At 37.3% G+C, this 144179-nt stretch overlaps 1 pseudogene; it reads left to right on the top strand.

Moving 5' to 3' along the window:
* The first annotated feature begins 73760 nt into the window (after nt 1-73760).
* On the top strand, nt 73761-132813 carry LOC121036475 (uncharacterized; annotated as a pseudogene).
* The last annotated feature ends 11366 nt before the right edge of the window (nt 132814-144179 follow it).

The following is a 144179-nucleotide window of genomic DNA, read 5'->3' as shown; positions in this document are numbered from 1 at the left end:
TTACAAATCTTAAGCAAATAGGCAAGAAAAATATCTAAGAAGATAAAGGGGCACAAAAGCACAAGATTAAAGTATAACAATCCATAGGTCCATTTATCTTGTTCTGCAGAACTTGGTCAGAAGGAGTCCACTTTGAGCTGTCAATGAGCTGCTTGATTAGACAGTACTGTGTAAAATCCGTCTCTTTGCTGCAGTCAGATACTTCTGGAAGCTTCTCCCCAGATCCTCAGTTTGAGGTCTCTTACTGACACAGTCTCAGTAATTTAAGGATAACTGATGTATATTTAATTGAGGGATATGAATCCAAGGATCGACACCCTAAGGTCTCCTCAAGGCTCAGGGGCAGACGGTCTTGAATATGTTGTCCAGGTTGTAATATGTGAAAAAGTAATTTCACAGGATATTCGCAGAAAAGGTTTCTGGCATCTTTTAGTAATATGATCTCATGAGCCCTTTAAAATATTTCACTATATTAGTCTGTATTAAGGCAGCCTCTGAGATTAGGGATGATATTCATAGAGTTCAAGAGTTTCTGAAAGATGGCTCAAGTTTGAAAATTCCATTTGCCCTTTCTTCACTTATGTGAAGATTGACAGTGACATGGGGCATTGGCGTTTTTGAATTAAATATAATGACTTACAAAGCTCCTTAATAACAGTTTTGGTGAAATGAATGCTGCCATCCTCAGAAAAAGAGCATTGAGATTCCTTAAGAGAGGAAACAAAAAGTCAAGCAATTACAAAAAAAAAAAAAGTCAAGCAACTATTTTTTCTTGTCCCCGTAAGATCTAAGGCTTTTACACTCCTTGACTACAAATATATAATAAACAAAATTTATTCATAACCCCGTGGAGCGATTATTTAAAATTCATTTATGGGGCGCCTGAGTGGCGCAGTCGGTTGAGCGTCCAACTTCAGCCAGGTCACGATCTCGCGGTCTGTGAGTTCCAGCCCCGCGTCAGGCTCTGGGCTGATGGCTCAGAGCCTGGAGCCTGTTTCCGATTCTGTGTCTCCCTCTCTCTCTGCCCCTCCCCCGTTCATGCTCTGTCTCTCTCTGTCCCAAAAAATATAAATAAACGTTGAAAATAAAATAAAATAAAATAAAATTCATTTGGAGGTACTCAAAGAAGTTGCAAGCGTTTGACTGAGTCCCTTCCACACCTTCACAATTCAGTCAACATGATATTGCAGGCCCCTAAGGTATTGACAGTAGCCATTCTTCACTATGCATTTAAAGTTTCTGCACAATATTGCTCGAAGATTTTCTTTTTAAGTAAACTACACCCAACATGGGGCTCAAACTCATGACCCCAAGATCAAGAGTTTTGTGCCCTACCGAGTCAGCCAGTCACCCCTCGGAATATTGTTTTAAGATAACAGCAAGTTTATACCTGCTATGAAGGTAAGATTGAGGAGCTTTGTTCGATATGATATGTTCGCGAACGTTATGAGAATGAAAGAGAATAGGACCTTTTTGAGACGTAACATAAAATCAATTCATGGGAATATACTCAATAATAATCCTGGGAGTAAGAATATGTTGCAAAGAGAACATTGAAAAAATCTTCAAGGTCTTTATACCCAAAAGTATACTATGTGTATTCCTGCTTAATAAGATCATTGAAACCTAGAAAAAAATAATTTATAGACAACCAATGTACCAATCTGTGTGTCTAAATATGAGTGTATTTTTAAAAGTGGAATTTAAGAAACAAAACAGATGAACACATGGGAAGGGTGGGGCGGGGGTAGAGGAGAGACGGAAATAAACCACAAGAGACTCTTTTTTTTTTTTTAAGTTTATTTATTGTGAGAGAGAGAGAGAGAGAGAGAGAGAGAGAACACTCTTCACTATCAGCACAGAGTCCATCACAGAGCTCCAACTCACAAACCATGAGATCGTGACCTGAGCCGAAAAGTCAGATGCTTAACTGACTGCACCACCTAGGCGCCCCAGGAGACTCTTAATGATAGACAACAAACAGACCACTGAGGGGGGGGGGGGGGGGGGGGACGGGCTAGATGGATGATGTATTAAGGAGGGCACCTGTTGTGATGACTAGTGGGTGTTGTATATAAGTGATGAATCACTAAATTCTACTCCTGAAACCACTATTGTACTGTTTATTGGCTAACTAAAATTTAAATATAGCATATATATAAAAAATATCCTCCAAAAAATAAATAAATATGAGTATATTTTTACCTTGAAAAATATGTAATCACTGAAATATGTATTTGTATTAACACATTTTAGTTATATAAAATTAACCCAGAGAAAGTAAACTTCCTTCTAAATTTGTTAAATTTTTTAATCTTTTAATCTTTTAATCTAAATTCTTTAAAAGAAAATATGGAGAATGCCAAATTAATCTAATTATTTCCATTATCCATTATTTTAAAAGGTAAAGGGGAAAAGTTTTGTATTTCTTGGTAGCTTTCTCAAAAAATCCAAAAACAGTTTAAGACATCAAATTGTAAGATCAAAGATATCTTAATAATTCTATTAGTTGGAATTTGGGACATGCGTCAGGAATTGTCAGAAGAAAAAAGTTATTAATCTAAGTAATAAGTATCTAAAGGTAAATAATTAAAGGCAAAATTTGAAAACACATAGCAATAGCAATGATTATTAGGAACCTTTAACTTTTTTCAAGAGTCAGTATATAAAACTACCTGAATAAGTTTAGTTAACTAATAATTGATGTTTATGGCCAACCCAGTCTAGTTATATTCATTATTACAACAGCAAAAAATTAAAGTGAGCACTTGATTATCTTGGTGCTCTTCATAATAGACAGGTTTAATCAATAAGTGAGATGATAAAATTCAGTAGTAGTTGATTTTTTTCTTTTGCTATATTAGCTAGTCCACTAGATCTAGTTATATTCTAAATGAAAGGCAATTTAAGAAAAAAGAAATATTACAGTTCTTAAAGTTAAGGGGTTGGATTACCAAAGAGAAGGAAAGGGGTTGGATTACCTTCCTTGATTTTTTTGATCCAGAAAACTTTAAGAACTTCTTTCATATTTTGTCTATTTCTTTAAACCTTGCTCTCAACAGCATTGCCTGTGTTATATCCTGTGTTAGATATCCTGTGATATATGCCTGTGTTACATAGATCCCTGCAATAAAGGGAAAACAAAGAAGTAAAATATTCTCTGGGTGCTAAAATTCAGTTTGTGAGAATATATCCAGGAAATGTTGATCAACTAAAAGAGCACTAAAGCAAAATCAACAAAGCGAGGTGGCCTTTAACCAGCTTCCTCCGGGTCTTGCCCACACTGTTACCAATGCTGCAACATGATCCAACTGGCTGGCTCTTCCCAAGGCCCAGGTGACACTTGAGGCTACTTGGTCTCTACCCTCATATACTGAATCTGCAAGGAATTTTGTCAATTACTCATTCGGCCATTTGGCAAATATCCTTAAAGTCCTTGCATGTGCCTGTACCTTCTTAGATGGTGAAGGGAGATATGAAGAAGGATGCCACACTCCTTGTCTTCAAAGTCTCCAACCACCTGCTTTTCAGACACGTAAACTGCCATAATGTGATGTCATCATCCTGTAAGGGAGGTAGACAGAATGAAGGGACTGATAGGCAACCAGTGTGTGTGTGGATGGAGGAATGGCTCCTGGAGGGGGAGCTGGAACTGAGTCTTAAGTACAGGAAGTGTCCAGGAGACACTGGGGGAAGGGAGGTCACATCAGTTGGAATCTATGAAATCACATGGGCAGATGAGGTGATTGAGTCACTACCGAATTTTAGAGATTGTCTTCAGTCCAGTTAAGTTTCTCTTAATTATATAGCGTTGGTTCATTTTAGGGATGGAAATATATGTGAAGCTACAAGTGGAAGGTGAGTAGCAGAGCTGTGAGGAAAACAGGGATGCAAATGTTAGAGACCAGACAGGGTCTGATTTTATTCCTAGAATAACTGGTCATTTGTGATTTTTTTTTAACATAATTTTTGATACTCCAGACCGTTCTTCTAAAAAGACACAAATTATCAAGTAGCTATAACATACTCTCCCAAAGTATGTTCTTTATTTTAATTTTTTTAATATTTACTTATTTTTCAGAGAGAGAGCACACATGCATGCGTAGGGAAGGGGCAGAAAAAGAAGGAGCCACAGAATCGGAAACAGGCTCTGAGCTGCCAGCACAGAGCCCGATGTGGAGGTCTAACTCAGGATGGTGAGATCTTGACCCTGGCAGAAGTCAGATGGTTAACCAACTGAGCCACCCAAGTGTCCCTTTTTATTTTTTTTAAATGCTTATTGGGGCGCCTGGGTGGTGCAGTCGGTTAAGCGTCCGACTTCAGCCAGGTCACGATCTCGCGGTCCGTGAGTTCGAGCCCCGCGTCGGGCTCTGGGCTGATGGCTCAGAGCCTGGAGCCTGTTTCCGATTCTGTGTCTCCCTCTCTCTCTGCCCCTCCCCCGTTCATGCTCTCTCTCTCTCTGTCCCAAAAATAAAAATTAAAAAACGTTGAAAAAAAAATACCATTTCTTCTAAAAATAAATAAATAAATAAATAAAAATAAATGCTTATTTATTTTTGAGAAACAGAGAGTGCAGGCAGGGGAGGGGCAGAGAGAGAGGAGGACAGGATCTGAAGCTGGGTAGTGAGGACAGCACAGAGGCCTATAAGGTGCTCTAACTCATGAACTCTGAGATCACGACTTGAACCAACTCTCAGATCATGACCTGAGCCAGTTCTCACACAACTGCTTTTGTTATGTTCAAAGCAGTTATTCTTGCTGTCAGCAGGAATAAAATATACTACCATTGAAGACTGCAAAAAAAAAAAAAAAAAAAAAAAAAAAAAAAAATCAAATGTATTCCTGGGAATTACAACATAAGCTGCATGCAAATAACTTCACAATTTTAAGGCCTGTCTCCTGTGTGGTAAATGCTGGTGTTTCAGTTTTAACTGAGGTTTTCTGGTTTTGTTTTTAATTTCCTAGAAGCTGAGGCAGAATCCGTCTATCAGCTTAAGGCTAAAATAATTGTATGAGAACTATGGTCCTGAACAGGGAAATATTGCTAGTGCACTTAATAAAAATATTTCCATCTGGGGCACCTGGGTGGCACAATTGGTTAAGCATCCGACTCTTGATCTCAGCTCAGGTCATGATTTCACAGTTCGTGGCTTCAAGCCCCGCGTCTGGCTCTGCACTGATGTCACGGAGCCGGCTCAGGATTCTGTCCCTCCTTCTCTCTGCCCCTCCTCTGCTTCTGCTTTCTCTCTCTCTCTCTCAAAATAAATAAATAAACTTAAAAAAATAAAAAAGTAAAGATAAAAATATTCCCTTCTTAAAGTGAAAATCGTTATAAGACAAAACAAATTTTGCAACCAATAGTCTTTTGAAGACTAACCTTTGGAGGTAGGCTTCATAGGCAGACTTTGGTGGTTGTATCTCCCACAAGGGGCAGGTGGGTCCTTCAACAAAATATGTGACTCCCAAAGACTTCTCATTTCTGTAGGCAAATATTATAAAATAATCATATAACAATCTGTTTGAAATTCTGCTTGTGCTTTGGTTGTAACTACCTCACCAGTGAAGTCTTATCCAGGTCCAAGATCATCCGTTCTTTTAATAAGTAGTAAATAGGGGCACCTGGGTGGCTCAGTTACTTAAGTGTCCGACTTCAGCTCAGATCATGATCTCACCTTTGGTGAGTTGGAGCCCCGCATCGGAGTTGGTATTGTCAGTGCTCTCTCTCTGTCTCTCTATCTCAAAAATAAAGAAACATTTAAAAAAAGATAATAAAATGTTTTAAAAAATTAAAAAGTAGGAAATAATGATTGTAACATATGCACAAATTTAAATATCCATATGATGCATAAGTTTTTGAAAACACAATAATCTCCCGCGGGATTGTAGAGAAAAAAAAATTTTTATTTTACTCCATAGTTAAAGTTGTCTGGGTAAATCTTATAGAAATTCGCAACATGAGTAAATTTGGAAAGATACTTTGTGACTAATTTACATAGTAAGATAATTCCATAGAAATATTTCTGTGCGGTTGGAGATTTGAGACCTAGGATCATAAAGATATAGTAAAAAGATGTTATAAAGCTAGAGGCAATGATCTTATCTTCCCCCTGGAGAAATTTATACTTACAGAAGGGTTAGAGCAAAATTACCCTTCTCAAGGAGTAGAGCACCCAGGTTCTTTTTTTGGGGTGGCTCCTCACATATTATACAAAAAAATATATGTACAATAACATGTGAATCTCATTGCTTTACCCCAGTGTTAAGAAACTGAGGCACTGGGAAACCACATGCTTTTTTTTTTTTTTTTTAACATTTATTTATTTATTTATTTATTTATTTATTTATTTATTTTATTTTTTAATGTTTATTTACATTTTAGAGACAGACAGAGAGACAGAAAGTGTGTGTGAGTGGCGGAGTGGCAAAGAGAGAGGAAGACACAGAATCCGAAGCAGGCTCCAAGCTGTCAGCACAAAGCCCTACGCAGGGCTCGAATCCACAAACTGTGAGATCATGACCTGAGCTGAAGTCGGACACTTAACCGACTGAGCCACCCAGGCACCCCAATTTTTTAAATATAATTTAGTGTCAAATTGACTAACATACAGTGTATACGTGTGCTCTTGGTTTTGGGGGGAGATTCCCATGGTTCATCTCTTACATACAACACCCAGTGCTCATCCCAACAAGTGCTCTCCTCAATACCCATCACCCATTTTCCTGTCTCCCTCATCCCCCCATCAATACTCAGTTTGTTCTCTGTATTTTAAGAGTCTCTTACGGAAACCACATGATTTATTTGTTGTGCGTAAACAATAATATTCTCTGCCCTGAAAAATTTTTGTGTGCATTTAGGAAAATATTAATAAATATGGATTTTTCAAAATCTTTCTCACCCATTTTATAAGATTTAACTTTTTAGCTATTCATTCTCATATTGATCTCCTTATTTCAAATACAAATTTTGTATTGTTCGTGTAAGTGCAAATTCATTTAGAGAAGCTAGATGCCAGCTGATATCTTTCAATGCTTTTAATACAAGAAATTAAAGGTTTATGTAATCGTTGGAAAAGCTGGAGAGAAAACCTCTGGGAAATAGCCAATGAAGATCTTAACTTAAGCATGTAAACAAGTGGGTCATATATGCTCATCCCAAAGCCACGCAAATCTCAAGACTCTCTGGACCATTCCCATTCAAGTATCTCAGTTATCAGCATCAATGAAGATGATTCTCAAAGAGTTCAACTAGAGGCTTCTTGAAATCTCACATCAGCCAAGTTCTATCTTTAATTGTCACCCGGTTATAAAGGCTTGTCCTTCTTCTCTACCTTTCAAACCTCATGAAAATATTACTCTTTGCATGAAGAAAGTGGAGAAGGGAAATCTGGAAAATATAGTTTCCGATTTCTACTTCTTAGAGAAAACTTCGCAATAATGCCTGTTATCAATCTCAATCCTTTCCTGGGCAAGGTACTAACCCTGTGTGTGGACATGCCTCATCTGTCAAATGGGGACAGTAGTAGGATTTACTCATCGAGTTGAAAAAGGTATTGAATGAATATAATATGTAAGACAGCTCAAGCAGCGTGTGAAAATTAGTGTCATGTAAGCATTTGACATCATTTAATCCTTGCAAACTTATAATAAATTGTAGAGAATATAAAATAGAGAAGTGTGGGATCCCGGAATTCTGACAATACTGATATTTAAGTAACCATTAGCTCATGGACATAACCAGGAGCAAGTTATTGAGAATACACTTTTTTCAGAATCAGAGATTCAATGTTGACATATATTTCATCGTGTACGGAAATCTATATAAATATATGTTCGCATATGTTATACACACCCACACTTCCCACATCTGTAAGTTGAAACCTGTCCGCAATAAGCCCTGAGAAATCAAACATTCCAGAGCAATCAGAAGACTTACTGATAAAAAGCTATTGAAAAATATCAGAATGAAAAATTTTAAAACAGGTGTCTAAGTGAATTCAATTATTACCATATAAAATGTACCTTTACTCTTTGAGTCACTGCTGTATAAATATTTCCTAATCAAAATTCATGTCAGCCATAGCATAGCATTTTTTTTCATCTTTCCAACTATTGAGAAAGGTACTAAGGAATATAAATAATCTTGAGCCCAGGTAAAGGAGACAGTTTTTGTTTTGAAGCGATATTCAGAAAGCCACTATTAGGTTTAATTGCCAATATCCAGGCACATAAAATCCTTAGATAGGTATAAAGAAGAGTGGAAGCAATAACTTTAGAAATAAAGTAACTATTACCCCTAAAAAGGTTTAATAAACAAAGAACATCTATACCTGCCCATTAGTTATTGATGACCATTTGATGTGATTTTTATGAGCAATAAACCAGAAACACAGGTTTATTTGGTTCTTTATTATACTTATATTAGCTCATATGTCAAATGAAAAAAAAAGAATATAAACTAACTTTTTCATCTTTATGGAAGTGTTGATAAAAAATATTATGATCAGGGGCGCCTGGGTGGCGCAGTCGGTTAAGCGTCCGATTTCAGCCAGGTCACGATCTCACGGTCCGTGAGTTCGAGCCCCGCGTCAGGCTCTGGGCGGATGGCTCAGAGCCTGGAGCCTGTTTCCGATTCTGTGTCTCCCTCTCTCTCTGCCCCTCCCCCGTTCATGCTCTGTCTCTCTCTGTCCCAAAAATAAATAAACGTTGAAAAAAAAAATTTAAAAAAAATATTATGATCAATTGAAAGCAAGTAGATTACTTTTTTCTATTTGCTCTTTGGTGTATGAAAAATGTGTTGTTATTCAGATGACTTCAGGATTCCACCAGCTTTGTTTCCTCTTAAGTATTTACATAATCCTTTTACACAATGTTCTCAGAAGAATATATCACTAATTTTCTTTATCCAGAATAGCTGCAACCTTACCTGCTATATTTGTAATGAACACTCTGAATATTTCACACCCAATGTATGCTTCCCTTCTGTCTTCCTTCTCTTTTATGGACACATGGACTTGGCCAATCTGGGAGCAGCATTAGGCTAATCCCAAATTTTCTGGAGGGTTAGAACTCTACATAATGACTTGTTTATATCATAAGTTCTCAGACATATTAGAAAATTGCTTGTTGTATATTTGAGATTTTGACTGAATCTTTGTGTAATACAAACATTTTACACCAAACTAAAAAGCAAAAGTCACTTAAAGCAAATTAGAATATTTCCCAAACAAATTTAGACAGCAAATAACAAATAATCTAGCCAAGAGAGTTCCCTCCACCACACCAACACTTAGAAGTGAATGCAGAGTTTTGCGTAAGTTAATGTTATTGCTTTAGGCTTTTATATATTTGAATCGTCTATTCTGAAAGACATTATTTGGCATAAGTTGCAGCTGGCCCTTTGAGACTTTATTTCCTCTGGTGTAAAATGAGAATTGTTAAGTAATCCTTGATCCTCAAAGGATTAACAAGATTAGCACCAGTATGAAGATTCCTAAAAATAATCTCATGCCCTACTCAACACCTAACAAATCAGAATTTTTATAATATCTACAGATGATTAATATGAACCTTAAAGTTTGAAAATCACCAAACGAGATGCTTCCTGACATTGTATACTTATAGGATTTTTTTGAGTTCCTGGAATGGAGATTAATACAGGAAAAAAGAATCTCCTTCTAAATTGACGCTGGGAAAAAAGGTAGAGAACCCAAGTTTTGCACCAAATGAAAATAAACCAAGTTGTACCTGAAGTCTTGGGTTCCAGCACTTTAGTTAACATGTGGTTTGAAGCACATATCTGTGCAATAGTACCCACATTATTTCAAGAGTAAGAGAATCTTTTGTGGAGGTGGGATTCATTTTTAAAGAAAAAACACTGAGAGACTTTGGATAAATGGATTTTCTCTGTTTTATTCCTGCTTTTAACATCATCGATTTTTTTTGCTCTAATTTTTATTTTTAATTTTCTTCCACTTGTTTTAGTCTTAAATTGTTCATCTTTGTCTTGCTTGCTAAGGGAAAAAGGTAAGATTGATTTTACATATTTATTTATTTTCTATTATATGCATTAAATGCTATAAAGTTTCCTCTAAGTAGAGTTTTTAATATATCTCACATATTTGGTAGGTTGTGTATTCATTTCAGTTCAGTTCAAACTATTTTAATTTTTCTCGAAACTTCTTCTTTGACGAATGTGTTATTTAGAGGTGTGTTTTTAATCTCTAAGTATTTTGGTATATTCCAGCTATCTTTCTGTCATTGATTTCTAGTTTAATTTTATCTGTATCTGAGAATATCTTTTGTACGATTTCCTTTTTTTTTTTTTAATTTGTTATGGAGTTTTTAATGCCCCGAATTTATCTTGATGGATATTCCATGAGTCTGAGAAACTGTGTCTGCTGCCATTGTTGGACAGTGTACCATATAAATGCCGATTAAAGTCATATTAACTACATGTCATTACTAACTTTCTGATTGATTTATTAATTCCTTAAAGAGGAGTGCTGATATTTTCGACTATGGTAGTGGATTTGCCTATTTCCCCTTACAGGTCTATCATCTTTTACCTTATGTATTTTGAAGATCTATAGTAAGATGTATACACACTAATAATTGTTTTGTCTCCTTGGAAAACTGTACTCTTTATCACTCTGTAATTCCTCTCTTTACTCGTGATCATTTTCTTTTTTATTTTTTTAACGTTTATTCATTTTTGAGAGACAGAGCGCAAACGGGGGAGGGGCAGAGAGGAGAGGAGACACAGAATCCGAAGCAGGTCCCAGGCTCTGAGCTGTCAGCACAGAGCCCGACGTGGGTTTGTACCCACAAATCATAAGACCACGACCTGAACTGAAGTCAGATGCTTAACTGACTGAGCCACTCAGGCACCCCACATTTTCTTGTTCTAGAGTCTGCTTTGCCTGAAATTAATATAGCTACTCCATCTTTCTTTGACTCAGGATACCCCACCCTCAAGAGAGGGATCATAGTTCCCCACTCTTTAAGTGTGGAATATGTATGGTTACTTCCTCTCAAAGAGGTAAATATATAGAAAGGGGATGTGGTAATGACTTGACAGTAAAGAAATCTGGCAACCCTACCTCACTGGCTGATCAAGGTACCTCACTGAGCCAGGTACCTCACTGGCAGATCAACAGTAACAAATCGTGTTGACAGTATGAACCCTCGATATGAGGTGATGGAAATAGCACCTTACCTGGTCTTTCTCCCCAAAATTCATAAACCCTGTCTATCCATGAAAATAATTCCAGGCATATTCCAGTAGAGGGCATTTTACAAAATACTTGACTGGAACTCCTCAATGCCATCAAGGTAATCAAAAACAAGCAAAGTCTGAGAATCTGTCACAATGACTAGAAGACTAAGGAGATCTGACAAGTAAATGTAATGCGGTATCCTAGACTATATTATGGGACAGTAAAAACAATTGTCAGATAAAAATGAATAATGAGTCATTAATTGTAACCTCTATACTATACTAACAAAAGCTGCTAATAATAAAGAAAACTGGATGTGGTTATTTGGGAACTCTGTATTATTATCTTATTATTTTGTCAGTCTAAAACTATTTTTAAAAATAAAGTGCATTAAAATAATTAAATTGGAAACTAATACTTCTTGGGATAAATGCAGTATTTTTAGTTATCTCTCTCTCTCTATATATATGTGTGTGTGTGTGTGTGTGTGTGTGTGTGTGTGTGTGTGTGTGTATATACATAGTACTAAAGGGCCTTGAAGAACAAGTTGGAAAATTTTCACCAGGAGACTAAGACACTGTGTAGATATAAAAATATATTCCAAGTAAGTAAATAAAAAGGGTAAAAGAATTCTACCACGTATGTCACAGTAGCTTCTATCAAATCAACCCTCACACAGATAACAATTATAACTAGAGAAAATGTAAAATACAACTATTGGAGCTAACATAGAGAGACCAAAAACAAGCAGATATTAGAGGTAGAATCTCAAAAGAATGGAACAGTACTAGTAAAAATCATGTTTATATGTTTTTTTGCCTGAAGCCATACCCCTCATTATATAGAGCAGCACAAGTGAAACCAAGCAGAAACCTATCATATTATTTTTCTGAGGAATCAAAGGACAGAATTCAAAACTTCCAGAGCACCTAAAAATAACTTTATGATTGTTATATTAAGGGTAATAATAAAACAAGTAAAAGTACCAAATGTAGACCCTATGGTTCAATAAATAGGCTTTAATCGTCTCCAACTTCCCTCTCTATTCCACAAATGACTACTTCCCTCCAATACAAATAGCAGTGGTTCCTAAAAGGTATCTTTTGCAAGCATCTAAATGTACTGGAAAAATAATTACTAGAGGAACTATATGGAATTATGCCTAGGTTAGTGACTGACATATCAAAAGAAAGCACCTATAGAATTGTAGAAACAAGTCATTTAAATATGCTGGAAAAAATACAAAGCTCATCCAAAGCGGGGAGAAGAGTGAGAGATTTAACTGAGAATAAACACCATGTAAAAAGGGGCCAATGAAAGACAGAAATCAAAAGCAGTACAGAGATGCAAAACCTGTTAATAGCCTGGGAGAAAGAGAATCACATCAAGTCCTCTCCACGTAGAAACAGGTGCAAATAGGAACACTGCAATATCTTTTCATCTTTCAGTCATTCCAACTAAACAACTGATTTTGTGAAAAATCAGTCATAAACGAGATCGTAGCCTCATCACCCAGTTATTGGCTTTATGAAATATTGAATTCTACCTTGTGACAGAAATGAATTGCATGGGTATGTGAAATAAAGCTAGCTATTTTTAAGAATGTAGCTAAGTTACAATTATTTATTTTATCTACAAATTCATGATTAAAATTATGGGATACAGAAATAACACCTAGGTTTGAAGTCCTAAAAAGAATCCTAATATTTGAAAAAGAAACTACAGTGCTTTGTGAGCAGGTTGATTCTTGAATTTTGATCATTAGATTATTGTACAATTTTGCTTAATACACAGTCATATGTCAGCTTTAGAATTTGGTGAAGCCTGAAAGATCGTGAAAAAAAAGTTTTTTATTTTAGTTCATCATAAGATGTTCAACTTGTTACTGCTATGATAGTTTGTTGTAGGTCTCAATAAGTCAGAGACACATGACAAAGTAATGTGCTCAAGTCAATGAATCAACTCTAGTTGTTTCTTTCTACATGTGGCCCATTCTTTGAACCTCTACTGAGGATGCTCACCTATTAAGTCCAGTTTCTGGGAAACATAAAGGCGTGACATATAAGAGTTGCTCCCTTGGATGAATTATTTTGTTTCAGGTACTGTCAAAAAAGCTGTTCATAGAGTTTTTAAAAAGATACATAAAAATTAAAATTGGAATAAAAAAAAAGGATGCCAGACAAAATAAAAAGAGTACAGGGCATGTACAAGGAGAAAAGGAAAGGGAAAAAGGAAGGAAGAAAGGAAGGGCAGAAGGGAGAGGGGGAGGAAGGCAGGGAGAGAGGAGGAAGGAAGGAAAGAAGGAAGGAAGGAAGGAAGGAAGGAAGGAAGGAAGGAAGGAAGGAAGGAAGGGAGGAAGGGAGGGAGGGAGGGAGGGAGGGAGGAAGGAAAACAGGGAGGAAGGGAGAAAAGGGAAAAGAGGGAAGGAAAAAGCGGTGGGATCCCATTTTTTTGTGTATTTGGCTGCTCTTTCTCTTATGCCCCACATATGAGCATATTGAGAAGAAAGCCTGGCTACTTCCTCCTTAGTTCCAGCAGGAGGTTCAAACTGTACAAACTCCTGTCCTGAGAGCTGTCACCCCTGTTCCCCCTACCACTGTAAAAATCCAAAGTCAATCTCCTTTCTCTACTCTCTCAAGATTGTTGTTGGGATGCCTGGGTGGCTCAGTTGGTTAAGCATCTGACTTCGGCTCAGGTCATAATCTCACACCACGTGAGTTCAAGCCCCACCTCAGGCTCTGTGCTGACAGCTCAGAGCCTGGATCCTGTTTCAGATTCTGTGTCTCCCTCTTTCTCTCTCCTTCCCCACTCATGCTCTGTCTCTCTCTTCTCAAAAATAAATAAACGTTAAAAAAATAAAAAGATTGTTCTCTTAGTTTTGTTTTTGGTTTTTGTTTGTTTGTTTTTTTTTGGACCAGCTTGGGAAACCCACTCTGATCTCCAACATAAGTTTCATTATGAGAACATAAAAAGTCATTTTCACACCCATTTGGTGTATGTGACATCATCAGTTTTGACATTTGAACCAAATTTTAGGTGGAAGATCCTCCAGTAACTGAGAGGTAACTACAACAGAAAGGGAGGAAAGAAGATGAAAGAAATAAAGGAAGAAAGAAATCTTGAGGCATATAGAGAAGGAAGTCAAAAGCCAATGTCTTTTAAATGAACTTTTCCTCCCAAGCAAGAGAAGAATGGTCCCAACTATCTTCCTTCCTCAATCTTCCTTCCTCAAATGGTCTCAGCTTACCCATAAGAATTAACTGTGAAACATTAATAACAATATGGAAAGAGAAATTTAAGTAATAACATTATGGGATGCATTTGAGTTAGAGAAATCAAGCCAAGTGAAACATAAAAAAGTCTTTTTTATAATTTGTTGCCAAGTGCTTAAGTGAGGTGACCTTGGTGGCCTAAAGGAAATTCAATTTGTGCTTTTATAAAATTATCACAAGCATTTTAATTAATTGGTTAAGTTTAATATCACTACTTTAAAAAAAAAGTGGTTACTCTTTTATCCATACTATTTGTTGGGTTATTTCCAGGTAAGCTTTTCCATAAACAATTTACCATTTAGGAATCCCATCAGTGTGCTGAATATGTCTGACATTATTGATATTTGGGTGACACAGAACTATACCTAAGTGGGGGTATGCAAAGTTACTTATAACATTACCTCAATGTTTCTTTGCAAACAAACAAATCAATATATCTCACGATACCTAGCATAGCATTTTTATGTCTCTGGTATTCAGTACATTTGTTGAAATAATCACTCCTTTCTGTAATCGAAGTTCTGTTTGTCATGTTTGACCACTGAAAGGTCATGTACCTTGACTTCATTTTCTTTGGCAGCCATACAATTTCGTGAAACAAATCCCTTCTTCATTTTTATTTTTATTTCTATTTTTATTTTAATGTGCTTTTCACTTTCATCATACTTCATATGAAATATATTCATAAGAAAAACTGGTATCTCCTCAAATCAGCTGTTACAAATAACTTTACTATTTTATCCGATCTTCAATTTATAAGGACATTTGTGATATGTTTTTATAAGGACATATTTATATGTCCATTTATGAAACATTATATTTATTTATATAAATAGTTACATGTTCATTAAATAATATTACTTGAAGCATCTATTATGTGCCTATGTGTTATAACATGATAAGTGGCAAGGATACAACATGAACTAAAAACTAGAAAGTCTTTCTCTTCTTGGAGCTTACCACCCAGTAGGGTAACAAACATAAAATAAGTGTATTTTTTACAAACTGGGGAAAATGCTAAGAAATATAAGAAAGATATTTAACAAAGAAATGTGGCTGATAATTGAGTTGAGCTCTGAAGGCTGAAAGGGTGTCATAAGTAGTGTATTGAGGGACAGGCAAAGGGCATTCCAGGTAGGTGTATCAAGCTCTGTATCAAGGGAAGCATGGTTTATTGGAAAAACTGAAAGGAAGCCATGAGATAGTGAGGATCCTATAAGTTCTTACATTATCTTTTTGGTGTGCACGTGCATGCATAAACCTGTATCTGCCAGGAAGACTCAAATTGAATTAATGTTAGATCATGATAATGATGTAATTCCAGGTTTTTGATATATTTACTATTCCCTTCCTTCCCATGTAAGTTTTTTTGACTAAATTTCTCTGTATTAGCTACTGAGTTCTACAGTAAGTATTAGTAAGTATTAGTATTAGAATTGGTGGGGGAAATGAAGAGGGAAAATGGACGTGAAGGAAAGAGAAAGGAAGACATGGAAGAAAAATCGTAAACTTGACATCATCCTAGTTAGAAGGAGAAGCAGAAATGTTTTAATACATGATCTTAGCACATGGATAATATGGTCTTCTACCATTTATACTGTAAGGTAAAATAAAACTAATTACATTATACCATATTTTTCAAGTAAAAAGAACAAATGTCATGGGCTTAAGGATTTAATAAAAAAAGCAAAAGAGATTTTTCTAATATGTTATATCTACCCTAAGATCTGGCTTAAGCACTGGGGGATAAATTTCAGGGTATAAATAATGGGTGCCTCAAAGGACCAAGATTGGATCCTTAGATTCCTTCCAAGAGAAAAGATTAAAAATATGTAGAACCTTACAATTTCTTATAATTGAGTAACCTTCAGTCTGATTGGCAATTTAACATTGCAAATAAAAGGTAAGCTTTAATTTACTGGCTCAGTTTGAGTTGTAGGGAAATTAAATCATTTGCACATTTGCATAACAAAATTTATTGTCTGTAATTAACTAACCTTTACAAAATTTATTTTTAATTTCCTCCTGTCAACATATCTGGGAAATGCCAAGTTAACAAGCATTAGCATATAAGCAACTACATTAGTGTAGAAGTTACAGCAAGTATTAGATGGATGAAGTGGTCAAGTCCTAAGGTAATTAAAGAGTTGTCATCTGATTGCATTGTTCACTTGAAAACATATGGAGAAATATTTTATATCATTACTAAGTGACAACAAAATCATAAGGCATCATTTTGTAAACACTAATCAGCTAAAGTGACCTATTTAGTCAGCTTTGTTTACTTGGAATTTCTTTATAGTTATAACACTATGCTTCATAACAAAACAAAACCAAAATATGAAAATCCTATTTTCCTAATTCCAACTGTTTTAATTTAATTGGAATGTACATGTATTTTGTCATTCAATTTTACAAGCAACAGTTCTACAGTAGAACTGTATTTTTTAAATCTTCAATATTTTAAGAATTAATTTCTTATCCCTATTCACTCTTGATATAAGGAGTAGTAAGAGAGAAATAAAATGCATATTCCCTCATCATAAATTTTGGTTTATTAAGTCCTCTTGTAAAGATAGATAGATAGATACATACATACATACATACATACATACACACATACATAAAATATACATATGAATATATGTATATGTATGCCATTTGTCAGATTGTATAGCTATAGAATTTTAAAAGACTGTTTTCTTTTCAAGAACAAAAAAAAAATTAACAACAAACCTCTCTGTTTTTCCCTAGAGTTTATCAAGCTCTGCTAAATGCTTTATCTAGCCATTAAGTTCATAGAAAAAAGTAGTGGTAGCAGGTGGCATTATGAATTTAAATTAGATCCAATGTGCAGAAGGACAGCAGGGGGTCCTCCATATCAGTTTTCTGAATGCATGACTCCAACAATATTATATGTTTTCCAAACTAGTCAGCCCATTACTGTTCCACAAACAATGTTTTTTTTCTATTTTACTAGAGTGCTTTATTTCCCTCAAGATACTAGTTTATAAACTCATCAGATTCTTTACTCTGACACGAGAAATCTAGAGTACCAGTGATGAAAAATAAAATATGAAACAAAGCAAAACATATGCCTTTTAAGACAGTTCTAGAGGGTAAGTCATCTTAAGCTATCTCCTTTTTAATATATACAGATGCACACACATAAACACACACACACACAAAGCCAATATCTAAACAACTACACATCTTACTCTTGCCAACACAATTAAATTAGATATATAATATACTTAAAATTGCATCAGGAAATAACTTTATACTATTTTGTAAATTCAGACTTTTGCTAAATTAGAATTTAGGTTTTTTTTTAATATCATACTTCAGAAAATTTAAAGAGATGACAGCCTTTAAAGGAATTCAGTATCTTCTCATTCCTTATTTTCAGATGACACCATCTATTTAGATTTTAAAGTCAGAAACTTGGGATTTATCCATCAACATGTATATCCATGTCCTTCAGATTTTACTTCCTAAGATTTTTTCCGATCCTCTCACTTATGTCCATTTCCATAAAGTCCATCTTGGTCCAGGCTAATATCCTGTGTGGCTGATTACTGGATTACTGCAGTACAAATCACAGCTAGAGTAGGAGACTTAAACTGATCGACAATTAGTTTCTCGCTTTTACAGAAATATTTTTAAAATGGTATTCTTGTTCTAATCTTATAGACTATAAATGAGTGGGAGAAATAATGAAACCACATGTTATTTACATCAGAAGACAATTTAACAAATATACCAAATTTTTCAAATATTATTATTCAAATGAACCAAAGCACACTCTTCTCAATTCAACATTGTAGACTACTGTTTCATAAAATGTTGACTTCTACAAAGGAAAAGAAAAAGAAAAAATACACCATATAATATAATTTTTACTGTCTCATTACTTAATAGTCACCAGGCAACTTTTATTTATACAAGCTTATAGCAAAACTATAGGAAAATAGTCAAAATTAAGCTATACTTTCTAATAGAATAAACAGGATTTATGTCTGCTTTCCCTCCTGGTTTCTTCTCTGCAATGCCTCATTCATTTGGCAAAGTAAAACTAACAGAATTAATAAAAAGACTTTACGGTTAACTGATGTTATTGAAGACCTAACAAAAAAATAACACAGAAATCAAAAATTCATCACAACAAAAATATATCACTGAATATCCACCCGTATTTCTCACAGAAAGTTCTGTACTCAGCCTCTCCTCTTGCAGACATCCACTTCCCGTCATTACACAAATCACCATCTCTTTTCCAATCTCTTGTCTTTTCAAGGGCCAGAGATTCCTCAAACTCCTGTCTTGTCAGTGGCAATGGGAAACTAAACATTTCTTCATATTAAGCAGTTTACATCCAAGAATGAGCCTTTTAAATTTATTATGCAGAGTAATTTACCATTCCATTGCCTTGACCATCCTATTTTCTTTGAACGTAGTCCAAACATTTCACCACCACATAATGAAAGGGTCTATTAAAGGGCTTTCCTACATCAAATTATTGTGATCTTTCAGCCATCTTTTTTTTCCTTTTAGCTTATTTATGTTGAGAGAGAGCATACATGCTCATGCACAGGGAGAGAGAGCACTCCAAGCAGGCTCCACACTATCAGCACAGAGCCCAATGTGGGGCTTAAACTCATCAACTGTGAGATCATGACCTGAGCAGAAATCAAGACTCAGACACTTAACTGACTGAGCCACCCAGGGACCCCTCAACCATATTTTTGAATGCAGAAATCATCACAGTGATTTTTAAATATTTTGGTTTTTGTTTTTCCAAATTTCACCATTAAAATTTTTTAAGCTCTGATATTTTGTTTCCTTTTTTACACTTATTCTATAATTTCTGCAGAGCAATATGAAAATGAAATAACAAAGTCAGTTGGAAAAAAGACAAAAATAAATAATATTATATAGTGTTTTGATTTTATACCTGAAAATCGAAAGAATCATCCAAACAACATAATAAACTAGAACATTTTAACACAGCAATAATCAAGATGTTAGGTGTTTATGAAGAAAACTATAAAAGTTTGTAAGCATATATAAAGAAAAGCCAAAATAAACAAAAAAAAAACAGATATAAAAATCATGTTCTTGGACTGAATGATGAAAAGACCAGTTTTTTTCAAATTAATGAATAGTTTCTTCCTTCCTTCTTTCCTTCATTTCTTCTTTACTCCTTTATCTGTTACATAAAATAAATATTTCATGTGAGAGACCATGTCACTTATTATAGTAGATGGTAAGTATTACTAGAGGCAATAATATAGGTCGATATCTTGCCCTAATTAAAAGTGTCAAATACATGCAATTTAACAGTAATTAGAGTAAACCCTAATATGCATCTCTATCGTATAGATATACATACATACATACACATACATATGTGCAATGTGTACAGTTAGGTATGTATTTCTCCTCTTTCTTTGAAACAGAAAATGAACAAATAATGCAAAAACAGATTGAAACAACAAAATTTTTATTTTGAAAATATGTGAAAGAGGAAAGCTATAAAACCTTAGAGACTTCTGAAAGAAGACTTAATTAACTGGTTATTTTACTGAATAAGTACATGGAATATTTTTCAGATGCTAATTCTACCCAAAATTATACACAATTTTAGTGCCATTACAATCAACTTTTCACTAGGAATCCTCTTTCAACTTGACAAAGTGATTCTAAAAATCCCTCTAAGTATTTTTCACAGAAATAGGAAAAGCAATCCTAAAATTCATGTGGAACCACAAAAAGACCCTGAATAGCCAAAGCAATCAGAAGAAAGACGAGCTAAGCTGGAGGCATCATGCTCCCTGATTTCAAACTATATTACAAAGCTATGATAATTAAAATAAGATGGAATTGTCATAACAGCATACAATAGATCAGTAGAATGGAACAGAGAGCTCAGAAATAAACCCATGCATACAGTCAATTAATATTTGAGAAGGGAGCCATGAACACTTAAAAGCAAAACGATAGTCTCTTCGGTAAATGGTGTTGGGGAATCTGGCCATTTGCAAGTAAAAGGATGAAAAGATTTACATTTTCAAGGGACAGAAAAATAATGCAAGTTTTCTTCTAGTTTTGGGGTATATTTCTCTGTTCTCAGTAGTCTAGGGTAATTGCTATTTAAATCTTCCTTTATAATTGAGGTAGGATCATGTTGTGTGCTTAATCCATCTCATTGTCAATCATCACAGCATCTTCTCCTCTCTTTCCTCACTTTTTCAAGGATCACACTCCACTCTTAGCAACTCAATCAGGCTTTGTCATAAGCACCCAGGTCTAATCCATGGCAGCCCACTCCTTCTACCTTTGTAAAATTGCATGTTCAGGTCTCTATCTTATTACCCTGCTGTCACCTCTTGTCTGCCAGCCCCAAAGCTGGCAGAGAAGAGGACAACCCCATGGCCTTCTCTACTCTCAGAGCTTCTAATTTTCTAACCCAATCTTTGGCCTCTAGCCAACCAACCATCCACAGTAGAGGCCAGTCCACCTTGACAGCCATTCATTTCCTTTCTTTGCTACAGTTCGCTGTGTGTAGTTCCTCAAACACGTGCATTAGAGCAGCCTGCATCTTGAAGGCATTCTTAATACTCACATAGCCATCCACAAGCCTGCCCGCCTCACACACAGGTGGATGGTCAACTCGGGGTTTCACCTAAAGATGTCTCACTCCCCAAGACTCATCTCTTTAGTCTCCTGAGTGGGTTGCCAGTTGTTGGGTCACAAACTTTGGAATCCTCTGGATGAAATCAGCAGAGAGAGATGGAAGAAAGAGGCAGACCACTCCAAGTTGGTAGGCGGCAGGTTTAACAAGCAAAGGAACTTATGTACAAAATAAATTAGTCCCACAAGTGTGCTCCTACTTCAGATGGCAACTATAAATAGTGCCTACAATGTCCAAGGGGCCAAGACCATGAGAGAGAGGACCTCAGGCCCCTTGCCAACTGGGTTTTGGGCTTTGCCTGAAAAAGAATTCAAGAGCAAGCCATTTAGAGAAAGGGACAAAAATTTATTAAACATAGAAGTAAGAAATGAGCTACTTCACAAAGTAACAGTCTCACCTCCCAGATGGGCAAGAGGACCCCCTTCTTGGCCTCTAACAAAGGGTTTTATAAGTTCTTAGAAACTTATAAACTAACCATATGGGAAGGGGCTTACCCTTTAATTTTGAGTTCATTATTTACATTGGGAGATTAGTTTTTTCCATTACTTAGCGTTGTGGAATTACCTCCAGGGAGCAATTTTAAGACTATCCAGCCTTTGTGGCTTCTATTGCCAGAGAGAGTGGAGTCTTGTGGTTTTCCATGAGTAGGATCTTATGCCTCTTTTTTCAGATTTTTTAAAAAATGTTTTAATGTTTACTTTATTTTTGAGAGAGCACAAGCAGGGGAGGGGCAGAGAGAAAGGGAGACACAGAATCCAAAGTGGGCTCCAGGCTCTGAGTTGTCAGCACAGAGCCCGACATGGGGCCTGAACCCATGGACCGTGAGATCATGACCTGAGCCTCTTTTTATAACCTGCTGACTTTTAGGGTAAGGGTCAACCTAAGACAAAATGTCTTTACTTTGGTCAGGTAGTCTCCTGAGCCTCCCTTCCCTCCTGTCTCACTTAGATAAAACTCATTTCTGCCTGGCCAACTACAAATTCAAAATTCTTATAACTCCTCTTCAGGTTAAATAATTCATTACAATGACTCCCAGAACCCAGAAAAGCACTTTACTTACTATTGTTGGTTTATTATAAAGGATTCAACTCAGGGACAGTCAAATGGAAGGCATTCATAGGACGAGTTATGGGGGAACAGCATAGACCTTTTATGCTGTTTCTGTGTGCATCATATTCCCAACTCTTTAATGTGTTCACCAAATCATCAGCTCTCCAAATCCCCTTAAGGGTTTATAAAGGTTTCATTACATAAACATGATTGATGAAATTATCAGCTATTGAGGACTGAACTCAATGTATAACACCTCTGCCCTCCGTGGAGGCCAGGGAGTGGAACTGAAAGATCCAACTAATAACAGGCTTGGTCTTTCTGGTGATTAACACCCATCTTAAAGCTATCTAGGTCTCTCACCTTCACCTTACCTCCAGCCACCAAGTCCCTTATTAGCATAAATTCAGGCAGGATTGAAAGGGCTGATTTCAAATAACAAAAGACTATTTCACCACTTAGGAAATTCTGAGGATTTGGGGAGCCCTGTGACAATAACTGGAGACAAAGGTGTGTGTGAGTGTGCATTTTATTATATTATAGATATAAAAACATCTTTTATGCAAGTAACTCACTTCATCTAAGTTCTTTTATTATAAGTTTCTCTACTTTTATTTTCTGTTTCCTCCTTTTTCTGTATTTATTTTGTTGTTATAAGCACAAACAATTACATCAAAATTAAAATTACTAGCAACAGTTTACATGGAAGAAGCAGGCAAAACTATACAAAAAAAAATAAAGCTACAAGGTAATTATATTAATATAATTATATTAATTCAGCCAAACTAATGTTTATTTATTGGCTACCTTGAATGATCTTAGCTTATAAGTAAAGAAATGCAATAGCATTCAAAAGACCAGTTGAGCATAGAGTGAAATCAATTTACGTGGCTATTATGTAAGTATAAGAACTGAGTTTTATCCATATTCTATATACAGCACATCCCATAAGACTTGGCATAGAATATACTTAATAAATATTGACTAAATAAATGGATGCATTTAAACTTTTAAGCATAATTTTGAATATATCTATGTATGATTTAGATGTAAATTCTCTCCATTTCCATTTTCTGGGCTCACAAGAAAGTTCCATGTCTCTGCTTTCTTTGGTACTATCCTGGGGTCATGTGATAAAATAGGTTATCCATAGAATGTGGGCAAAAGTTATGAACATCATTTCCAGGCCTGGCCTTGAAAAGGTCTGGTATCCTTCACTACCTCATATTCCCCAATCTCTGTAGCCAGAAGCAAAGACTCAAAGATAGTAGAGCCATATGATAGAAATGCACTGGATCCTTGAATCATTCCTTGGAGGAAAGAAACCTAAGCAAGTTGCTTGACCTCCATTAGAATGTAACAGGAGCAAGAAATGCTTTTGTTGCACTAATCATGGTGGTATATCCTGTGTTGATGACATGGGGGTGGGAGGACAGCTGATATCTCTGACTTTCAAGCTGAGAACATGATCAAAGGGGTGATAAGCCAAATATAGTCAATATTTCTGGGACACATTTAACTCAAAATGTATTTATGTATTCATTTTTATTCATCTAGGAAGGTTTTATTGTAGTTCCACTCTAGTTCTTAGTATATAGAATCTTAGCATTTTAAAAGTCTTAGAGGCTATTTTGTTGAAATATTATCTATGCAAGAACCATGTCTGTATAATGTTGACATGTGGTCTTCCAAATACAATTATGCAGCCTAAAATTCATTGTGAAGGGCAATTTTATAACCCTAGTTGCTATTTATTTGATTGATAGAGGATAGAGATAAATTATAAATAGATTATAGATAGAGAGATAGATATGATAAATTGATGTCTATCTTAGAAAAAGGCAGATTAAAAATAGAAAACTCATAAACATAAACTATTTTTTAATATCTGGATGTTAAGATTATACAATAAAGTGGGGAATAGTTTACAAATTGCCTGGGATTACACCAATGGGTTAATAAGGCATAAAGAATTACAAAGCCATAAAATGTTCACACTCAAGTATGGGTAAACAAGATTAGGCGTGAGTAAGTATAGAGAAGGCAGGGCAGAAGCCCCAATATAGACAGGGTGGGGCAAAGGTCCCAATATAGAACGTAGGTATATGAAATAAGCAATATTAAAACTGAGAATAAACTGAGGGTTGATGGCAGGGGTGGGAGGGAGGGGATAGTGGGTGATGGGCATTGAGGAGGGCACCTGTTGGGATGAGCACTGGGTGTTGTATGGAAACCAATTTGACAATAAATTTCATACTAAAAAAAAAAAAAACAAGATTAGGTATTCAGGGCCAAAGCGCCCCCAATTTAGTAGTATAGCAGAAAGCTGCTTTCACAGGAGGGAAGGACCAAGTTAGGTAAACAGGAAAATAGGGCTATAGACAGCTGTGCTGTGCTGCGAGTGAGCAGCCCAGAGCAGAGATTAACAAAAGAAAGGGGCATTGTTAACCCTGAGGTCACATGTCCTATCTGTCACATCCCCTAGGCTAGCTAAGATAAAGAGAGGTGCTGCCTCATGTCTGCTTTATAAACAACCTTCCACCAGGCTGCCAGGCACCAGGATTTTGTTTTGTGTTAACCCAAACCCCTAACCCCGAATATCTTCAAGATCCCCTTTCCCTCAAGTCCGTAAGTTAATGTTCACAGATTTATTGTCTCTTTGTGCATGTCCATCACCATGTTTGTGAGCCTTCTGATCCTGGTAAAAACGGGTCAAGGACCCTTATTCGGGGCTCTTGTCTTTTCCTGGGCATTAGCCATCTCTTGATTTTTATCCTGCATCTGCTTCCTTGCTAGACAAGAGAGAACTTTAGACCCAGAGTCTATGACACAATAAATGAATCAAAACTTTTTTTTCTGAATTAGTTCCACTGTTCCTTAGGAAGAAAACAGAGAATTTAAACCTGTTTCCTGTAGAAGGATATTACAAATACTGAACTATAACAATTATTGTGTATCCCAAGTTAATCTTCTCCAGGTTTCTCTTCTCCAAGTTAACCATAACTTTTCTCATCTCCATCTACACATGGATTTACATAAGGAACTTTCCCTAACGTAATGTTGAAATGACCATGATTATCTAATGGGCTGTCCACGTTTAGTAACATCGGGTTTTTTAGGAAACATTTCAGCAATATGTGCTTTGAAAAGATACAAGAATTAAAGTGCAAAAATTTAACAGGGTATTATGTAAGTGATGAATTCCACTCCAGAAACCAATATTGCACAGTATGTTAACTAAAATTTAAATTTAAAAAATGCACATAATTAATGTATACAATTTGGTGAGTTTGGACATATGCACACATTCATGTTAAGATCACTATAATCCAGGTAATAAACATATCCATCAACCTCTCAAAAAAAAAGTACAAGAGCTTAGATAAATTGTTTATACATTAATATAAGTGACCTATTATTTCCTGCAGTATTTAATATTGTCCATAATTATCAGCAGGAAAATACTTATATGAAAGGGCAATTTATAGAAGTGACTGTCTGCATAAACTGTGTTCTTAAAATAAGGTTTCAAAGACTAAAATAAAAATAAATAATTAACCGGGTTAATAAAAGATCCCTAACTTGAGAATTTGAGGGAAGAAAAATATTTATTATTTCCAGTAAAAATTTATGTTTTGGTTTAAAAATGTTTTGTGAAAATACCAAGAAAATCTACATCCTTATTAAGAGAATAAATGATAAAGATGACATGCCCCTGTAAAACTTAATCACATTTTTCCCTACAACAGCACACCTAAGATAAGAATGATCAAGAAAGCTGGGTTTCAATCAAAAATATTATTTTGACTATAATGAACAAATATGACACCACAAAATTAATTTGCTAACAATTCTTCATAACATCTAACATACTCATATACACAGATAGCACTTGTCAAAATATGCTATTGGTTGTTAATGTTATTACTTACAGATATTTACAACTATCTAATGTCATACATGAAAATCAGATGTGAGAAATTTTATTCTTCAAACACAGTCTTCATGTGTATATAAATTATTTCCTACATGTTTATTCTTGTATTTATTTAGTTTGTATTACAGATGATTCGTAGTATTTTTCTTTTCACTAAATTAAATCTGCTCAGCTACGAATGAATCAGCTGGAACAGCTACAGCTAATGAAAAGCTAATGCTGTTTACCATGCAATTATCTTGCCTGAAATAACAGGATTATGTACAACAGTCGATAGGATAATTTATCAGATATTATCCCTCTTTTTAAAGGTTTCATATTAAATCATGCAAAATACATTTGACAACATCTTTAAGTTTCTAATTAACTTACAAAGAACTTTTGAAATATCTTTTCTCACATGTCATTTTCCCACATTTTCCACCAGTTGCTATTAGCTTTTTTCCAGTAAAAGCACAATGGTACTACATTTTAATTTGGGAGAAAATTACTTGTGCAAGGAGACTTTGGTTACATCTGTGAATGAGGCATGGTGAAACAGATTTCACATGGTTTATTCAATCCTTGGATATTCAGACTTTATATGCAAAAGCTCAATTAAGAAATTACCCATTAAGAATAATAATGAATCTCCTATGGCCATATGAAAGCCAGCAGGCACATGCAGTCCACACAGGGGATGTTTCTTGATCACCAGGCTTTGGTGGCCAGGATAGCCTACATTTCTGTGTCCCATGAGGCTGTAACAATTAAAGAGATAGTTCTTGGAGGCTACTACCCCAGAGCACTGCACAAACAGCAGACTAAAACATACCGCAGTCTTCTGGTGAAAAGGCCTCTTTATTTGTCCTGGAGCTTCAGCCTAAGGGGAAGGGTTCAGGCTTGCCACACATCTTGAGGCTACAGAGGTGTTCTCAGCAAATTTAGGCTGGGGGAGGCCAGCTTTGCACTCTTCTTTGACCTCACTATAGCTCCTCACTATTTCAGAAAGGGTACACCAGTCTGAGAAATAGAAACAGAAATTTTCAAATAAATCTGAATAGACTGATTGCTAGAATGAGATTGAATCAGTAATCAATAACTCCTAACAAAAGTCTAGATCAAGACAGCTTCACTGGTATAAGGACACACACACACACACACACACACACACACACACACACACACAAGAAAAGGAAGGAGAGGACAGGAGAGGAGAAGAGAGGAGAGGAGAGGAAAGGAAAGGAAAGGAAAGGAAAGGAAAGGAAAGGAAAGGAAAGGAAAGGAGAAAAGAAAAAAGAAAAGAAAAAAGAAAAGGAAAAGAAAAGAAAATAAAAGAAAAGGAAAAGAAAAAAGAAAAGAAAAGAAAAAAGAAGAACAGGCCAATGTTTCCTGATGAACATAGATGCAATAATCCTCAACAAAATATTAGCAAACCAAATTCAACAATACATTAAAAGGATTATATGCTATGATCAAGTGGAATAAATTCCAGGGATTCAAGGATGATTCAAGTTTTGCAAATCAATCAATATGATATATCACATTAACAAAGTGAAAGATAAAAATCATCTCAATAGATATGGAAAAACCCACTTCGCAACATTCAACATCAATTTATGATAAAAACTCTTAACAAAGTGGGTATAGAGGGTATACCTCAAAATAACAAAGGCCATATATGACAAGCCCACAGTTAACATATAGTCAATAGTGAAAAATGGAAAGCTTTTCCTCTAAGGTTAGGAACTAAACAAGGATACACATTGTAGTTGTTTTTATTCAACATAATATTGGGAGTCCAGCCAAAGCAATTAGGCAAGAAAAATAAATAAAAGGCATCCAAATTAGAAAGGAAGAATTATAACTATTGCTATTTGTGGATGACATGATATTATGTATAGAAAACTCTAAAGACTCCACCAAATAACTGTCAGAACTAATAAAACTTAGTAGGGTACAAAATCAACATGCAAAATCTGTTGCATTTCTATACACTAACAACAAACTATCAGAAAGAAAAATGAAGAAAACAATCCCATTTACACTTGCATCAAAAAAAAACCCCTAGGAATAAATTTAACCAAGATGAAAGACCTATATACTGAAAACTATAAGGCAGTAATGAAAGAAATTAAAGAAGATATAAATAAATGAAAATATATTCCATCTCATAGACTGGAAGAATATTTCTAAAATATTCATACTACCCAAAGCAATCAGATACAGATTCAGTGCAATCCCTATCAAAATCTCAATGTCATTTTTCATAGAAATAGAACAGCTAATCCCAAATTTGTATGGTACTACAAAATACCTCAAATAGTCAAAGCAATTGTGGGAAAGAAAAGCAAAGTCCTCCTGCTTCCTGATTTCAAACTATATTACAAATTTATAGTCATCAAAACAGTATTGTATGAAAATAGATGTGTAGACCAATATAACAGAAGAGAGAGACCAGAATGAATATATATAGATATATCTATATCTATATATATATATAGATATATCTATATCTATATCTATATCTATATAGATATATATCTATATAGATATAGATATAGATATAGATATAGCCAAATAATGTAGGATGAGGAGGCAAGGGGAAATGACAGCTTCTTTAATAAATGAGGTTGGGAAAACTAGACAGCCACATGCAAAGAAATGAAATTAAACTAGTATCTTATACCATACACAGAAATTAAGTCAAATGGATTAGAGACTTAAATATAAGACCCAAAACCATTAAACTCATAGGAGAAAACATCAATGACAAATTCCTTGACGTTGGTCTTGGCAATGATTTTTTTACTATGACTCAAAAACAAAGGAAACAAAAGTAAAAATAAACAAGTGGGACTACATCAAATAAGAAAGCTTCTCCACAGTAAAAGAACCCATCAACAAAACAAAAAGACAACCTACTGAATGGGAGAAAAAAAAAGCAAATCTTGTATCTGATAAGGATTAAATATCCAAAATATATAAAGAACTCATATAATTCAATAGAAAAAATCTGATTTAAAAATGGACACAGGATATGATCTTTTTTTTTTGAAAAAAAACATACATATGGTCCAAAGACACATGAAAAGATGCCTAACATCACTCACCCTCAGTAAAATGAAAATCAAACCATGAGATACTACCTCATACCTGTTAAAATGTCTATTATCAAACAGGCAAGAAACAACAGGTGTCGGCGATGCTGTGGAGAAACGGGAACTATCTGTTGGGAGGAATGTAAACGGGTGCAGCCACTATGGAAAACAATATGAAAGCTACTCAAAGAATTAAAGATAGACTACTGTATGGTCTAGCAATTCCATTTATTGAGATTTATCTGAAGAAAATGAAAATACTAATTCAAAAAGATATGTGCACTTTTATGTTCATCGCAGCATTATTTACAATACCCAGGATGTGGAAACAACTTCATGGGTCTATCAGTGAATGATGGATAAAGAAGATGTGGTGTATACATACAACAGAATACTATTCAGCCATTAAAAAGAATGAAATACTGCCATTTGCAAAAACATGAATGGACCATTAGCATATTATGCTAAATACAATAAGTCAGACACAGAAAGACAAATACCACAGGATCTCACTTATATGTGGAATCTAAAAAACAAATTAACCAAACAAAGCTCACAGATACAGAGAACTTCTGGTGGTTTCCAGAAGGCAAGGGGCTTGGGGGGTAGTAGAAATGGGTGAAAAGGTTAAAAGCTAAAAAGCTTTCAAGTATAAAATAAATTAATCATGGTGATGTAATGTATAGTTTGTTGACTATAGTCAATATTGTAGTTCATATTTGAAAGTTACCAAGAGAGTAAATCTGAAAAGTTCTCATCACAAGAAAAAAAAATTTACTTTCTATAATGACAGATGCTAGCTAGACTTACTGTTCACTTTGCAGTGTATACAAATATCAAATCATTATTTTGTACACTTGAAACTAATATAATGTAATATGTCAATCACACCTTGTTTCAAAAATAAGAAGAAGAAGAATATATTGATTTTTTATATTTATTGAATGCTTACTATGCATTCAATGCCTCTTATGTCAGGCTCTGTTCTAAGCACTTTGCATTTATTAATTATTTACCAATCTATTATATGGCAGTGTATAGGATTTAGGAAGGATTGATCTAATCTGGTTAAACACCTGCATTAAGACAACCAGATAAGATTGATAATCTGTCAGTAACTTTTGATACTTGAAAAAAAATTAGTACTTTAAAGAAAGATTGGGCTATTTATGTCACCAATCTAGGTAGTCACTGGAAGTAAAGGACACCATACTGTCTTCCACTTCCAAGAATTTGTTTTCCATATTAATGTATTATTTTAGGTCAGACAATTAAAGTAACATTGTAGGATCATCAATTATTTTAATTAAATTGTGCAAAATGTGATTTCTCCTTTTTCTGTGGATTTTACTCATTTTCCATATGCACAAAATAGTCCACATTCACAGCAGGCTTAGGGTGCAGGGGTTTATCCTGAATGATATGGTGCAGGTTTGCTTACCCAGCAAACTCTTTCTCATCTACTTTGCTTCCAGCAGTTAAGATTTTGTTAATGCCTTAAGCCAATTCAATTTTTCAACCTTCTTCTTATGCAGGCAGAGGACAATAGAAGGAGAAGAGATAGCACATCAGCAAATCATGGACATTCAAAAGAAATATTTCTCTGTGTATCATACAAATAATAGTCACAGCTTTGATGAGAACTACTCAGAGGCAAGCTGAACTCTCAGATTTGTTTGAACCTCCAAGAAATCAGAATAATTTTTAAATGCTTAACATAAGTAATGACTCACCAAACATAGTTTTTAAAATTCAGCAAGAGGTTTTCTTTATTTTTTTTCTACCACTCTGACAATGCCTTCTTTTTTTTACTAGAAAAGACATAAAAATGCATCATTCTTAAAGTCTAACATATTGATCCAAAAATACTGAGCCTGGAATTCTAAGTAACTAAGAAGTCCACTCTAAATGGTGCATACATGTTTCATAACCCTTGCAAGATACTTGCAAATTTAAATTTTAAAATTTCTTTGGTCCATTTATTTCCACAAGCTTTCATGTCATAATCTCCTCCTCTTTTCAAAAGTCTACTATGACTTCAATTTTCCTTCACAGTTGTTAGTCATTCTTCTCAAGAAGAGAAATGATTTGGGAAATGATGTGGAATAGGATTCCCCTGCTGCTTTCAATCCAGAAGATGCTATGGGGTAGAACACGCCTGGGGGTCCCTGCTGATCCTTAATGTTCTGTCAGCATTGCCAAAGAGTTGCCCTAACCAGCAGTTTTATCCATTACTTTCTCCATGTAGGAAATGCAATTATTGTCTCTGGGTGAGATTTTCATAGAATAATAAGACTGCACCCTAAGACCTTCTGAAGATCATGATTAAAGAATTCATTCACTTAGTCATTCATTAATTCTTCTATTTGCACAGATGTACAAGTCTAAATAAATTTATCATTCACTCTCGCTAATAGAACTTATGTTAAAATAGTGACACTTTTCTATGAGACTGGTCATCTTTATCACACACTGGAAATGTGATTTTAAATATTGTGATTGGAATAGATCATGTTAACATTGAAATGGAGATGGCTATTACATTTATATCAAAGACCCATCATGAAACTCATCATTCAACTTACATTTCATAAATTGTATTTTCACTATTTTTAATATCTGAGAATAAGGCAACCTTTAGAACATCTCTGGCTATTTTAATTGGTAGCACATAATTTAAAAGCTATAGGGGCGCCTGGGTGGCACAGTTGGTTAAGCGTCCGACTTCAGCCAGGTCACGATCTCGCAGTCCGTGAGTTCGAGCCCCGCGTCAGGCTCTGGGCTGATGGCTCAGAGCCTGGAGCCTGTTTCCGATTCTGTGTCTCCCTCTCTCTCTGCCCCTCCCCCGTTCATGCTCTGTCTCTCTCTGTCCCAAAAATAAATAAATGTTGAAAAAAATTTTTTTTTAAAAATAAAAAATAAAAAAATAATAATAAAAGCTATAGTATAAGAAATGCAAGTTAGCACATGTATTTAATGGTGCTCAGATATTTACTTTAATTTTAATTATTTCAGCAAGTATGTAGTAAGATGAAGACAATTTTTCCATTCCCTCTTCCCTTGATTTCTTTTTTTTTTTTTTTACTGTTTTAATGTTTATTTATTTTTGAGAGAGAGACAGACAGACAGACAGACAGCATGTGAGCAGGAGAGAAGCAGAGAGAGAGAGAGGCAGAATCCAAAGCATACTCCAGAATCTGAAGCAGGCTCCAGGCTCTGAGCTGTCAGCACAGAGCCTAATTCAGGGCTTGAACTCACGACTGTGAGATCATGACCTGAGCTGAAGTTGAACGCTTAACCAACTGAGCCACCCAGGCACCCCTCTCTTCCCTTGATTTCTAATTTTTTCAGACCACTTATCCCCTAGGTGCCCAATATTGTTTGAAAAATATGTGATCATCTCAAAATATATACATATGTCAAATCATTATTTGTACACCTTAAATTAAACTAATATGTTATATGTCAATTATATCTCAATAAAAAACTAATAGATATAATATCTGATACACAAAACTAAATTTAGTTGCCAATGCCTATTTTGCCTTGCACATGTGTCTGCATTTTATTTTATTTTTTACATGAAATTTATTGCCAAATTGTTTTCCATACAACACCCAGTGCTTATCCCAACAGGTGCCCTCCTCGATACCCATCACCCACCCACCCCCCATCAACCTCAGATTGTTCTCAGTTTTTAAGAGTCTCTTATGGTTTGGCTCCTTCCCTCTCTAACTTTTTTTTTTCCTTCCCCTACATCCAGATGGCCAACAGGCACATGAAAGGATGCTCAACATCACTCCTCATCAGGGAAATACAAAGCCAAACCACACTCAAATACCACCTCATGCCAGTCAGAGTGGCTAAAATGAACAAATCAGGAGACTATAGATGCTGGAGAGGATGTGGAGAAACAGGAACCCTCTTGCACTGTTGGTGGGAATGCAAACTGGTGCAACCACTCTGGAAAACAGTGTGGAGGTTCCTCAAAAAATTAAAAATAGATCTACCCTATGACCCAGCAATAGCACTGCTAGGAATTTATCCAAGGGATACAGGAGTGCTGATACATAAGGGCACTTGTACCCCAATGTTTATGGCAGCATTTTCAACAATAACCAAATTATGGAAAGAGCCTAAATGCATTTTAAAAAGAGATTCCTAATGGAAGACTGTTGAGTCTCATGACACTTTTGAGGGACAGTATTTGGAGGATGAACAACCTACAAGATAAGTCATAAGAAATTGTTGCTGCCATCCATAACAAGGCTAATTATGAAATGAAAGTAAACAAGGCATTGCATAAGAGCAAATGACCATAACAAGAAGATGATTGAATGCATGTGGGCTATGTTACCCAATAAGAGGATTGAACCCAAATCAATTTATCAAAGTTGTAAATTTGACTTTTGCAGCATTACTACTTTAGAGAAAACATGCTATAGTAAAGAGAACATGAGACTTAAAGTATGTGTAATTTTGTCTCTGTCATTTATTGGCTATCTGGCATCAAACAACTAACAAGCTCTCTTGCTTCAATTTTCCCATGTAATTAGTAACTGTGGCCTCCTTTCCAAATTCGAGCCACTTGTTATTTCACAAAAAGTTTTCTTGCAGCACAGCCACACTCATTCATCTATGTATTCTCTAGGACTGCTCATGCCCTAATGACAGAGTTGATTTGTTGCAGCAGAGACCACATGATCTTCAAATCCTAAAATATCAACTCTCTGGTACCTTACAGAAAAAGTTGGCTAAACTCTGCTCTAGCAGTTGCCAAGCCAAAGGAAATATGTCCTCACAGAACTTGTCCTCCCTCAAGAGGTTGTATTATTGATCATTACCTCCTTCTATAACCTTCTTTGTCTTTGGTTCTTGAATTCCACTTCTCCTGTAAACCTCCTATCTCTCTTAATAGTCTTCCTTCTCTTTCTTTGGTCTTTTCAGTTTTGGTGATCCCCAAATTTTCATCCCTACATCTCCTAATTTTCAATCTCACACTTTCTTACATAATCTCCTTCACGTCTCGAGACGAGAACAGTCCTTCATAGGTCTACATGCCCCATTCTTCTCTCACCATACTTAATACACTGCAAAAAAATGATTGAGAGGGGGTATTTTCTTTTGCTTTTTCCCATTTAACCATATATCTGGTTACCTGATCAGCAACCAAAACACATGGGATGCTCAGTAAATATTTGTGGAAAAATCAGACTGGATATCTATTTCCTCTTTTATTCTCATTCCTGAAATTGACTTGTAGGTTAGACTCCTTCTTCCTATTGTGAGTCCTTATCAGTGTCATATGCCATTAGACAAATAAAACTATCCTAACATAGCTAATCCTACAACACACTGGAAGTTAGAGTATCACTAAGTTTCTCTCTCAAGAGTTGATCAGATAAATACAACAATTACACAAATACATCATAACAAAGTGAATTTAAAATGTTCCAAGAACAAAAGAGGAAAAAATGGAGAAATCACAATGGCTGTAGTATGAAAGAACTAAATGTTTTTGCATTCTGGATAATAAAAAGGAAACAATACTAACCAAAACAACACAGATCTCAGTGTCTATACTTAATCAAGGAAAATAACACAGCTGCATAATGTTAATTGTCACCCCCTTGGATAGAAACAAACTATCAAATGTGTAGGAATGGAGTAGCTCAATTTTCACCTTCTCTATCCCATTATATACATGATAGTAAGCCTTTTACCTCCTTTCTAGAGACAATTCCGTACTGCTTTAAAGCATAACTAAAAGCACAAAATAAGCTTCTCGTGATTCACAAAGCAATTTCCAGCTGAAGAACTTTCAAGAATGATTGCCAAATGTATAAATGCTCCCCCAGCAATTGTGAAGGGGTACTCAATGCTAAAACCAGACTGAGATGTGGTTCAACATCGCGGTTGCCATTTGAAATAAAGTTGCCTTTCTTTCTCCCCCTTTTTTCTGAACAAATTCACAGAGCCTGGATTATGAGTGGTATGGCTGACTCAGAACACCAGCCAGGTCAGAATTACAGTTTGTGCTGCTGAGTTTGTATGCAAATAAAATAAAAGCAAGGAGAAAAATGGAGACATCATTATGAAAGACACTAGAATATGGAAAAGAGATTAAACCTTATTGAAATATCATCCCTAGGCATTAGCAGCAGTTCTATAATTAATAATATAACAGTTGACTGCACTAAGCACTGTAACAGAAATTAAATTTTCATTTATGAACAGGAATAATGAGGTAACATAAAAAGATTGGGCTTGGGCTTTTCTGCCACCAAAGATTAATAATTGCCTAAGGTCTATATTCAGAATTAAGACACGCATTGGTTGCAGAGAAGGATCATTCACAGGGTGTGCAAACACCATCACCCTGGACCGTAATCATGGTATGAGCAAAATGCAATATTCATTTTACCATCACCGGTGTCAGATTATAGCCACTGTTGCCCAATTCATTAGATGTAGTAGAGAAAAGTAAATGTGTTCTCTTCCATGGAGAAAAATCAATATAAATAGACAAAAAACTTACAGGTTTCTTTTTAAAAAGTATCCCTTGGCAACGTAAATATTCAGTACAGTGTTCTTAACGTTGTTGATGACCGCCTTTAACGTCTCTAAGGAGATTTAGTTTTCTTGGAAAAAAGAAAAACAGCAGAGAATAAACAAGATGGGTGGAATTTCTTTCAGAAACTATTTAATGATTGCTGTAGTGTCTCACCCTGGCTTTATTTTCCAAGGGTTTTAAAATTTGTTTTATAAAAGTGTTCAATTGCTGTCCATGTAAGATGCATATATTTATACTACTGTTTGCACAGTTCGGCACATCCATGAACAAAAAGTTAAGAAAACATCATAAAAATTGTTCTTATTTATAATTACAGTGTTTATTTTTTAAAAAGGAAAATCAATTGGTTACTTATATCAAAATTTGAGAATAGAAATTATAACTGTCCCAAATTTTCATTTTGATTTCAACTGACATATAACATTGTATTCATTTTAGATTTACAACATCAAAATTTGATATATGCATGTATTTTGAAATTACTACAATAAGGTTAGTTAACATCTATTGGCACATATACTTAGAATTTTTTTTCTTGTGACGAAAACTTTTTAGTTGTGCTCTCTTAGCAACTTTCAAATATGCAACACAGTATTGTTAACTATAATCACCATACCTCATATTATATCCCCATGACTTACTTATAAGTGGAAGCTTGTACCCTTTGATCACTCTGACAAAATTTTCATTTTTGATTCACTAAATGCCATTTGGTATGATTTTCTCATACACCCACTTCTTGCTAGTTAGATACCTCAGGAAGATCAAAGAATAGAGAGGAAGCTAATATTCATTTAGTGTCAAATATACAGCAGACACTTTTGATATGGTACATCATCACATTATCAAATATCTCTTTGTGTTGGATGGTTCTATACTCTTCTTACAGATGAAGAAAGTCAAACTAAAGGAGATTTAGTACCGTAGGATTTGACCCCAGATCTGCTTGAATCTAAAGCACTACTTTCTTTCCATTTTAGCAAATGATTCTGTTGGCCCTTAATGTTCCTAAAACACTAATAATCACAAGATAATTTCAAAAACATAATTTGATATTTTTTAAGTTTATTTTTATTTATTTTGAGAGAAAGATAGGGAGTAGGGTAGGAGCAGAGAGAGGGAGACAGAATCCCAAGATAGAATCTACACTGTCAGTGCAGAGCCCAGTGTGGGACTTGAACTCATGAACTGTGAGATCATGACCTGAGCCAAAATCCAGAGTCAAACACTTAATTGACTGAGCCACCCAGGTGCCCCTTTTAGTGTTGTTATTTTTACCTAGAAAGATGCACTCACACATGCACATACACACCCACGCCACACACACACTCACCAGATCTTAGGCTGCTGGAAAATATATGGCAAAATATTTTGTTATGGTTGCTGTGATTTAGCATTTTGGGACTTTGACTGAAGCAAAGTAGTGATATTGAACCAGCCAGCACTTCTCACTTCTAGACTCTGATCTAAAGCTTTGTGCAGGTATGTGTAATCATTTAGAACTAAGCCTAAAGACTCTTAGGAATGGGTCTTGTTTGGGAGAAGCGGGTACTGGAACCTAGATGCCTTGTATTCTGATGTTTAACTAATTCACCTTTTTTTCTGTCTTCCCTTTCATCTTATCTTTTTGAGGTCCATTATGGACCCCATTTCTGGGCTTTGCCAGTTCTTTCTAGTAAATACTAACGGCTCTTGTTATCACCCTGTCTGAAGAAACAGAGGTTTTCATTTCTTCTGCTCTGCCAAGTCCAGGCTCACCATTCATTCAGCCAACATTGGTCTTCAAAAATCTGTTGACTGCTCTTTCATCCTCTTTGTTCTTACAGGATTGTGCTTTTTTTTTTTAATTTTTTTTAATGTTTTTTATTTATTTTTGAGACAGAGAGAGACAGAGCATGAACGGGGGAGGGGCAGAGATAGAGGGAGACACAGAATCGGAAACAGGCTCCAGGCTCTGAGCCATCAGCCCAGAGCCTCACGCGGGGCTCGAACTCACGGACCGCGAGATCGTGACCTGAGCCGAAGTCGACCGCTTAACCGACTGAGCCACCCAGGCGCCCCAAGGATTGTGCCTTTTAAAAATTCCTCTAATCTCATTTTAATAAGGTCTGCAAAGGAAACAGAGCAAAATGCATGTATTTAAACTGTGAAGTTTGACTCACCCCACCCACTCTCCCACCTAACTTACTCTCCCTCTTATTACACTGAATCTTTTCCTGTCAAGGTCACCAACAAACGTCATGCTGCTAAATCTATTACATGCACTTCTATCCTCACCTTGTTTGTCTTCTCATTTGGTACATTGATTATTGTCTTTTTCTTGAAAAATGCTTCTGTTTGAGCTTTAGTAGCACCATTTAATCCAAGTTTTTCTTGTACCTCTCTAGCTGCCCTTCACATTCCCCCTGCGGGCTCTACAATGAGCAGAAAGTCAATGCCTACAACAATCACAAAGTTCTTCAGATAACTAGACAATGCAAGAGAGATTCATCACACTTCAGATAATGGAAGATATAGGAGAGATAACTAATAATACAAGAACAGATAAAGATAATGTGTAAACAAAACTTACATATTTATAAATAAAAAGCAGGGCATGATGGCTTTGAGCTATGTACTTGTTAACTGATTTTTTATTTTATGTGTTTTACTCCCTCATTCCGAAGTACATTCCTTATTAGTTATTTCACTAAGTCTCTTAATGACAATTTTTATGCTTTGTTTATTTCTATTCTGAAATATCTTTCCTTCACATTTACTCAAAAATGATAGTTTATTTAGAAATAGAATTATAAATTGAGAGCTATTTTTTCCCTAGCATTTTAAATATTTAATCCATGGCTTCTATTGTTACTTTTAAGAAATCTGATACCAGGTTTTTTTTCTTTCCTGAGTAATATTCCTTTATTTTCTAATGGCTTTAAGAGAATCCCTTTGTCTTTGGTAACCAAAAAAAAAAAAAAAAAAAAAAAAAAAAAGGTAAGCAAATATTAAAATCCATAAAAAGTTTAAAAATATGGAAGACCATGCTTTATATTGTTTGTAGATGACTCATCACTGTATTCCTTCCATTCATTCATCAAGTGGTGATGCACCATCTTCTTTTTTTTTTTTTTTTTAATTTTTTTTCAAAGTTTATTTATTTTTGGGACAGAGAGAGACAGAGCATGAACGGGCGAGGGGCAGAGAGAGAGGGAGACACAGAATCGGAAACAGGCTCCAGGCTCTGAGCCATCAGCCCAGAGCCCGACGCGGGGCTCGAATTCACGGACCGCGAGATCGTGACCTGGTTGAAGTCGGACGCTTAACCTACTGCGCCACCCAGGCGCCCCAATGCACCATCTTCTAATAAGCAGAGGACAAAGTAAAGTCAGAAGAAGCATTGTGGTTCTTGCTTGTCAATATATTCAAATCAAATGACTTCAGCATGCTTAAAAGCTTAACAGGGCTTTCCCTCTTAAGGAAAAAATTTGCAAAAGTTGGAAATGATGTCAGAATCCCAGTCAAGGAAGCTGTAATTTAAAACAAAGACATACCACTGAGATGTTGGCCAGGAGAGTATTACAGGAATAAATTTAATAACAGGTCAACAAAAAAGCCATCTCATTCTGAAGTATTTGTTGAGTATCTACTATTTACTTAGTATCAGAACTAGGGCTACATAAGTGAAAACAATAATGCTCACTCTTCTATTAATCTTCTATTCTCTGATATGGGCAGAAATGGGGCAATGTGAACATGTGATGAGTTTCATGGTCATTAGTGCTGTCGAAGAAAATAAAGCAGGAGAAGAAAGACGGGATTGGACTGTGTGGTGATGGTGATATAGGGAGGCTTTTTTCTATGGAGCACTCAGGGAAGACCTCATAAAGCTAGACGTGGAGGAGACAAGAGAATGCAATGTGGGTGAGCCAAGAGGGGCTGTGTGTGTGGCATGGTTGAAGAACAACCTGAAGGCCAGTGTGGTTGGAACAGAAAAGAGGAGAGAGTGGTAAGAGAGGAGATGAAATCAGAAATTTGATGGGATGATCATGTTCAGGAAATGGGGGAGGCAATAGTGGCATACGTCATGTAAGGCTTATAAGTCAAAGTAGAACTTTAGCTTCTATTCGGAAGGAAATTATGAGTAAATTCTAAACAGAGAGAAGTGACATGAGCAAATAGGTACTTAAACTCAGGCTCCTGTGTGTAAATTGATGAGTAAACATGACAGTCAGAGAAACAAGAATAATATTGTGAGGTGAGTCTATGGTGACCCAGCATGACTTCCACTAGAAACCACAGTTCCATATAACCCTACTGCTGCAGAAGAGCTTCCTCAACCTTCACTGACAATGTTGGAATTGACACAATGTCTGGGTAAAGCAGACTTCCAACTACATCTGATCAGAACTGGGAAGCTATTGGGTAGAAGCAACCATATAACATATGGCAAGCAGAGTCAACCTTGCACTAGTGAGAATAGGTGTTTACCCACCGTGATTTCAGAAGTCCATCAAAGAATATCTTCTCTATATGTTTTGTTCCTTGGTGCCTCAAGTTCTGAAATTAATGGTTTATACCTTTCATATTAAATTTTTACCTATCTTTGTAGTCCTTTTCTAGAAATCAAATATCCATTAGAAGAGTTAGACATTAATCTGCCTTTATTGTGAATGCATTGATTAAACTATAGAAAGGACATATTTGGAACTTTAAAAAATAACAATAAGATAACGAACAGCCCAATGTTCAAAACCAGCAAAATATTTGAACAAACACTTCACCATAGAAGATATATGGATGGCCAATAAGCAATGAAAGATGTTCAACATCATTTGTCATTAGGGAAATATAAATTAAAACCACAATTAGATATCACTATTTATTAAAATGGCTAAAAATAAAAAGAATATCTATATGAAGTGTTTATGAGGAGTAAAAGGAATTTTCATACACTGGTGGTGGGACTGTAAAATCACAACTAATTTGGAAAACAATTTAGAATTTTCTCAAAATGTTAGACATATATTTAACATATGATCCAGCCATTGGACTGTAAGGTATTTGCCCAAGATGAAGGAAAACATGTTCATAGCAACTTTATTTGCTGTAACCAAAAACTAGAAGCAATCTAAATGTTTATCAACAGATGAATGGATAAACAAATTGTGGTTTATCCATACAATGATATATTCAGCAATAAAAATTAATCAGCTCACAAAAGACCACATAATGTAGGATTCCATTTCTATCATACATCCTAAATAGACAAATTCATGGAAATAAAAAGTAGATTCTTATGTTTCAGGGTCTGGAGGGAGGGGAGAATGGGAAATGCCTATTAATGGGTAGAAGGCTTACTTTGGGGTGACAAAATGTTCTAAAGGTAGACAGTGGTAATGATTTCACAATTCTTGAAATTTACTATAAAAGACAATGCACTCTTTAAAAGATTAAGTTTTATGGTATGTGAATTATCTCAATAAAATCATTATTAAAAAATAAGGAGGGGTGCTTGGTGGCTCAGTCAGTTGAGTGTGAGACTCTTGATTTTAGCTTATGTCATGATCTTAGATTCGTGGGATTGAGCCCTGTGTCGGGCCCTGGCTCTGCCCTGAGTATGGAGGCTGCTTAAGACTCTCTCTCTCTCGCTCTCGCTCTTGCTCTCACTCTCACTCTCGCTCTTCCTCTGCCCCTCCCTTTGCTCACACTTGCTCTTGCTCTGTATCTCAAAAAAAAAAAAAGGAAATAAATTTTTCACATATGTTATAACACAGATGGGTCACGATATAGTTTTGCTGAAAAAGAAACAGATTTTTTAAAATACAGTACCTAGTCTATGTAACATAGCAAATGCGAAGTAATTTACTGTGACAGAAAGCAAATCAGCCCTTGCTTCTGGAAGCAGAGAGGGGCCAGAGGAAAGGATTATAAAAGGCACAAGGGAACTTAGTGGTATGATGGATATGTCCATTATCCTGATTGTGGTGATGGTTTCTTAAGTGTATACACAAGTCAGACTAATCAAATCATAATTAATATATGTGTGTCATAGAGTGTATCAATTATACCTCAACAACCTGTTTCAAAAGTTGAAGGGAAAACTGTTCAAACTTCACCTACTTCGCAATCTTGCCAAACACTGATCAAAAAGGAAGTGAAAAATGTTGGCCCAGCAGCAGTCCAGTGAGAGAATTTCGTCTATAAATCTTATATGAAGCAATACACTTCTGGCAGTTGTCTGGGAAATCTCTACAGTAAAAGGAGACACTATTTCGACAAAAATTTGCCAAAAAACAAGGATAATTGGTGTTTATTGAGAACTTACAAGTATGTCTCAGACTCTGTTGTAAGCGCCTTTCATATATTTGATTTTCAGTTTTCACAACAACCCCATGAGGTAACAGGTGCTATTATTCTGGTTCTATATACATGGAAATTGAGTGACAGAAAGGTTAAGTAGTTGGATGCCGTTACTCTGCTAGAAAGTGAGATAACCAGGAGTTAAGCCTGCACAGCTTTATTCCAGAGTCCACTGCCTAACGTAGCATTTTGTCTGCAAGTAAAGTACCCACTAGCCACGGGTAGCAACCGAGCATCTAAAAAGTGGCTAATGAAACTACAGAAGTGAATTTTTAATTTTGTATTTAATTTTAAGTGCATTAAGTTTTAAAACCTACACTCAAACAAGATAAACAAATACGCACACACACAATGACGGAGGTATGTCAAAGGGACAGAGGAGCCAAGGGAAAGCCACGGTGCTGATCTGAGGAATGGCAATTGGAAGTAAATAATCACTGGTAAAACTGAGCCCCTTGGCATGTTTTAAACTTTATTTTTTATGATGTGCTTTTTCCAAAAGCCTTTAAGAAGCTTTAAATATTTGGCCTTGGCTCCACTATAATGGCAAGAATGGAGATTCATAAAGCTTTCACATAATTTTTTGTACTATAGAAATTAAACTTTAGGGACGCCTGGGTGGCTCAGACAGTTAAGTGTCTGACTTGCGCTGAGGTCATGATCTCACGGTTCGTGAGTTCGAGCCCCGCGTCGGGCTCTGTGCTGACAGCTCAGAGCCTGGAGCTGCTTCGAATTCTGTGTCTTCCTCTCTCTCTGCCCCACCCCCCTCAAAAATAAATAAAAATTAAAAAAATTTTTAATTAAACTTTAATTATTAACTTGTGAGGTTTAGTTTGGCCTTTCTGTCAAACATATGTAACTTGCCTCCTGATGGAATCAAACCTAATCTTTGATGTTTAAATTACAGGATATACTTTGGTTTTATTATCAGCTTTTGCTTTCACTATTATTCACGCCGAGTGTCTGCTAGGTCTTTTCTCCATGTGATAAACTTCTCATTTTTTAAAGGAAGACCATACACATTGACAAATTTCATGATCCAAGCAGTCTTTCATACAATCTCAGTTACAACTATAAAGCAGATTACAATTAACCATCTCCCTGTTTGCTCAACCATGTAAATGCTTGTTATTCTTGCTGATTACATAAAGTAGACTTTTTATTGTTTTGGCAAACAAGATACGGAGACTATAAACTAAACGCCAGAATGGACCATAAAATTTTTCTGTTAAATCAATCTCTATTGCTGGCCTGAGAATACATGTATAATGTGGAATAGATACATTTTTGAAACTATTATACCAATTGCAACAGATTTTATTTCCCTTAATAAAAAATATGTGACAGATGTACTGAGTTCAACATGCAGGTGACAGAGATTAAAGATCAGGTTTCAATCAAAGTGCCCGTGGGGTCAATTTGCTTCATGGGGCAGATAAATCCAGCAGTGTGGCCAGCCTTAATGAAACGAAACTTTTTAATCTTTGATCAAGAAATCTTCCCTGGTTCCATCAGGCAGTTGCCATGTAAGGAGAGTAATATTAAAAAGAATAGCAACGATCTCGGAAATATGTGGATAGCAAAATTAGGTAACTCAGGATGAAAAAAATTTTCTAATTTTGGCCTTAAAGATTTGCTTTAGTTTAAAGAACTAATTAACTTGACCAGAACTGAAGTTTGCCAATTGTTTCTTTCTTAATCACTGGCAAATTCAATCATTACTGTTGAATCATCAAGTCCATTGTTTCTGTAGACAAAACAACAGAGAGCTGTTTGGAAGTTAAATTTTCTAGTTTAGCAAATTAATTCATATAATTCAGGTAATTTCCAATCTTCCCGCTCTCTTAGATTTGTGTTGACCAAGTCTAAATTACTTTCAGTTGCGTTACATTTTTTTGGCAGGAAAATTAATTAAAAACCAGTGGCCATAGCCAAGTCAATGCCCCAAATGTCATTGAGCATGTTTCAGACCACTTTTCTGTCAAAACAAAAAAATCTGTTGAGTCAGCATTATGTGAATAGACCATGTAAACATTTAACTCATCTTTTGATGACTGACGTAATTTGACTAGCAAAGCCACTGGGAAAGGATATGAATTTAAAGAGTATGAGCTACATTTGCTTTATAATTGGGCATTAGTTGTCCACAACTTTTGAAAGTGTGGTTTTTGTACCCAAGCAGATGCACTTTACCTACCTCAACCACTGAACAAGTATCTCAATTTACTTTTGCTTCAGGAACGACAGATTTATATTAATGCTGAACCAATATCCTCACTAACAAGCAAGGTATGGAAATGCAATTACTCACTGGAGATTATGAAACCCAAGGACTTACGGCAATCACCTTTTGTTCTAACCACCCAGACTGCCTGGGTGAAAATGTGGAAAGGTGAGAAGTACGATTCCTGGACACATCACTGGGCCCTGGCTATTTGACTAACTCACCAGTACTTTCACTGGACGTGAGTACTTCTTTTTTTTTTTTTTTAGATTTTATTTTTGAGAGAAAGACAGAGAAAGTGCAATCAAGGGAGGGACAGAGAGAGAGAGAATCTCAGACAGGCTTCATGCTGTCAGTGCAGAGCCTGAGATGAGGCTTGAACGCACGAACCATGAGCTCATGACCTGAGCTGAAGTCAAGAGTTGGAAGCTTACTTAACCAACTGAGGTATCCGGAGATACCTGGAAGTGAGTACTTTTAATGGTTCCAATCCCCAGAGATGATAAATCCTTCAAAGTATTCTCTGTAAACCACATATAACTGGAATCACAATTGCCCCATCCTGAGGATTAGTTCTGAAAGAGGTTAAATACACTACACCATGTTTCTTTTATACTTCTAAAGATTGCCAACGGAAGTGAAGACGAATCTCCTGCTAAGTCCTGTATCACTGAAGATAACTACCAATAAAAGACACTTCTTTGGTGGGGCGCCTGGGAGGCTCAGTTCGTTAACGTCTGACTCTTGATTTCAGCTCAGGTCATGGGCTCATGGTTGCGGTATCTACCTCTGCATGGAGCTCTGTGCTGAGTGCTGAGTGTGGAGCTGCTTGGGATTCTCTCTCTCCATCTCTCTGCCCCTACTTCATGCGCATGTGCACTCTCTCTCTCTCTCTCTCTCTCTGTCAAAATAAATAAACATTTTTTTAAAGACACTTCTTTAGTTTGGTGAAACATGGTAACTAGTAATCAATTTTTAAGAATGGACATCCTTTACAGTTTCTCTCAAAACAAGGGAGGAAGGGAGAGGAGAAAATGCTATTACCTTCAGACTAGAAATAGCTTTGGAATTTGAAGTTATGGTTAACAAAAAACTAATTATCTTCCCTAGTCTGCAATTAAACCATGCTGTTTCATATTAATGCTCCTATTCATTAAAAAATGTGTGTGTGTGTGTGTGTGTGAGTGTGTGTGTGTGTGTTTTCTAAGATTTACTTACTAGAAAATTTCCAGCAGATAAATAAGGCATATCTTCCCTGGCAAAGTAACCCAAATTTGATCAAACTTTAGTTTAAATGGGCTGAATGTAGAATATCCCATGGTTTTATTGTCAACTGACTAGTTTTCCTCCCTGAAATGTCACTTTTGTGAACTATTTTGTTTTGGGATTATTATAAGGTCTAGAAGCAATCAATCATAAGTTAAAATCACTTCCTTTTGGTAATGGACACGTTTTTTCAAAGGGAGTCTGAAGATTTGTCTTGTAAGGAATGGAGAATGAACCTCTCAGAGAGGAAGGATTCATGCTGAATCAAGAAAACAAGATTTGGTTTAGAGTGTGTGTGTGTGTGCATATGTGTGTGTGTGTGTGCGTGCGTGCGTGTGTGCACGCACGCACGTGCAGGGGTGTGTATGTGTGTATGCCTGCACGCATGCACGAACATGTCCCTTTTCTCCTTGGACTATCAAAACAGTCATGTGTTCATGATTTTCGCCCAGTTTCAAGTTTTCTTTTCCCATGTTGAAATTCCTTCTGTAATCCCTAAGTCTTCAGTCAGTACCACACGCAGTCATCATCCTATGTTAACGGAATTCTGAACAATAAAGTGATTAGGATGTGAAAGGGAGTTTTGAAGCTGGTGTCCTCGTAGCAACATCTTGTCAACTGAACGTAGCCTCAGAGCTATGGGCAGTCATCAGCTAAAAGATAGAGAGCTGCTGGCAGGGCTGACAGCAGTAAGGAGACAATTTACGATTGTACTTGAGACAGCCTCGTGGGATGAGGCCTTGGAGTCTTGTACAGGGATGGGCAGCTACCTATCAGGAAGGTAGAGTGGGACAGATTGGGTATCTTCCTATTACGGTGCCCAGAGGAGAAAGCAGGTAAGTTTGCTTTGGCTGCTGTCTGGTCCTGTTCTTGCTCATTGATTACATCTTTGGTGCTGATACCACTGTGTTTAATTATGTCCTTACATGCAGTCTGGTTCCTGGATCTATCCACTTTGGAAACTTTCAGGTAGAGAGGAACCAGGCAACATGACTACAGACATCTCTGCTGTCTCACTACTTGACAATTTTCACCATGAGGTACTTCCCCGAGATTAGCTGCTTCAGAGAGCACCCAGACTGTAAGGCTTTCTTTGTGGAATTAAATTGCCCTTTCTGTTTATGCTTTCATGCTTTTTTTTTTAGCTTATCGGGTAATCTGTTAGCAAAATGCTACAATAATGAAATATCAATATTCACTTATGAATATCACTGAGATGCTTAAATGAACCCAAGCAGCACAAAATGATTTGTATATAGAATGCTCGTTGCCTAATCAGACTCATAAATATGAGTGAATCTTTAATCAATTAGGTTTATTTGATTCATGATCCATTTAAAAGTTTGTCTTGTGATATAAAGTCCAGAATAAATAATAGTTAATAGATTAGGAATTTTTCAGATAAAAGTCACTAGCTGAGTTTGTTGCACAAAAAAGAACATGAAATTACTAACAGCAATAGAATAGTGAGCCATATTCTATTTCTAAAAGTTAGTTGTTTTCTATATAAGTTATAATGCAGAAGAATAATTAACTGTGCCGCCTATAGTAAAGATATTTGCTATATTTTTGTTCAGTGGAAAGGTGGCAATTGCCATTGCCTTTTCCAATTCATGCACTGAGCATACATTATAAAATGTAATAAATGTTAAGTGTTCTATGAAACACTCACATGATTAATCTAATTTGCTATTCGGTACCAGTTAAATGCAGCTTGATACTCCTGAAATAATTACAGCAAATAGAGCCTTCAACACATTTCCATCCTTAATGAAAAAAAGAAAAAAAAAACCCAGAACACTTCAAAGGGATACAACAACAAACAACTTAGCTGAAAACACAACAGGAAGCTTGAAAAGGAAGGGAAAGAACAAGAGTGGGGACCAGAGGAGGTGAGCAGATAAGTCTGAGGGACTAAACCATATCCAATAAATGTTTGGAGGCCAAACCTGAGATATTTGCATTAAACCCGGACTACTAAAAGCTGTTAAACAGATCACAGGAGGGTAACGGACTCCAGCTTTCGCATACACAAAACGCCAATGACCCTTAAAGAAAAGGCTGTGATTTTGGCCTTCAAAATTGTCCAAAATTAATTTAAATTTGAAAATACACATTTTATATATGTTCTATATATGAGGTTTTTATATATGTATGATGTGTTATTTATATGTTGTTATGTATATATATTTGAACACATATGTGTGTGTATATACATGTATAGTTCCCACTTATCATAAAAGACACATTTTAAGAACCCCAATAGATGCCCGAAACCATAGATCATACTGAACCCTATATAATGTTTTTTTTCTATACATACATGTGTATGCTAAAGTTAGATATAAATTAGACACAGTAAGAGATTAGCAACAATGACTAATAATAAAGTAGAATGATTATGGCAATAGACTATAATAAAACTTATATGAATGTGGTCTCTCTCTTTCAAAATATCTTATTGCACTGTACTCACCCGTCTTGTGATGATGGGAGATGATAAAATGCCTCCATGATGAGACGAAATGAGGTAAGTGACGTAGGCACTGTGATGTGTAATGTTAGACTACTGTTGAGCTTCTGACAAGGCATCAGGAGGATCATCTGATACGGAACTGAGGTTGACTACTGGTAACTGAAACTGCAGAAAATAAAACGACATTTAAGGGGGGACTATGTGTATATACAAAACACACAAAGAAATAAGTGAGACTCAGAAGAAAAAAACCAAAAACCTTGTCCTCCCAGGCATTAGCTGTTGGACATATCAGCAACAGAATATTAACAGTAACAGACTATAAAATAGCTATGTATAAAGTACTCAATGGGATAAAAGATGGAATTTAGAAAAATAACCAAGAAAGAAGGGATTGCCAGTATTGGCTAAGAAGGTTAAAACAAAATCACGAATATAATAAGCACAAGTTTTAGAACCATAAATAACAGTTATTGAATTGTAAACCACAGTGAGTGGGCTAAACAGCAGACACACCTGAACTTCAAAATGGTGAGCTGGAAATGGATTTGAAGAAGTCAGACACAATTCACAAAGAGGACAGTAAAAGACCTTTAACTTAATATAAATAATCTACCCAAATCCTGCAGAAATCTTCATGATGAACAGTGAAGATTAGAAGCATCTCCTTTTTATGGTTGGGAGCATGATAAGGATTCTACTAATTATCACAGCTTCCATTCAACATTGAGTAGGAGATTCTCCAGTGTGGTGTGAAAAAATAAAATAAAAATGTGTGGAACTGAAAAGAAATAATTGTATATAATTGACTACAAGAAATTCCAAAACAAAAATTTTGCAGATCCAAAGACAATATTAAAATTAATATAAGGTTTAGCAAGACAATTCAATAAAAGAGAAATTTATAAAAAAGCAATTTCAGGGGCACCTGGGTGGCTTAATCAGTTAAGCATTTGACTTCAGCTCAGGTCATGAACTCAGGGCTCATGAGTTCGAGCCCCACATCAGGCTCTGTGCTGACAGCTCAGAGCCTGGAGCCTGCTTCAGATTCTGTGTCTCCCTCTCTCTCTGCCCCTCCCCTGCTCGCACTCTGTCTCTCTTTCGCTCAAAAATAAATTTTAAAAAGTTAAAAGTAAATAAAATAAAATAATCAATTTTATTCTGATATATCAGAAATGAATATTTATAAAATAGCATTCAAAATTATATAATTTACAACAGTATAGAAACAACAGAATGCATTCTTTAATGATGAGAGGTCAGTGATAGATGTTGTAGAAGAAAATACATAGAGAAATACAATGTTCATTGAGAGCAAGGACTCATTTTATAAAAATGTGAATAAATGTGATATTGTATTATGATTCATAAGAAATACATATTTCTTCTTCCCTGTTTCTGGCACACAGCTCCTTAAATCAGTGGAATTTCCAAGTGATAAGAGCTATGAAGGTGTATTTCATTAAGACCCCCAATAGATGCCTAAAACCATCACTTTTGTGATGGTTTTATTATTTATGAAATATGAAATGTCAAATTTTGTGACTTTTTATTTTATTTCAGTGTTTTATTTTAACTCCAGTTAGTTAACATAATGTAATATTAGTTTCAGGAATAGAATTTAGTGTATCATCACTTACATGTAACACCCAGTGCTCACCACAACAAGTGCCCTCCTTAATATCCATCACCCTTTTAGCCCATCTCCCCATCCCCCTCCCTTCCGTCAACCCTCTATTTGTTCTCTATAGTTAATAGTCTCTTATGGTTTGCCTCTCTCTTTTTTAATTCCTTCTTCTATGTTCATCTGTTTTGTTTCTTAAATTCCACATATACATGAAATCATATGGTATTTGTCTTTCTCTGACTGACTTACTTCACTTAGCATAACACACTCTAGCTTCATATACATCATTGCAAATGGCAAGGTTTCATTCTTTTTGATGGCTGAGTAGTGTTCCACTGTATGTATATATGTGTGTGTGTGTGTGTCTGTGTGTGTGTGTATATGTGTGTCTATACACACACAAAGACACACACACAGACACAGACACACACACACACACACACACACACACACACACACATATATACCACCTCTTCTGTATCCATTAACAACCGATGGACATTTGGGCTCTTTCCATAGTTTGGCTATTGTTGATAATGTTGCTACAAACATTGGCGTGCATGTATGTCCTTGAATCAGTATTTTTGTATCCTTTGGGTAAATACTTAGTAGTGCAATGAATCTTAGGGTAGTTTTAACTTTAACTTTTTGAGAAACCTCCATATTATTTTGCAGAGTAGCTGCACCAGTTTGTAGTCCCACCAACAGTGTAAGAAGCTTCCTCTTTCTCCACATCCTCACCAACATCTGTTGTTTCCTGAGTTGTTAATTTTAGCCATTCTGACAGGTGTGAGGTGACATCTCATTGTGGTTTTGACTTGTATTTCCCTGATGATGAATGATGTTAAGCATTTTTTCATCGTCTTAACCATTGTATGTCCTCTTTGGAAAAGAAGCTATTCATGTCTTCTGCCCATTTCTTAACTGGATTACTTGTTACTTGGGTGTTGAGTTTGGTAAGTACTTTAAAGTTTATTTATTGGGGCGCCTGGGTGGTGCAGTCGGTTAAGCGTCCGACTTCAGCCAGGTCACGATCTCGCGGTCCGGGAGTTCGAGCCCCGCGTCAGGCTCTGGGCTGATGGCTCGGAGCCTGGAGCCTGTTTCCGATGCTGTGTCTCCCTCTCTCTCTGCCCCTCCCCCGTTCATGCTCTGTTTCTCTCTGTCCCAAAAATAAATAAAAAACGTTGAAAAAAAATTTTTAAAAAAAATTTTATTTATTTATTTTGAGAGAGAGAGAGAGAGAGAGCATGATCAGGGGAGAGGCAGAGAGAGATGGAGAGAAAGAATCCCAAACAGGCCCCACAGTATCAGCATGGAGCCAGAGGCAGGGCTCAATCCCATAAACCATGAGATTATGACCTAAGCTAAAATCAAGAGTTGGATGCTTAACCAACTGAGCCATCCAGATACTAACCCTTTATCAGATATGTCATTTGCAAGTATTTTCTCCCACTCTGAAGGTTGCTTTTTAGTTTTGTTTATTATTTCCTTCACTACGCAGAAGTTTTTTTATCTTGACAAAGTCCCAATAGTTCATTGTTGCTTTTGTTTTTCTTGCCTCTGGAGACATGTCTAGGAAGAAGTTGCTATGGCCAATATCAAAGAGGTTGCTGCCTGCATATTCCTCTAGGATGTTGATGTTTTCCTGTCTCACATTTAGATCTTGCATCCATTTTGAATTTATTTTTGTGTATGGCATAAGAAAGTGGTCCAGCTTCTTTCTTCTGCATGTTGCTGTCCAGTTTTCCCAACATCATTTGTTGAAGAGACTGCCTTTTTTTCCATTGGATATTCTTTCCTGCTTTTTTGAGGAATAAACTTAATCAAACTGGTATAAGAACTATACTCTGAAAACTATAGAATACTTATGGAAAAAATTGAAGATGACACGAAGAAATTGAAAACATTCCATGCTCCTGGATTAGAAGAACAAATATTGTTAAAATGTCTATATTACCCAAAACAATGTACATATTTAATGAAATTCCTCTCAAAATACCATCAGCATTTTTCATAGAGCTAGACCAAACAATCCTAAAATTTGTATGGAACCACAAAAGACCCAAATAGCCAAAATAATCTTGAAAAAGGAAAGAAAAGGTATAGGCATCATGATTATAGATTTCAAGCTATATTGCAAAGCTGTAGTCATCAAGACAGTATTGTACTGGCACAAAAAAAAAAAAAAAGACACATAGATCAATGAAACAGAAAAGAAAACCCAGAAATGGATCCATAATTATATGGTCAATTAGGTAACTTTTGGAAAGTCATTAGGTCACCTAAGGATGGGGGCTGGTTGCTAGGGGAGCCAACCAAGAGATTACAGTGTTAGAACTTTTAGTTCCACCCTCTCCCCCCCCTGCCCCCGCCAACATCCAGGAAAGGGAGAGGGACTGGAGGTTGAAATAATCATCAATTGCCCATGACTTAATCAAGTATGCCTCTGTGATGGAGCCTCAGTTAAACCCCAAAGGACAGTGTCGAGAGAATTTCTGAGTTGTGGAAAATGTGCAGATTTGGAGAGGGTGGAGTGCTCAGGAACAGCATGGAAGCTCTGAGCTCCTTCTCACGTACCTTGCCCCATGCATCTCTTCCAACAGGTTGTTCCCAAGTTATATCCTTTTATAATAAACCCGATTCAGTAAGTAAAATGCTTCTCTGAGTTCTGTGAGCCATTCTAGCAAATTAATCAAACTCAAGGTGAAGACTATTGGAATCTCTGATCTATAGCCAGTAGGTCAGGAGCTTGTAAGTAGCATCTGAAGTTGGGGTGAAGAGGGTGGCAGTCTTGTAGGACTAAGCCCTTAATCTGTAAGATATGACACCATCTCCAGGTAGATTGTGTCAGAATTGAGTTGAATTGTAGGACACCAGCTGGTGTTGCAGAGAATTCCTTGGATGTGTGGGAAACCCCCTCCTGCATTAGAATTGGGTGCCGAATTTTACATTTCTGTTGATTTAATGCAATTCCAGTAAAATTCCAAATGGGCTTTTTTTCCCAAGAAAATCAGCATGCCGAATATCAAAACTGGTATGGCAGAGAAAATCTCAAGAATAACCAAGGTATCTCTGCATAGAGACTCTTCTCTGACTACCCTTTAAAAATTCCATGGGGCGCCTGGGTGGCGCAGTCGGTTAAGGGTCCGACTTCAGCCAGGTCACGATCTCGCGCTCCGTGAGTTCGAGCCCCGCGTCGGGCTCTGGGCTGATGGCTCAGAGCCTGGAGCCTGTTTCCAATTCTGTGTCTCCCTCTCTCTCTGCCCCTCCCCCGTTCATGCTCTGTCTCTCTCTGTCCCAAAAATAAATAAATGTTGAAAAAAAAATTTAAAAATTCCAATCCCCAAATATCTATCTGTAATGCTTATATAGGAAATAAAATATTGCTTTTTAAAATATTACTTTAAAAGATACTTTCAGGTATAGGTTATAGTAACCATAAGAACTTAATTAAGCAATGTATTTGAAGCATAAGACAATATTTACATAATACAGGTAAAGTTGAACAATCAGAACCAGAAGCAATCATCGGTAAACCTTTCCTTTGGAGTAGTGATTAATAAACTTATTAGTTATTAATCACATTCTCTTTCAAATGCTCCAGTTTTGTTTGGGGTTTTTTGTTGTTGTTGTTGTTTATTTTTTTACTGTTCCTCTCAGCTTCACCTGCGATTCTCACTCTGGCTTCCAAAGCTGTGCACAAATTGTAATCCCACCTCACCAGCAAAATTGCTTCCCCTTCCCCCTCATTGTATCCAGATCTGACCCCTTCACCCAAGCGCTCACTTCAGAGCCCCCTTCTTCTTCTTTCTCATCCTGCCCTTGATCATACCCCAGTTCCCCGACAAGCTGGGGGCTGACACAGCTCTTTCCCCAGCCTCTGTCCACTCTGCACTTGAAATGGGTGGTTGCACCTGAAATGGCTGGTTTTACTTCATTTTTGCCTTTCTGGCAGGTACCTGGAGTCTACCTTCTGCAATTTTGTTGTGCTTTAGAATCCTAGTCTCTCTACCTAGTTCACTTAGCTTCCCCCCGGTCATCAATTTTCCAGTTCCTTGAACCCAGCCCCTCATACTTTAGCATTTCACTTATTCATGACTTAACTAACACATGCATGCATAAACGGCACAAAAGAAGCACACAATAATCATCTGTTGAATGAGTTGATGAGAGTGAATGTCCCATTTTCCATGGGACAGGCTGGAGGTCAGGAAGCAATTTACTCTCTATTTTTCTCTGCACCTTAACAGTGCTAAGTACATAAAAAATGCTACTAAAGACTACTGGATTAAATAAATATTATGAATTCTGTTTGCGTGTGATGAATGAATCTGTTTGCATAAGACAGTATGTGAGAGAGAGAGAAAAACAAAGACAAAGACAGGAAGATTACTTGTTCCCCTTTGGAGAAGTTAACACAACATTCAAAAGAACCTTCTCCTAGATGAAAATTAAATGTTAGCATACTGATTCAACTTTTTGTTTTCTTTTCTAAACTATTCAGATGAAAAGCTAGTATTGTACTTACAAAAATTAAGATTTATATTTACCTCTGGAACATTGGGAGCTTTAGATCTAATTTATTTCCTGTGTCCTTGTCTCTTTCCAAGATGTGTATTTCAGAATAACATCTCCTATAGATTTAGAGTTTTGATCTTGCTGTTATGCCCTGAGAATTAAACTTTTATGTAACTGAGCATTGTATTCATATATATATATACACATATATATATAATTCAAATATATATAAAATTCAAATATATATATTATTCAAATATATATATTATTCAAAGAATATATATTATATGTATATATATATATATTATTTTCAATGTGAATAACAGACATTTATATATGAAAAAGCTATCCTCAGACAAAGCAATGAAAGACACCAAAGAGGATAGACAGGACATGTCACAAATGATCCTTCAGGGCTACATTATCTCTATAGGTTTGAAGAGGTGAGTCTAGGGACCTTGACACTGTCCACTAAAGCAATGGCAGTGAGGTCCACTCCTTTCCAGGTCAGACAGCACACAGGCCCCTCTTCAAGGGTCCCTGCTGCACTGCCTGTCAAAGGCAACTCACGTCACTGGGCAGCCACTTCCTTTGTCAGCATTAGGTGGCCTCTGGAAGAAAAGCTGGACCTTTCTTTTCTTCGCTTCCGTTTTCTCAGTCAATACTGAACTTAAGCGTGGCAAAGCCCAGGCTATTCCTTGCAGATCTGACCCCAGCCACAAAACTCCCGGAAGCACTTGTGTGGCCCGGGTAAAAACGGTGCCCTATGACATAGCTGAGAGGAAAGGGCTGACAGCTTCTGACAGCGTGACAAGCGGCAAGACTTTCCTTGTGTTATTCGCCAGCTTTGGCACATCTATAAGCCTTACACCTTCACACTGTGTGTACAGAGCAGGCTCTCAGATGTTTTTGTTGAATGAATGAAAAGCATTCATAAGATAGAATTTGGAGCAAGAATAGATATAGATAGATAGATAGATAGATAGATAGATAGATAGATATAGAATATATAGCAACGTGTATACAAATAGTCTATGGCCAGTATTTGGTAGGAAAAGGAGATAATTAATCAGTTAGGACCCACTGTTCAGCCAGCCCTGCTGGGTGGGGAATGAGAGTCCATAATGATCACTCTGCTAAAACAACAAGAAAACACGGGTCGTTTCTATTTTGGCATAAACTTCATATTACTTTCTGGTTGGTTAGTCAAACACTCTACATTTCTTTTCTTAACATTTTCTTGAGCACATTGTATTTTTCACATTTAATAGTGTCAAGACTCTTTACAGTAGGGTTTACATTTGATTTTGCCACACAATAGACAATTCCTAAGGCAACCTATAATCCCAATCCATTAGGCTAATGGATTGCAGCTGCTGTGAGCAGTGGGCATGTCATTTTTTGATAATGAAGTCTAGCAAGACATACAATATATAAATAAATAAACTGAAAAAAATACTACGTCTGGCTAACATGGTGATTTTCTTTTTTTTCCTTAGAAAATCCTAGTAAATAGGCAGAGTTAATGGAACTTTCATGAATACACATGAATAATTGCATTATAAAATATTGAAAAAAATTAGGTTTTTGTTTGGGAAGTCTTGGTTAATCGATATACTTTATTTCCTTTCTTTCAATTTCTATTTTTAAAAAAACCATTATTATTGCATGCCTTTGCTTATTTATGACACCATTTGTCAGTATAGATTTTTTTTTTCAAGTGGGTGTTGATTGGCCACATTCCTGAGGCTTTTGGGGTATAAAAAACTGCTCATGGGAGCAACTGACCTGCCACGAAAGAAAGTAAAACATTACCAAGGGGAGTTGGTATTTTTAATTTCTCTCAATTGCGGGAAAGCAAATATGTTCTCTTAAATCAATTTCATGGAGTTAAAAAAGGAAATTTTATGTTCTCATAACACACCTGGCTTCTCTGCTCAGAACACTGAAATTCTATCCCTGGAGAGAAGACTGGAGAGGAAATGTAGAACACAAAATTCATTCAGTCTCGTCAAATAATGAACTATTCCACCAGTAATTAATGATTCTTGCTTTGCTCATGTCATCTGTACTAGCGCCTGAATTCTTCACAGAAATACCCCTAGTCCTTTTTCCATGAAAACAGTACCCGCTAAAATATATTTCATAACCCTAATATCTGGAAGTCTCATAATTAGTGAATGGTGAATATCATTTTTTATGTTTATTCTGAAAAGCGTCACTCTAAAAGTAACTTTGTTCATGTCCAATCAGTGTCAGGATACATTTTGTTTGTGAAAAATTAGTTTGTAAAAGAAAGGAAGGAAAGACGAAAAAGGAAGGAAAGGAAAAAAGAATGGAGAAAAGAGGAAAGGAGAGAGGACAAGTGAGAAGAGTATGGGAGGCAGGGGGGAAGGAGAGGAGAAATTTCTTTCCAAAGGAAAGAGCACGAGCAGCACATTGGTGATTTTGACCCGAGACTTGTTTGCATATACAGTACACCTCAGTCTGGAGCAGTGAGGGAAAATGTGAGAAAGTTCGGTACATAAAGTCTTAGAAATAAAGCCTTAGAGGTATGCGTCTTCATTTGAGGAAGGAAGGGGATATCTTTGTTACAAGGTGTATGTGAGTGAGTATATGTATACAATGAACGTGTTTTAGGTGTTGACACACTGTGACTTTAATATTCTCTCACCCACCAGTTTAAGAATGTATGTTGGTGAGAAGTTTGCTCCAAACCAAGTTCATGAAGGAAAAGCTTTGGGCGTGTGCCAAAGAGGGTATCAGGAATGCCTCTACCATCACCACTACAGATGGGCAAGGCTGAGGGAGGTGTATGAACCCCGGAAAAGGGCTTCTATGACAAGCGCAGTCTACTCAGCCCCACTGGACCATCTTCCCTCCGTAGGCAGTGACAGAGTGGCCAGCACATTTGTTGGGGCTCTGGCTAGTTCCAGGAGGGGGAGCATAAACGGCTGTAGGGGCAGCAGAACTTGAAGGCTATCAGCAGGAGGGTGGCAAGGGGACACTGATGGTGGGAGCTCCGGTGAGCCAGGTTGGCCTGTCGTCTGGCTGGAAAATGCAAGTGCCCCCACATGGAGGCCTTTTCCTGTAGCAGCTCTTAGGTGCTGTCCCTCTCCTATCTCTTACACAGAGGTCAAAACTGAGCTTGTCCTGTCTGTGCAGTTTCCAGAGAGGGGAGACAGGGATGAGAACCCCCATCCCCCGACATTTCTACTTGGGTCTGCCCCTGGTGCCACATACCAGAGACGAAAAACTCCCATGGGGCTGAGCAGAAAAGACCCACAGAGAACCTTCAACTTCCTCCGAGGGCAAATGACCAGAAGGCATTGGTGAAAACAAGGGGCACGTGAGAAAAGATTCAAGGCTGAAGTTTGGCATCATGTATGCCTGGTCCTCCTCTTTCCAAATTGCATGTCCAGTCACCCGAGCAGGTGCGAGATCACAGGGAGGTGTCTGATGATGACACAACACAGGCACACCCAAATCCAGGGGTGCTATCTGAACAACCAGTGAGTTGAGAGGAGGGGGGGAAGGAGGTGCACTATGCCACCCAACTGCTTTGAGTGACCATCCTCCAACTTCTGACCAGGCCTCTGTCAGAATCACAGCACATTTCTTGGAGCTCTTTAGGGGATTTATATTAATGTACATCAGAAGCATGGAGTTTCCTCCCAGTGAGCCAGTCTAGAGGCAACAGGGCTGTCACAACAGATAAAATTGCTAGAAGATGGACGAAGATTTTCACGCTTTGATCTAAATGTTTTAACAATGGAGAGACATTTATTGTCAATCACTCACCCTTCTTTCAAATCCTTCTTAATATTGCAAATAAAGGATAATTCTTATTCAGGGGCCTTCTAGGAGAAGCTGATTCCCATATTAAAATTAAAAAATTGGTGACTGTGTCTTTAGATTGCAGCTAACCTTTTCTACAGTCTTTTGCCTTTAATATAGCTAATAGTCATAACTTTCTACAGAATCCCTAAAAATAACTTAAGCATTTCAATGAAAGTTGAGTGTTTAAATACCAAACTTGATCCAATTATCTTTTACTATGAATCTAGGAGAAAAGTAGCACAAATATAAAATTTCAATAGTAGTTAGCACTGATGCTGATAAAATTTTAAATCTTTGATAAATTGACTTTTGGTTTTTAGCAATAAATCTTCAAGGATATGTTGAATAAAATTACGATAGAACTCTTTCAATAGTATGTCTAATTATAAGCAATCATTTAGTTAACTTAGTTGGAAATGAATTTATTAAAAATATTGGTTGCCTTTTATTATATTCAAAATTAAAATGATCAAATGATAAAGTCACTTTTCCACACACAGTAAGCCGATTTCTAATCTTTTAATTATGCTGTCATAAATTCCTTTTAATGAAAATAGGGTTCAATAGAGGAAGATTTCATCTATATTTCAAATATGCTCAACATGTTACACAGAGAACACTGAATCTCTTGAAAATATTCTTTTTTAGATAATCACCAAGTTATTAAGAAGCTAATGATTTTCAGAAACAATGAAATTAAATGTAAAAATACATTCCCAGCCAACATGAATTTATACTATGAACTGAAGCTTCCATGAACTTACACAGCTTAAAAGTGATGTTACAATATTATATAGTCAGTTGACACCAGGTTGTCTAAATTTAACAATTTAAGTTACTGTCTTTAAAAGGGATTCTAAAGCCACCTCTACTGAGAGATACCCATCAGAAAAAAAAGAAAGTCACCTACGAATAAAACTAGTTCAGAAATTACTTTACAAACATTTGGCCTTCTCTTAAATCTCCCAATCTTTAAAATGGAAAATGTGGACTCCATTTTGTGTTATGGCACAGGAGACATGAGCTATAAAAATTGATAAATGTATCATATATTGAATTGATCCTTTCTAATAAGCTTAGAACAAGACCTTTGTGTGAACACAAATCATGTACATCTAAATTTAATTTTCCACCATTCCAAGTACGAATACCACCTGGTTTTCAGTGAGTGTAACGTACATTTCCCTCACCTTCTCCATCTGTGATGAGCTTTCCTCCATTTTCTCTCTTTTCATAATTACGTTTTCTGTAAGTTCAGGAATCCAGGTATTGGTACATTGTATAAAACAACTGGTAAATTTAACTTTAATTAATTTTATTTCTGTATTATCTTTATTAGACTCATCAAAATCTACCCAAGTTATAATAGGCAACCTTTATTTTGTTTTGTTTTGTTTTGTTTTACAGCCAATCTTTTTTTTAATATAATTTATTGTCAAATTGGTTTCTATACAACACCCAGTGCTCATCCCAACAAGTGCCCTCCTCCCTGCCCATCACCCGCTTTCCCCTCTCCCCCACTACCCCCCCCATCTACCTTTAGTTTGTTCTCAGTCCTTAACAGTCTCTTATGGTTTGCCTCCTTCCCTCTCTGTAACTTTTTCCCCCCTTCCTCTCCCCCATGGTCTTCTGTTAAGTTTCTCAAGATCCACATATGAGTGAAAACATATGATATCTGTCTTTCTCTGACTGACTTATTTCACTTAGCATAACACCCCCTAGTTCCATCCACATTGCTGTAAATGGCCAGATTTCATTCTTTCTCATTGCCAAGTAGTTTTCCATTGTATATATAGACCACATCTTTATCCATTTGCCAGTTGATGGACATTTAGGCTCCTTCCATAATTTGGCTATTGTTGAAAGTGCTGCTATAAACATTGGGGTACATATGCCTCTATGCATCAGCACTCCTGTATCCTTTGGGTAGATTCCTAGCAGTGCTATTGCTGGGTTGCAGCCACTCTGGAAAACAGGGTGGAGGTTCCTCAAAAATTTAAAAAACTACCCTATAATATGTTACCTTTAAAGAAGGCCTGTGAGTTACAGGCTACAACATCAACAAGGGCATGATCCACTATTCTAATATCCTGGATAAAACATCACAGGTTCATATTACATATATCCACATGAATTCCCATTTATCTGAAAAACAGATGCCTGACAAACGAGCTAGAATTCTGAAGTGAGCATACATTTCTAAGAAACCATGCGATTCCATTTATTGACAGTCCCGACAATACTTACTCTGCTATGCTAAGTGGAAGACAAACAAAGGTAAGATTTTCAGCGTAAAATATTTTTGGTGTGCACACAAAATTTTCATTTAACATTATATCCTGGGAGAAATCATTTGTCATCAAAGACAACATCTGATTTGGAAATAAACACTTTTATCATTAAAAAGTAATTTTTACCTCACAGACTGTCTCTAACAATTTATGTGAGGCTCTTAAAACAATCCAGTCTTCTCCAAACACAATCATCTATCATGGTGAGGGAAGGAGGACAGCACCTTCTAGTAGAATCTATAAATAAATGTGTTTCTCAGCCTGTAGCTGAGATAATGTAACATTTCAAAATGTCTTTGTCCCCAAACGCCCTGCCGATAGGGTCCACCCTGCTGTTAAAAGTTATCATGCTTCCCCGCCTCCTTTTATAACATATGGGGCAGGCTTGCCACGAAGGTGACAACTTAAGCTAAGAATCTGTCAAAACAAAGAATAGCTAACAGGCATATGTGAGGCTGATGTAAAAAAAAAAAAATGGAACACGTGCCATTGAGGATGAAACATATTCTATTTAGATGCTTGCGTGGAAATTAGGTACACCCGTGTTGACTGAACTGTTTTCTGTGCAATCACTTATGTGCCAGATATACTGCAAGGTGCTTTGGATCCATAGGTGAAGACACGGTCGCTGCCCTCAGGGACATAAGAACAGCAGCAGCCAATGTTGCTGTGCTCGCCATGACCAGCCACTCTCCCAAATGTTTTCAGATATGAACTAATAGTAATTAATCCTGACGGCAACATTATGCGGCAGGTGAACGGTTATACATTTTATTAGGTGGGCAAACTGAGGTACAGAAAGCTTATTGTTTTGTTTGAGTATGGTTGACCACACGATGCGACCTTAGTTTTAGGTGTACAACATAGTGATTCAACTTCTCCATACCTTAGGCTGCGCTCGCCACAAGGGTGGCTACCATTTGTCACCATACAAATGTATACAGTATCATTGACTGTATTCCCAGTGCTGTGCCCTTTATTCTTGTGACTTGCTCATTCCACAACGGGAAGCCTGAGTCTCTCACTCCGCTTCACCTATTTTGCCCATCCCCCATCGCCCTCCCCCACCCTCCATCACTTCATGTCAGACTGACCTTGGTTTCAACCCAAGACAGTCCAATCTGGAGTCCACTTTGTCTACTCCCCCATGCTGCTTCTTTTGCAACGTTGCTAAGTCTTGGACACATGTATAAATGCACAGTTCCGATGTGGTGAATCATGTGTTACCAATATGCAAAGGAAAACGTGGGGCCGCGGTGCAGACAAGATGAACATCAAGGGGTGTGCACCAATAAAGGATTCTCTTGGATGGCAGTGCTTGAGCAAATCCTTGAATGAGCTGGAATATTCATTCACCAGGTGGGCCAGGAAAGTGCAGTCACCCCAGGCAAACAGAAGGATAACTGTAATGGTTACCCTTCCGTAATGGTGTTGAATATTTTGCAAATCACAACACTCCCTACAGTAACTGAACTTGAGATTTCATTCATTTTAGAAAAATTAATAAGCAGGACATTTTTATTCATTATTGGTGCTGTTTATTCTTCACTGAGCTGAACGATAAAGTATTCCAAAAGCACTGGAGTGACGATTGTCTCTTATGAACTTTTAGCATCCCCAAAAAATCAAAGAACAAAAGTATAACTAAGGGGGAAAATCTCCTATTTGTCTATGTATGACTCTGTGTATTATTTCTGGGCAACATTCTTTAAAAAGTGTTGGCTCACTTCAGGCACAAACGACCTCAGCCTGAGCCAAAAGGAGTCAGGTTGGCAAAGCGGACCATGCTCCTCTCTACTAGTGAGCAGGAAGTAAAGTTATTTGACTATTCCTGCTGCACTTGCCCTGTCTCCTGAGTAACCACCTAGCAACTGAACTGTGGTTCAATACTATGACTTCTCCTTGGGAGTCCAACTCCCCAGCTAACTCTTGCTTAAACTGAATCCCATATTAGTTCCTCACCAAGAGCAGAATTGGATAAACCAAAATACTGGATGCCTTACCTAGTTTTTCTAGCACATTCCTCTGAAGTTTTATCTGTTAAAGATTCACTCAAAGAAAACGCATGTGGGAATCTTATCGGGCACCGTGGAATCTGAGAAAAGATGCACATACTGCAGATAAGCATACTGATGTAATCCTTGTCTAGAGCAATTCGATATCCATAAGACTTGAAAATATACATAGCTTACCCAGCTATTTCACTTCTAGGCATAAAACCTAAAGAAGCTTCCAAGTGCTTCTGCCTAAGGACATTTCCATAAAGAATTTTATCACAACATGGTGATAAAATAATAAAAATGCTCATCAATATAGGAATAGATGAATGAAATGTAGTATTTTTTTTATGTTTTTATTTATTTTTGAGACAGAGAGAGACAGAGCATGAGCAGGGGAGGGGCTGAGAGAGAGGGAGATACAGAATCCAAAGCAGGCTCCAAGCTCTGAGCTGTCAGCACAGAGCCCGACGAGGGGCTCGAACTCACGGACTGTGAGATCACGACCTGAGCCTAAGTCGGACACTTAACCAACTGAGCCACCCAGGCACCCCAAAATGTAGTATGTTTATGTGGTAAAATAATATACAATTTATTTGTAAAGCAAATCTATATGTATCAACATGCATAGGTATCTTAGTCATGACATTGAGCAACAAATCTACTTTCAGTCTGAAAACATTTATGTGATTAAAAAACATTGTTTTTATTATTTATGGGTATATATATATATATGTGTGTGTGTACATATATATATATCTTATATATGTACATATGTACCTTAAAATTTCTTAAAATATAAGAAGGTAGAATATGATGACGGACACAAAATTCAAAATAATGTTTGCTTTGGGGGCAGGAGGTAGGAAATATAAGAGAGGAACAAAGAGAATTCAAAATGTTATCTGTAATGTGTTTCTTATAGAATTATTCTACACCAAATGTGATCAAGTGTTAACACTGATCACGTTGAGTTCATGGGTGCCTGTATATTTCTTCTATAATCGCCTTTCATTTCAGAATTGAAAAGGAAAGGGGAACCAGCCCAGTTTGAGGATGATGTTGGAGGTCCAGAATGGAGGGTTTGTGTTGCTAATGCTAACAGTCATCTTGTGAATTTTCTTCTTTGAACTCGCATTCAGTTGTCTTCTATTTATCATTAAGTCTGCATTGACTGACCCAATGTTTGTTTTTTCTTTCTTTTGGGTACCTGTAAGCATTCTGAGTATAAAGAATTAGCAGGGAAAGAATGTGCTTGGGGTTTTTGTTTGTTTTGTTTGCTCTTTTAATCCCCTAGATATCGCCCTTTACCATAACTTAACCATTGATTTTTGTAAGTCAACTCTTTTCTGAATCTTTTAGGATGCCTGCTTCATGTACTTCCTACCCAATGGATCTCCTCGCTCTCAAACATTGAACCTTGTTTGTTTTATTTTGCAATAACTCAGCTGACACAATATGGTTAACAGGCTCTGATTGATTAGCCATGGTTAATTCTTGGTGGTGAACTCAGTGGAATTCAGGACCAGTGGAGTTGAATTATTTGTGGCTAAGTGTGAAGTGCAGAAAATAAATGAAGAAAAAGGAGGACAAAAAAATATCATTTAATGATAAATAATGTTTTTAAATTTCTTATTGGTGTTCTATCTTAGGCCTCAAATGAGCTCGCAGTCCATATTACAGAATGCATGGGTATTAACATGAAGACTAGAGGACCAAACACATTTAGGTTCCAGAAGGGCTCTTTTTGGACATTTCAAAGTGCTTGCATAGTTTTGATTTGTATTTCCCTGATGATGAGTAATGTTGAGTATCTTTTCATGTGTCTGTTAGCCATCTATGTCTTCTCTGGAAAAACATCTACTCACGTCTTCTGCTCATTTCTTAACTGGACAAAACTACACCTTATACCTGTCAGAATGGCTAAAATTAACAACACAGGAAAAACAGATGTTGGTGAGGATGCAGAGAAAAGGGGAACATTTTTGCACTGTTGGTTGGAAAGCAAACTGGTGTAGCCACTCTGGAAAACAGTTTAGAGGTTCCTCAAATATTTAAAAATAGAACTACCCTATCATTGCACTACTAGGTATTTGCCCAAAGGATACAAAAATACTGATTTGAAAGAATACATGCACCCTGATGTTTCTTGCAGCATTATCAACAATAGCCAAATTATGCAAAGGTCCAAATATCCATCAACTGATGAATGGAAAAGAAGAGGTGGGGTGTGTGTGTATGTGTGTGTGTGTGTGTGTGTGTGTGTGTGTGTGTGTGTGTGTACAATGGATTACTCAGTCATCAAAAAGAATAAGATCTTGCCATTTGCAAAGACATGGATGGAGCTAAAGAGTATTATGTTAAGCAAAATAAGTTAGAGAAAAACAAATACCATATGATTTCACTCATAGGTGGAATTTAAGAAATAAAACAGGTAAACACAGGGGAAGGAAAAAAAAAAAGAGAGAGTGAGGTAAACCATAAAAGAGATTCTTAACTTTAGAGAACAAACTGAGGGTTGCTGAAGGGGAAGTGGGGAGTCATGGGCTAGGTTGGTGATGGATATTAACGAGAGCACTTGTTGCGATGAGCACTGGGCATTATGTGTAAATGATGACTCACTAAACTCTACTCCTGAAACTTATATTACACTGTATGTTAGCTAACTAGAATGTAAATAAAAACTTGAAACATTAAAAAAAAAGTACTTGCATAGATCTACTAACCTATATGCCTATCAATGCTACTTCATGAGATAATATATCATTAACTCGGTCTGAGTTCCAGAAAATAAATTCCACCAGTTTCAACACTTAGTAGATTTCTCTGATTTGCCCCGAGACTTAGAACTTCTGTAATTTCATTTCATTTCCAAAAAAAATTTTAGAGTGAGAAAGGCAGATATTACAATGATAGTACCCACCTTAAATTTCAGAAAACCAGTGCTAATAAAATTAGGTGACTTGGTAATATACATATGTCTGATAGACAAATCCATGGATTAAGTCTAGGGCTGATCATTTTTCCAGTTCGCTGTGATAAGCTTGTAGTGAAAAAGTATTTAGAGTGGTAACATTAACAAGAGTAGCTTCTGTCATTTCTGCAGCCTTGTTGCCAATTTATCTGAAACATGACTATAAAGCAAATGTTACTAATTCTCTATTTTAGAACATCCTTCCGCTTTTTTGTGTCACATAGATAACAATGCAGGAAAAGCAAGCAATTCACCATGATGTTTCCTGGCAGCATTAGCCATTCAGTATCACATAAGTAAGGAATTTATTTTGACCTGAGTATCAGGTAGTTTATTATTTTGTGTCTGAAAAACAGAGCACCGAAAGGGGGTTTCAAAATGAAAATGGTGACATTTACGAAGAGAGCAATGATCTTAAAAAGATGCCAGGTGGTGGCTTTTTACCATTCAGACAGTTGGAAGACCTACAGTGAAGTTATTTTTCTGTCCTGTGGAAAAACAAAAAATATCAGCTAAAGTAATTCATGCTCTTTTTTTCTGCCTGACTTGTGTTTTGTGTACAATTAAGTATTAAAAGATTATTTTTCTATTGGGTAAAATTCAGCACTCTGTGCATTGATTTCCTTTTAAGTCACTGCAATTGTCTAAGCCATTTCAAGTTTTTATAGCACCATAATGTCCATTTAAAATGACCAAAAGAGAGTAAGGATCCTGAAAAAATATAATTATAAAGGTTTATGCCAATAATTTATAAACTTTTGCTTTAGCAGAACTCTCTAAAATTGCCTTTCTATATATACTACAGGCAACACAAATGCTAAAACAATGATATTAATTTCCCTTGGACATTCAACCTATTTGCCTAGAATTTTATTGTTGACCCTGTTGCTAAATATTCAGTTGTAGAAGTCTTTGCATGGTGGCCCCCAAATTTACTATTTTACATGGTTCATTGCAACCTATTTTGTTAGCTTTTGCTTATATACCCTGCAGTTATAGTCTGAGAAAAGATAGATAAATGAAACCAATAGAGATTCATGGCTCACATATTTTAATTATTTGAATTGTAAGTTACAGCTGCTCATACAAATTGGTGGAAATAGACAATCTCAGTATTCGGAAGGAACTTCAAATAAATTTCAAGAAGAATTCAAAGGTTTCGTTTTCACTGATTCCACAATGGACAGACAGGTCTCTTTTGACTTCTTACCTTCTAAAACTGAGTAACTACAGTATGTTCCTGACTCTTAACAGCCTGGAGGAAGGCCGTGGTAGGAAAGGTCCTGGCAGGAGGTTGGCATGTGGTCACTGAAAGCCTGTGTGGACCATAACACAGTCCCGGAATGCACATGATACTGTAGCCAAATGTTCTTTTAACAGGCCATAATCATCTTAGGGTATATTGTGCTTAGAAATAGGTTTCTGGAAGTACACAAAGATATTTCTTCTACATTTCTTAACCCTGATCTCTCATTTTTTCCTCTGAAGTACCAATGACTAAATGCAACAGTGTAAGATTCCCAAAAGTTCTGTCTCTTCTTTCTCCTTGAGAAATGACACCTGTTTTTTTTTTTCATAAGTGATCACCATGTATATTTGCTTTACCTAAGCACAAAAACTATAATTTATAGATTAAACCATTTCTTCTGCATTTCTTCCCACCACCGCCTTTTCCTACATCTTTAACATTATCCATTGGGGAAAAGATTAAGATAGCTATAGCTTGATGGAATGACCCTTATTATCACTGTAATATCAGTTTAAATTTAATTTTAAATATATATATCAAATTTAAATTATTGAGTCTTCAATTTAGGATTCCCTATTCCGTCCTCAGCCACATTTTAAATATTCAAAATATCTTTTATAAATTTTTAAATTATTTTCTAAAATGAACAACGAACTCTGGCTCATCTGTGATTTAGTCTTAATTCAATTCATATTTGAGAGAAAAAGAAAGCAAAGTATATCTTCCATTGTTTTTTATTTATCTTGCTTTATCTTACCACTAAATTCACCTTGCTTTTCCTAACCAGAAGCTAACATATTTATTTAAGAAGATTCACAATAATATTCTAGAACAACATCCTGATTACTAGTGAGCTTATGGTTAAGATTCAAAAACAATATTGCCTTGGGGGAAATTTCTGTCTTCTTTTTAAAATGGAGAATTATCAGACAAGATAGATGTGCTTCTTTGAAAAAATACCCATCAAAGCTTTCCGGCAGAGCCTTTTCCCCTGCTGTGTCTTTATTGATCCTTTCAAGCTTCACATCCATGTTGGGTGTATTAGAAGGTATTAATGAGAGAGAACATGCAGTCTACAAGAGTTACAGATTTTTAAGAAGACTTGAGCTAATCAATTCACCAGATAGAGAAGTGTTACATTTCCAAAACGGCTTTATATGAAATGAGACATTTTAGAAGCAGGATTTAGATATGCACCCACACAAAAAGTTTCATATATATATTTTTAATATATTTAATGCATGAAAGAAGCTTTTATTAACTAAAAAATTGACATAAATATCTCTACAGTACAAGAAAATATAATGACATAAAATCTAAGGGACTTAATAGAAGATGTACAGAATTATTGCTAGAGAGAATATAATTTAAATAGATTATAATGATCACTCTCATGAAAAATAATAACATTTAACTATCAATACAAAATTTCATGCTAGAAAGCAAAATGAAATGAAAGAATTGTGTTTCTCTCTTGTGGACCTTTTCATTGAGACTTTCATTGAAAACCATGTGTTCTCTACATCAATGACTATGATGTGGAAAAAATAAAGACTAATACATCACATACCCATAAAGAACATTTTAGAAAGAAGTTAGCATCAATTGGTTAGCATCAATTATCAATAAGAATTTTCAGACTCAAAAAGCAACTATAGCAGGGCACCTGGGTGGCTTAGTCACTTAAGTATCAAACTCTTGATTTCGGCTCAAGTCATTATCTCACGGTTCATCTCACGGTTCATGAGTTCAAGCCCCAAGTTGGGCTCTGTGCTGGAAGCATGGAGCCTGCTTGGGATTCTCTCTGTCTCTCTCACCTCCTGCCCCTCCCCTGCTTGCTCTCACATGCGCTCTCTCTGTCTCTCTCTCTCTCATAAATAAAATAAGCAAACATTTTAAAAAAGCAACTATAGCAACTACAGGGTGTGAACAGGAGGTTGAGAATCTAGTTTTTGCGTAATGGAAGGGTGCTGCAAAGAAACTAAGAAGTCAACAGAAGGGTTGGAGGTAACACTGTGGGCTTCAAAACATTCACTGAACTATAAAAATCCATGGAAACTAAAAAATCAAAACCCTAACTACTCTCAACAAATCAGGTATAGATGAAGAGTACCTCAACATAACACAGGCCCTATATGACAAGCCTACACCTAAGATCATATTCAATGGTGAAAAGCTGAAAGTTTTTACCCTAACATCAGGAATAAGACAAGGATGCCGACTCTTACCACTTTAACACAATAGAACACTGGAAGTCCTAGGCCAGAGCAATTAGGCAAGAAAAAGAAATAAAAGGCATCCAAATCAGAAAGAAAAAAGTAGTCTTTACAGATAACATGATATAACATATCAAAAATCCTAAAGACCCCACAAAAACACCTGTTAAAACTAATAAATGAATTCAGTAAAGTTTTCAGATACAAAATCAATATGCAAAATTAGCTGTCTTTCCATCTACTAACAATAAACTATTAGAATGAGAAGCTAAGAAAACAATGCCTTTACACTTGCACCAAAAGGAATAAAATACGTAGGGATAAATTTAAGCAAGGACAAGAAAGATCTGTACAGAGAAAATCGTAAGACATTGTTGAAAGTGAAGACACAAATAAATTGAAAGATATTCCATGTTCATGAATCGGGAGAATTAATATTTTTATAATGTCTGTATTACCCAAAGTAATCTGCAGGTTGAATGCAATACCTATCAAAATTCCAATGGCATTTTTCACAGAAATAGAAAAATCAATCCTAAAATTTAAATGAAACCACAAAAGATCCCAAACAGCCAAAGCAATCTTAGCAAAGAAGAACAAAGCTGGAGTTATAACACCTCTGATTTTAACTATATTACAGAGATATAGCAGTATATCTACTACTATAGTATAGTATTGGAATAAAAAGAGACAAGCAGGCCAATGGAACAGAATGGGGAACCCAGAAATAAACCCACTTATTTATGATTGATTTTTTTTCTTTTTTTTTTTTTTGATTAATTTTTGACAAAAGAGCCAAGACTATATAATGGGGAAAGGACCATTTCTCAAGTAAATGGTGGTGGAAACTGGATATCCACTTGCAATAGAATGAAACTGGATCCTTACCTTATTCCATACACAAAAATCAATTCAAAATAGATTAAAAACTTGAACACAGACCTGAAACCATAAAACTCCAAAGAAAAGAGAGCATAGGTTCCTTGACCATGGTTTGGCAATGTATTTTTAAATTTGGCACCATGGGTGGCTCAGTCAGTTAAGCAACTGACTTCAGCTCGGGTCATGAGCTCGTGGTTTGTGGGTTCGAGCCCCATGTCCGGTTCTGTGAGGACAGCTCAGAGCCTGAAACCTGCTTCAGACTCTGTGTCTCCCCCTTTCTCTTCCCCTCCTACACTCATGCGTGTGCACATGCTCTCTCTCTCTCTCTCAAAAATGAATAAATACTAAAAAAAATTTAAATACAGCACCATGTGTATTGCAGCATTATTCATAATAGCCAAGATGTGGAACAACCTAAGTGTCTATTAACATATGAATGGATAAAGGTCTCTCTCTCTCTCTCTCTCTCTCACACACACACACACACACACACACACACACACTGAGATATTATCCAGCCAGGAGAAAGAAGGAAACCCTGCCATTAGTGATAACATGGATGGAGCTTGGGGTATAATGCCAAGTGAGATAAATCAGACAGAGAAAGACAAATACTGTATCATCTTATTTATATGTGGAATTTTAAAAAGCTGAACTAATGAAAACGGAAAGTAGAATGGAGGTTACCAGGGGGTTGGGAGAATTGGGGAGATGTTGTTTAAGGGTAAAACCTTGCAACTAGTAGAGAAATAAGTTCTGGAAAATCACAGCATAATGATTATAGCCAATGATATTGTATTATAAACTCTCTAAATCTTAATCGTTTTCACCACACACACCAAAAAAGAGAATTATGTGACAAGATACTCTGGTGGTAATCATATTGCAAGTATAAATGTGTCAAATAACACGCCTGAAACTTATATAACATTATATGTCAATTACATCTCAATTTTTAAAAAGATAAATAAGATTTGAGGATCTAATGTATAACAGTGACTATAGTTGATAACACTGTATTATATAATTGAAATTGAGAGTAGGTTTAAGTGTTCTCACAAAAAACAAAACACAGTAAATATGTCAGGTGATGGATGTGTTAACTCAATGGAGGAAATCCTTTCACAATCATACATATGTCAAATTATACCTTTTTACATTCTATCACAATTTTATTTGTCAATAAGACTTCAATAAGGCTGAAAAAACAACCTAAGTAGATTCATATTGGAATCTCTGCATAACCAATAGAGAATAGTAATGAAATGCTTAACTAACATGTTAATAAAGAAAAAAATATGGGATTATAAAAAATTGAGGAACATTTTTATAGGAACCTACATTGCAATAAGGAATTAACCATTCAAAAAATAAATGTAAATAAACTCACATCTCTTCTTCACTCATTATTACAATACATATTCCACATAAATTATATACTCATACAGCAAAATAAAATAACAAATGTAAAGAACTAAAATATTGAATATTGAATATGTAATATGGAACAAGTTCTAGGGGCGCCTGGGTGGCGCAGTCGGTTAAGCGTCCGACTTCAACCAGGTCACGATCTCACGGTCCGTGAGTTCGAGCCCCGCGTCAGGCTCTGGGCTGATGGCTCAGAGCCTGGAGCCTGTTTCCGATTCTGTGTCTCCCTCTCTCTCTGCCCCTCGCCCGTTCATGCTCTGTCTCTCTCTGTCCCAAAAATAAATAAACGTTGAAAAAAAAAAATTTTTTTTTTTAAATTGCATTTAGAGAAAACAAAATACATGTATAATTGACCATGAAATTTTGTTGGTGTTATAAAATGTTGACATTTAGTTATTATACATCATTCAACAGCAATATGGAAAACTGATTCAAGAGAAGTTGAAGAAAATTATCCCTGAGAAGAAAAGCATTCTGAAGGGGAAACAGATAACCCCTCCCAGCAGACCACAGACAGGAATAATGGTTCAAGTGCAGAAAGCCTGTGGTTTGAGCAGTAGGAACAGAGAACAAGTAAACAAGATTGCTAATAACGTGTATGTTACTTACCATCTGGGGAGAAGCCAGAGAAGAGGGATTTTGAAAAAGCAACTTTTCAGATGATTAAGACTGTGGAGAGATAAACTAGTACAAGTTTCTATGTCAGGCGATTGTAAACCATTTTGTAATCCTATTTGCCTACAACTGTCTATGCATTTCCTGGGTGTTTGCATAGATTTCTTTTGATAGTGACTCTGTGCAGAGATGGACCACAGATGGCTCAGCTTTAAAATAGCTATAATTAATATTTGTAGTTAATATCTCAAAATAAATACTTTAATCGTTTCATGTTAATATATTCACATATGGGCATTAATCTTAGTCAATGAAAATATACAATATGAAACTTGCTGAAGTAGTTAGTACAGAGAGTTTAATAATGCTAAATGACCAGAGAATTATTGGTTTAATGACAACCACATTATCAAGATGCACATTTTTTTATTTTGATTCAATAAATACCTTAAAATTTTCAAAGATAATCACTTTCATTTTTATATTAACAATGAAGAAACTGTAAAAAAGAAAGTGGTAATTGTAATACAGAACTTGTAAAAAAAGATAACTGGAAGATATGAATTTACATATAATTCATATTTCAATTTTGGCTTATAAATTTTAAGAGAAGGTTTATTCATGAATATATAGGGGAAAATAATAAAACATATAAAATAAAATACTGACATTATGCAAAAATTCACCTAAATGTTATGATATTAATAATATATTGAAATAGGGGGCGCCTGGGTGGCGCAGTCGGTTAAGCGTCCAACTTCAGCCAGGTCACGATCTCGCGGTCCGTGAGTTCGAGCCCCGCGTCGGGCTCTGGGCTGATGGCTCAGAGCCTGGAGCCTGTTTCCGATTCTGTGTCTCCCTCTCTCTCTGCCCCTCCCCCATTCATGCTCTGTCTCTCTCTGTCCCAAAAATAAATAAACGTTGAAAAAAAAAATTAAAAAAAAATAATATATTGAAATTGAATACTAGGAAATGAGAGATTCATTCCATAAACTACAGACATCATATTTTTAATTAACTGGAACAATCAATAAATTAAAACAGAGTATTTTTAAATAATATTTTTTCAATCAGTATAATTACTGCTTGTTTTATTTATATACAGATACTATCTACATATGATTTATGCATATATATTTTTGATGTATACATATTAGACAGATACAGTTTCTACATTAGCCTGCATGCAATACTGTGTTAATTTTGTGTGTGTGTCTGTGTGTGGAGAGAGAGAGAATGGAGAGGTTTCTTATTAGTAATGCTATACACTGTGCAAATAGCTGTAATTAGCATCCGAATTGGCAAAGTCAGGTTCAGATACCAAAGGAAGGCTTTCTCAAGATTATTAGATCGTACACGAATTGATACAATGTGAACTTATTTGAAAACACAATCATAGTACGGACTTACATTTATCCTTCACAACATCGAGAAGAGTAGAAATTATTTATTGTACACAGTGATGAGATGTGTTCTTACACACACACACTAAGAAGTTAAAGTGAAAAATACCACATGTACTCACAGAACATGGGACGTAATGATTCTCATATGACAAAAATATATGACAGAATTGAAAGACAGGAAGGGAGGGAGAGAAGAAGGAAGGAAGGAAGGAAGGAAGGAAGGAAGGAAGGAAGGAAGGAAGGAAGGGAGGGAGGGAGGAAGGGAGGAAGGAAGGAAGGAAGGAAGGAAGGAAGGAAGGAAGGAAACGAGGGAGGGAGGGAGGGAGGGAAGAATGGGTGTTAGCACCACCCCCAGTAAATAGAGGGCAGCGTTGTGTTTCCAAAAGCAAGAGAAAGCCATTACTTCCTGACCACCCTCCCAAACACCACCCCCTCCTACGCATAAGCAGTTAGGTTTCAGGCCATCCTAGAATGATGAGTAGGTGCATCTGGGGCAGAGGTAACTGAGATTAACTGAGGAGCCAGAAGGAGCAAGATTGGGAACTCTGCAGGTGGGACAAGAATGGTGGATGAGCACGCCGCGATGGGGATCTCCGGAAGAAGATCCCCGGAAGAAGATCCCCGGAAGAAGATGTGGACACTGTACCACAGTCTGGTGGACAATAGTCTCTGGAGGAAGATCTGGGTTCCTGAGACAGGGATGCAGGTCGATGGACATCATTTCTGAGGGGCCAGGGCATGCTGCCCAGCAATGCGGAAGATCCCACTCAGCGGCTGTGTCACGTGGCAAAAGAAAGGCCAGCAAAGGTGGCCATTACTGTGTCTGGGCTCATAAAGCCTTTCCTATCAGCATGAGTTCCTGCATTGAGAGCATGATCCCAGGGTCATGAGATCGACCCTTGCCCTGCTGAGTGTGGAGCCTGCTTAAGATTCTCTCTCTCTCTGTCTGTCTGTCTCTGTCTCTCTCTCTCTCTCCCCCACTCACTCTCTCTAAAAAAAAAAAAATTTAATTATAGATCTCCTGGGTTTTAGCTCTCTGTTTTTTTTCATTACTGCCTCATTTGGTGGTAAATAGATACTTCTAAGTGTGCTGTGTTAATTCCTCTGTGGATTTTTTAAACTATATTTTTGAGTTATTTACTTAATGGCTGTTTTACAGATTATAATAAACACATTCGATTTTTATGTTTCAAAAAAATAAAATAAATTTAACTTCAAAATAAATTTTAAAAAAACTTTTAAACAATGTAAACAAAATAAAATAATTCACCTCAAGATAAACTAGGGCCAAATTATATTTTAGGGTGTTTATATGTTAAAGGGTTATAGATATAAACTTGTTGACTATTCAAGTTATCTGTGTGCAATATGGCTCAAAAAAGGTTTAATTTTTGTTAAAGATCTGAGGGTAAAAACTAACTCAGAGACTTAGACCATTGGAGAAACACTACTTGGAACATTGGAGAAACACGACTAAGAATGAATGTCACATTCACGCTCTGTGGCCAGATGACCAGGTATTTATTCTACAGACACACATTGAGTGGAAGGAGAATGTTAAGGGCCCCTGGTATTCCTATCATCTGATGTTAAATCCCCTCTTCAGCATCCCAACACTCCTGCTGATATGGGAATTATTACATCCCAAGGTCCTGCTCTCCAGAGGCAATCCAAAACAGCTTTCGACACCTTGGTAGAAAAATCTTCTCTACATCAACCTCATATAACTCTCCTAGAAATTTACTCTCTTTTTTATTCAAGTCTGAAACTGCAAGACGACAAGGAACAAATCCAATGCCTCTCGCACAGCAAAGGTCTTGGTTTATTTAAGAGGAGCCTTCAAATTCCCCTGTAGTCTTTGCTTGTATGGATTCTGTCTCAATTCCTTTGAGGAGGCTTTTTTTTTTTTTTTTTTGTAGCTGTTTGCTTTCCTCTTGATACATTTTTTTGTTTCTTTTTTCTTTTTTTAAATATAATTTATTGTCGAATGGGCTATAACATATAGTGTGTAGTGTGCTTTTGGGTTTTGGGTGAGGAGGCTTCTTCTGTCATGCTTTTAATTGCCTTTACAGTTCTGGTCTTCTTGGCCTTGAATATCTTCCAATTTGTCAATATTTCTCTAAAAGTCTGATGCTCCGGGCTAAACAAAATGTCTCAGCTGAGTGGCAACCAAGTGAGCGGAAAACAGTTCCAGCACTTCCTTCATTCTGTACATTGATCAACAAAACCAAGATCAAATTAACTTTTCATGGAGGTGTGGATCACTGTGACTGATACAATGACAGGATTCTCAGGTACAGGTCAATTGTTCTCCAGGGCAGCTTTTAAAAAGGAAAAAAAAAAAAAAAAGGTATTACGTAATCTCCCTTAGTCTTCTGCTTCAATTAAAACAAACAGATGAGGGGCGCCTGGGTGGCGCAGTCGGTTAAGCGTCCGACTTCAACCAGGTCACGATCTCACGGTCTGTGAGTTCGAGCCCCGCGTAGGGCTCTGGGCTGATGGCTCAGAGCCTGGAGCCTGTTTCCGATTCTGTGTCTCCCTCTCTCTCTGCCCCTCGCCCGTTCATGCTCTGTCTCTCTCTGTCCCAAAAATAAATAAACGTTGATAAAACAAACAGATGGTTACCATGCCATGTGGATAGGACTGAATTTTCCAGAACTAATCTGCACATCTCTGAAATATTCCTTCACCTATTCTCACTCATAAAGTCTCCTTCTCTGAATGCAAAAAGGAAAAGTGCAAGTCTAAGACCCACCAAATGTGCCATACGAGCACCTGTTCCAGAGAAGGTAATTGGCACAAAAATTGGCGACTGAGGTACACAGCCTCTGCCCGTCCTTTGTTGTCTCTTTATGGGGTCTGCATAGCAGGATCAGGAGCTTCAAAGGTGACCAATCCCAAACATGGAAGTCTTTTTCTATAAGCTGACTAAAACTCAATTTTATGATCCAGATATTCATGGAAAATTATGTTTGTTTTGCTATTCTGGCACAATACTCCCAACTCACTTAAAACCCAGAAAATAAAAAGATTTTTTCACCAACGAAACTAAAAAAAAAAAGAGTGGCACTGATTAGAACTTTAAAACCTATGATTTTGCTGAAGGAACTATCTTGTGTTTCAAGTGAATTTCCCTATCTTCGTAAGGACATGACAGGCAATTTCAAAAATAAAACCCCATATCGTTATCTTCTTGCTAATTATTTGCATGTGTTTATGTAGGTAAAAATAAAAGTATCATTAAGAATAAGATTGACATTTGATGATGTTTTACATTCAAATCAAAGTCCCCATGGTAATGGTACCTAGGGGGTGTCTGATCTTTTGTCTGCCATATTAAGATCATGATCCCCAAATCATGAAATCAGGCTAATATGTAGTCATTTCCCTGTGAACGTTGCTTAATGAACAGATCCACCGCTTGACTAAAGTTTAGGATACAAATTCCTTTTTGTGTGCAGGAGAATTTTCTCAATATGTGTTCGAGAGTTCGAAGGAGAAATCCTTTCTGATTCAATCCTACTGGTTTGCAAATACCGGTCTCTTAATAGTTATTAAATGCATAAGTGTACTGACCAGTGTTTTTCTGCAATGACACTCTTGGTTATGTGACAAGTTAAGTACTGTCTCCCAGGGATGGTTGGGGAGAGTTCCAGATTCTGGACCAGCAGGTAGATCAAGACCAGATTCTTTTTCACGAGCCAGTAATGTAACACTTGAAACAATCTTTAGATTTTTCTTAATACATAAACGCATGCCAGTAACTGTTAATCCAGGATTCCTTTGCATGAACCAAAAGCATTTTAACTGGAAATGCACTTCAAAAGTCATCTTATCTAATTCCCTCTATTTAGATAGGAGACTAAATCCCAGAGAGGTTGATCAGGAGGGCATAGAACCCAAAATTGTACACCCAGGCCTCCTGAGTCCTGCTCACTTTCACTACATCACTCTAGCACCTGCTGTAAGGTATAAAAGGATGAATTAATTGAGTTCATATAGCATTTTGAAAAATAATTAAAAAGGCTAAAGAACATTTTTCTAAACATTAAGATGTTTTTCCGGTCTGTCTTGCTCCTACCTGCCCTATCCATCATAGGACATTCTCTGCTATCCTCCTTTACCTAAATGGCTCCTACATGTCTTTCAGAACTCAGCTCAAAGGTCATTTCCTCAAGAAAGCCTCCTGTCACCCCCCTCCCCCGTATTAAATTGGACTTTCCTGTTACACAGTTTCCTCATCCCCTGTCCTTTATATTCACAACACGTGCCTCACTTATCACTGCAGGTTCTGTGGGTGTGTGATTAGCACCCGCTTCTTCTATTGGACTCAAAATTCAATTAGATCAGGGCTAGAATCTCTGAATCTGCCCACCATGTACACCAGCTCTTAGGCCAGCATTCCAGCATCCAGCAAATGTTGCTCAGAATACATACTGCTGGATGTATCAATCAACCTCTCGAGCCAACTCGTGTAGCTTGGGACTAACTCACAGAGTTGAGAAGAACACGAGAGACAGAGGTTATTTCTGATCCAGATTTAGAAAATCTTTGAAGAGTTTCATATGAACTTCAAGAAAAACTAAAGCTAAAAAATGTCCTTCGTAACTAAAAATCAAAGTTGTTTCCACAGAGTGACCCCCGGGTTGGCTTCCTGCTTCTTTGACCTGTTCTGTGTTTGCCACAACGGTCATGTCACCTCTGGTGTTCAAAAGGCCTGGAGATCATGGGGAGGACTCAGAAAAACCTCAAAATGCATCTAAAAAAAGAAAAAAGCAAACCAAAGGTCGCGAGAGTACATTGCTTCCTCATTCACGCTTTACACGTTCCCCTTCTTCCTGCTGCCAACCAGTGAAAAAAAATTGTGCGAGCTCACGGGTTTCTCAAACACACTTCTGACAGGGAGCACATTGGATGACTTTTTTTTTTTTTTTCCTTATCGGATTAGTTAGAAAATAACGAAACGTCGTATGAGTTTGTTCTGATTTGTCTGAACTCAGCAGTGACTTCGTCTCCTTTTTCTCACTTCCTTTTCCTCCTTTGAGCCCTGCTTCTGTTTTGTTCCACACCTTCATAGGCCTCGTGTTCTCCTTCCCAACCTCTCTCCTTGCCTCTCTCTGGGGTGTCTCTATGAAAACTTCCGTAACGCCTTTCTTTTCTCATATCTTCCATGAGCATTCAGAAATATTTATTGAGGACCTACCATTTTATGTCCAGTATTGTCTATATTGATAACATTCCAAAGCTTATTTGCTTGTCTTCCACAATTTATATCTTTTATTATTTCATGTGGTATTTTCAAGGGCTCTTTAAACATTTTTTCATTCAATATAGCCATTTTTTTTATAATTTATAGAACAAAACTCCAGTATTTTAGTTGCATTCATAAAAAGTACCAGAGGGTTGGTAATATTCTAGATACCTCAAGCCTGCTTAAAATGATTTTTCATGCTATTTTGTAAAACCTCCTTGATGTACACAAATGTCCAAATAGTAGCATTTAGGTCATCTTTCCACTTGTCCTTCTTTTTTTTTTAATTTTTTTTAATGCTTATTTATTTTTTTTTAATTTTTTTTAACATTTATTTATTTTTGAGACAGAGAGAGACAGAGCATGAATGGGGGAGGGTCAGAGAGAGAGGGAGACACAGATTGGGAAGCAGGCTCCAGGCTCTGAGCTGTCAGCACAGAGCCCCACGCGGGGCTCGAACTCACGGACCGCGAGATCGTGACCTGAGCTGAAGTCCGACGCTCAACCGACTGAGCCACCCAGGCGCCCCGAATGTTTATTTATTTTTGAAAGAGAGAGTGAGACAGAGCGTGAGCGGGGGAGGGCCAAAGAGAGGGAGACGCAGAATCAGAAGCAGGCTCCAGGCTCTGAGTCATCAGCACAGAGCCCCACGTGGGGCTCGAACCACGAACCGTGAGAACATGACCTGAGCTGAAGTCGGACGCCCAACGAACTGAGCCACCCAGGTGCCCCTCCACTTGTCCTTCTGTTGCATATTTACTCTCATTAATGTAACATCATGTAATACATTACATGTAATATCCTTCTTTTATCCCTATTTCCTGGTATCTTAGTCAGCTTGGGCTGCTAGAACAAAATACCACAAAGCAGGTGGTATATAAACAACACAAACTTATTTCTCACAGTTCTAGAGGCTAGGATGTCCCAAATCAAGATGCTGGCATGTCGGAGGTCTGCTGAGAGCCTGCTTCCTGGCTCATATGCAACCCTCTTCCCACCATGTCCTCTCACAGCAGAAAGGGAAGGGATCTCTGCAGTGTCTTTCATAAGGGCACCAACCTCATTCATGAAAGTCCACCGTCATGACCTAATTATATCCCAAAGATCCCACCTCCTAATACTATCATCTCAAGGGATAGGATTTCAACATAGGAATTTTGGAGAGACATGAACATTCAACCCATAGCACCTGGTCAAAGTTATCTGTCAAAGGAAATGCCAACCTTGCTGTGTGACCAAGCAAAAACTCTAGAAGTCAGGTGTCTGGATATGGAATTTACTAAAATATCTCTAATAATTCACCACTTCACTTTTTTGCTTTGTGATTTATACTTTCTTCCTCAAATTAAACCGAAAAGCTTTCAGACCCTTGAATACCTTTCTAATTTCCACTGTGGTAGTCCGGGGTCTGAAATTTTCCCTTTACTCACCTCAATTTTTAATTCCATTTTTCCCCCTTTCAGCATTTATACCTATGATTCTCTTTTTTATTTAAATGAAAACTTAAAAAATAAAAAATTAAATCATTATATATTGCACTCTGTTCATCTCATTTTTGCACTAATTCCAAATGTGCTCATTTCTCTTTTACAAAATCCAAATACTTACTGTATTTTCCTTTTCTAATATTTAAAAATGTTATTTTACTCTTCCTTTTTTGGTACTTCCTTCCTGTTAGTACCTTATCATACAAAGTTAAAAAATGTTATTATTAGCACCATCCACATCATAAGACGCATGCTTATCCCAAACTAATCCCAGACTTTCCAATATGTATTTCCTGTGCATCCCAACCTATAAGGGAGCTAAATTATGAGGTTACCTGTGGTTGACAGGCAAAATGAACAAGAAGGTAAGTCTACGAAATTGTTCTTAAACTTCCAAAACTAAAATTCATTAGTGATGTCTACAACTTTCACATAAACTACGCCCAACTCAAAGGAGCCCACTAAAATAATATAGGCTAAGAACAAAGGCCGTGGGATCAGAGATATGGATTTGACTGTTGAGGTATATAATTCTTAATTACATAAAAACCTAAAATTTATGATAACAAGGAAAGCTCTCACTTGATGTCTTTCATACAGACTTTTCCTACTTCTTTTTTAAAGGTAGATGGTTTTAAATCACCATTTACACAGTGTCTTCCCTTTATCACATTTATTCCCACCAGACTGAGTTGGAATACCTACTTTAAGGACAGGATACCTGTTTTCCTAAGGTAGTTATAATCTCTAAGAAATGAGCATATGGATGAAAGAGTTTATTTAAAAATCATTTCATCAAAACCATAAAATACCGAGAAATAAATCTAACCAAAGAGGTGAAAAATCTATACACTGAAAACTATAGAAATCTTATGAAAGAAACTGAAGCAGACACAAAAAAATGGAAAAAGATTCCATGCTTCTGGATAGGAAGAAGAAATATTGTTAAAATGTCAATGCTACCCAAAGCAATCTACATATTCAATGCAATCCCTATCAAAATAACACCAGCATTCTTCACAGAGCTAGAACAAATAATCCTAAAATTTGCATGGAACCAGAAAAGACCCAAAATAACCAAAGCAATTTTGAAAAAAAAAAAAAAAAGCAGGAGGCATCACAATCCCAGACTTCAAAGCTGTAACCATCAAGACAGTATGGTACTGACACAAGAACAGACACTCAGATCAATGGAACAGAATAGAGAACACAGAAATGGACCCACAAACATATGGCCAACTAATCTTCAACAAAGCAGGAAAGAATATCGAATGGAATAAAGACAGTCTCTTCAGCAAGTGGTGCTGGGAAAACTGGACAGCGACATGCAGAAGAACGAATCTGGACCACTTTCTTACACCATACGCAAAACGAAACTCAAAATGGATGAAAGACCTCAATGTAAGACAGGCAGCCATCAAAATTCTTGAGGAAAAAGCAGGCAAAAAACTCTTTGATCTTGCCCGTAGCAACGTCTTACTCAACACATCTCCAGAGGCAAGGGAAACAAAAGCAAAAATGAACTCCTGGGATCTCATCAAAATAAAAAGCTTCTGCACAGCAAAGGAAACAATCAGCAAATCTAAAAGGCAACCGACAGAATGGGAGAAGATATTTGCAAATGACATATCAGATAAAGGGTTAGTATCCAAAACCTATAAAAAACATCAAACTCAACACCCAAAAAAACAAATAATCCAGTGAAGAAATGGGCAAAAGACATGAATAAAAAGACACTTCTCCAAGGAAGACATCCAGATGGCCAAATGACACATGAAAAAATGCTCACCATCACTCACCATCAGGGAAATACAAATCAAAACCACAATGAGATACCCCCTGACATCTGTCAGAATGGCTAAAATTAACAACCAGGCAACAACGGATGTTGATGAGGATGCAGAAAGAGGATCTCTTTTGCATCATTGGTGGGAATGCAAGCTGGTGCAGCACTCTGGAAAACAGTATGGAAGCTCCTCAAAAACTAAAAATAGAACTACCCTATGACCCAGCAATTGCACTACTTGGCATTTATCCACGGGATACAGGTGTGTTGTTTCGAAGGGACACATGCACCTCCATGTTTATAGCAGCACTATCAACAATAGCCAAAGTATGGAAAGCGTCCTAATGTCCATTGATGGATGAATGGATAAAGAAGATGTGGTATATATGTGTATATATATATATATATATATATATATATATATATACACACACACAATAGAGTATTACTTGGCAATCAAAAAGAATGAAATCTTGCCATTTGCAACTACATGGATGGAACTGGAGGGTATTATGCTAAATGAAATTAGTCAGTCAGAGAAAGACAAAAATCATATGACTTCACTCACATGGGGACTTTGAGAAACAAAACAGATGAACATAAGGGAAGGGAAACAAAAATAATATAAAAACAGGGAGGGGAACAAAACAGAAGAGACTCATAAATATGGAGAACAAACTGAGGGTTACAGGAGGGTTTGTGGTGGGGGGAAGGGCTAAATGGGTAAGGGGCACTAAGGAATCTACTCCTGAAATCATTGTTGCACTAGATGCTAATTTGGATGTAAATTTTAAAAAGTAAAAAATAAAACAAGTTAAAAAAATCATTTCATCAAATGTTTTGCAGAAGTCTAAAAAATTGAAGATTTTTAAAAAAATATTTGCCCCGAGGCTGTTTAAGTGTAAGGATAAGGCCATGGGGCATGACAGCTCCAGAGCTGTCCCAAAGAGCAAGGCTTGTGAGCTGATGTGTACCTTCTGTGCTGAATTCTGTCCACCCTTACTACTTCTCATGTCAAATGGTGAGTCAGGGTATTGTATTAAGAGGAAGATGGTTCTTCCCATAGACTCTTAACTACAGAGAACAAACTGAGGGTTACTGGAGGACAGGTGCGTAGGGGGATGGGCTAAATGGGTTATGGGTATTAAGGAGGGCACTTGTGATGGCCACTTGTTGTTATATGTAAGTGAAAAATCACTAAATCCTATTCCTGAAACTAATATCACACTGTATGTTAATGAAATGGAATTCAAATAAAAACTTGACTCGTGGCTTGGTCAGTTAAGTGTCTGACTCTTGATTTCAGCTCAGGTCATGATCTCATTGTTCATGGGATTGAGACCCGTGTGGGACTCTATGCTGGCAGCAGGGGAGCCTGCTTGGGACTCTCTCTCTCCCTCTCTCTGCCCCTCTCCCACTTGCTCTCTCTCTCTTTCCCTCTCAAAATAAATAAATATTAAAAAATTGAAAGGGAAATATAAAGAGGAAGATGAAAATGGAAAACTTGAAACCTTACTATAAATTAGATGCTTGTAACATTAAACATTAATAAAAACCTCATTTACTGAGTTGAACTTGAATTAGCACTTTGCTTGACCCACATGGAATTTGTCACCAACAACATTTAAATCTAGAGGCAAATAGCCTTTGTTGTCTCCAGTTTGTAGTTATATCAGGATTTCAAAAAGGTCACACATTCCACGCGGAAGAATTTTAATCATCTCAATAGTGATATTATCTTACATAATACCTGGAGGTGAAAATGCCAAAACAGTGGTTGCTGTTATTATTGTTTTCTATTCCTTTCTCTTAACTCTATTCCTTTCTTGAAAAGTAAGAGATCACTTTTTTGTTGTATAGATATATCAGGGTTCAATCAAGAAACAGAACTGATAGAAGACATACATTAAGGGATTTATTGCAGAGAATTAGCTCACTTGATTTTGGTGGGTGGCTAGGCTGGTCCAAACGCATAGGTCAGACTATCTGAAAGGGCAGGCTAGGACTTCTGGCCATAAGTTAAAATGGCAGTCATAAGTAGGATTTCTTCTGAAAAAGAACTGAGAATTTCTTCTTCTGAACCGAGATTGGGAAATCTCATTTCTACTCTTAACGAACATTCAGTTGATTGAATCAGGATCACCCAAATTATCTAGGACATTCTCCTTTACTTACCTGCTAATTGATTATATATATGCTAATCCTAGCTACAAAATACCTTCACAGGAACACCTAGATTAGTATTTTAATGAGTAACTGGGTATATATCCTTCCCACAATGACCCATAAAACTGATCATCATAATAGGTTAGCGATTGTCATAAGCATAAAGCACAAAAAAGCAAACACAAACACAAAACAAGTGATAAAAAATAAACAAATAAACATTTACTGTGGTTAACAAGTCTGTAAGTAGCCTGGGTGACTCTGCTGGCCTTGGCCAGGCTCACTTGATATTGGCTGGCTTTGCCCAGGCATCATTAGGCAATGGGCAATTTGGTTAGAGGGTTAGAACATGCTGATCTGGGTTAACCTTGGGGAGAATGACTCAGTTCTTCTCCATGTAGTTTTTCATCCTTTCGTAGACTACCCACAGGCTTATTCTCATGGTGGCGGCAAGATCCAAAGAGACAGCAAGAAGGTACACAGCGTCTTGAGTCCTAGATTCGGAGCAGACATGTGTCACTTCTGTCACATTCCACTGGCCAAAGCAAATCACAAGGAGAGCCAAAACTCAAGATATGAGGAAATAGATGGTATCTCCCAGTGGGAGTAATTATAAAATTATCTTTTAAAGGGCATGCATTATAAACAGCGTTTTTAAAATGGGACCACTTTTGCAATAAATTTACCACATCTAGCCACTAAAAATGAATAAACTAAAAACATCTAAAGATTTCTGAACCATTTGATATACTGTTCTTATTTTTTAAATTAATATGGGGTGCCTGGGTGTGTCTCAGTCAATTGACCATCTGACTCTTGATTTTGGCTCAGTTCGTGATCTCACAATTGTGGGATCAAGCCCACATTGGACTCATCACTGAATGTGGATCCTGCTTGGGATTCTGTCTCCCTTCCTCTCTCTCCGCCCCTTCCCCACCCACATGTGCACTCTCTCACTCACTCTCTCTCTTTCTCAAAGTAAATAAATTTTAAAAAATTAATACCCTTTTTATGTATAGATGGCAAGAACTTCTAATTTTATGCTAATGAAAACACTGATCTAAATCATCACCTGGATTTCATATTAATTTTTTTTAATTTTTTTTAACGTTTATTTATTTTTGAGACAGAGAGAGAGAGACAGAGCATGAATGGGGGAGGAGCAGAGAGAGAGGGAGACACAGAATCGGAAGCAGGCTCCAGGCTCTGAGCCATCAGCCCAGAGCCCGAAGCAGGGCTCGAACTCACGGACCGCGAGATCGTGAGATCATGACCTGAGCTGAAGTCGGACGCCCAACCGACTGAGCCACCCAGGCCCCCCTTTTTTTCTTTTTCTTTTTTTTTTTTTATTTTTTTTTAACGTTTATTTATTTTTGAGACAGAGAGAGAGACAGAGCATGAACGGGGGAGGAGCAGAGAGAGAGGGAGACACAGAATCGGAAGCACATATTAATTTAAAGTACAGTAATGTCCCAGGTCAATTATTTTATCTAGCATATATCAGAAGGCAAGATAAAAAGCCAAGAAGGCAGATGATAAATGCGATTTGTAGTTCAAGTTTTGCATAATGGACGGTTCAAGTAGAAAAGGGAGTTAAGAATTGAATACATACAAAAAGTTGTTGAAATTTTTAGATATAAAGAAAACCTGACAAACGTTAATAAAATGCAAGAGTCCGGAAAACTAGAGATAGAAGTATAGTTGAAATGTGTGTGTGCTGGCAGGCCCTGTCTTAACGTTTGTGATAAGAGTACAAGTGAAGATGCACATACCATATGCCTAAATATATAAAAATTATGAATAGAGCCACCTGGGTGGCTCAGTTGTTTAAGTGTCTGCATCTTGATTTTGGCTCAAGTCATGATCCCAGCGTCATGGCATCAGCCCCCAGGTCAGGCTCCGCACTGAGTGTGGAGCCTGCTTGGCATTCTCTCTGTCTCCCTCTGCCCCTTCCCTGCCCATGCCCTTTCTCTCTCTCTCTTTCGAAGAAGAAGAAGAAGAAGAAGAAGAAGAAGAAGAAGAAGAGAAAAGAAAAGAAAGGAAAGAAAGAACATTTTACTCCCAAAAGTGGTAAAAGTGGGCAGCCTACAGACATCTCACCCTGTTCAACTTCAGCTGTCAGCACAGATCCTGCTTGGGATCCTCTCTCTATGCCCCTCCCTTGCTCATGCTCTCTCTCTCTCTCTCTTAAAAATAAAATAAGTAAAAACTTAAAAAAAATTATAAGTAGAATTATAAACAGAGCTAGAGAATTGTTAAATAAAATATATCTACTCCCCATCTCCTGACTAAGCGACATTCACCATGACAGGGAAGGACCACCGTCCCACAGCAAATGGGCAACACAGAAAAAGCCAGATCACAGTCCCCAGCCTGCCATCTTCCCTCCTTGCCCAGATTTATCTCATACCAAGAGGGTGTGTGTGGCCTGCATGCATGTGATTGTGGAATCTCACATGTCGAAGTTCCATTCATTTTCCTACAAACTGCTGCCTCTTGGTCAAACCTTGGACCTATAACGAGCAGTATCCTGAGCCACCCTCAAGAGGAATGACATAGAGAAGGGGCCTGTTTAGGTGTTTAAGGCAGGCTCAGGGGCACTTGCAGGGAACTCCAGCATCATATGACTCATCACACAGTCTGGGAAGGAAGAGCAGGGGGTCCACGTGGGCACTGACGCTTCTCTGCATTGAACTCCTAACCCCATCAGGAAGGTGCATACAGAGGAGAAATAAAACCGGGTACAATAATGGGGACCCTCTTGACTGAGACTAAAGAGTAATGGTATAATAATAAGGATTTGAAGAATAGAGGTCTGTGGGGTTTAAAGTTTAATCTCTGGGGTGGTTAAAGAGGCTTAAGAAATATAAGTTCAAAGCACTGGGTTGCTTAAGTGAAAAGAAGATAAAGTAAAGATGAGGCAGGTCGGGACACTGTATAAGGCTAGCCTCCAGATGAATCAGATTTTGGATACTGAAGTGCCCCGGATGAGAGCCAGAGATAATATGGAGGAGAGCTTGACAAGTCAGGTGCCAAAGACTTCAATGAATTTTAAAAAAAATGAAGTTCAATAAAGGAGGGAATGAGCAGGAAGGAGGGGCATAAAAACCTAACCTAATGGAAGACTTTGGTGCAAGAACAATGGGGGCGAAGTTGGATGTGAAATTGCTTGGAAGACACTGTGAAGAACAACAACAAAAAGAACAGTGAAACCGCCTGCTAGTCCTATAAAGAGCAGATGTGAACACAAGCATCCATGACCTAAAGGCTGGAGGAAGATCCAAGTTTCGATTAGGAAAGAAGGCAGAGAAAGCAGAGGATGAGGCAGTAGGAGGGAGTAACTTCCTAAAGCTCTGAGATAGTGGAGCCATGTTCATTACTTACTATTCATCCCAGGGACGAGTGCAGTGACCAGCCCACGGTACGTGCTCAGTAAAAAGTGGCTGAATTTCTGGATTACACTTGCCGAAAGGAAAGGCATTCTAACAGTGCTTCTTTCCAATAATTGCCTCAAATGTGGAGAACCGTGTGGCACATTGGGAAAGGAATAATATAAAGCAGTAGACGGCCTTTCAGTTCTGTTCCAAAATTGTGCCGCTACCATGATCAGATGAACTGCATTTCGATGTCTGGGTATTTATGACACAAATGTGAATTGTGCATGAAATATACATGCCCATGTACACTTTGCACAGGTACTTTTAAGATATTCTTGTTGCAGTGTAAAGTTGAAAAATCCAACTGTCTTTAGGCTATAAAATGTCACAGAGCTCCACTAGGATTTTAACATCTGGAGAGAAAAATCAAAGAAATATGACCACCTCCTAATTAATGCAATTGCTAAAAATATCATTAATTAGGAACAATTTTCACATCCACAGAGCCGTCATAACAGTGGTTTTGAAACTACAGTTGCAACCCATTAGTTATTTACGACTACAATGCCTTTAATGAAATAAAAAGTAAAGCATCTCATGTTGTACATACCTATTGTTTGATTAAACTCCTGCCTTGGTTGCATATAACATATGAATCACAGAGTTTTTTTAGTATTTTCTCATTTTCTGTGTATTTATGTATTGTGCTGAGTGCCAACTGTGCTAACAATTCAGAGAAGAACCATCTTAAAAGAGATGGGAAGTTTCTTTACAAAGTTCATAGTCTAATAAAAAGGCAAATAATTATGGAAGCAATGAAGCAGTAAAGTAGGTAAGTATAAGTTGCCAAGGGAGTTCATAAGTAATTAAAAGGGTAAGGGAAAAATTTAGAGGAGGTATTGGTTAAGCTGATACCTAGAAAGTGAGTAATACTGAGCCCAGAAAAGAGCTGGTCTAGTATATTCTATGCGGAAATATACTACATAGAAAAAGGCAAGCAAGAAAATATGTTAAGAAACAGAAAGAATTCAACCAGTTAGAGTCTAAAATGTAATGATCAGAGGTGAGACAAGAAAGGTGGGCTGGGGCCAGGTTTGCCTGGTTTTATACACAGCAATTTGGACCTTCAATAGGACACTGGAAGCCGTGAAGGATTATAAATTGGTTGGTGGCATAATCATATTTTTATCTTAGCAGGGTAAGGAATGGAAAATAAGAAGAGTAAGCCAGGAGGGTAGTTGAAAAGCCAGATGGCAAGTGAGACGTGAGGATGGTCTGGTCCAGGCCGACAAGCCTGAAAATGAGAAAAGCATCATTTAATTGGAGAGTGTCACTGGTGCACGTGATCCTTGCCCCTTGGAGTTGGAAACGTTGGAGCAGAAGCCCCTTTGTGGCAAATGAATCTGTTCAACACAATTATTCGTTGACTTGGGGCACCTGGGTGGCTCAGTTGGTTGAGCGTCCGACTTCGGCTCAGGTCACGATCTCACTGCTCATGGGTTTGAGCCCCGCGTCGGGCTCTGCTGACAGCTCAGAGCCTGGATCCTGCTTCGGATTCTGTGTCTCCCTCTCTCCCTGCCCCTCCCTGCTCACACTCTGTCTTGCTCTGTCTCAAAAATAAATAAACATTAAAAAAATAATATTAAAATAAATAAATAAACATTACAATTATTGACTTATAAGTCAATGAGCAGTTGACCTATAAGTTGACTTCAAAGGTTTGAAAAACATATGAGTGTTTATGGCCACGAGGCAGCTTGAATAAAAGGCCCAGACCCCAGCAGAAAGGTCTGTAATGAAGATGTGGGTATATGCAAGTCTTCAATGGACAAATGGGTAATGACACTTTCAGGATTTGAATTACCATGAAGAAAGAGAATTGACCAGTGGTCTTTGACTACCAGATCTCATGCAAACTTTTTACTTTTTTTTATCTTTAATTTTTTTTAATGTTTATTTACTTTGAGAGAGAGAGAGCATGTGCAGGCAGGAGAGGGAGAGAATGCAAGCAGAGGAGGGGCAGAGAGAGAGAAGGAGAGAGAGAATCCTTCTGTACACTGTCCGCATGGAGCCCAACATGGGGCTCGAACCCATGAACAGTGTGATCATAATGAGCCGAAATCAAGAGTCAAACGCTTAACCAACTGAGCTACCCAGTCGTCCTCTCCATGCAAACTTTTTAAACTAATATTTTCTTGTGCCCACCCTCCATTCACAAATAAAACACAAGGATAGGAAAAACTACCCATTCACATTATTTGAAAAAATAAAATACCATAGTTATATTCTAAAGGAGAAATAAAAGAAAAAATGCTCTCTAATGTAAGGAAAGAATAATGAAGTGTTTGTAGGTTTATCCTCTATGTGGAATAAAATGAACACAGCAACTGCAAATGCAGGTAATAAGCTGGGGTCTGTAAGTGATTAAAATTCCCCAAGTGAGGTTGCCACTGGGGACGTGGTTTTCCAGAATGGTGAGGAACTTTTGGGGAAAGTCCTGCATTTTGCACTACACTCTTCTTCAGTCTGCACAGGAGTTTCAATCCCAGAAAGTTCAGGACATATGAAAACCATCCGAATGCAGCAAAAAGTACTTGGTTTATATTTAACACAGATTTTTTTCTTTCTTTTTTATTTAAATTCCAATGAGTTAACATACAGTATGATATTAGTTTCATGTGTACAATTTAGTGATTCATCACTTACATACAACACCCAGTGCTCATCACAACAAGTGCCCTCCTTAATACCCGTCACCTATTTAACTCATTCCCGCCCCTCCCCACCCTCCTCCCCCTCCCCTGCCCACCTTCCCTCCAGTAAACCATCAGTTTGTTCTTTATGGTCAAGAGTCCGTTTCTTGGTTGGCCTCTGATTTCCCGCCCTAAATTTGTTTGTTTTATTACTTAAATTCCACATAGGAGTAAGATCATAAGGTATTTGTCTTTCCCTGACTGACTTACTCTGCTCAGCATAATATTCTCTAGCTCCATCCATGTTGTTGCAAATGACAAGATTTCATTCTTTTTCGTGGCTGAGTAATATTCCATTCTAGAGAGACATAGATATAGATGATACAGATTAGATAGATATAGATATAGATATACCCTCTCTTCTTTATCCATTCATCAGTTAACACAGATTTAGATTCAAGGACAACATATTTATAATTGGGTTTTGGGGTTTCCTCCTCCAACACATACTTACATGTATATCATGCAGAACTTGGAAAGTTATGTGGAACTCAGGAAAGTTCTTCACTCCTCAGGTTTTTAAAGATATCTAGTTTCCCTTACCCACCGCTCTTAATTAAGCTAGTAACCCAATACCTTGAACACTGTAACTAAGAATGCAGAATCTCCAGAATGTTCCATAGGGAGATAACCCATCACTGATTTAGGAATAAAAATAAATAGAAAAATAGAGATTTCTACGGAAACTTGAAATAAATTTTTAGAAAGATAGGAGGAAAAGAATCCCTAAATTCAGTAAACCATCTCTTATCTTATTTGACCTTTAAGGAGCATTTGAACTAAATTTGACAGCATCTGGACATGGAGAATTCTTGAGAACTGCATGAAAGGAGCTTCTATGGGTGTACAGGACTGATTCCTGAGTGTTGAAGAATGATGATGTACACAGAAAAGATCTGCCAGGTCCAGAAATGTATTTATTAATTCAAATTTTATATTTATATAAAAATTTTATATTTTATATTAAATTTGTATTTATTATTTCAAATTTTATATATTAATTCAAATTACATTTACATTTATATTTTTATATAATTCAAATTTATAAATTCAAAATTTATATTTATATATATAAATTTTATATATTACTCATTTTGTTTCATTCCTTCGATGAAAAAGGCTTCAACACCTATAAATGCTTAAATGAAGGAAGGTGTCCCTGAGCAAGTGAAGGGTAATTTTTTTTTTTTACCTCAAATGTGGCAAATGATGGATGGAGGAATCCAGAGCCCAGGGGAAGGGATTCACTTTGCGCAGCCCGAGGGGACGACTGGATTACATACAGCTGCAAGTCAGGTCCCAAGTTTGGTGCCAAGAGGCTGAGAGGTTCTCTTCCAATGACTGGTACTTTCTCAGTGAAGTGAGGGAGGCTGGAATCCAAGAGAACAAGACAGGAAGTGGCAGGATCTTACATGTGAGAAGGGGGAATGTTTGACGTGGCTGCTGTGGATAATGGGAAAAGAGGCACAGGGAAATGCATTTTGGAAATGGGGGAAGCCATCTAAAATGATATTTAGTATTTCTTGCACTATTTTTCTGCATGTTTAGTGCTGAAGAAAGTGTCTTAAAAACAGATGGTTCCAGTGAAGTAACATAAAAGGATGTTCCTTGACAACTCTGAGGAAAAGAGTATTTAATTCCCCAGGAATGCAGTGAATGACAGAGGAGAATGTAGGATACAATAGGGTGCATTTCCTCTGTGGAAAACTTACAAACTGACCCCATACTTTCAAAGTACGAAGTATGAGGTCAGAATCTGCTTTAAACCTACACACGGTATATTCGGTCAGGTAATATTTCACTTATAGAAGCTTTGGGTTTTGTATCTATTTATGTTTATCGCTGCAGGATGCTTTGAATGCTCACAAAGGGGGAAGGCAAATATTTACTCAAAACCACTTTTAAAAATGTCAAGTTTTAGGGGTGCCTGGGTGACTCAGTCAGTTAAGCATCCGACTTCAGGTCACGATCTCGTGATTCATGAGTTTGAGCCCCGCGTAGGGCTCTGTGCTGACAGCTCAGAGCCTGGAGCCTACTTCAGATTCTGTGTCTCCCTCTCTGCCTTCCCCACTCCCACTCTATCTCTCTCTTTCTCAAAAATAAACGTTTAAGTTTTTTTTTTTAAATAAAGATGTCAAGTTTTAGACAAATCTGACAACTTCTGCACAAAAATTCACCAACGGACTGCATGATGTTTGCTGGCTTTCCAATATGAATACAATTTAACACCATTCACCTTCCTCCTAAGTAAACATTCCCACTGGAAAAGCATCAGAAACACAGAGAGTCTACCTCTCTGTGGGGGAAGGAATCAGATGAGGAAAGGAATTACACCTCAGTGACCCAGAAGGACTATTACTTCAAGACCTCTGAAATAACTCAATAAGTTATGGCCTCTTATTGGAAAGCTAAGCAGCTGCATTTTAAGCCTTCACTCTCTCTTTGATGGAACTGAGGAAGCTGGCACTGTGGCGAATTGGATTCAACAAATTTTTAGACACCTGCTTGGTGCTGGAGAACACCGAGATACCAAGCCACACGGCAGCTCACCAGTTGGCTCTGCAGAAAGGCCTGTTTGGATGTAGCTGGGACACCAAATGGGGATCGTAGCCTCATGGTAACAGGCATCAACTCCTGAGTCATAGCTAAGATTCATCTCTGCTCTCACGACTCACTGTGTACTGTTGCAGAAGTTGCTCATCTAGACTTCAGTCCTCTTTTCTGTGCACATGGGAAACTACGCAGGGCATGTGCCTGTCATAAGTGACCCACGAAACAAATAGAAGAAAGGCTCTTGTTAAGTCACTGGAAGGTGAATACGGACTGAGAGAAATGGTCAAGTATAGAGGGAAAACTGCTTGCATTGCCTAACTCCAAAATTCAAAGTCATCGTCAAACCAAAAACTTCCAGAAAAATCTGTTTATAACTCATTTAAGTTGTTGTCGGCCTTGAAAAGTTTTCCTTGACAAAGGTCATCCTCTACAGAGAGGCTTTACATTTTGGGAGCCATGTATATTAGATTTTGCTATCAGAAATCCCCCCACCTCCAGACATCTAAATTACATCAGCTATAATCTGATTACCCTGAATTCACTTCGACAGCAACAAAACTCATGTTCCATCTTTGGGGCTTATATCACTACCATGACAAATACCATTGAACATAATAATAAAGTTCCTGCGGATTTACCAACCCTCTTACAACAGATTTTTCTGGCGGGGAGGGAAGGTGGTTAATGACCCAGCATGAAACTAGGTCAGTCTAAATACACCCATAAAATACACTGACCATGTCAGCAAACTTTTCAGATGAACTGGCCCAGATTAGAAAAACCAACATGCAGAGGGAAGTTTAGTTTCATGAAACCTCTTCCTAAACAAGCCTGAGTGGATAATGAGTAAGTCTTGAACGGCATCTAATTTTATTGCTACTTATGTAAAACCTAAGCCGGGTATAACAAATTCTCTCAAAGTCAGGAAAAATCGGGAACCACCAGTACCAACACGTCTTTGATGGAATTTAAAGGTTTAGATCACTATGAAAAGCAGGAAGCCTCAGAATATAAAACTCACTTCAATCTCAACTTGCCCCCATTCGATGCCTTCTCATCTAACACTTGCATGTGGCCATCGCCAGAATGAGAGAACAAAGTAGTGTCTTTGCAACTATTAAGAACAACCAAAACCATCATTGCTTACATATGTGGAAGCAGAAAATGTACTTGTAATAAATTTAGCGGATTGCAGAAGGACGTGTACTGTAAGATCTCAATTTTAAAAAGAAAAATGTACGTGTAGAATGTGTCCACCCATGTGGCCCAGAATCTAAAATATCTTTACCTACAGCATCCACAGAGGGATAAAATTTGGAATTGAGGGAGATCTTTTTTTTTTTTTACTTTATCCAATTTAAACGTACATAGTTTTACAAGGAATATACATCGCTTTTAGAAAAGAAGAAAATTAATTGAAAGAAGTAATAATGTGAAAGTCAAGACGGTGGCTGTTCCTGGGGAGGATGCTTGAGAAAGGTCACAAGGATGGAGCAGGTGTGGATGATGCTAATATTCTAATTTTCGATCTGAGTAATGCTTACCTGACTCTTCATTTCATAATACACCTTTCATTTTCACACTTTTCTTTTGTACCAGTTAGGGGTATATTTACTTTCACACTAAAACTGCTTCAAAAAGGAGTCCTCAAAACCAATGACCAACATGACCATGTAAGTTATAATTTCTGTTCTTCCCCTGCCCCCTAATAATTATTTAGGATCTCAGAAGTATCCCACCTTAGGCAATACATTGCATTGTCCTCCACAAATAACCTGCTACAATGTGGTATTTTTAAAATGAAAGAAAACTTTGGAAGTAAACTTGGATCCAGTGGTTCCACAAATGCCACCCAGTGGTGGTCATTAAGTGTGTGGTAAAGTTTTTCGTTGTCCCAATACCTAGGAGAGCTTCTGGTATTTAGCAGACTATAGCCAATGGTGCTGATCTCTCTATGATGTGTGTGATAGAACTGCACAATGAATCTCACTTTTGTGTTAAAGACAAAAAAAACTGAGATCCTAAATGTTAAGTGAACAGTCTAAGAGCCTGCTCTTAGTAAATAGCTGAGCCCACGACTAAAACCTAGGGCTCTTGCCTCACTTACCAGCTTCTTATGTACCCAACAACAAAAGAAATCTGCTTCTGACTTTCCTTCCTTCCATCCTTCCTTTTACTTTTCGTTCTTTTCCTTCTTTCTCACTTGACTTTCTATTTTCTTTACCTGCAAAACTTGGCAATGCCATTCAACTTCTACTTTTAAATAGTGGAAAATCCAGTGTGATATCAGAAACTAGGGAATAGTTTATTAGCCAACTGCATTCAGTGATCTGGAGGATAAGTCACTCTGAAATACAGATTAAAGACATAAAATCTCACCTGTTCTACTTTTACCCTTTCCCCTTTCAAGTTTTCCTCCCCTACCACCCTGCCAAGTCCGGTTGCTTATTGCCCAGAAAGCATGATACAACATCTGTAGTGGCTTCTATGGAGATTTATTTATCCAGATTTTCATTAAAATAGCAACTGAATGGACTCAATAAAATGTTGCTTATCCTAATAAAGCTCTTTAGAGCTTTGCAAATTTGCATTTAATACTCTTTAGTGTCATTGTGACATTAATAATCGGTGCCTAGAGAGCAATAAAAAACTTTACACTTTCTATTTAATGGAGGTAGCTTCATAACCCTCTGTTTTCATGCAACTCAGCTCTCAATGTATCTTAAATGGAATCACTGACTTAGGTTGAATTAATTTGCAACGTCTTAAAATCTGCTGGCCTTCCCTGTTTACCCCATCATGAAAACTAAGGCAGGTATGTTGGTCCAGGCCTATAGCACAAGTCTTCAGCATTTCCTTAAGAATAAATGACCTCTTGGGGCGCCTGGGTGATTCAGTCGGTTAGGCATCCGACTTCAGCTCAGGTCATGATCTCACGGTTCGTGAATTCAAGCCCTGCGTCAGGCTCTGTGCTGACAGCTCAGAGCCCAGAGCCTGCTTCGGATTCTGTGTCTCCCTCTCTTTCTGCCCCTCTCCTTCTCATTCTCTGTCTCTCTCTGTCTCAAAAATAAATAAAAACATTAAAAAAATTACAAAAAAAAAAAGAATAAATGACCTCTGGGGCACCTGGGTGGCTCAGTTGTTTAAGCATCTGACTTTGGCCCAGGTGATGGTCTCATGGTTTGTGGGTTCAAGCCCCAGGTAAGAGCCAGAAGCCTCCTTCAGATTCTCAGTCTCCCTCTCTTTCTCTGCCCCCCCCCACTTGTGCTCTCTCTCTCTCTCTCTCTCTCTCTCTCAAAAGTAAATAAACATTTTTTTTAAAAAAAAGAGTAAATGACTTCTGGTTTGCTCAAAGTGTTCTCACTACTAGCGGGACTGAAAAGGAAAGAGAAGAGAGAGAAGTGTGTGCATAAAGGCAATAAGTCAGCACAAGGCAGACAGCACGAGCCACCCGTGGGCAGATCCTGCAGCTGAGACTTAGGTCCACAGGAAATCCAGATGCACTGATGAAGAGCCATTGCCAAAAATCATGTGTCTGGATGAGTTCTTGAAAGAACCCTATCAAGATACACCGCAAAGGCTTTCTGGTCCCCTTCTTCTCTCTCCTTATTTTCTCTCTTATTCTCTCATTCTCTCTGTCTCTGTCTGTCTGTCTTTTTCTTCTACTTAAATAGGAGCAAGTGAAAAGGAAAGAGAAATTAGAAGTTGTTTCGAAGCCCATTTCAAATAACACTAAAGACAACGGTATGAACACCTTGTACAGTCAGCAAGAATGTTTGAGAATATGCTACTAAAGAGGTGACCAGGAGTTGGGATCCAGGGAGCTTACATGTGATGGTTTTGGTGGCTTCCACTATTGTTAGCCTGCTTGCTTGTTTATTTTTTTAAACTCGAGGAATAGCCGAAAATCAAATTCACGAGCAACCTGTGTTGTCAAAAGACAATTGTCAAAAGACAATTTGATGGGAAAGCCTTTTTTTTTTTTCTGTCCAGTTGAAGATCCATCTAGAATGAAACCAGTGGGGGAAAGGAGGAAGACTGTGAAGTACAAAAGGGGGCTGGGCACCCACATTTTCCAAGAATGTGTCTGCTGTGCTACAACTGTAGTTCTTTTGAACTCTATCTAGGCTACATTTTAGTTTTTAGAGTCTTAGATTTGCCCTGAGCTAGAGCCAATTACAATAACTTTTAATACCTAGTGAAAATAGACACAAGGCTATAAGGTACCATGCCACCACATCAGGCAAAAGAATTTTGTCATGACAGGGGCGCCTGGGTGGCGTAGTCGGTTAAGCGTCCGACTTCAGCCAGGTCATGATCTTGCGGTCCGTGAGTTCGAGCCCCGCGTCAGGCTCTGGGCTGATGGCTCGGAGCCTGGAGCCTGTTTCCGATTCTGTGTCTCCCTCTCTCTGCCCCTCCCCCATTCATGTTCTGTCTCTCTCTGTCCCAAAAATAAATAAACGTTGAAAAAAAAAATTTTTTTTAAAGAATTTTGTCATGACAATAGACCCAGAATCATCTATTTTTTTTGAAAAAGACAAATTAAAGGAAACTAAAATAAAGAAGATGAACGTATCAAAATCAGAATGACAGTAAAATAGTAATAAAGGCTGCAGGGCAAAAATTCCAGAAGAAAGGAGAAGGAGATGGGCAGTGGAGTTAGACACTGAAAAAAAAATCTCTCTGATAAAAAAGAAATAAAATATTAGGATTAAGCAAAAATGTAAGGGAATACTGCACATAAGAACTCAGTACAAAAGAGCTTAAAATTCTGACAGGTGTAAGGTGATATCTCATTGCGGTTTTGATTTACATTTTCCTGATGATCAGTGATGTTGAGGTTCTTTTCATGTGTCTGTTAGCCATCTGTATACCTTTGGGAAAATGCTTAGTCAGGTCCTTTGCCCAGCTTTAAATCAGATTGTTTGGGTTTTTCCGATGTTGATTCATATAAATTCTTAAAAATTTTTTAATGTTTTTATTTATTTTTGAGACAGAGAGAGAAAGAGCATGAGCAGGGGAGGGGCAGAGAGAGAGGGAGACACAGAATCCAAAGCAGGCTCCAGGCTCTGAGCTGTCAGCACAGAGCCCAACACGGGGCAAACTCACGGACTGTGAGATCAAGACCTGAGCCGAAGTCAGACGCCCAACCGACTGAGGCACCCAGGTGCCCCTGATTCATATAAATTCTTTATATATTTTTGATATTAATCCCCTATCAGCTTTATCATTTCAAATATCTTCTCCCATTCAATAGATTGCCTTTTTGTTTTGTTGATGGCTTCTTACAGTGTACTGAAACTTTTTTATTTTTATGTGGTTCCAATAGTTTATTTTTGCTTTTGCTTCACTTGCCTTGCAAGAAAAATGCTGCTGTGGCTAACGTCAAAGAAATTACTGCCTTATGTTGTCTTCTAGGAGCTTTTTGGTTTCAGGTCTCACATTTAGGTTGTTAAAACATTTTGAGTTGATTTTTGTGTATAGTGTAAGGAAGTTTGTGTATAATGTAAGGAAGTTTCATCATTTTGCAGGGAGCTGTCTAGTTTTCCCAGCACCACCTATTGAAGAGACTATCTTTTCTCCATTGTATAGTCTTTTCCTCTTTTGTCATAGATTAATTGACCGTATGAGTGTGGGTTTATTTCTGGAGTCTCTATTCAGTTCCATCGATCTATGTGCTTATTTTTCTGCCAGTAGCATACTGTTTTGATTATTACAGCTTTGTAATATATCTAGAAATCTAAAATTGTGTTCCCTCCAACTTTGCTTTTCTTTCTCAAGATTGCTTTGGCTATTCAGGGTCTTTTGTGGTTCCATACAAATTGCAGTATTATTTGTTCTAGTTCTGTGAAAACTGCTGTTGGTGTTTTGATAAGGATTGCGCTGAATCTGTAGATCGCTTTGGGTAGTATGGACATTTTAACAATACTGATTTTTCCAATCCATGAGCCTAGAATATCTTCCCATTTTTTGTGTTGTCTTCAGTTTCTTTCATCATTGTTTTATAGTTTTCAGAGTACAGTTCTTTCCCCTCCTTAGTTAAGTTTATTCCCAAGTATTTTATTCTTTTTGGTACAATTGTAAATGAAATTGTTGTCTTAATTGCTCTTTCTGCTACTTTGTCATTAGTGAATAGAAATCAATTTCAGAGTAATAATTTCATATCCTACAACTTGATTGAATTCATTTATTACTTCTAATAGTTTTTTGGAAAAGTCTTTAAGCTTTTCTATACATAGTATCACATCACCTGCAAATAGTGACAGTTTAACTTCTTTTTTTCCAATATGGGTGCCTTTTATTCCTCTTTTTTGCCTAAATGACTAAATTTTAAAAAAAAGAAAGAATAACAAGTGTTGGTGAGGATGTGGAGAGAAAGAAATCCTTGTTCATTGTTGGTGGGAATGTAAATTGGTACAGCCATTGTGGAAAACAGTATGGAGGTTTCTCAAAAATATTAAAAACAGAAATGCCACATGATCCAATAATTCCATTACTGAGTACTTTCCCAAAGAAAACAGAATCACTAATTCAAAAAGATATGTGCACCCCTGTGTTTATTGCAGCATTGTTTACAATAGCCAAGATATGGAACCAAGCCCGTGTCCACCAACAGATGAATGGAAAAGATGTGGGGTGGTATGGGTGTGTGTGTGTGTGTGTGTGTGTGTGTGTGTGTGTGTGTGTGAAACATATAAAATGGAATATTACACAGCCATCAAAAAATGAGTCCTCACCATTTGTGACAACATGGATGAACTTAGAGGATATTATGCTAAGTGAAACAAGTCAGACAGAGAAAGACAAATACTATATGATTTCACTGATATGTGGACTCTAAAAAAAAAAAGAACAAATGAATAAACAAACAACTAACAAGCAAAATCAGGTCTATGAAAACAGAGAACAAACTGATGGTTGCCCGAGGGAAGGGAGGTGGGGGTGATGGAAAAACATGGACGAAGGGGAGTGAGAAGTACAACCCTCCAGTTATGGAATGCATAAGTCATGAGAATAAAAGGTACATCGCAGAAAAAGCAATCAATGGTATTGTAAAGCATTTTTTGGTGACAAAGGTAGCTACACTTGTGGTGAGCATGGAAAAATGTATAGCGTTGTTGAGTCAATATGGTATATGCCTGAAATAATGTAACACTGCATGTGAACGATACTTAAAATTTTAAAAAAAGAGCTTAGAATTCCATGTTTCCACTCAGGAAAAAAAGATCTTTGACATAAGGAAGGTAGGGTCATTGACCCTACATGTAAGTGGGGTGGAAGGGAAGCAATGATTGAGGCAAAAAGCAGAAGTCAGTTTGACAATGGAAGTACAATAAATGTGGAATTTAAAAAACAAATTTGAAAATGGAGGCATTGGTTTGTCTTCAAAAAAAGGTAGATACGAACAAAATTGCACAATGGCAGAGGAGACTTGAACTCTATGACGATTTAAAAATATAGAATCACTAAACCAATCATTTCTATGTCAAAATATGCAAGCTGAATTACAAATAGTCTTAACCAACTCATGGAATTTTATACGTGTAGGATAAGTAGAATACCCTCCAACTCATTCTCTAGAGCTGTTGTAAATTTGGTATCTAACCTAGACAGGTGCAGTAGAAGAAAAGGAATCAGAGAGCAACCTCATGTGGATTAGACAGAGGTAAAGAGGTTTTATATACCAGTAAGAAAAGAATGGAGTATAATTCAGTAATGTTTCTGGCTTTCTTTATATAAATGAAGATAAAATTAAATACTTTAATACCACATGTAGACACACAAGCTCTGAGTAACTTTTAGAATATTTTCTTTGGAGATTTACAAACACTGATTTTTTTTTTCACCTAATAAACTTTCCTTGTGTATCATTTTCTTACATTTTTAAATATCAAGAAAAGACAGAGAAAATTATAATTTAAAGTAGCAAACATAAGTCTGTGGGATTTATTTTTATTTATTTTAATTAATTAATTTTTTTAGAGTACATAATTTAATTCAAGTTAGTTAACATACAATGTAGTATTGTTTCAGGAGTAGAACCCAGTATTCATCATTTATATGCACCCAAAGCTCATCCCAACAAGTGCCTTTATTAATGTCCATCAACTCATTTAGCTCATCCTCCCATCTATCTCCCCTCCAGCAACCCTCAGTTTGTTCTCTGTATTTAAGAGTCTTTAATGTTTTGCTTCCTTCTCTGTTTTTATCTTATTTTTCTCTCCCTTTCCCTATGTTCATCTGTTTCTTGAATTCTATATATGAGTGAAATCATATGGTATTTTTTTCTCTGCCTGACTTATTTCCCTTAGCATAATACAATCTAGTTCCATCCATGTTGTTGCAAATGGCAAGATTTCATTCTTTTTGATCACTGAGCAATATCCCATTGTGTGTATGTAGGGGCACCTGGTTGGCTCAGTAGGTTGAGTGTCTGACTTCAGCTCAGGTCATGATCTCACAGTTTGTGAGTTCGAGCCCCATGTCAGGCTCTGTGCTGATAGCCTGGAGTCTGCTTTGAGTTCTGTGCCTCCCTCTCTCTGCCCCTTTCCTGCTCATATCTCTATGATATGTCCCTGTCTCTATCTCTGTCTCTGTCTCTCTCTCTCTCAAAAATAAATAATAAACTTAAAAAGAATATTCCATTGTGTGTGTATATACATTCATACATACACACACCACACACTGCATCTCCTTTATCCATTCATCAGTTGATGGACATTTGGGCTCTTTCCATAATTTGGCTACTGTTGATAGCTCCACTATAAGCATTGGGGTGCATGTAACCCTTTGAGTCAGCATTTTTGTATCCTTTGGATAAATATTTATGGATTGGAAGAACAAATATTGTTAAAATGTCTATACTACCCAAAACAATCTACACATTCAATGCAATCCCCATCAAAACCCCAACAGCATTTTTCACAGTGCTAGAACAAATAATTCTAAAATTTGTATGGAACCAGAAAATAGCCCAAATAGCCAAAGAAATCTTGAAAAAGAAAACCAAAGCTGGAGGCATCACAATTCCGGACTTCAAGCTCTATACAGAGCTGTAATCATCAAGAGAGTATTGTATTGGCACAAAAACAGACATATAGATCAATAGAACAGGAGAGAGAACCCAGAAATAGACCCACAAATGCATGGCCAACTAATCTTCTACAAAGCAGGAAAGAGTATCCAATGGAAGAACGACCATCTCTTCAGCAAATGGTGGTGGGAAAACTGGAGAGCGACATGCAGAAGAATGAACCTGGACCACTTTCTTACACTATACACAAAAATAAATTCAAATGGATGAAAGGCTTAACTGTGAGACAGGAAGCCATCAAAATCCTAGAGGAGAAAACAGGCAAAAACCTCTTTGACCTCAACTGCAGCAACTTGTTACTAGACATGTCACTGGAGGCAAGGGAAACAAAAGCAAAAATGAACTATTGGGACGTCAGCAAGATAAAAAGCTTCTGCACAGCAAAGCAAACTAAAAGGCAGACAGAATGGAAGAAGATATTTGCAAATAGCATATCGGATAAAGGGTTAGTATCCAAATCTACAAAGAACTTATCAAACTCAACACTGCCACAAAAAAGAAAGAAAGGAAGAAAGGAAGGAAGGAAGGAAGGAAGGACCCAGTAAATAAATGGGGAAAAGACATGAACACTTTTCCAAAGATATCCAAATGGCTAACAGACACATGAAAAGATTCTCACCCAACATCACTCATCATCAGGGAAATGCAAATCAAAACTACAATGAGATACCACCTCACACCTGTCAGAATGGCTAAAATGAATGACTTGGGAAACAACAGATGTTGGCAAGGTTGCAGAGGAAAGGAACACTTTTGCACTGTGAGTGGGAATGCAAATTGGTGCAGCCACTCTGGAAAACAGTATGGGGGTTCCTCAAAAAAATTAAAAATAGAACTATCTTATGACCAAGGAATGATTTATTTTATTTTTAAAGTGACTCTTAGAAAATCTGCAGTATCTAATGCACCAATATACCAGTTGTTGAACCTTTTTTTGCCCTATCTCTTCTCATTTATTTAAAGAAGTAATCAGTTTTAGAATGAATTTATTTTAAAGAAATGCTTTCAAGTCAGGTTTATAATTGCCTACTAATTAAAGAATAATCTTTACTTCTTGTAAAGTTGAAAGCAGTAAACATTCATTTGAGATGAACATCATCACCTAGGGTTCTTAATTCATTTTCACACCAGATACTAGGAATATGCATCAAAGCAGGGGGAAAAAAATATTTTCCAGCAAAGCCATCTCAACTCAAATAAATGTTTTGCTGCAGAGCAAGGCAACTGCAGTTCCCTAATTAGCTACAAAATAAAGATTAAAGTCAGAAAAAAGAAGAGGAAGATACTAGAAGAGGGAGGAGGAGGAAGAGGAGGAAGGCCATGGCAGAAGTTTGGTTTTTCATATCTGCTTCTGCACTAGCTCTGTTGTTGTGAAACAGCAGAACTTATTTCTATATGTATTTTATTAAAATGGGAAAAATACCAACCTACCTTACAAAACATGGGAAGAGTATGATAATAGCATATTTGAATACAGTAGTACACAAAACATGTGAAAACATGAAAATAGCTAAATGTGTATCTGATTACATATAAACATGAGAAAAGCTGAATATGTATAAATGGCCCTCATGTACAGCAAATTACCTCACCTGTGATGGAAACAAGATGAACATAAATGTTCATACAAAAGCCAAACCAAGGTCTGAATTTTGAATTTTGCCAAGAGTTACAAATTTTACTGACCAAAGTAGTGTGTGTGTGTGTACCCAAAAAAACATCTCAGCAGAGACAAACTTTGGGTAAGAATAGCTTATCTGTGGCTCTCAAAGACAGTAAGGAGCCAAGAGTACTCATTTCCAATGGGCATGTCTGAGAGTGATGGGCAGAGAAGTAACAGAAATCGTGGACATAAAACAAATCAGAGCATTTCAAACAATACAGAGACTTTCTTATTTCACTCATGCAGGATGCATTTATAATTTCTTCTCAGCTCTTTCAGGGATAATCCAGACATATGACTTCTAGAGATAAGGTAAATATTGATACGTAAAACAAGTGAAATTGTTATCATTGTCTTTGGTAGATTATACGTTCATGTCAAATTCATGCACAGCTGTATAGGAAATATTCCTTGATGTTTAAAATTTAAAGAAAAGAAAATCTAGGGAGAAAATGTGTAAATAGTATGTCAATATAGAACACCATTTTTGTTAATAGTTACTTATACTTTTACTCTGGAATTTCTCATTTGCTTAATTCTGTCCTTATAGATGGAATTGTTACTACTTCTCCCTTGCCACCAGGAAATCTAAGAGTCATCATTTTCATGTTACTTTCTAAATTAATTAAGCCTTTTTTACAGACTTGAAAATTGCATCCTGGTTACTCAATATTTTCTATGTGACTAAAAAGTTGCTTTGCCAAAAAGTCCACAAAGTATCTATAATATAATATAATATAATATAATATAATCTATAATATAAAATAATTTGCATGGCCAACTTAATGACAAACTTCTAAAATTACTTTTGTGACTGATAATGGCTTGTATTATATTTCCATTTGGTTTCTTTTTCCTTCCATGCTAACCTCAAACTTCTTTAAGACTGGGAACTGTTTAGTCATTTTAATGCACGTTCTAAATTCTAATAGGGATCTAGACACACAGATGTGATCAAACAATGTTTATTCTATTACTGAACCAAGTAAAAAGCAAATAAAGGGCAACAGCTATGCTTTCTGATAATTTTCATTTTCCACATAATTCAACAATATTGTAACTGCAATACAAATATAGTAATAAGTATTGCTTGAATGAATAATTAAATGCCATCTGATTACATCAAGTAAATGAATGAACATTCAAGCAGGTAAGAACTGTGCAAACCAGCGCAATAGTAAATAAAACCCTCTCTAGGAGAAGGCAGCCAAGGCTTCCAATCTCCTCCACTTGGATCTTTACCTCCTTCTCATGTCCCTTCTGATCTTTAGAATAAGCATTAAGATCTTTGGGTTTATTTCCAAGTCTTGAATCTGTTCTCTTAAACTCAGTATTTTTAGTTAATATCCCTTTCAGCTCAATCAACTCCTGACTACTTAAGAAGTCAGACTATCCCAGTAAGACTATCACAACCAAGATTGTGATTGACTCTTAAATTAATTTTCCTGCCATAGATTTGATTATCTTTGTCTCTGAGTGCCAAGGGAACTTCCAAGTTCAGTAAATTCTAATCCTCACATGTTGATCTCATCCATGCAACTCAATTTCTGCTTGTTTTCTGCTTAGAATTCCAGGGTTGTCCCTGTGTGGTTGGCTCTCTGCTAAGATTAGCATTTTTCCCTGGACTGTAGCCTGCTTGGCTAGGTCAGGAATGACTCTTTCAGTCACTTCCCCACGGGAGATGAAACATGATCTTTCCTGTGTGTAACCACCAGCACTCCTCCCATAGTGGACACACTGAGGACATCAAATTGAAGCAATGAATTCCACATCCTTTTTCTATAACTGCCAAATGTTGTGACCCTTCCATGCAACTGACTTTCTGCATGTAAAAATGTCTGCAGGAATCAATGTTTAATCACTAAACATTAGACAATGTGCTACCCTGTGAAAGGCTCACTCCAGAGTTAGATTTTTGCAGGCCCAAAAATTTCCTTCCCCAGCAGCCCTGATGGTCAAGGTCACAACCTTTATTGTAGCCAGACCCATCTTGCCTCTGACAATCTGAAATTTGACCTTTCATATCATTGTTGTCTAAATTAAAGTTTAATGAAAAATTCTGAATGGAGGACAAATAGAATTCTGATTTGAATGAGACTATCTGTCCTTGGACTCTCATTCCATCCTCATATTTTGGCCTTCAGTTTAGCTGTCCTGCTTCTCTTTGTACTTATTACTGAACTGATGAGTTCACAGATTCAGAAAACCAAAATAAAGAAAAAAGTTCTCCAGAAAATATCTGAAGACTTAACATTGTTTTCCCTCCAACTTCCTTTAAAAAAAAAAAAAAGTACATGCAATCAGATTCTTTGGTTCAACATTTAAATAAATGAAACCCTTTGATTTCCTGAAGTCTGCTCCAATACTTTATTAAAACAACAGGTAGGCAAAAGATTTTGCCAATGTTAGTGAAAGATTTCCTGCCAAATCCAAAAAGAGCTATACTCTGCAGCATTGTAGTGAGTGTGGAGATCACTGAAACTTCAGGTATTTGTAGCATTCTCCTTTCAAGTCTGTAAATAGAAATCAGCTCTGGGACCAGTTGTATGAGTTCAACACCCTAGGGTAGTGATACCTTTTCCAGTAGACTTTATTTCCCCAACAAACTCAGAGAAAGAAGGCAAGAATGACAGACTACAGGGGTTTTTTTTCTTTTAAAGATTTTACTTTTAAGTAATCTCTACACCAAACATGGGACTCAAAATGACAACCCCAAGATTAAGAGTTGTACCCTCTACCAGGGCACCTGGGTGGCTCAGTCGGTTAAGCATCCAACTTTGGCTCAGGTCATGATCACATGGTTTGTGGGTTTGAGTCCCACATCAGGCTCTGTGCTGACAGCTTGGAGCCTGGAGCCTGCTTCGGATTCTATGTCTCTCTTTCTGCCTCTCCCCCTGCACACACCATCTTTCCCTCTTTCTCAAAGATAAATAAACATTAAAAAAATTTTTTAAAGAAAATTTCTCATAAACCTCTTTGATTTTCTGGTTTGTCTATCGGAATAGAATATTAATTTGTGTAATTGAATATGACATTGTTAATTTTGGAAAAAATCTTTTCTTGGTGGAATTGTTTCCAAATCCAAATGGTCAATACTAAATAATTCTATGGCACTCAAAGAACCAATTTGTTTACAAAACTTGCAACTAAGTTTGGAAGGCCCATTTCAAGGCACCATTAGCCATGGTCAATGTGTTAAGTAAGCCAAACATTGTGCTTGCCAAAATTATACCAGCTTGTCCTTGACCACAATTTCCACAAAGGATTACTCCTGGCTTTTCTTTTAGCATCATTGACCATGGATTTTCCCTGTCCTACCCAGTCAGGGAACGAGCCACTGAAGAGCACCTGGGCCAAGGACATACAAGGTAATAGTTGGATCAAAGGTGGGCCCTCCCCCAAAAGATATGTCCTAACTACTGGAATCTGTGAATGTGACCTTACTTGGAAAAAGGGTATTTACAGGTATAATTAAATTAAGGATCCTAAGAAGACTTCATCCAGGATTTTCTGGGTGCGCTCTAAATCCTATGACAAGGATCCTTATATGAGACAAAACAGAAGAAGACACAGACACGGAGGAGAAGTTGACGTGAAGACAAAGACTGGAGTTATGTATCTATAAGCCAAGGAAAGCCTGGAGCCATCAGAAGCTGGAAGAAGCAAGGAAATATTGCCCTCTAGCCTTTGGAGAGACTGTAGCTCTGATTTCCAAAACTGTGAGAGAAAAAAATTGCTGTTTTAAGTCACCAATTCTGTAATAATTTGTTACAAGAACCTTAGGACACTAACAAATACACACAGATCTTCCTTAATTTACAATGGGGCAATGGCCTGATAAACCCATTAAAAGTTAAAAATATCATTCAATTGAAAATGCATGAAATACACCTAACCTACCAAACATCATAGCTTAGCCTAGCCTACCTTAAACGTGCTCAGAACACTTACATGAACCTACAGCTGGGCAAAATCATCTAACACAAGGCCTATTTTATAATAAAATGTTGAATATCTCATGTAATGTATTGAATGCTGCACTGAAAGTGACAGACAGAATGGTCGTATGGGTACAGAATGGTTTTCAGTGTATCCACTGTTCACCCTTGCAGTGGTGTGCCTGACTGGGAGCTGCGGCCACCACCATTGCCCAGCATCACAGAGGAAGATTGTATGGCATATTGCTAGCCCAGGAATAGATCAAAATTAAAAATTCACAGTGTAAGTTCTCCTGAATGGGTATAGTTTTCCAATCACTGTAAGTCAAACCATTGTAAATCAGGGACTGGCTATAATTGAAATGGCTAAAACGGTAGCCCTAGATAAACACTTAGCCCAATAGGGACACTGGTGCTTAGATTATTCCAACAGGTTTTTCTCTGAACATTTGGAAACAAAACAGAAAAGAATCAAAGTGTTCAAAAATGAAGGAATACAAAGAGTGCGATGTAGTGTAAGCTTACTAGTAGATACTGTGTATGTTTTCATGTCCCTGAACTTGAGCTACTCCTGTGCAGTTTTGTGTATGAGAATGGAGTAGTGTTTGTGATTTGTATCTACATCATCATATGGTTGTATATTTATTGATAAAGCCATTACTTTCAAGCCAAAAAAAAAAAAAAAAAGAAGAAGAAGAAGAAGAAGAAGAAGAAGAAGAAATACAAAGAGAAGAAAAGACAGAGAGAGAAGGAGAGTCATATTTATGGAAAAACATAAAAAGAAGGTTGGCATGGCATGAAAACAAATGAGCCCAGCCAGGGACCCTTACTTCTCACCAGTACCATGAGGGACACTTTGTTTTGCAATTCTCATTTCTAAATGTAACCTCCCATGGCCAAAGTAACATTTGATCTTTATAGCCAAACAATTCTTATTAACACCATCATTCTAAAAAAGCAATATGGGGTTTTGCTGAGGTCAAAGTTTATGAGTGGCGCTAAATAAACTTTAACAGATCCAATCATAATCAGCCCTGCTTTGTTCTCTAGAGCAGGACTATCATGTCACAGACTAGCGTTTGCCAGGTTCAAGAACAAATGCAAAGCTGCTCTTTGGAGAAACCCTTAAGAGTTTCCTATGAATACATGTGTGCAAAGGTGGGATGAGCTGTCATCCTAGTGAGAACACAGGTGAGTTATCTCAGCTCCACGAAAGCCCATTAACAGAACCTCCTGCAGGTTAAAGGGTTACTAATCAAAAAGGATCCCTCGAAAAACCCAAAACTAAATTTTATCAGCTCTGCCCATGAAATTATATTTTAGGAGATAATTACTATTCATCCAATCACTTTGGTTTTTCAAGGTCAATTTTAATTCCAATTTAATGACCAGCAAACTGCACTCATTAACAAAACATCATTGTACTGGATGACATTTTATGTTATGCTTGTTTTCAGGAGAAGAAAGGTAAGAAAATGGAAAAGAAAAAGCCATATGAAGAATTCTTTAAGATAAGTTAAATTTGTTCAATATCATGTCCCCCATAAAGTCTTAGGTAATTAATATCTTACAGAGTTTAGTAGCAAAATAAATTATTCCTTTCTTGAAGAATGGTCATGTTTTCTTTTAATTATGAAATCATGTTTTTGTCTGGTTTGCTCATCTTATCTTGGTCATCAAGAAGCCTTGATCTCGATATAATGCTTAATTATACACCCTATTTTGGTAAACTTCATGAGCACAATGTGTACTAGATAGAAACATAGACTTTAGAATCTGCCATAGCTATGTTTAAATGCTGAGTCTTATATTTGACAGCTGTGAATCCTTGAGCATCTCATAGTGAGCCTCAGTTTTCCCATCTGTGAAGTGGAGATAAAAACAGTACTTACTTCATAGGGTTCTTGTGAAGATTTAATGAGATAATACACAGAAAATACTTAAAAATGTATCCATAGCATGTTTTTGTCTCTATTTTTTCCTTTAATTCATTTGTTCCAGACAACATTGTAAACAGGTAAATATGAATATAAATGTTAAATATGGGAAGAGAATACCCAATTAAAACAGGACCTCAATGGTTTAGAGGAATAGGTTAATAAATGTAACTATAGAGGGGCACCTGGGTGGCTCAGTCAGTCAAGCATCTGACTTCGGCTCAGGTCATGATCTCGCAGTTTGTGACTTCAAGCCCCACATCGGGCTCTCTGCTGACAGCTTTGAGTCTGGATGGAGCCTGCTTCAGATTCTGTGTCTCCCTCTCTCTCTACCCCTCACCCACTCACACTCTGTCTCTCTCTCTTTCTCAAAAGTAAACGTTAAAAATTAAAAAATAAAAATAAATAAATGTAACTATAGAGTTAAAGTGTCTATGCACTGAATCTCTGAGCTTCCTTTAAATTCTTCCTTTATTCTCCTTTTAAAATACATCTATTAATGGTTAGGTAAGTTAGAACAAAAGCAGACAAAATGTGGCATTTGGGACACCATAAAGTGCTGCCTGGTCAAAAAGGTGAGAACTTTGGCCATTTCCCTTTATTGATAGAAGTGGGAATTAATCTTGCTGGTTGGTCACAGGGTGCTACTTTCACTGTGCCCTGAAGTACTGATCCATTTCCTTCTGCTCCAGCATAAATTTCATTCTTAGAAAAAATAATAGCATGGTTATTCCAAATACAGGAAGCACTGATTCAAAAGATAAAGCAAAATTAGACTGGTCTAGAGACGAGTTGCTACAGAAGTGGTCATGCGTCAAGCCTTAGCAAATCTAAATGATGATGCATTTTGACTCAAAGATGAGCAGACGTCCAGCACGTATGAATATTCGTAAGTAACTGAAGAAAAATCCTAGTGGAAAAAAGAAAATCAAGAGGCAATCAATAAAAATTGTTATGTTGTGAAAACGGTCTTCTATTGTAAAATGCAAACCTATACCAAATTGTGTTGAAACTAAGAAAAAGTTTGGGACATTGTAAAGCGTGATTTTTAGCTCTGTTGTTAATTTCTCTAATTCAACATACGGTCGAGACCCAAAGACCAGGCACTGGCACTGTTATATCAACACTTCTTCTAAGAAGTCTTCCAGTTCAAGAAAAAATACAGTTGAAGATTTTAGAAATGCATCATGTCAAAGTCTTTAAATGCAGAGGCTATAGGCATATGCAAATCTCTGCATACCAAGCAATTATTTCAGTATTAGCTATGTTGTCAATCAACTATACCTGTCAAGCACTCTGCTCCGTTGTCCTATTAAAATCTTTACTTGGGCTTTGCAGCATGGATTGATGCAGAGAGGTTATTAATGGTACTTATAAGTTTACAAAAAAAAAAAAAGTTATTTTAACCCACAAAATTATGCCTGTATCCCTAAGTCTCTTAAGAAAGAGCCACAGATTCTGAGTTCTATCTTCATTTAATTCTGGAAGGAAAGATTTTCAGCCATGTCTAGTGTCTAAGAGATTAAGATAAAATGGCATAGATTCTATACAGTTGCGTTGGTTGCTGCCTTTTTCCATCTGTTAGTCACCTTAACTGAGGTCACAAAGATAAAGAATCTTGCTGGAGGGGTTGTGGGAGGGGGGATGGGCTAAATGGGGAAGGGATAGTAAGGAACCTACTCCTGAAATCAATGTTTCCCTAGATGCTAACTAATTTGGATGTAAATTTTTAAAAATAAAAAAATTAAATTAAAAAACAAAAAGCTTTTGTTCTCCTTGATGCTACTGCAAACCCCCAGCTAGTGCTTTCTCTGGGTGGAACTAAGGTGCAGGCACTTAAAAAACCAAAAAAAAAAGAATCTTGCCTTGATTTTCTTACTTTTGATTTGAAGTAAAAATCAAAAATTCAACTGAAAACACTCAATTATTAATGCACTGTGTATTTATTAAATGTCTTAGATGTATTAAGTCCTTATGAATTGTATCTTCTAAACAGTGCCTCCTCCATCAACCCCCACGTGGGTGGGAATTGGTGTAGTAGGACAACAAATTGGGGTGACAAGAGTTTTACTGGTTTTTGTAGCCATCAAGAGTTTCTCTAATCGTAGAAAACATCCTTGAATGCAGGAGGCTGAAAAAAGCCCCCCAACATATGTTAATCCTCAGAATCCCCGATTCTGTCACCTTACATGGCCAAAAGGACTTTGCAGATGTGGCTAAGTCGGATCTTGAGATCAGAGATTGTCTGGGGCTATCTAGATAGGCCAGATATAATCACGAGACGCCATATAATAGGAAGAAAGTAGATGTAAAAAAAAAAAAAATGTAGATTCAAAACACATAATGTGATGACAGAAGTAGAGACAAATTGGAAGATGTTAAACGTCTGACTTTGAAGACGGAGCATAAAGCCACAAGCCAAGGAATGCAGGTGGCCTGTAAACTAGAAAAGGAAGGGAAAGGAATTCCCACCCCCTCCCCCCAGAGCTTCCGGAAGGAATGCCGCTTTGACAAATACTTGATTTCAGCCCAGTAAGATCCATTTTAAATGTTTGCCTTCCGGAATCATAAGAGAATATTTTGTGTTGTTTTATCCACTAATTTTATGGTAATTGGTCACAGCAGACATAGGAATTTAATGTACTGAGTTATTTCCTGTTTACCATGTTTTTACTTGTATTTATGTATGTGGTTCCTGCAGGTATAGCAAAGGTGATACACAAATAGAAGCCAATCCTAACAGCCCCTTTGGAGTATGATCTGCTCTTTATCTGTTCTTCCCAACCCAAGTAACAAAATCTTGGTTAGCCATCTCTTTCTGGCCCAGCTCTGTAGTTGGCTTATAGTAGTTGGCTCTGTAGTATCTTCAAGTACCTTAAAAATTATTTTATAGAGACTTTATGAAGCGATTAGTTGAGAATTATTGAAACCGTGATATAGAAATGTATATTAAATAAGTGAGTTATTAAAATAAAATTATAGGTAAGTTGATTATATTTTATTCTACAATTTCTATGCCTTTCTCACTAGGAAATTTGTGAAATCGTTAGTCAAATAATATAAGGGAAGTGTGTAGGTGCTCCCTGAGTGAATCGGCTTCATTTTTGTCACTTGATTCAGTATTAGCCCCAGTCATCTTGAATTTTCAGTATTCTTGTACTAGAATGGAATGTCAATCCAGGGATGATCCTGTCTGGGTTTTGTTCAAGATTCAGAATCTTAAAACTAGGATTTCTTTTACTAGCAGCTAAGTTTCTTCTGATTTTCTATCAACTACTATTTCATCCAACAAGTATTTGCTGAGTGCCTCTGAGTGCCATCTTTTGTTCAGGTTACAAAAATGACAAAAATTCCTGTTTTATGGAGTTTACATCTAGTGGGTTTGGGAAAATATGTAAAGAAATAAATGTTCCTTCAATGTCAGACTAGTAAATATACCTACTGGAATCACCTCCAAACATCAGAGAATGGCTTCTTCTCTTTCACTGATGAAGAGAGAAGGAATATGGGTAGTGCAAGGGGAGAGAAGTGAGATCAAAACAGGCCTTAGAAAAGTGATATTTAGTGGGCTACTGATAAGGAACACACACACACACACACACACACACACACACACGCACACACACATTCCATATGAGGTACTTTTTCACAAAGTTTTCACCTACTAGTACAAATTTTCATGATGATTTTTTTTTTTTGGTGCCCAGGTAAGCATTGCCCCTGGTCCAGAGTTCTGGTTTTGCTCTTGGGTAATACCGTGCCTATATAGGCACTGTTCCCCTTGTCTTCACCATGGATGAGGAAAATGAAACAATAAGGGCAGTCATGGCTTAGACCTTGGGCACTGCAACCTGCAGCTTCTTGGATAAGAAACCAACTTAGTGCCATAATATAGGAAGCCTTAGCTCTAGATAGGAAGCAGTCAGGTGCAACTGCAAGAAGATAACCTGGGCTCCCCAAATACCTTCAGAGAAGATATCCAACCTCTGGGTTTCTCTTTCAATCTATATTTATTCAGAAATTTTAATTAGATGATCTTTAAACTCCCTTAGCTCCAGCATTCTATGATTCTACTGAAAGTAGATATTAAGAACACAGAAAACAAACGTGGTTACCAGAGGGGAAGTGGGGGAGGGGATGAGTAAAATAGGTGAAGGGGATTAAGAGCATACTTATCATGATGAGCACTGAGTGGTGTGTAGAATGTTGAATCACTATATTGGACACCTGAAACGAATATAACACTGTATGCTAACTACACTGGAATTAAAGAAAAAAGACATTAGATATTAAGATATGTAAGTTCAGGATCTTTAACCCTATCCCTATGTGTAACATATGTGATACTGTGTGAATTGTTGCACCAATTCAGGCTCTTACTTCTTATGCACGTGAGCATAAAAACTTTCGAAAACTATTGTTCTCAAGTATTGTTAGCATAAACACACAGACATTACCAACTGTATTTACACTCTGAAATCATATGTCTGTGTACACTCCACATGGCTCAACATCTTAAGAAATAGGATTTTTATGTCACATTTGTGAAAGAACAATATAAGAATTTCTTCATTTGACATAGTATGATATTTACGTATTTTTGCTTTATAAGTTATAAAGGATTCTTTTTATTTTTGTAGAATAAACCCTCAAATAACTAAAAATCCTCAATGAACCATATCATTTCACTCTATTTATGAGATTTCTCTTTCACACACACACACACACACACACACACACACACATGCATACACACACGAATATACCTATCAAAAACTAATTAAAAACTAAGCAAAACACTTCCAGAAAATTCCAGAATCCAACTCACATTTAGCTTTAACTCATTATCCCCATAAAATTAGCAGTGCTTAAACCCATGAAGTCCATAGAAGATCCTCAACCATAAAATTTTAAAAAATCAAATATACAGTTTATGTATTATACCTACTAGTTTAGGAAAATAAACTGAAATTCTTTATAGTTTTTTCAGATGAAGTAAAAACCCCAATAGAGTGTTTTATGACTCATATTTAATCAGAAAACTCAAGTAACATAACGTCTAAATTTCTAATACTCGGACATGACACTTGAAATATACAAATTCATTTAAATTTGTATATGAATATTACAGTACATGTAACTTAAGATAAAAGTCAGTATTTATTCAGAAGCACAAAACTTTTGGCAAACAGAGGCTACTACTATAAAAACAATTCTAGTCAAATCACCCATTGATATTTTATTAAATCAAGAGCCCTCTTCTACATAATTGAGACCAAGTTACATTTTTTTAAAGTTCATGATTTTGAATAATTTTTAAAGGGCCCTGGTGAAACACCACAGAATACTCTATGAGTTATTCAGCATTTGGACATGATCATGAATATATTTACTATCACATTTTCATGATCTCTTAAATAATATTTTCAAAACATCTTGAGAGGTCTCAAAGGAGCCATTTGAGCAAAAGGCATATTCCAAACTACAGTTCTGCAGATGTGTATATGGTTACTCTGAGATGAAGTGACCCTCAGCCATTAAAAAGAGAAATTTATCCAAGCAATGCCCAGTCGTAGGGTGGCACATTATTTTCAATCAGCAATTTTTCTTGAAACACTGTCACTGGACAGGCCATGAAGCACAGCCCTTTGATAGATTCTGTCATGAAGATAGAGAACAGTTATTCCTCCAGGCAGAACATGCCAAAAAAGAATTTTGTCTAACTGTAGCAAACCCAGGGTGGGAGGAAGTATTTTTGCAATGGCTCAATGTTAGTGCAAACAAGAAAGATATATTTGTTTCAAAAAAATAAATGAGTATGAATTTATATTCTACTATATATAATGAAGTTAAAATGCACACATTTCCAGCATGAAACTATTTAAATAAAATAAATAAAATACTTCTATGTCCAAATTTTTTCTTGTGGTTGATTTCAAGTTTCATAGCTTTGTGATCTGAAAATATCCAAGATGTGATCTCAGCCTTTTTGTAACTGTTGAGGGCTGATTTGTGACCTAGTGTGTGATCTATTCTGGAGAATGTTCCATGTGCTGAATATGTATCCTGATGCTTTAGGATGCAGTGTTCTGAACATATAGGTTAAGGCCATCACGTCCAGTGTGTCATTCAAAGCCATTGTTTTCTTTTTGATTTTCTGTTTAAATGATCTGTCCGCTGTTCTAAGTGGGGTATCAACGTCTCCTACTATTATGGTATTATTATTGGTAAGTTTCTTTATGTTTGTTATTAACTGATTTATATGTTTGGGTGCTTCCAAGTTGGGTGAATAGCCAAAGTAATATTGAAAAAGAAAACCAAACCTGGAGGCATCATAATACCAGACTTCAAGCTGTATTATAAAGCTATAATCATCAAGACAGCATGGTACTGGCAAAAAAACAGACACATAGATCAATGAAGCAGAAGAGAGAACCCAGAAATGGACCCACAAACGTATGGCCAACTAATCTTCAAAGCAGGAAAGAGTATTCAATGGAAGAAAAGACAGTCTCTTCAGCAAATGGTATTGGGAAAACTGGACAGCAACATGTAGAAGAATGAAACTGGACCATTTTCTTAGACCATACACAAAAATAAACTCAAAATGGATGAAAGACCTAAATGTAAGACAGGAAGCCATCAAAATCTTCGAGGAGAAAGCAGGCAAAAACTTCTTTGACCTAGGCCACAGCAACTTCTTACTCGACACATCTCTGATGGCAAAGGAAACAAAAGCAAAAATGAACTATTGGGACCTCATCAAGATAAAAAGTTTCTGCACAGCAAAGGAGACAATCAACAAAACTAAAATGCAATTGACAGAATGGGAGAAGATATTTGCAAATGACATATCAGGTAAAGGGTTAGTATCCAAAATCTATAAAGAATTTATCAAATGCAACACCCTCCAAAAGCAAAAAATCCAGTGAATAAATGGGCAAGAGACCTAAACAGACACTTTTCCAAAGAAGACATCCAGATGGCTACAGACACATGAGAAGATGCTGAACATCACTCATCATCAGGGAACACAAATGAAACCCACAATGAGATATCACTTCACACTCGTTAGAATGGCCAAAATTAACAACTCACAAACAACAGACATTGGTGAGGATGCAGAGAATGGGGAACACTTTTGCACTGCTGGTGGGAATGCAAATTGGTGCAGCCACCGTGGAAAACAGTATGGATTAAAAACTAAAAATAGACCTACCCTACAACCCAGCAATTGCACTACTAGGTTTTATCCAAGGGATACACTGTTTCAAAGGGGCACATGCACCCCAATGTCTATAGCAACACTATCAACAATAGCCAAATTATGGAAAGAATCCAGATGTCCATTGAATGATGAATGGATAAAGAAAATGTGGTGTATATATATACACTGCAATGTTACTCAGCAGACAAAAAGACAAATCTTGCCATTTGCAACAATGCGGATAGAACTAGAGTGGGTTATGCTAAGCAAAATGAGTCAGGCAGAGAAAGATATCATCTGATTTCACTCATATGTGCAATGTAAGAATCAAAACAGATGAACATAGGGGAAGGGAAGGAAAAATAAGATAAAAATGGAGATGGGGGGCAAACCATAAAAGACCCTGAAATACAGAAAAACTGAGAGTTGCTGGAGAGGAGGTGGGTGGGCGGGATTGACTAAATGCATGATGGTCATTAAAGAGAACACTTGTTGGGATGAGCACTGGGTGTTATATATATGTAAGTGACGAGTCACTGGGTTCTACTCCTGAAAGCAATACTACACTGTATGTTAACTATTTGTGTTAACTTGAATTTAAATAATTTTTTTTAAAAAAGGAATATTTCTATGTACAAGAAAAACTTAAACATCTATCAAGCACATAATCATATGCCTTTATCACTGGAGAAAGCAAAGAAAATACCATTTGTTTGTCAAAAAAAAGTTGCTACAGGTTATCTATTAGTCAAGTTTTACATTTTCAAAAATGTGAATCAGTCTTATTTTTAAACACAATAAATTTAGGACGTTCAGATCTGTGCATTCAGGTTGTTTAAGGAACACGACCTCACCAGAAAGAATGACTGGAGAAAGCAAAGAAAATACCATTTGTTTGTCAAAAAAAGTTGTTACAGGTAATCTATAGCACGACCTCACCAGAAAGAATGACCAAAGCAGTTTGATAGCAGAGGCTTGTCTCACCTTTAAATAGCATCGCACTTATACCTTCCAGGCCCAGAAGGTAAGTATGCACCAATACACCCTGATTGTTTGGTGGTGTTTCTATGGAAAATTTTCCTTTTTTTTAAGATTTATTTTTGTTTTCATTGAGTTTTTTATGTAATTCCAGGACAGTTAACCTACTACGTCATATTTGTTTCAGGCGTACCATGTAGTGATTCAACAATTCTATACATCATTACTCAGTGTTCATGATGGTAAGTGTACTCTTAATCCCCTGCACCTCCCCCCACCTCCCCTCTGATATGCTCTATTTTAAATGAGTACCCTCAATTAAAGTTCTTTTTTTCCAACAAGAACATTTTTTACTTGAAGCATACTTCAAAATACATGGTTCTAAAAGGTATATAAAAAACATTCTGCCCAAGAAAAAGGGAATACACATTTTCCTCACGTACCCACAGAAGAATCCCCTGGTTAAATCACATTTGAAAAGACAAAACAGGGGCACCTGGGTGGCGCAGTCGTTGAGCGTCCAACTTCAGCCAGGTCACGATCTCGCGGTCCGTGAGTTCGAGCCCCGCGTCAGGCTCTGGGCTGATGGCTCAGAGCCTGGAGCCTGTTTCCGATTCTGTGTCTCCCTCTCTCTCTGCCCCTCCCCCGTTCATGCTCTGTTTCTCTCTGTCCCAAAAATAAATAAAAACGTTGATAAAAAGACATAACAAACATGACAGATTTAAGAAAACTGAAGTCATACAAAGAATGTTTTCCAGCCACGATGGTACAAAACCACAGATCAACAATAAAACAAAGCTGGAAAATCTGCATGTAAACATTAAATATTTAGTATGTAAATGTAAAACAACACAATTTCATCTAAGGACAATTTTCAAGTAGATTTTAAAAACATCCTTAGACCGCAAAATATTTAGAAATTTACATCCCTCCCTTCAGTCTCACCCACCGTTACATATTTCTATCATAAAATCAGCTGTTACTTTTAACAGATATCGCTAAGATATAAGTTACAATGGCATAAAGCATGAAAAAGCCGATATAAGAGTATGCTGACTGAGGTCAATGCAAAAGTCGATACGACTCCATATGGATAGATGATGCTACAACAGACTATATACTGAGGAGGCTGCTACCTGACAAAACATCTCAATAGTTTCCAGCAGTGTGTATAGCAGCAACAACCCTTATTTTCAAGTTTCTAGAAGCTTCTTTTTGTGGTAAAAGGTGAACTTGTATCATTAAATTTTGTAGTTGAAAAAGACAATGTTTGGGTCAGAAGCCACTTCTGTGTCTTGGGTGGAAATTGGATGTTGTTTGGGGGGGTAGGCTTCCCTTTAACTAGCAGGAGGAGCCACCTGGTTAAGCACGATGAGTCAGCTGGCTGTAACAAACCTAGCCATTTTTCATGGAGACGTCTTGAACCCATGCCAGGTAAGAGCGTCATCAACTCTAGAGATTGCTACTTCAGGCTCCAGGAAACTCGTGTGGGCTGCATGGATAACAATTACAGGAATCATTGCTACAAATCAGTAGTTCAGGGACAGAATAAAGGAAGTGATATTTGTTTGGGCACAGGAAGATTTCATTTATTTATTTGAGTCTGCGGATTGGAGCTGGGACTCCAAGGAGTGACAAAATGGTTGAAAGTGGCTCCTTAGAAAGGTAAGCATGGCAACAGCCTGGTAGAGGGTAGAGGAAGAGGAAGGGTAAGGGGGGGCCAGAAGAAATAGGGAGCCCATGAAGGAGAATGGCTGCACTCAAAGGAGCGATAACAACAGTGGAAGGGGTTTTTATTTTTCTTTCCTTACTTATATTTTTAATATGTGGCATTGTGATTCCATTCTGCTCTCTCAGATTTCTTTTTTAATGCTATATGGCAGTTTAAGCTTCCCTGGCCTTTTGCTTTGGAGAATGGTGTGTGTGTGTTTGCGTGTGCGTATGAGTGCGTTACCAGAGAGAGTGGAGACTGTGACCTTGCATGTAACAAACACTGTGCAGAGGATCATTGCCCAGAGAGATGATTATAAGAGGGCAAAAACTGGTCACCAGAGTGCTCAGAACAGGAATCTCAAGCAAAAGACGATAAGCAGTCATTTAAGATGGATTTGTTGGACATTTAAGGATCCCTAGGCTATTGAAACTGACAAAGGATCTTCCCATGAAAGGCAGGGATTTACTACCATCAAAATGGGAAGATGACCCAAACTGTGTTATGTGTTAGCGGCATTGAAAAGGGAAAGGTGATCCGTGAAGACATGAGAATTTGGGGGCATTCAGGTTTCATCATACAACGATGTTAAGATTCAACAAGAAAAGTGAGACTCAGGCAGCCATTTGACCCCAATGCTCTCCCACCACTTGCCAGCATTTCCCAGAAACAGAAGTATCCCTGTCCCCTGTTCTTCACTTAATATATCAGTTCATCTCATTTGCTGAGCAACATGCTAATCTGAAATACCATTTGGGTTAGAAAGATTATGGACGAAGAAAAATTTTTATAGCAAATTATAAATTCAAACTTTTGATATGTACTTGTTTTTTTTTAACACTTATTTATTTTTAAGACAGAGAGAGACAGAGCATGAACGGGGGAGGGGCAGAGAGAGAGGGAGACACAGAATCTGAAACAGGCTCCACGCTCTGAGCTGTCAGCACAGAGCCCAACGCAGGGCTCGAACTCACGAACTGTGAGTTCAGAACCTGAGCCCAAGTCGGATGCTTAACCGACTGAGCCACCCAGGCACCCCATGATATGTACTTGTTTTTGAATTTCCATCTACTATGTTGTGCGTCCCCCCGCCCTTTTCTCTTCTGTGAGACAGTATCAGAGTCAACAAATTACTTGATTTGGACTCCCATGGAAAATGCCTGGAAATTCAGAAAACATCCTCAGCCAGTGAGAAGACATTTCCTTTGTCTGATACAGAACTCCCAATAATTCTATGCCTTTTATGTGTTCTATTGCTTCCGATTTCTTTTTTTGTTTAAATTCCATGTTTTACTACATGATCCTGCTTAGCAGTTTTGGCTACAGTTTCCAAAGCCCTTTTTCTTGACATTTACAGTGGTTTCTGGTTCCCTGTAACTGGTAAGGAAGGCATGGGAACAATAGAAACCTGGGAATAAATCATGTTCTTATACATCCATGCAACACTAAAGAGGTATGTTTCCAGGAAAAGTGGTTGCTACTTATATTCATTTTAGTGTTAAATCAACTGAGAGAGGAACTTATATGTAATGAATTAGAAAACCACAAAGCACAACGCTTTTGTTTTGTGTTATTTTAGTTTAGAAAAGTCGTCCTTTATATTTTTCCCTTCCAAATTTCTATTCAAATTCTAGTTACAAAATTTCTCCTTTAGTTAGTCATTGTTTAGATTTTAATAAAATGTTTAAAAATTTGCAATATCACTTGCTAATTAAGAGGACAATCATCACTATATATATATATATGTATATATATATATATACACACACACACACACACACCTATATGCATATAAATATATATACCATGTAATAGTGCACTTTAATCTGATTTCATTAAATATCTTGAAATGTATAGGGCTTAATAGCTGACCAAGGTACAATTTGAAAATCTCTTCCATATCACTGTTTAATTCTTCCATCTCTGCTTCATGTAGTAAGGAAATAACACCCTTAGTCACACGACAAGGAAATACAAGCATAAATCCATTTTAAATAGCTATATTTTAATAATTTGGAATCGACTTTGGTTTCCTTTTGCTTCAAAATGCTTCTGTTTTAATTATTTTATGATCAGGATAGGAAAGATGCAATTTTACATCAATAGACTCCCTACATTATTTGTCTAAAATTGATTTAGAAATTCAAAGCAAAAATAAAAAACACTAAAAGTGTTAGCACATGTAGATGACAGAAAGTTGGAATTTGTACCAGATGTGCTTTGCTGTTTCTCTGTGAGTCTTTCCCCTCCCCACATCTTCCTGGGCAGAGCTGCAGTATAGAGCAAATAACAACCTCGATTCTTTTCTTGGCCATGCCCTGAAGATTACCCCACCCTCAGCCTCATCAAATTAATCTTGGTAACTCCATTGTGGAGTTAAATTATTTTATAATTTAGATAAAATAATTTATCTAAAAATTGACACGTGATTTCTATTTTCTACAAAAAGAAGTCATTTGTGGGAGTCTTTTGATTAAAACAAATATTTTTCTAAATGTTTATTTATATTGAGAGAGAGTGAAAGCGAGTGGGGAAGGGCAGAGGGAGAAGGAGAGAGACGATCTCAAACAGGCTCCACACTGTCGGCACAGAGCCCAACATGAGGCTTGATCTCACCAACTATGAAATCGTGACCTGAGCAGAAAGCAAGAGTTGGACATTCAATCAACTGAGCCACCCAGGCACCCCTAAAACAAATATTTTTTATAAGAATACTTTTCTTGCCTCTGTATAAGGAAGGTACTGAGATGCAGTAAAGGCTGGAGCTGTGGCAGCTAAATTATAGCCATGAGGGAATGAACTTGATGCTAAAGCCAAAGTTCTGAGGACAGCTGAGCCTTCAGTAATATTGCTAAGCAGATGACCTCACCAGCCCTGCGAGTGTTCTCTCCCAGACTTCATATTCTGTAAGACAGTAAGTTCCAGTAAAACTTTGTAAGACTTTTTTCTGTTATTTGAAATGATAGCATCTTTATGGAAACTTACATACATCTACATGCACAGATACACACATAAATATAAATAAATGGGAAGGTATACAATATTTATATATATAAAATATACATAAACACATATTGTATGTATTTTTCATGATTTCAAGGAAACAATATCTAGTTATAGATTGTATCGTTCCACTTCAACCTGTGTTTGGAACAATTTATCAATTTTTGAAGAAAAGGCATTAAACTCAAATGAACAGATAAATTTGCTTTCTAACTTAAAGTTCACAGAAAGACATGTTTGTCGGCAAAATCTCTCTTAGAGAACTAGAATATGCTGCAAACTGTATTGAACTTCAAGTAATACAGCTTAGAATAAAAGTTTGGCTACACTGAAGTACAGACTATTCAACTCCTCTAAAATCTGTAATGCTCTTTTGTTTCCGTTATTGTAGCTTGGCGGAGGGGGGTGGTGTTTGTTTGTTTAGTAGAATATGTTTCAAAATTGTCTTCATCTTCCTGGACTGTGCTCATTGCAGTTCCATCATGGCTGCTGAAAACCAGGTGTCAAGGGCAGGGTTAAAAAAAAAGATCTCATTCAAATTTTCTCTAAAGATATACCGTCAACGATTAACTTAAAATTACATTTACTAGACACAATTACATGTTTGGATGTTTTCATAGCTTAGCATCATATTTTTTTTTTCCTAGCACCATCTTTTTAATTTTTTGTCTTGGCAAAAATTACAGAAGATAGAATATAAGGTGATTTCAGACTGAAATGAAAACTTCAAAGAGGTTATTGATCTTTTCTCATCACATCACAATCACATGATTCGTGGAGAAAAACTACTGGCAATCAAGAGCAAGTTCAGGACAATCTAAGAGGAAAAAAAGTTGGTCTAACTTTGCAAATGGAGAGAGTCAGAATTCCCGAAGAGGACTCAGGTGTAACATCCTCGCAAATGCAGTTCCAAAAGCCATCACACCCTCAGATGTGGCCTGACCCAAATGAACACTCTTTGATTCATTGATTCATCGACCACCGCACTACCTTGCTTTTGATGAAGAGAGCTTTGCCATTCCCTCACAGGTTAAATCTAAGTTTCCTCCAAGAACCTGAGAAAAACAATATGTATCAAATATGCCAAACTGTTTCATTTTTGTAGATTAATAAATAAATCCTAGGGCGTCCTGGGTGGCTCAGTCAGTTAAGCATCTGACTTTGGCTCAAGTCATGATCTCATTCATGATTCATGAGTTCCAGCCCCTCGTCGGGCTCTGGGCTGACAACTTGGAGCCTGCTTCCGATTGTGTCTCCCTCTCTCCCTGCCATCCTCTCTCTCTCCCTCTCTCTCTCTCTCAAATAAATAAACATTAATTTTAAAAAATAAAATAATAAAATAAAATAAAATAAAATAAAATAAAGTAAAATAAAATAAATCTTATGAGTCTCCTAATTCCCCAAAGAACCAAATGTTTTTGTTTCCCAAGGTGAACTTTGTAAGATCTGTCTCACCGGCTACTGAAGCTCCCAAATCTCAACTTTCACATCATGTTCAGAAGTCAATGATAGTTGGCCAGCAAGAGCCCGGAGTTTAAAAAACAGACATACAAAGCAAACTCCTATGATTATCTGACTACATGTGACATACTTACTTCGATTAATACCACCACTGCATGTCCACGGGTCTATCATACTTGCAGTGTTTGACTTCCTGTATCATTTATTCATTCACTCACTCATTAAATCAACAACATTTATTGACCTTTCCATGGGCCAGAAGCCAGGAAAGTATAGTATCAAGAAAGATATTATCTCTGTCCTCAAAGTTTAGAGTCCAGAAAGTGACAAGAACTCATATTCATGTAATTTATTATTGATCTGTAAGATGCACTGGTCTAAGTTCTTCACACATATCTTCGGCTTTATCTTTCAATCAACCTCTGTATTGCTATTATTATTATCATTTACGTTTTTATTTAAATTCCAGTTAGTTCATGGGGCGCCTGGGTGGCGCAGTCGGTTAAGCGTCCGACTTCAGCCAGGTCACGATCTCGCGGTCCGTGAGTTCGAGCCCCGCATCGGGCTCTGGGCTGATGGCTCAGAGCCTGGAGCCTGTTTCCGTTTCTGTGTCTCCCTCTCTCTCTGCCCCTCGCCCGTTCATGCTCTGTCTCTCTCTGTCCCAAAAATAAATAAACGTTGAAAAAAAAATTTTTAATTCCAGTTAGTTCACATACAGTGTAATGTTAGTTTCCGGTGTGCAATTCACTGATCCGGCACTTCCATACACAACCTGGTGCTTATCACAGCAAGCACACTCCTTAATCCACATCACCTATTTAACCCATCCCCCAACCTACCTCCCCTCTAGTAACCATCAGTTTGTTCTCTAGAGTTCAGAGTCTCTTTCATGGTTCGCCTCTCTCTTTTTCTTATTTTCCTTATGTTCATCTGTTTTGTTTCTTAAATTTCACATATGAGTGAAATCATGTGATATTTGTCTTTCTTTGACTAACTTATTTCACTTAGCATAATACTCTCTAGCTCCATCCATGTCACTACAAATGGCAAAATTTCATTATTTTGATGGCTGAGTAATATTCTATTGTATACATACACCACATCATCTTTTTTCCATTCATCAGACAATGGACACTTGGGCTGTTCCATAATTTGGTTATTGTAGATAATGTTGCCATAAACATTGAGATGCTTGTATCCCTTTGAATCAGTATTTTTGTATTCTTTGGTTAAAAACCTAACAGTGCAGTTGCTGAATTACAGGGCAGTTCTGTTTGCAACTTTTTGAGGAACACTCTGTTTTCCAGAGTGGCTGCACTAGTTTGCATTCCCACCAACAGTGCAAGAGGGTTTTCCTTTCTCTACATCCTCGCCAACATCCTGCATTGTTAATTTTAGCCATTTGGACAGGTGTGAGGGTGATATCTCATGCTGTTATTATTAAACATACGTTATAAATGAAAAACTGAACTTTATAGACCTTAGATAACCCAGACATTTTTACCAAGCCAACAAATTTTTCTTTTAGACAAAAATTAATTAAAAAAAAAAAAAAAAAAAAAAAAGCTCTGATTATATATCCATTCAACAAATATTAATCGAGCCAACTATGAGGCAATCATTACAATGGGAGCTTGGAAAAAAGTAGAGGAAAAGACAAGATCCTTGTCTATAGAGAGTCAATCTTTTCATAGGAAAGACAGACCATTAAACAAGTATACCAGTAAATCACTTAACTCAAAGTGGAGATAAGTTCTAGAAAATACATAAGTAGTGTGAGTGCATTGAGTGGGAAGAGAATGGTTGTCAGGAAAGTACTCTCTGAGGAAATGACATAGGATCAGAGACATGGATGATTTGAAGAAACAATCATGCAAAGATCTGAGAGAAGTATCCAGAAGTCCAGAAGATCAAAGAGCAAATGAGAGGGCCCTGAGATGAGACCAAGCTTATCGTATGTAAGGATCATCAAGGACAGGGATTGGCAAACTGTCCTGTGGGCCAGATCTGGCCCATTGCCTGCGTTTGCACAGCTCATGCCTTAAGAATGGATTTTTATTTTAATGGAGTGCCTCGGTGGCTCAGCCATTTAAGCATCCAATTCTTGACCTCAGCTCAGGTTGTGATCTCATGATTTGTGAGATCAAGCCCTGCATCAGGCTGTGCGCTGACAGCATGAAGCCTGCTTGGCATTCTCTCTCTCCCTTTCTCTGCCCCTCCCCAGCTGGTGCTCTCTCTCTCTCTCTCTCAAAAAATAAATTAAAAAACTTTAGAAAAATAATGGATTTTACATTTTAAATGGTTGAAGAAAATGCAAATACATATATTTTGTGATACATAAAAATTATGTAAGATTCCATTTCAATACCTAAATACAAACTTTTATTGGAACACTACCACATTCATTTGTTTGCATATTGCCTATAGCTCTTCATGGGCTATAATGGCAGAATGGAGAAGTTGTGGCAAAGACCATATGGCTTTAAAAGCCTAATATATTTATTATCTGTTTCTTGCAGAACAAAATTCTGATGAAGAGAACTAATGTGAATGAAGGCAATTGCATAATGAGGAAAGAAAGGCATAGGAAATGTATGAATGGGGTAGACATAAGGTAGCTCATGTGGGGTCTTGCAGACCACAACAAAGGGCTTTCGATTTGACTGTGAAAGAAGAGATTTTGGAAGGTTTTGAATAGGATATTTGACTTAAATTTTAAAAGTATGCCCTTATATGTTTTCTTAGGGGTTGGAGCACTGGGGAAAGAGTAAGAATGAAAGCAGAGAAAGCCATCTGTGGTATTGCACCATTTAGGGGAGATGTCATGGAATCTTAAACTGGGAGCAGTAGCAGAGCAGTTGGAGAGAAGCATCCATTTATAGTAAACAGGATTTTTGATGGACTAGAAGTCAAATGTCAGGAATAGAGAGAAAGCAGGGAGGGCTCTGAAGTTTCTAGCCTTATCAGTGGGACAACCTTTGGAGATTTTTACCAAGTCTGTTTTAAACATATTAAACCTGGCATAGCTGTTAAACTCCCAACAGTTAATGCCAAATAGTCTAAAGAACCTAAGAGTCTGAAATTCAGCAATGAGATCAGAATTGCAAAGGTACAGTTTTATATCACTCTGTTGATAGGATTAAAGCCATGGGACTGGATGGGATCATTTGGCAATGTGTTATGTAGGGAGAGTAGAGAAGACAGCAGGGAACTGAGCCCAAAAGCTGCTCTCTTTTTCAGAGTTCCAAAGTTCAGGAACATAACATAACTAAATGACTAGTGAGATAGGAAGAAAACCATGAAAGTATTTTTCGGAGGAAGAAGTGTAAAATACTTTTTAGAAAATAAGGAATATAGTAGTTCTTAAACTTTAAAACATTATCTTTTCAAAAACTAAATAAAACAAAACATCAGTTTCTTATTACTTATTGTTTTTTCTTCATGGTGACCTGGTTTTCTTCTTCCTAACAAAGAAGATCCTAAAACATTTTTTTAATTATTATATTTTAGTAAACACAAAATTATCAGCAAAGCCAGAAAATTATCATTCCATGAGTTCAGAAGATTCAGAAATTTTCCATTTAACTTCTTTTACAATGACAAGAAGAAAGAAAGAAAGAAAGAAAGAAAGAAAGAGAGAAAAGAAGAAAAGAAAGAGAAAAGAAAAGAAGAAAAGAAAGAGAAAAGAAAAAAGAAAAGAAAAGAAGAAAGAAAAGAAAAGAGAAAAGAAAAGAAAAGAAAAGAAAAGAAAAGAAAAGAAAAGAAAAGAAAGAAAAAAGAAAAGAAGAGGGAGGAAGGAAGGAAGGAAGGAAGGAGGAAAGGAAGGAAGAAGGAAGGAAGCTTAAGTTTCATCCAATAACAAAATCTCCTCTGGATTAAATGACATTGTTTAAATGTCTGCCATCTACAGCCTCTAGTAGTGAATAACCTAAGTGTATGTCACTATTGCTCCTATGGGGTCCCAGTAAGTGTTCTGCTCTTGGGTAAGGAACTAAAAGACAGTAAAATAAATGATCCATGCTCTTATGTAATATGAAGAAGAATTTAGCAACTCTGTATTTTGTAGCTAAGCAAAAGAATAATAATAATAATAATAATGTTTTTTTCATTGCAATTTTGTTTGATTTTTATAGACAAAAACACGTTGATTTGTGGGGCTTTGTCCCTTTCAGTTCTAAAAGTTTATTCAATTTTCAAGATCATTTAAATTACTAATCAACTTTTGACTGGCTTGCCGTGTTAATTAGCATTTTAACCACAGTAAGTCTCTATCATTTATCAATATTTAAAGGGCAAAAGATAGCTAGCTTTCATGGTTGCCTTGCTATAGCCAGGAGAATGAACTATGCAATATTTAATGACTCAATGTACTAAAAATAATGTCTGAAAGAAACTCCTCTCTCAGTGTATTTCGCTCAATGCCAACCAATCATATGATTATACCTGATAAACATCAGATTAGTTAAAAATAAACTGTCGGGGCGCCAGCTGGCTCAGTCACTAAGCATACCACTCTTGATGTTAGCGCCGTGAGTTTGAACTGACTGAAAAATTAGGTTCAGTGTAGTGATTACTTTAAAAAATTACAAAAATAGACAAAAATCTTCTGCCAAATAACCATTATGCAAGCAATTTGCCAGGAAAAAAAATCAAAGGTATACTGTTATTAAGTAAAATAGAAAAATGTTTGTTAGGTCAAGATAAATTTCCTTTATTGTTTCTGCCCATCACAGAAAAGGAATTGTATTTGTTAGAAATTTCTGTTCTCTTCAGAACTACATTTATTATTATCTACAAACCTCTGTGATCACCCAAGTTGTTAAGCAGAGTAGAACTCAGCATTCAAAATTGATTAAGTGACTTCTAAGAGGCAGACTCTGTACTAGATGTTGAATAATTAGAGACAAAGGCTCAGTTCCTGCCCTGAAAGAATTTACATTCCAGTGGGGAAAACACTCAAGCCTAAGCCAGCTTCCCAAAGAAAATAAGATTGAGTTTCCCTAGTCCAGTGTTGGATACGCTCATGTTAGTGGTTTAAGTAAACAGAAATAACCATTCTTCATCAAGACTCTATTGAAATACCAGGTACACAGACACCTTGCCAAGTGCCTTTTACACATTTTAGTAGTAATCCTCAAACCAGTTTTTGGTTTATGCATGTGAGGTCCTAGAGAAATAAAATATTCGTTATGTCACCCAGGGTTACAGATGTAGAATCACAGGTCAGGATTCAACATCCTATCGTATCACCCCACCTCCCCATCCATGTCTGCCTGACATAAAACCTGCCCTCTTTCTCCTAAAAAGCACAGTGTCCACCCTCCCCCAATGCTGATTCAATTTACTTCAACCAGCAAAGCAATGGAAAAAGATCTAGCATAGTTTACACATTTGTCCAATTATCTTCCTAAGTGTTTAAATCTCTATCTTTTTAGGGTAGCTGCTAATCTTTTGTTAATAGACAACTCCAGCTATCTTCTGATTATCATGTATATTCACACACCCCATGTCAGTGAAATTTATCAAATGAGGAGGATTAATTTCAAAATCAGGGTGTATTATAACTAGTCCTTAGAGTAAAATGTCTCCCTCTGATTTTAATTCTCTATATTTCTACCATGATATCACTTTCCCTGATGAGTTGAGTATCTTCATCTTTAAGCCAATTTGTGAACTTATGTCATTCATAAACAGGCCTAAATCTTGGGTTGATCAGGGGCAATTGCGTGGCCCTCCAGCAGATTACCTCAGACCCCAAGCTTGCAGGGTGTTGAGAGCATAGGGCATTGCAACTTCTGTCTCCTCCCTGAACATCACCAAAATTCAATGATGAAATTTCTGTCTTTAATGATACTCTATGGAGCCTCTGAAAGATGTGACCATAGATCTTCCCAGTTCACATTGATAATCTTGACTAGGCCCTACACTTAGTCAGTTACCCAGGCCCCTAAATATAATTCTACATGCAAGGCAAATTGCAGATGCTCAAATGTTTGATAACCTATTTTACTGAGATTTAAAAAAGAGATGCCATGTTATTTGTCTTTGCATTCATAAAGTGCAATACAAAGTGTGACACGTGGTAGATATTCAATAACTGTTTAGTTAGTGGAAATTGACAAAATATCTCAATTTGCATTACCTAATTATAGTTGCTTTCATAGAAAGATTCAGAAAGAAGAATAAGCCTTCTGGAATTCTAATATGTTGCCAACACCCGCTGTCACATAGAAATTCGCAGATTTGAAACATAATTCTTTAGGCTAGGGTTATCAAGAATAATAAAAAGTAATAAGAATAACTTGTTATGTGCTAGGTATCTAATAAGTCATGTGATCTTCATGATAGTATAAGAGGTAATATGATTCCAGCTATAGAAAAGAAATGGGGCACAGAGCAATTATGTAAACTTGTTCAGGACCAACAGTAATGAAATGTAGAATCAGAATTTGAATTCAACAGCCTGGATTCAAAGTCCAAAGGAAGTTTAGTGTGGAAATTTAAAATAACTTTCCCAAACATAAAGGGGTCACAAATAGAAAGCATCTCCCTCCATTTCTCTAGGAGTTTTTGGACAAACCAGAACTGGAGTATGAATGTTATTATACAGTTGCAGAAATAGTTCAACCTTCACTAATAAACTGCTGATACTATAGTTAAATAACATCGGGTGTTTTAAAAGATTAATGTGATTTTTCAGAAACATAAACCTTCTATTATAATTTGACGTGTTGTGAAATTTAGGTATTAGATGTATAAAATATATCAAAATGAAGAAGCCAAAATACAGCTTTGAAGTCCCAAAGCCGAATGATCCATAGCCTCTTATAAACTACAAAAGAAATACCAACAGCTGAATTCATTCACAAAATACACAGCATGGTCTTTTTACTGTAGACACCTTCACAAGCAATTCAGCCCAATGAGGGAAGGGCCATCAATCAATCAACCAGACAGTTAATCAAAACACACCACGAAAGGTCTATCAAGTCAGGGTTCCGAAAAGACATTAATTTTGATTATTTGAAAACTAAAAATGCCTGATTTAAGAGTTGAATTTCTTTCAAATAGAAGATGAAGCTATCTCTTTTTTTTCCCCCTATGAAATAAATGGTTCTACATTATTCAAAATGGGTCAGCCAATCAATCAAATTTCTGAAAGGCAATTCATTCTAAATGTTCACAAATAACCAAGTTTAAAAGAGAGATGGTGCAAATAACAGTGTTTGTTTTGTTCTCTTTAAAAATGCTGCAGAAATGTGTCACATATAGAAAAATGAGACCTTTAAATGAGTCTAAATCACTAAAACCAATTATACATCAAGGAAGAAATAAGATGAGGTAAAACTGTACCAGCCAACTTGACTTCTCCTCTTGTCACTTACCATAAATTCAGACAGCAAAATTTGTGCTTCTATCTGAAGTCTCAAACTTGTGTCTCTTTCCTAAAGTAATCTCTAAAGCTTAACTACAAGTTATATAGCTGGGAAGGAAAAAAAAAAAAAACATCTTCAGTTTCATCACTTCTTACAAGCTAACATCATATTATAAAACTTTTTGGATAACAAACTTTTTGTTTGAAAGTCATTAAGACCACAGACATTTATAAATATCCATTTCAGTAAGTTCTAAACTCTGTCCCACCTCACCTCTGATAGGGACAATATACATTCCTAAAATCAACTGAAGGCATGTCCCCAAACGAGGGGATACTTAGAAATTAGAATTAAATAGCATATAAAATTTTAAAAGATAATTAATGTGGAAAATGAATATATTCGTCACTAAGCAATTTCATTCTTCTTTTTTTAAAAAATGTCTGAATAAATTAATTTTTGTAGCTTAACTATATTAACCTGTGAGAGGTTTCAATTTGATTCTCAAAATAATCTTACAAAACTAGCCTCAAGAATTAACAAAAGAGCTCGTTTCCCTGACACCTCAGAGGCGGTAGGCTGCTTTAGGACAAAGCTGAACATCTCTTTCCCAGCTACTGGCTGCCAGAAACTCATTGAAGGAAACAAACGTCATGTCTTTTATGAGAAGCACACGGCCACAGAAGTTGCTGCTGAGGGTCCAGGTGAAGAATGGAAGGGTTACATGGTCCAAATCCGTGGTGGCAATGACAAACAAGGCCTCCTCACGAAGCAAAATGTCTTGACCCGTGGCTATGTCCAACTGCTGCTGAGTAGGGGGTATTCCTGCCACAGACCAAGAAGACTGGAGAAAGAAAGTGCAAATTTGTTCAGGGTTGCATTGTGGATACCAGTCTCAGTGTTCTCAGCTTGGTCACTGTAGAGAAAATTGGGGGCACGGGGAGAAGGATATTCCTGGACTCACTGATACTAGTGTGCCTCATCGCCTGGGCCCCAAAAGAACCAAAAGAATCGCAAACTACACGGATGGAACTAGAGGGTCTCATGCTAAGCAAAATTAGTCGGTCAGAGAAAGACAAATATCATATGACTTCACTCACATGAGGACTTTAAGACACAAAACAGATGAACATAAGGAAAGGGAAGCAAAAATAATATAAAAACAGGGAGGGGGACAAAACATAAGAGACTCTTAAATATGGAGAACAGAGGGTTACTAGAGGGTTTGTGGGAGGGGGGATGGGCTAAATGGGTAAGGGGCATTAAGGAATCTACTCCTGAAATCACTGTTGCACTACATGCTAACTAACTTGGATGTAAATTCAAAAAATAAATTAAATAGAATTAAAAAAAGAACCGAAAACTTTTTAATTTCTCTAAAGAAGATTATGTCCACCAGCATGTTGTTACAAAGCCCTTAAACAAAGAAGTTAAGAAACCTAGAAACAAAGCACCCAAGATTCAGCATCTGGTTACTGCATGTATCTTCCAGCAAAAATTCCGGCGTGATTCTCTGAAGAAACAGCATCTAAGAAAAATAAGGAAGAGGCTGCAGAATATGCTAAACTTTTGGCCAAGAGAATGTAGGAGACCAAAGAAAAATGCCAGGAACAGAGAGCCAAAGCATAAGAGACTGTTGAGAACTGAGAGCAAACTGAGGGTTGATGGGGGGTGGGAGGGAGGAGAGGGTGGGTGATGGGTATTGAAGAGGGCACCTTTTGGGATGAGCACTGGGTGTTGTATGGAAACCAATTTGACAATAAATTTCATATATAAATAAAAAAAATAAAATAAAAAAAATAAAAAAAAATAAAAAAAAAAAACAGATTGCCAATAAAAGGAGGCTGTCCTCTCTCAGAGCTTCTACCTCTAAGCCTGAGTCCTGTCAAAAATGAGATTTTCTAAGGTTATAAAGAAATAAGAGCAGACATCCAAAAAAGAAAATGAACAAAAGAAAGGAGGAAGGGAGGGAGGGGAAAGAGAGGAAGGAAGGAAGGAAGGAAGGAAGGAAGGAAGGAAGGGAAGGAAGGGGCTGAAACTTTGGCTATACATGAATAAATCCTTAAACCCCACATTCTTCATGAGGAAGGTAAGAATAAAGTTATATTTCTTAATCTATGCCTCTCATTAAAGCCCACTTTACCACTACTGCACTTCATGGGACTCCATTCACTGCACTTCACCAAGAAGGGATGTATTGTCCTTTCTTTGCATATTGTTTTATAAGAAACATCTCTGTCCTCCAAATGGAGGGCAGTGGACAATAAGCACTGACGTGACCCTTTGCCCCTAAAAACAACTGTATCTTCTTCAGCCTAAGGTCATATTTAGTGGGTTTCATGCTCATCCCGGTATTTGAGAGATGGCCCCAAAAATATCCATCTAGATTCCGGGGGTGCCCTTGAACATGAGAATGTTCACACGACATCAATGGCTGCATTCTCCCACTGTTAAAAGGTCAGCCAAGAACAATGTGTCTGCTAGAAATGAGCAAATGCAGAGAACCTTGTCCTTTTTCTATTCACTTTGGTAGGCACTTTCCTGCGCCCTTATTAATCCAGGTCACAGGACCAGATGGAAAAGTTGGAAGGCTCCTGCCTTCCCTTGGAAACTCCCAGACCATTGTCCCTCCACCGGTGTTCTCAAAATCTAGATTCCTTCAGGCCACCATCTTGTTTGTAGACCACATCTAAAAGGAGATACAACACCAGGAGTCCTTGTCTTTAAGGGAGCCATTCTCAAAAAGGCATACCCGGCGACAAAGAAAGAAGCACAGACAAAAGCTATACCAGAGTCTGCTTTGGTTTTTGCCCTAAAAACCCAACACACATATATCTTGACCATTTCACTCGTGGGACTGTTCCCATTGATTTTCATTTTTGTGAGCTGGCACATCTCTGTTTACTGGAACCCTGTCATGGTGAGATTCTGGCTTGTATATTCTAGTAGTCCTTGATGGCTGACTTCTTTATCTGGACATGTGGGAAAGTGGCCCAGCTCTTTCTCTACCCCAGCTTATGTACAGGCATTCCCTCTTGGGACTTCCTTGGCAACATGGCACCAGCCGGGAAGCTCTCCAACTTCTCTGGCTTCCCACTAAAGAGATGGGCTCCTATGAGCTAGTCAATCCTTTAGTTTTGGAAATCTTATTCATCTGACAGTCTCACTTTCAGGAATTCCTTTAAGGTTTGCAACCAACTCTTGCTCTCCTTTGCAGTAAAACAGTGGTTCCTTAAAGTGGGCACTTAAGAAATGTTTGCTAAATATCGAATGATATTCACCAGTGATTTTATTTTCAACCCAAGTTATAAGCACTTGACTATATTAGGAAGAGTCAAGGCCATAGTCTAATTTACAGATATTTTGGGGGGATAATAAATGTACAAATTTTAAGAAGGTAGTATTTTTTCTTGGGGTACCTGGGTGGCTCAGTCGGTTAAGCATCAGACTTCTGCTCAGGTCATGATCTTACGATTCATGGGTTCGAGCCCCATGTCGGACTCTGTGCTGACAGCTCAGAGCCTAGAGCCTACTCCCAATTCTGTGTCTCTCTCTTTCTCTGTCCTTCCCCTGCTCACACTGTCTCTTTCCATCTCTCAAAAAATGAATAAGTGTTAAAAAAAAAAAAAAGAAAGAAAGAAAGAAAGTAGTATTTTTTTTTCTAAACCAAGCCACCTGTGGAGCTAGGTACATATACTTGGAAGGTGAGGGGGTTTTTACCTGAATTTTCACCATTGGATTTTATTACTGCATTAACGTTATGCATGGAATTATTTGCATTCTTCAAAGTTCTAGGAACCATGATTATCTGTAAAGAGAGCGGGAAATTGCCTAAATGTTCAGCTACAGCCTCTGATTCAGACATTGGAGGACGAGCATCTGGGGCTCGGGCTCTCCCGAAGGTTATCATTCTTACATTTTATCTTCTTTCCTGTTTCAGAGAATGACAAATGGGATGAAAGAAACAATATGATATGAATTCCAGCATGATAAACAAAATCACTGAGGACCAAGCCAGTTTCTCTGCTTGAAACCAAAGAGACTAAAACCCCCTTGTCAAGAGCCCTGAGCTCCTGGAGGAAGAAGTTGGGTTTCAGCCTTCGGGGTGGCATTCCCAAAGGGCTAGTTACAGGCACCTTAAAAGAAAGCCAGAGGGAAATAACCTTCCCCTGCCACATGCAATGCCTCAGAGAGAAGAGGAGCCTATAAGCAAGTAAGGCTGCTCTCGGCTACTCCCTATCAGCCTGGGACAGGCACCCCCTTCCCAGCCTCCCCCTCGAGATGCCATCATTCTGTGCCCTCACAGTGGCACCTGGAGGTGGTACACAGGGTTCCCTGGATCCCTCCCAGTCGGGAGTGAGCACCTCTCTCTGGCTTCTCACTCTGTCATTTGTGAGCTGCCCGGCTTTGGACAAATGACTGGCCCTCTCTGTGCTTCGGTCTCCAAAAGTTAAGTGGGGTCAATAACAGCTGTGGCCTCGTAGATGACTGAACATGTGCAAAGCTTTTCAAACAGGACCATGGTAGGAAAGACTGCAATAGATACTGAGTATTCTGGTTTGGCGCCTTACACTTTTTAGAGTACCCGACACATACCAGCAATCTGATTATCGCAACCACGTTGCAACAAGCTAGTGAGGTGAGCACCCATCTCCCTAAGTTAAGAAACTGATGTGCAGAGAATACAAGTGATGATGATTTACCAGAATTAGCACAGCCATCAAGTGGTGGAACCAGACTAAGTGTCAAGTCTTCTCATATTTGGTCCAAGTTGTTTCTACAATACCATGCTGGCTGAGTTCATTAAAACATTCCGGAACTTACCCGGAAATCCCAGCCTGTGAGATTTCCCACAGTTTCACACTCCTGATGCAAGGGTGTGGGGGTTCTAGGAAGGGAAGAGGTATAGCTTCTCCAATACCTGGTTGTGGGTCATTTATACCATGATGCTGCTGATAATGATGACAAGTATTAGTAACTAATATTACCTACCACTTAAGGAAAGGCAATCATTTCCAAATTTGCATAAGCATAAGAAATAATAAATGGTTGCCCTTGCACAACACTAGCTTTTGAGGTGATCTTTTGCACAGCAATAGATAATAGGAACAATGTCCTTTATCTTCAATGACCTTTCTAAGCTTATAGTATACTGGGAAGACATTGGATGTGTATTTAAAAATGAAAATGAGGGGTGTCTGGGTGGTTCAGTCAGTTGAGCATTAGACTTTTGATTTCAGTTCAGGTCATGATCTCTCAGTTCGTGAGTTCAAGCCCCACAATGAGCTCTGCACTGACATCACAGATGCTGTTTGGGATTCTCTCTCTCTCTCTCTCTCTCTCTCTCTCTCTCTCCCCCTCTCCCTCTCCCTCTCTCTAAATATAAATAAATAAACTAAAAAATATAAAAATAAATAAAATAGGGGTGCCTGAGTGGCTCAGTTGGTTAAGTGTGCAACTTTGGCTCAGGCCATGATCTCAGTTTGTGAGTTCAAGCCCCACATCGGGCTCTGTGCTGACAGCTCAGAGCCTGGAGCCTGTTTCAGATTCTGTGTCTCCCTCGGTCTCTGCCCCTCCCCCCCTCATGCTCTGTCTCTCTGTCAAATAAAATAAACATTAAAAAAACAACTAAATGATAGATAGATAGATAGATAGATAGATAGATAAAAATAAAAATGAAAATGAGTGGGGCTGACCCCAGCCCAGGCTAACAGGAGGCAGGAAATGCAAACATGGGCACACGGAAGCAGAATGGAGCATGCGTGGGTGCCATTACCTTACGAAAGTGGAGGGTTGCTCCCGAGGATGAAAGGGCAATGGCCAAGTTCATCCAGACCTGAGAAACATGTGCTCTCGCGCAAGCCTGAAACTTCCCTTGAAGAGCTGCCTAAGAAAAAGTAGAATTCTATCACTTGCCACTCATTTAATTCATTAATATGGGAGGTGGAATAGTGATGGGGTTGAAAGCATGACCTCTAGAGTCAGAAGTCTGGGTTCTATGCTTGGCTTCGCCATTTACAAGCTCTGAAATCTTGGCCAAGTTACTTAGATTCTCTGTGCCTCTGACAAAATGGAGATATTAATAGCCCTTATCTCGTATGAATAATAAATAAGTTAAGCCATGCAGTTCACTTAGAAGAGTGCCTGCCACTTAGTAATGCTCAAGAAGTGTCGGCTATTAATATTAATGTAGATTTTCCAGCAGCCGTTCTGTTACTCTGCTTGCTTTACCCTTTAGCCATCGACTCAGCCTTATAGCATCAAGCCAACAGTCCCACGAGGACTTCGGACTTTGTTAAAGGCTGATAATCCTATAGTTACAACACTCAGCCTACCCGTTAGTGCCACATGTTTATCGGGTCCTCATTATCACCCAGCCTCTTGCCTCCTTTATTCCTAGCTTCCAAACCTACTAGGGCAGATATGTACATGTAAACTTATATCCCACCCTCCATCCTTTCTTCCCAACTTCAAATCTCTGGTGACTCCATTCTATAAATTAACAAACATGTACCACACTGCCTTAAGCCAATACCCCATCTCAATACTTGCCCTGTTTAAAATGTCCTCTGGACCTCAACCTCTATCCTTCATTTTTCCTTTAACATTTCCTTACTTTCCTGAGTGATAGCTTCACACCCATTCCTCATCCTCAGTCTTCTCTGTCTGCTGTTTTCTTCAAGCAGATTATGAAACTGCACAAGTCTGTGCACACGGAAAACATTTCCTTACATCTGTTACCCTCTCTAATAATATGGCACCATCATATTTCTCAAAAGTGTGGTCTAAACTCCCTGCATTCACTTCTTCACCTACAAATACCTTTACAGCTGACTTATGGTTCAATAGTATTTTGGATGCTTTCTTTCAAACAAAAAGTATAAGGTTCTTGGAGGGCCAATAGGTGTTTGTGGGGGGTGTGTGTGTGTGTGTGTGTGTGTGTGTCTGTGTTTATATTCCTCATCCTCCCAGGTCTCTATAACGTTTGATGCTGGGCCTTCTGCTTTATTGTTGAGTCGCTCTTTGCATTCTGTGACACAGTACTTCTCTCTCTCTTTCGGCCTCTCTTACTCAGACTCAAAGTGAATAGATTGCCTTCAATTGGCTCCTTTTCTTGCTTACGTGATTTTTTCTTTTGCTGAGACTTCCATTATCATTTTTGGTTATCATTTGTAACTGGTTTGATTTACCTATAGCTTTTGCTGCCAATTGTTAAAAAAAAAAGTATTTAATTTGATTTTGAGAAGCATTTCCGTTTGTCACTCTCTTCGGCTTCCTCCTAATGAAGGATGACCTACATGTGGTAATGAACCACCTTGTTCTTCTCGACTTGGTCTGGGTGTCCTGTGGGAGATGCGACCTAGAGGTGTTACAGCTCCCATTCTGAACTTCTCTTTTTCCAGCTTTGTTGAAGTATAATCGACAAACATAATTGTATATATTTAAAGTATATACTGTGATGACTTAACATATGTCTGCGTTGTAAAATATTTACAATAATCAAGTTAATTAACATATATAACACTTCACATAGTGACCTTTGTGTGTGTGTATGGTGAGAGCTCTTAAGCTACACTTGGCAAATTTCAGAATTCTGTCAGCTAAAAACCAGAATCCTGGGGTGGGTTCAAGCCTCGCGTGGGGCTCTGTGCTGACAGCTCGGAGCCTGGAGCCTGCTTCAGATTCTGTGTCTTCCTCTCCCTCTGCCCCTCCCTGCTCACGCTCTCTCTCTCTCTTTCTCAAAATAAATAAATGAACTTTTTTTTTAAAAATGCAGAATCCCTCCTCCAGCTTCTCGCCTTAGACCCCAAAAAATGTTTCTTACAGGTTTTTGATAACATACCTGGAGAACTGGCATAGCAGCTGTGGCTGCTAAAATACTCTATGTCCTATGTTCTATGAAATCATGGTTACTGATTTTAATGCATGTGGATTTGTAAAAGACTGTGAGATTATGTAAAGTGTTGATTTTACCTTTTGGTAATCCGGTAGAAAAATGCATATATAAATGTATGTCTACCATGCATTGACTATAGGATTCTTACTGAAACACAAAATTTTATTGCAATCTTAATGAGAAGTTATTGAGTCCAATCTTACAAAAAGAGGAAGCATTTCCCAAAGTCCTACTTTTAGTTACTTTTCTATCTGAGGCTTACCTCTCTTTCATATGACTCAGTGTCTTTTGCTTACTAGTAAACAGAGTGACTTTCTTTTTTTTTTTTTTTTTTTTTTTTTTTAGTCTATTTATTTATTTTGAGAGAGATCGCTAGCAGGGGAGGGCAGAGAGATGGGGGAGAGAGAGAGAGAAGCACAAGCAGGCTCTGAGCTGTGAGCACAGAGCCCGACATAGGGCTCAAACCCACAAACCGTGAGATCATGACCTGAGCCAAAGTCAGACACTTAACAACTGAGCCACCCAGGCGTCCTATGCGTTGTTTTTTTTTAAATAAAGCATTGCCTCGATTGGCTGTGTAACAGAGGTGGGTCCCACACTTAGTATGCAGGTAGCCAAGTAGATGGGCGGGATTCTCCCCCACCTCCATGGAGGTGGGCAGGCAGTGGGAATACCTGAAAGGAGATACGTTTCTCAGACACCACTTCTGCATGTGCCCACACTCTTACCTGCTTCCTGGGGGCAGACACAAAATGCTGCCCCATAAAACACGGAAGAGGTTCTTTTGACCCGCATGTGACTTGTGGCATTTTGGAGAGAAGCGAAATGTAGCTCAGGGAGCACGGGAGCTGAAGCCTGTCAGTCAGTGGCAGATGTTTGGTTCTTTAAAATAGGGGGGACACCTTGGGGCGCCTGGGTGGCACAGTCGGTTAAGCGTCCGACTTCAGCCAGGTCACGATCTCGTGGTCCGTGAGTTCGAGCCCCGCGTCAGGCTCTGGGCTGATGGCTCAGAGCCTGGAGCCTGTTTTCGATTCTGTCTCCCTCTGTCTCTGCCCCTCACCCGTTCATGCTCTGTCTCTCTCTGTCCCAAAAATAAATAAACGTTAAAAAAAAAAAAACAGGGGGGACACCTCTTGGTCAAATCCAGTTGTCTTGGCTGCCTGGGCACCTGCACCATGAGCACTAACCACAGCAGACACAGACTGACACATGGCCATTGGGTCCAGAGTATCGTGAGTCAACTGCTTTTTATCTAAGAGTATCGGTCACTTTATGTGTCTTTATATCCTTGAAAATTATTCCAGCTCACTCTGAGAAATCCTGGTTAGCTGTTAGAGATACTATCTGATTAATGATACCATTGAGATATGGCTAATAGAATTTTCATTGAAAATAGCCACTGAAGCCAGGATGTTGAGAGAAGAATTAACACATGGGGGAAAAAAAAAAAAAAAAAGGAACCTCTGGTTTAAAAAAGAAAAAAAAGAAAAGATCATCTTTGTCCAAATGGATTCAAAATGTCTCTTGCAAAAAAAAAAAAAAAAAAGGAAAAAAGAAAAATGGGGCGCCTGGATGGCGCAGTCGGTTAAGCGTCCGACTTCAGCCAGGTCACGATCTCGCGGTCCGTGAGTTCGAGCCCCGTGTCAGGCTCTGGGCTGATGGCTCAGAGCCTGGAGCCTGTTTCCGATTCTGTGTCTCCCTCTCTCTCTGCCCCTCTCCCGTTCATGCTCTGTCTCTCTCTGTCCCAAAAATAAATAAACGTTGAAAAAAAAATAAGCAAAATGTCTCTTGCAATCCCAGTTAGCAGGAAAGAAAAGATCAGACAACTTTTTCTTTGATTAGGCAGCTCAGTGTTTTCACGTGCAATAGGTACAAAAAGGAAAAACAGTGGTATAGGTGACTTCTCTAGCGAAGGAATCTTTTCGAACAAAAAATGGTAAAATGGGCAGTAGCATTGACAATAATATTCCTTTCTTTTCCAAGTTAGGATATTCGCAAAAGGAAGAATGTTTTGTGTGTCCGTATTCATGTTCTTAAAGTGGAGCCCTGCTTAGATGAGAAAATTAATCAGATGTGCACATGGTTCTCAGCATGTGGTCTGATTGCTTGAAAGGCTCTGAATAAATAAATCTGTGGCTCTACCTAGAACAGTAAATAAACTCTTGACATATTATCTTATTAAAACTGCAGTATGGGTAATAAAAATTAATCCTTGAGATTAGAGACTGAAATTCATAGTAAGACAATTTTCTCCAGTAGCAATGTTGTCATAATTACAATAGCAGTAATCATGTGTTGTTAACAAAAAACAAAAAAAGCAAAAAAACCTTATTCCCTAGTGGTGGCCTCTACCTTGGGTTGGATGAAAATTTTTATGTCGTTAAAAGGAAAACAATTCATTACTCAGATGAATAACGTCAGAATTCCAGTTGGAGAATGATATTTTCGATGATCCGTTTGTCCAACAACTGGGAATTAGTAATATATGTTACACCCATTTTGAAACATTCTTAAAATCATTAAAATTGTTGTTGCAACATACACAAGTGTTGGGTAGCCAACAATGCTTATTCCTTCTTTTTAAGTAAAAATAATCTATGAATCTCATGTTAACAATGACTTACTCTGGGAAATGAGGGATTTTTCTTTTCTTTTTGCCGTCTGTTCAAAGTCTACTAAAATAAGCATGTATTCTTAATATCAAAATTAAACCTATGCAATATAATGTAAACATCAAACACTTTGTGTTTTGTAAATGCAGGTCTATTCCAGTTGCTAATCCATTCATCACCTATTTTCTTTTAGAAATGGTCCCCAAATCTCTTAATCTGAAGACAGTAATTTATAAAAGACTGAACGTCCTGGTCGCTGCAGAAGGGGGGCCTGACTCAGTAGCACCTGCTGCAGAAACCTGGTATGTCTCTCCTTAAAACATTGGGCAACTGCTGGGCTATGTTCATTTGTGCGGGGGTATGTGCATTTGTGAGGGGAGGGGAGAGTTTCAATTTTGCACAAAGAGGCAACACGCATTAGCAGGGGTCTTAACACATGAGTTTTCTACATGGAGTGGTATTTTTCTCTCCGAACAATTTAGATAACAATTTCTGTAATTCAGAAGTGATTTCTAGACTAGAATTCCTAATTCTGGGAGTGAGGAGGAGGGTTACAAATGAAGCAGGTGGCCATCTACGGTGGGTTTCAGGTTATTTGGACTCTGGATATGATGCGAGGTGTATATGACTGAGGGCATCAAATATGGTTTTGAGTGTCTTAGTCAACTTCATGATCAAGACGAACCTGTGTGCTTAATGGGCAGAACCGAACACTAAGAGATAGATGGGGGGAGCTCCGGAATGGGGCAAGCAAAGGATGGGAGACAATCAACAAAGATGTATCTAAAAAGGATACAAGTGCACAAAGCCTCAAAAGTTTTAAACTCTGTGTTTACATGGAGATGATGCTACTTAGAAGGAATAAATCTCTTTTTAAAGAATCTTGCCTGCAGTGTTCAAAAACGTTTCTTCATTCTGACTCGCTTAAAATATAGAAAAATAATACATTCGTTTGACAGTGCATTTCGAAGCATTTGTATTTTCCAGATAATGACTGCAAATATTTAAAAAGAACATCACAAAACCCATTAAGATATAAAACATAGAGAAGTTTTACAAAGGAATAAAGTCACCATTTCCTTCTTCCTATAACTCTTTGGCTAGCTTTGAGAAGAACCAGCTTCAAAATTTACGTAAAAATGCAATTATGAAATATCTCCCCTAATTCTCCCATATAAAAATCAGAGGTATTTCCAATGTTTGGCCATTTGTCTAAACATATTTTCTGAGAGGAACAGTGCTTTTATTTTTTTTTTAATTTTTTTTCAACGTTTATTTATTTTTGGGACAGAGAGAGACAGAGCATGAACGGGGGAGGGGCAGAGAGAGAGGGAGGCACAGAATCGGAAACAGGCTCCAGGCTCCGAGCCATCAGCCCAGAGCCTGATGCGGGGCTCGAACTCACCGACTGCGAGATCGTGACCTGGCTGAAGTCGGACGCTCAACCGACTGCGCCACCCAGGCGCCCCAGAACAGTGCTTTTAAAAACCACATTTAACAAAATGTTCAGAACGCAAAGAAACTCTTCAAACCTATGCCCAGGCACACCCATGGTTTTGATGCAAATTATGTTTATTATAAGAATTAAATGGGTGATGGGAATTAAGTAGGGCACTTTTTGGGATAAGTACTGAGTGTCATATGTAAGAGACAAATCACTGGGCTCTACTCTTGAAGCCAAGACTACACTGTATGTTAACTAAGTTGAATTTAAATTAAAAAAAAAAAATTCCTAAGTTCCCCCATAAGGGGGATATTTTACTCTTGCCCTTCTTATCTTTCTTGCTTATTTCCATACTTATCCCAAGAATCCTTTCTTAATGTTTTCAACCACATCTTGATGAAATTCCGAGGAGGTCATACATACCTGTATGCAACATACTTATTTCCAATTTGTTGACTTTTATCTGGTTTCTTTTGAGAAGTTTCAGTTATTATACACAACACACAAAATGTTAGTGCCTAATGGTACACTGTTCTCTTTGCTTGTAAGACACCATTTTACAGTAAGTATAAGTAAAAATTGATTAGAAAGTGTTTTACTTACCTTCTGGAAGTTTGTTTCTGTCTTCAATGAATAACCTTCACGACTTGTAGACTACGACATTCTGGACTTCTACAATAATATTCAAAAGGCAAAATCGAGTTATATTTTTGACCGCATGAAACTCCTGCAGTTTTTTATTTCAATTGAGTTGTAAAGTGTATAAAAAACGAAAATGTTGTAATGAGGTTTAACAAGTAAATGGTAAGTTATGCACTCTCTCCTCTATTAGGCAAATTTGCAATGCTGTGGAACATTTAGCACTTTCTCCTGGGTAGCACTCGACATTTTATATGCAGATGAATCAATGGCTTTAGTGAACTTTTGCCTAACCTATGCCTTAATACACAAAACAAACAGTGAAAATTGTCCCGTTGCTTAATCCATCTGTATGCAGGAAAAAAGCCAGTTCACTACTTTACATGGAACACCATTTCCAGCCCTGTGATTCAGGGTATTCCTACTCAAGAGTGAGCAAAGAAATGCTCATTTTGATTTCAAATTAAAATGTTTAATGCATTCAATTAATTCTTCACATGACAAGTGACTGTAAGATCCCAAGCAAACAAATGAGGATAGTTTTCCTGTCACAATTAATGGATGACACTTTCTTATCTTGCAACTGTTCCCATTCATCTGCATTAATTCCGGCTGTGTCAAAAGACAAGAATCATTTTCCAATTTTTAAAAAGTCAAAATCAGCCACAC

Source organism: Herpailurus yagouaroundi, unplaced genomic scaffold (assembly GCF_014898765.1).
Source record: "Herpailurus yagouaroundi ecotype Mexico unplaced genomic scaffold, PumYag 162, whole genome shotgun sequence".
In the NCBI taxonomy this organism is placed as follows: Eukaryota; Metazoa; Chordata; class Mammalia; order Carnivora; family Felidae; genus Herpailurus; species Herpailurus yagouaroundi.
The sequence above is the reverse complement of the archived record's forward strand: the minus strand, read 5'-3'. Positions and strand labels throughout refer to the sequence as shown.